This window comes from Sorex araneus, chromosome 2, assembly GCF_027595985.1.
Source record: "Sorex araneus isolate mSorAra2 chromosome 2, mSorAra2.pri, whole genome shotgun sequence".
NCBI classification, from domain to species: Eukaryota; Metazoa; Chordata; class Mammalia; order Eulipotyphla; family Soricidae; genus Sorex; species Sorex araneus.
The window spans coordinates 197,668,257-197,798,539 of NC_073303.1; the positions used below are offsets into that span (position 1 = coordinate 197,668,257).

A 130,283-nucleotide genomic window follows, 5' to 3' on the forward strand; every position below is an offset into this window, starting at 1 on the left:
TTCCTTGGGCACTAGGAATAGTATGTCATGGCTGGATTTCACTGTCATGTTAAAAAGTCAAGGTCACATGAGCTCAACTGGATCTGCCCAGCCTGTCATTCACTCCCGCAGTCCCCACCTAGCAGTGGTGCCTACACACTCTCGAGAGGTCACCCCAGCCCAGTTGCTCCTTATCTGGATAGTTACCCAGAGGTGGCAGGTCATGGTTTGGGTCCATCAGGCCATGCTCATAGACTGAGCTAATTGCACTGGAAGTTAATAGCCAACTGAAGACGTTCTTCTACTGGCTGCCAGGGCGTCTACCCAGAGACCTCCCCTGGGAGCATTCTCACGAGAGGCAGTGGTGAAAAAACCTTTAGCTGGCTGGTCAAGCTTCATGAAGGGCCAAAGGGCTGCCTGACAAGCGGGTTCCATTTCACGGATGCGTACACTCACCCACCTCTGAAAAATGCACCTCCAATGCTCTGTCTTCAGATCTTCTTCCCCTTCTCATTCTCATCTGATGGCACTGCCTCTGCTCTAGGGAGGAGTGGGAGCAACTAGAAAATGGAAGAGAACCACTTCATTCTCCCGGAAGGGACTGTCACACTGTCGCTGTCATCCCTTTGCTCAATTGATTTGCTCGAGCGGGCACCAGTAACATCTCCATTGTGAGACTTGTTACTGTGTTTGACATATCGAATATGTCATGGGGAGCTTGCCAGGCTCTGCCGTGTAGTCAGGATACTCACGGTAGCTTGCCAGGCTCTCTGAGAGGGGCGGAGGAATCGAACCCAGGTCTGCCGTGTGTAAGGCAAATGCCCTACCTGCTGTGCTATGAGCATTAATTCATTCTCACTTCCTTCCTGTTTCCAGGGCGGAGCTATCTGCTCTCTGCAGGCCAGTCCCTCACCTGGGACTGGGGGAACATATTCTTTTGCCACCAAAAATGCCATTTAAGAAAATTCTAGAACATCACCAAGGAGCCCTCATTCTTTCTTACCTGTTTCTTAATGTCCAAATGTCTCTCTTCTGTATCATTTTTTTGTTTGTTTTTGGGTCACACCTGGCGATGCACAGGGGGTACTCCTGGCTCATGCACTCAGGAATCACTCCTGGCGGTGCTCGGGGGACCATACAGGATGCTGGGAATCGAACCTGGGTTGGCTGCGTGCAAGGCAAACGCCCTACCCACTGTGCTATCGCTCCAGCCCCATTCTGTATCGTTCTTTCTACAAATATGCTCCAATCTCCTTCTGAAATCATAATACTGGGCCAGAGAGATAGCACAGAGGTTGAGGATCTTGCCTTGCGTGTAGCCAACCCTGATCAGATTCCCCAGCACGGTGTATGGTCTCCCAAGCACTTCCAGAAGTGAGCCCTGAGCACAGAGCCAGGAGTAAGCTCTGAGCACTGGTCATGACTCTCTCTCCCCTTCACCCCCCCCCCACACACAAGATTTCCCTAAAAACCACAACCTAACCCTTCCCAGAGTCGGAAGCCCTTCATCTCCCTTCTGTTTCCCGTTGCAGCCGGTTCCTGCTCTGTCCTCACCATTCCCACCTCCTCTTATGCATCTTGAGCTCCAGCTAAGCCTCTCCCCAAGCATTCCATGAAATGGCTCTCATCACCCGATAACTGCTGTGTTGCCAAGTACAAGAGTCAATTCTCAGTTTCCCCTATGCACTCTAACGGTTAGACATCTCACACAGATGATTGCTCCCCGCTCTGAAAAACTGTCCCCACTTGGTCTCCAGGTGGGAGATGGACAATAACAATGGCTTTTCTCATAGGATGTGAGCTTGGTTATAGCAAAGCCTTTACTTCATTAACGGTAAGTGAATCGGCTCACTTCCTATTTTTGTGAATAAAGTTTTATTGGCACACAGCCATACGTATTTATTTACAAGTTGTCTTAAACCACCTTCCCATCAGTGGCCTTGGTTAATGCAACAGAGACCATCTGGCTGAAAAAGCCAAAAGTATGTGCAATTTTTATTAGCAGTTTTTGGGCTTTATTAGAGAACTGAATCACTCTGTGCTGTGGGTGTAAGATTTTGATCATCACCAGCACCCAAAGAGAAAACTTCTATGGGCGGAGAGAACCCAGTGATCTCTTTCTTCCATGAGCGTTATTGGGGTTTGTAAGTATCCAGGGGCCAAGAAGAGCTCTTCATGGTGACTAATTAAGATATAGATAGAAGTTAAAGAATGAAAATGAAGACTGGCTATTAGAAAAACTATTCCCTGAGCAGTCATTTTTTAAAAAAAATCTACTTGACTTATTTGATTTTGCTTAATTCTCACAGAATCTGTTGACACAGAGGCTGCTGTGTCCATTTTACAGATGAGGAAACTGAGGCACACACAAAGTCCAAGTCTGACTGAAGGTCCCCTTGAGCTATGAGGCAAGTGTTGTACACTGGTACCTGCGCCTGAGAGAGACCCATGCCCAGGAAGCAGTTAGGACAGCTGCAAACTCCAGAAGACTTATGGAGATGAGCGTCCACTGTTCTCAATCTATCTCATAAATCCCAGGAAAGCACAGGACCCCTCCAACACACACACACACACACACACACACACACACACATACACACACACACACACAGATCCTGGCTAGGGCAGAGCCAGGTACTGACCTAAGTCTGTCTCCTGCCTCTTATTTTTTTTTTTTTTTAAGTTTTTTTTAATTTTTATTTTATTGAACCACCGTGAAAAAAGTTACAAAGCTTTCAGGTTTAAGTCTCAGTCATATAATGATCAAACCCCCATCCCTTCGCCAGTGCATATGTTCCACCACCAAGAACCCCAATATACGCCCCTCCCGCAACCCCCCCACCTGAGTGGCTAATGATCTTCACTTTACTCTCTCTATACTTTGAGTACATTCAATATTTTTTTTTTTAATTTATTTATTTTTAATTAGAGAATCACCGTGAGGGTACAGTTACAGATTTATACACTTTTGTGCTTATACTTCCCTCATACAAAGTTTGGAACCCATCCCTTCACCAGTGCCCATTCTCCACCACCCGTAGACCCAGTGTCCCTCCCACCCTCCCCAATCCCATCTCCCCCCCACCCCACCCTGCCACTGTGGCAAGGCATTCCCTTCTGTTTTCTCTCTCTAATTAGCTGTTGTGGTTTGCAATAAAGGTGTTGAGTGGCCGCTGTGCTCAGTCTCTAGCCCTCATTCAGCCCGCAACTCCCTTCCCCCACATGGCCTTCGACTACAATGTAGTTGGTGATCGCTTCTCTGAGTTGACCTTTCCCCGGAACGTGAGGCCAGCCTCGAAGCCATGGAGTCAACCTCCTGGTACTTATTTCTACAGTTCTTGGGTGTTAGTCTCCCACTCTGATATTCTATATACCATAGATGAGTGCAGTCTTTCTATGTCTGTCTCTCTCTTTCTGACTCATTTCACTCAGCATGAAACTTTTCATGCCCATCCACTTGACTACAAAATTCTTGACCTCCTTTTTTCTAACAGCTGCATAGTATTCCATTGTATAGATGTACCAAAGTTTCCTCAACCAGTCATCCGTTCTGGGGCATTCGGGTTTTTTCCAGATTCTGGCTATTGTAAACAGTGCTGCGATGAACATACATGTGCAGATGTTGTTTCGATTGTACTTTTTTGCCTCTCTGGGATATATTCCCAGCAGTGGTATTGCTGGGTCAAAAGGGAATTCAATATCTAATTTTTTGAGAGTCGTCCAAATTGTTTTCCAGAAGGGCTGAACCAGTCGGCATTCCCACCAGCAGTGAAGAAGGGTCCCTTTCTCCCCACATCCTCTCCAACAGCGGTTGCTTTTGTTCTTTTGGATGTGTGCTAGTCTCTGTGGTGTGAGGTGGTATCTCAAAGTTGTTTTGATCTGCATCTCTCTGATGATTAGTGATGCAGAGCACTTTTTCATGTGCCTTTTGGCCATTCGTATTTCTTCCTTGGTAAAGTTTCTGTTCATTTCTTCGCCCCATTTTTTGATGGGGTTGGATGTTTTCTTCTTGTAGAGTTCAACCAGTGCTTTATATACCATTGATATCAACCCCTTATCTGATGGGTATTGTGTAAATATCCTTTCCCATTCTGTGGATAGTCTTTGTATTCTGGTCACTGTATCTCTTGCGGTGCAGAAGCTTTTTAGTTTAATGTAGTCCCATTTGTTGATCTCTGTTTTTACTAGATTGCTTAGTTCCGTGTCACCTTTGAAGATACCTTTATCTTCAATATCGTGGAGGGTTTCGCCGACCTTGTCTTCAATGTACCTTATGGTTTGTGGTCTAATGTTGAGGTCTTTAATCCATTTTGATCTGACTTTTGTGCATGGTGTCAGGTCAAGGTCTACGCCCATTTTTTTGCATGTGGTTGTCCAGTTGTGCCAGCACCATTTGTTAAAGAGGCTTTCCTTGCTCCACTTCACATCTCTTGCTCCCTTATCAAAGATTAGATGGTCATACATTTGGGGTTGTGTGTAGGGATATTCCACCCTGTTCCATTGGTCTACGGCTCTGCCTTTGTTCCAGTACCATGCTGTTTTAATTGTTACTGCTTTGTAGTAAAGTTTGAGGTTGGGGATGGTGATGCCTCCCATCATCTTTTTCCCAAGAATTGTTTTAGCTATCCTTGGACGTTTGTTATTCCATATGAATTTTAGGATTGCTTGATCCATTTCTTTGAAGAATGTCATGGGTATACTTATAGGGATCGCATTGAATCTGTATAATGCTTTAGGGAGTATTGCCATTTTGACAACATTGATTCTCCCTATCCACGAGCAGGGTATATGTTTCCATTTCCTCATGTCCTCTTTGATTTCATGGAGTAGCGTTATGTAGTTTTCTTTGTAAAGGTCTTTTACTTCCTTGGTTAAGCTGATTCCGAGGTACCTGATTTTCTGGGGCACGATTGTGAATGGGATTGCTTTTTTCATGTCCCTTTCCTCTGCCTCATTGTTTGCATATATGAAGGCCATTCTCCTGCCTCTTATTAACCCCCTCCCCACACTATGCTGTAGGTTCTCATGAAAAGTTTTCTAACAAGTGGATTTAAATCTGAATCTTGGAAACTCCAGCCTCACACCTTCACCATTGTCCCTTGTTCAGCCTTCGAGGCTCTTGGAGCATTGTCTATTGAGTGCAGCTAGCACGGGGGAGGGGGGCATCTAAATGATATCTCCAGAAATTACAAGGTTTCTGGATTTCTGTATCTGTTGGCTACATTTTTATCATCCTTGGGACACAGTATACTCCCTGGGAACAACTAAAATCTCAATAGTTGATAACATGTTTCTTTAGACTCCTGAATTATTTTCAGAAATGAATGTCGGGAGAGATTAGACTTTTCATTTTAAGGCAGTTCCTCATAGAAGGAACTGAAGTAGTTTTCACTCTCAAACCCACCTGTAGGTTTGGATCAGGCAACAGAACATGTCTTCAACCAATTGCTCTGCAAGTGATGTCTCCTGAATGCCAGTGATTTCACCCTCCCTGCCCCGCCATGTAATAGTTGCTTATCCTACGACAGGGATACAGGGAAATTGATATGTTTTCCTTCTTGAACTAGGTACAACCACCTTGCATTGATGCACACTAGGCTAGGCTCTCCCTCCCCGTCTTCCATTCTGGTCATCATTTCTTTTGTGGTGCAAAAACTTCTTAGTTTGATGTAGGCCACTTGGGTATTTTTGTTTTCATTTGCAGCATTATTGACGATGCTGCTAGATTCAATATTGTAAAATGTTCTACCTATGTTTTCCTCAATATAACTTACGGATTTTAAGACTGATACCAAGGTATTGGATTCCATTTTTATTTGAATTTTGTGTATGGTATTAGGAAGGGGTCTGAGTTTATTTTTTTGCATGTGATCAATCAACAGCATTTGTTGAAAAGACTTTCCTTGTTCCACTTCATACTTTTTGCCCTTTTGTTAAATATTATCTACTCATCTACCTGAGAATATGTCTCTGAATTCCAAATTCTATTCCACTGGTCTGAGAGTCTGTCCTTAGTCCAGTACCATGCTATTTGGGAGGGGGGGATATTTGAGCAGGTTGAAGGCCACACTTGGTGATACTCGGGAATCATTACTGGATCTGTGATCATGAGTTGCCCTTGGAAGGGCTCAGGGGACCATATGAGGTGCTAGGGATTGAACTCGAGTCAACCACATGCAAGACAATTGTCCTGCTCTTTATGTTTTCTCTCCGTCTTCCAGTTTTATAGCATAATTTGAAATTGGGAAGGAGTCTCTTCTTTTCCCCCCAGGATCTCTTTGGCTATTCTGGGGGTTTTATTATTACATATAAAATTTAACAGCTTTTGATCTATGTCTTTAAGAAATGTCACTGGCATTTTTGTGGAGACTGCATTGAATCTGTATAGTGCTTCGGACAAGATTGTCATCTTGACAACATTAATCCTTCCAATCCATGCATAGGAGATTTGTTTCCATTTCCTTGCATCCTCTTATTTCTTTTAATACTGATTTATAGGGTTGTTCTTTTATTTTTTTGCATAAATCTTTCACCTCTTTTGTTAAGCTAATTCCTAGCTACTTGATTTTCTGGGGCACAACTGTGAATGCAGTTGTTTAAAAATTTCTCTCTCTATTTCATTATTTGCATGTTGGAAAGCCATGGATTTCTGCATGTTGATTTTTTAGCTTGCCACTTTACTGTGCAAGTCTATTCTATTATTTTAGGAGTTTTTTAAAAATAGACTATATAGGGTTTTCTAAGTATAGTGTCATATCATCTGCAAATAATAAGACTTTTACCTCCTTCAACCTGGATGCCGTCTTTTTTTTGGGTCTATTTTTTAAAAATTTAATTTAATTTTTTTTATTCTTTTATTGAATCACTATGTGGAAAGTTACAAAGCTTTCAGGTTTAAGTCTCAGTTATACGATGCTCAAACACCCATCCCTTTTTGGTCTATTTTTTATGAGCAGGATTTCCAGTATTCTATTGAATAGTAATAGTGAGAGTAAACAACCTTGCCTTATGCCTGATCTTAAGGGAAGACTTACAGTTTTTCACTATAAGTATAATGTTTGATGTGGGTTGTGGAAAAAACTTTATCTATGTTAAGGAAATTTTCTTCGTTCTCATTTTAAGGAAAAATTTTATCATGAATGGATGTTGAGTCTTGTCAAATGCTTTCTATGTTGTCTATTGATATGATAATGTGATTTTATTTTTCTTTGTATTTATATGGTGTAATATGTTAATTGATTTTGAGATTAAGGTGGTTACTTTTTAACAAGGGCTGAAAAGATTTGTTTTATTAACCACCTTACCTTTTCATCTGAAAGCCTGTGGCAGATGAGGCATTAATATTATTCCTATTTCTCATATTTGTATTCTACTACCCACTTATCATCTAAAGAATCTCTGGGGCCACATCTGGTGGTGCTCAAGGGCTAGTCCTGATTCTATGCTTAGGAGTGACCCCTAGCTGCACTCAGGGGACTACATGTAGTACTAAGAATTTGATACTTTGGTACAACCACATAGAAGGCAAGTGCCTTGCTTCCTGTTTCCCTTTTATAGCTGAGGAAACTCAGGTTGGAGAAGCAGACTTGGCATCAGAAGGCAACAGTGACTCCTCAGCCTTCTCCTTACTCTTTTGGGGTCTTCCAGTTGAGCAAAGTCCATACCTCTTTGAGCTTCAGTGGACAAAGGAGTAGGAATAGAGACTCAGCACAAGCCTTCAGATGAATCTATAGCAGTGCAGGCAGATAACAGATACATTTTGGTCTAGTTCTTGTTTTGACTCAGATCGATCATGTTCATTTGTCTCTGTCAGTTACCCTTCAGGCAAAGGGCTAGCTTTCCGAATTCATGACTTGACAATATTTTGCTTTCATGAGATGCTTAAAAAAATTCCTGGAAAAAGAACTTCTGAACCATAGTCAAAGATGAGAGTGGTGTCATGCCCCATCCTGTAATTTATTTGTATGATTATCTTCTCTCAACTGTGTTGGGTGCGTCCTCAGACACTGTTGGGTCTTTTTCAAATGAGACTTTCCCTCATTTTTCAGAAACCCAAAGGACAAACTTCCAGAAAATGTTTTTATTTTCTCTCAGTTCTGTGTTACTCATAATATGTTTTTGTTATCATTAAGGTCACTTTTTTTTACCCAAAGGGGTCCAGTTACCTGAATGATCTAAATTAGAAGAATAGAGGAACATGGAAAAATTGCTTCTTTCTTCTTGAAAACAAACAAGAGTTGAGTTTGGGCCACATGAACCTTCAAGAACAGAGGAATACATGATCCAGTTTGGTCATCCCTCAAGACTAGAGTCTAGGAGGTTTATAACATTTTCCCTGAAGTATTTGTTCTCACAGATAAATTTTCTGGGTATCTGAGAAAAAATAATTAAATTTCTAAGGAAGGTGTACTTTCTATTTAGCCTCAAAGAATTATGGCAAAAGGGTACTTTATCACAAACAGCTCATGCCAAAGAATCCAGGCTGACTTCTATTGTCTGCGGGTACAACAGCCTATGAATTGTTGATCTACTTAAGTCTTTTTCTGCGCCGCCCTTCCAGGAGAAGGAAGAATGGAAGGACCCCATCAAGATGAAACCAAGTGGTAGCTGTGACACTCAGAAGGCTTGCTCAGAAGTGTTCATGCAGAAACGTGAGAGAACAAGGAGGGGAGAGTATGTGAACTTCTAACCCTCCACCCCACATGCCATTAGGTTGGTGGGTGGCATGAGCAAGCCTTCAAGTTCCCCCAAGTGGGCGTTTTTTATGGGCCCGAGTGACAAAGAACCAAAGACTAAGAACTTTGAACTGCAAGTGGAAAACTACCAAAAACTACCAAAGCACTGTCCAGCCCTGCCGGTCTGAGCATCACGCCCTTGACTAGGGAGGGCTTAGACTCACTGCCCGGCTCTGATCCTTCAATGCTCGATGGTGCCAACAGCACCCCTTCTCGTGTGTACAGGGTGGCTTGTTAAGAAGTGCATAGGTTTTGTTTTTTGGGGTCACACCTGGAAATGCTCAGGGGTTACTCCTGGTTCTATGCTCAGAAATTACTCCTGACAGGCTCCGAGGACCATGTGAGACGGTGGGAGTGAAACCCAGGTCAGCAACATGCAAGGCAAATGCACAACCTGCTGTAATATCTCTCCAGCCCTAGCGTGAGTCTTAATTTTGTCCTTTTCATTGCCTTTTCCATTGCCTCATGTCTCGATTGAGTGATACTTCACCAATTGGTGGGCGAGAGTGGGTGGAGAGAGGAATTAGTTAGGACAAGTAATGCTCCTTGCTGCCTGGTTCTCCTTGCTGTGTTGGTGAACACAAAATGTGAAGCCAAGTGATCACATCGAAAATGCAACATCAGTTCAAACATGCCAAAGACAAGAGTACTTCAACTCCTTCCTGGTCTGGTGATATGAATGGATCTGTCCTACACAGAGAAAGACCACAACGCGTCTGAATAATGGTGTTAGAACACGGGCATAAGGAATTCCACAGGGTTTTCCTTGAGGGATTTACAGGTTGTCTTCTAGCATTTTGTAAAAGCCATCGATGAAGATGGGGACATAGGAATCTGGGGAGGAATAGGGATATTTTTCATGCTAATTTGGAACAGACATTGATTGAGGATGGCTAATGTGTTCAAGTTGACTTAATTTGGGTGGCTTGATTTTTCAGAACATGAGGTAGGAAGCAAGCGGGTTTTTTTTTTTTTTTTTTTTTTTATAGAAAACACAATGTGTCATGTATTGGAGACATGAGGTGTGGGAATGAGCTTGAGTTTCCTTTTTTATGATAGTCCAAGCAAGAAATTCAGCCTTTCTTAAGGTCTGCTAAAATGAACAATGAAAATAAAACAAAATATAATGGACAATGATACTTGCCTATTTCAAGCATGGCCTTGGGTGAGAAAGTACTTTGGAAAATATGGCACTATGTTATAAACACTATGTAAAATTTTTACATGACTTGTAAATAACATAGATTGTCAATTCATGTATTGATTCAACAAACACAAAGACTATCTCCAATGCTCTGGTGATATGAAATAAATGACTGCTCCCTAAACCCACAAGGCTTAGATTTGACATGAGAAAATGGTCCTGGAATGCAGAAAATACAATGTGGAAGCTCATAAATTTGCCAGTTAACCTGGATTTGAAGATTTCCAGAAGGCATCCAGGACAAAGCGATTTCCCAGCTGAGATTAAATGCGTGGTGAGGTTGCCACAGTCCACTTTATTTAAATGTTAACTTCTATCCTCTCCTACCTTGCTCACCTCCGCTTTATTTATTCTTACAGCAGTGATCACCATCTGATACCCCCTTCTCACTTACCTTTTTATGATATTTCTGTCTCCGGCAACCAAGATTAGTGACACAAATTTAACGCTTTCATCTCTTTTATTTCCTGTTGTATCCTCAGTATCTTGTGGTACAAAGTAGGCATTCATCTAATATCTGTGGGAATGAGTGAGTAGGGATATGTGTGATTTGGTCACCCAAGAAAGCAGGAAAGAATATTCCAAAGGTGAAATCAGCATAAGGAAAGACTAGGAGACCAAGGGGTGACTTCTTGGATTAATGTTTGTGTCTTCTTGGGATAGATGCCAAGATGGAATTTCTGGGTTATATAAAAGCTATATTCTTAAATTAAAAAAAAAGTTTCCTATGACTTTACCAAAGTCTGCAGCTTATACTTCAACAGAAAAGGGATACTTTAAATCATGTCACTGCAGACAAACTGAAACAATAATGGTTATAGAAATTTGGGTTTGGGATGTTTTGTTTTGTTTTTTTAGGGTGGACAATCTGTTAGGAAGAAACAAAATCCTACGTAAGCTTTTTTTTTTTTTGTAAAAAGTTCAATATTCTTTGTCCAGATTTTAGATTTTTCAGAATAAATGACTTTTCAGTACTAAAAAACTTGTCACTGTATCACTGTATCACTGTCATCCCGTTGCTCATCGATTTGCTCAAGCGGGCACCAGTAACATCTCCATGATGAGACTTGTTGTTACTGTTTTTGACATATCCAATACACCACGGGTAGCTTGCTGGGCTCTGCCGTGCAGGCGGGATACTCTCGGTAGCTTGCCTGGTAACTTGCTGGGCTCTCTGAGAGGGACAGAGGAAGAATCCAACCCAGGTCAGCCTCATGCAAGGCAAACACCCTACCCGCTGTGCTATTGCTCTAATTAGATCGATTAAAAAAATAAAACTTAAAAAGTTTTCATATTGTTTTCCACAGAAGCTGAGTCAAATAACATTCACACCAACAGTGAAATAAGGTTCTTTTTGAACCATACACCTGTCAACATTGCTGACAGTCTTTTAAATATATGCTATTCTCAGTGACATGAAATGATTTCTCATTGTCATTTTTATTTGCATTTCCCTGATAATAAATGACAATGAATACTTTTCAGATACCTATGGAATGACTCTGTATCTTCTTCATGGCAAGAGTCTGTTCTTTGGTCCCCTTTTGGGATAGGATTATTGGTTTTTATGTTGTTGAGTTTTGTGAGTGATATAGTTCCGTTTGTTATTTTAGGGTGTTTTTACCTTTTGCTAATGGGGTTGAATTTTCAAAGACACCTCTGATGTCTACATCCTTCATAGCTTTATTTTCCTCAAAGTATTTTACAGATTTGGTTTAATCTTTTTTTTTTTTTTTTTTGCTTTTTGGGTCACACCCGGCGATGCACAGGGGTTATTCCTGGCTCTGCACTCAGGAATTACTCCTGGCGTTGCTCAGGGGACCATATGGGATGCTGGGAATCGAACCCGGGTCGGCCTCGTGCAAGGCGAATGCCCTACCCGCTGTGCTATCGCTCCAGCCCCAGATTTGGTTTAATCTTAATTCAATTTGAATTAGTTTTGAAGGTATGGATTCAGTTTCCTTTTTTTTTTTTTTCAAATGTGACTGTGTAGTTTTCCTGACAACTCTTGTTTAAGAGGCTTTCCTTGTTCCACTTCCTTTACTCTGCTCCTTTGCCATAGACTAGCTATGCCTCAAGGTTTATCTCTGGCTTCTTTATTCTATTCCATTGGTTTGAGTGTCCATCTTTAGTCCAGTACCATACTGTTTTGCTTATGATAGCTTTATAGGATGATTAAAAATCAGGGAAAGCAATACCTCCCATCTTCTTTTATTCCAATATATCACTTTTTAAAAAAATCTTACTTTAATTTTTAATTAATATTTTATATATATATCACTCTAAAATCTTTAATTTTTAATTGAAACATTGTAGTTTACAATGCTATAATATCATAATGGTTTCTTGTGCAGATAACCCAAACACCATACCCATCAGCAGCGTACCCTCTCTCTCCAAAGATCCCAGTACCTCCCCTCCCACCTACTCCTACCTCAAGTGTGTGGATCAGTTCTCCCGTCATGCTGTCTTTGGATCTTTACTGCTATTTTTAAATATCTTTAAGTCCAGCATCTGAGAAATCTTTCTGTCTCTCTCATTTTGACTGACTTCACACAGCATGATATCCTCTAGTTCTATTCATGTTGCTTGCAAATTGCATGATTTTGTTCTATCTTAGCATTGCATAGTATTCCACTGTGCATACACACCATATCCCTTTAAAAATTTTTAATTTTTATTGAATCACCATGAAATAGAGCATTACAAAAATTTTCATGATTGCGTTTAAATCATACAATGTTCTAATACCCATCCCTCCACCAGTGTAACTTCCCAGCACTAGTGTCCCCAGTTTCCTTCCCACCCCTTCAAGCCATCTCCCAGCCCCAGCCTTGCTCTATGGCAGCATCTCTCTCTCTCTCTCCCTCTCTCTCTCTCTCTCTCTCTCTCTCTCTCTCTCTCATCTTAGGCATTATGGTTTGCAATACAGATGCTGAAAGGTTGTTATCTATATCCCTTCACCTGCTTTCAACACTCAGCTCTTGTCCAGAGTGATCATTGCCAACTAGCACAGTCATAATGGACCTCCTCTATCTTAAGTACTCTCCATCTCCCATACCATTGATCCACCATTGACCAGTTCTCCTGGACCATTTTCCCTGGTCTTGGATATTAGTTTTGTACTTTTTTTAAATATCTCACAAATGAATGCAGCCATTCTATATCTGTCCCTCTCCTTCTGACTTACGTCACTCAGCAGGATACCCTCCAAGTCTATCCTCTTATAGAAAAATTTCATGACCTCATTTTTCCTAACAGCTCTGTAGTATTATTCCATTGCACACCCAGATCTTCTTAATAGGATGAGCATTTTGATCATATTAATTCTTCCAGTCTATGAGGATGGAATAACTTTCCATTTCCTGAGTCCTTTTCTGCTTCTTTTATTTTTTATTTCATTTTATTTTATTTTTTGCTTTTTGGGTCACACCCGGCGATGCACAGGGGTTACTCCTGGCTCATGCACTCAGAAATAACTCCTGGCGGTGCTCGGGGGACCATATGGGATGCTGGGAATCAAACCCGGTTCGGCCGCGGGCAAGGCAAATGTCCTACCCACTGTGCTATCGCTCCAGCCCCTTCTGCTTCTTTTAAATGTGACTAATAGTTTTATATGTCTTTCACCTTTGTTAAATTGACTTCTAGGTACCTTTTGGTTTTGGACACAATTTTAGATAGAGTTGTCTCTTTTATTCTAGCTTTTTGTATATAGAAATGCAACAAATTTTTCTGATTTGTTTTTAGTTTGCTATTTGATGTATTGTTTATTTTTTTAAGTATTTTTTAGTGAAGCCTTCACTATATATGTCATTTGCAAATTTGAATGCCTTTGATTTCTTTTTCAGGCCTGAGTCCTTAAGGCAAGGATTTCTAAAACTGTATTGAATAAGACGAGATAGTAGACATCCTTGTTTTGTACCTGATCTCAGAGAAGACTGTTTTTTTCACCAGTGAGTATAATATTGGCTATGGATTTGTGGTACATGGATTTTACCTTATTGAGTGATTTTTTGTTTAGGAATTTTATTATGAATAGGTGTTAATCATATGAAGGCTCTTTATTTTCTGAATCTGCTGATATTATCATAGAATGTTAATCTTTCCTTTTGTTGGTATGATATATTATGGTGATTGATTTCTGAGTATTTAACCATTCTTGCATCTTTGAGATAAACCCCATTGATCATGGTTGATGATCATTCTTAGGCTTCTTAGGTTAAGTTGACAAAGATTTTGTTTAGCATCTTTGAGTCAATGTTCATCAAGAACATCAGCCTGAAAATTTCTTTTTTTAATGACTCTTATGGCTTTTGGTTGTAAACTAATGTTGGCTTCACAGAAGCTGTTGGGAAGGATTAAATTTCTTTGATATTTTGTAATATTTGTAATATTTTGATGAGTATAAGAAGTCTTTTTTGAAGTTCTGTTAGAACTCACTACCAAAGCCAGCTGGGCCTGGGCTTTTGTTCTTGGAAGACTTAAATTATTATTTCAATTTCCTTATCTATAATTTTCCTGCTAAGGTTTTCTACTTCCTCCTGATTCAAGTCTTGGGAGGTTATATGATTATAGAAATATACCCATTTTCTTCCAACTTGTTCAGCTTTTATTGCTGTGGGGGAGTCAAATCCCCATAACAATGCTCAGAGGTTACTCCTGGCTCTGCACTCAGGAATTACTCCTGGCAGTTGTTGGGAGACAATATGGGATGCTGGGGATTGAAATTGTCATCCACATGCAAGACAAGAGCCTTACCTGCTGTATTATCACTCTGGCCCCTGTTTATCCAACTTAGTAACATCAAGTTGTTCATAAAATTGTAATATAAAATTATAACTGACATAAAGTTGTAACTGATAAAGAGCTATAACTACTTATGATATTTTGTCTGATAATTTCTCCCCTTTCATCTCTGATTGTTTATTTGTCTCTATTTTCCTCATGTATCTAAGGGTTTGTAAACATTGTTAGTTCTTTAAGAACAAACAAAAAAACAAACTTCTGGTTTTCTCTACCCTTTGCATCATTTTCTTGATTTCTTATGTTCTTGGTTTCTGCTCTAATTTTTATTATTTTTTTCTTCTACTTTGAGTTCCGTTCATTGTTCTTTTTCTAGTTTCTCCAGCTACAAGGCTAAGTTAGCTATTTAAACCTTTTTCCACTTTTCTGATGTCAACCTGTATTGTTATGAACTTCCCCCTAACTACTGCATTTGCTGTGTCCCACAGGTTTTGTAAGTTTGTGTTTTCGTTCCTGTTCATTTCAGGGAAACTTTTTATTTCTACTTGGAAATTCTCTTTGACCCAATGCTTGTTTAAATATGTTGTTCAGTTTCCAAATAATAGATGTTTCCTGCTTTCCTTTTCATAGTTAATATCTACTTTCATGGCATTGTGGTTTGAAAAATAAATTGATGTGGTTTCTATTTTCATGATGTTATGGATATTTGAATTGTGCCCCGGTGTGTGCTCTATCCTGGAGAATGTTTCATGTGCACTGGAAAAGAATGTGTATACAGCTTATTGGGGATGGGGGTGTCCTGCATCTGGGGTCTTTATATTAGGATACGAAACCCATTAATGGGGACTCCAACCTTATGTCCTGATCACCTCCCTCAGCCCCACTTCTAAATACCACAACAGAGGAGATTAGGTGTAAACAATACGAACTTTGGGGATGCAAACTCACTCTTCAGCATTTGGTTTGGTAGGAAAATTCACATGAGGTAGAATACAGATGAATGAGACTAGTGGCCAAATCCATCAGCCAAATTAAAGTGTTTGAGTTTTATTCTAAAGGCAATGCAAGCAGTTGAGGTATTTAATGGAGAAGCCATGCTAAGATATCGTATTTAGAGATATTAGGGTTAATTTGGAACAGTGATCAGTGTCATCACGGATCTGGGGACAGGAAGACTAGGAGAAAGTTTCTTACAGTGACTTAGGAGGAAGATGGCGATGTCCTGAACTGGTACTACTGTGGCCTGGCGCAGAGGCATTTGGATGGTAGAATCGACAGACGTGGAGGGCTTGCTGGTGAAGGGGCATGAGGGAAGGGGAGGCTCTGGAGTGAGCAGCACTGAGACAGGTTTAAGAAATTTCGCACTTGCTGTGTTTCACTGAGAAGGAGAAGTCAGAGAGTGAAGTAGGCTCAGATGAGATGAGTTTGGGTATGGACCTTTCAACGGAACGTGTTCTAATTTTATAATTAAACATGTTATTAAATTTATAACACATTCTAGAAGGGACCATGAAAATAATAGATACCTCTTTCTATAAATATTTTTACAGACTTAGGGATCCAGTTACCACCTTGTGATACTGCCAACTCTAAGGATACTACTTGCTAATAGTTTAAGTATCTTCATGGCTATAATTCAAACTTCATAGCCATGCAGATTGACTCTACGTGATGCTTCATTCCCTCACTTTGAAGTATGTGAAGGACTTACTATGTATGATTGCTTCTAGCTTCACCTGCCAGATTGTTTACCACCCAAGAATCCACGAACGATGTCTGTTGCATTGATTTTATTCTTTTCGTAACCCTATCAAACAGGGCTTGACACATCGATGGCACACAAAGAGTTATTGCATAAAATGTAATCTGATTTTCCCCAGTAGGATTGTAAACATGTGTTCTTCAGCTTTAGAAGGCATTAGAATGAAATCTTGATTTTGAAGCTTTATTTGAGTGGCCTCGGAAAAGTTGCTTAATTCAGTCAAGCTCTGGATTTCTGTGTTTAGGAGTAAAGCTCCACAGAAGGGCATATGTAAAGTGTCTCAATTATTGCAGGACAGAAAGCAGGCACAATGTATGTAATTATTTCCTTCTTCTTACTCCTTCTTCCAGCACTTTATAGAGCAAACCATTCCCTAAATTGCCACTGATGAGTGTTCCAGAGAGTCAAGTTTTATGGTAAACATAATTAAGAAGGTTACTCTTCTCAGAAAATTATGTAAAATGCTTGTGAATAATTTGTGAATCATTTTTTATTTTGTATGATCCATGACAGGATTTCCTGGTATTTGTACAGAGTTGGAATCCCACAACCTTTCAGATACACCCCCACGGGGTAAAAGCATCTCTTGCACAAATGCAAAGAAAATCTCCTCTCCTTTTTTGCAGATAAAGCTGTGAGTTAAGGGATAGCTTAAATTCTTGTCTCCTGCTAACTGTAGGTTCTGACTGCTATCTTTAGTTTGAAAGACTTATCTTGCAATCAACCTGGAAGACCAATTTTTGATCAGGTTGGTGTTGGCTCTCAGGCAAAGCAGAGAATTGCTCTTATTTTATTTGCATTGACGTGTGGTATAGTTGGTCAGAAGCCCTTAGTCAAATAGCCCTTAGCTACTTATTTGCATTAGGACTTTGCACATGCTCTTTCAAACGTGTTCAGGCTTTGGTTTCCTTTTCTGCAAAATTAGATAGATAATTCTGTAGGTGCTCTGAGTTCTAAATTCCATGCACGGAGTTCTTTTACTGTTTCCTTCTCTTCGTCTTCATTTCTTATGCTAATCATTCCCTTCTTAAATAATTAAACAGCAGAACAAAATCATTTTTTTCCAGAGGAAAAACATGAAATAGCCCCCTAGGTTCTGTCAGCAGGAAAAGGCTAAGTGAATCAGGATAATTCGATCAACACGGTGAAGCGCTAGCTCTGATTAGATGGGCTGTTTATGACGTCTCTGTCACAGAGGAGAAAGGCTGTGTATGATGTTAAATTGAAAAAAGAACAGTAGAAAACAATCGCTCTGCCAGGATAACAGCCATAGATATCAAACCAAATCAAACAGAGAGCTGGAAAGAGAACACAGAGGGGAAAAGTTGCAGTTGGGTCCCACAGGACCCGAGCACCATCACCTTCCTGGGCTCTCACACGGAATCAGCAGGGAACATCCTTAGCAAAACAGCAGAAATATGCACACATTCTAGAAGGGACCATGAGAACAATGGATGGAGTTTTAAAAAGTAGAGATTGCTTCTTGTCAGCGGAGACAAGTGTTCCTATATATATATTTTTTAAACTTTTAAAAAAAAATTTTATTCTTGTATTGAATCACCATGTGGAAAGTTACAAAGCTTTCAGGTTTAAGTTTCAGTTATACAATGCTCAAACACCCATCCCTTCACCAGGGCACATTGTTCCTATATTTTTAGGCTTCTCTCATTGGGTACCGTGTAAGTTTATCTAAGGCAGGTTAATGATGTTAGGTGCTTTAAATGCTAGTAGGATCAGGGGATGTTTGACCTCTGACAGGTTAGATGTCTGACCTTTCCTTCTTTGTGTCCAGGCTCCTTCCATGCCAGGAAACCTGTCCTGGTGGCAAGGACAAAGTCAAATGTGTCCTCTAAATAGATTTCGCTTTGCTGTTTTAGTTTTTTACCCCTGCCCTCCTCATCCTCTTCACCTCCTCCTCCTACTTGCTCTCTTTCCCCGTTTCTTTTATTAAAGAACAGTATACATGAAAAAAAAGAGTGGGGAAAGAATAGTATACATGTAATTAAATGCCCAGGTCTGAAACATATAGTATCAGGAGTTTTGATACTACATGAAAGCAACTCTTCTTTAATGAAGATATAAGACATTTTCATCCTTAGAAAGTTTCCTGTGTCCCTGTCCAGTAGAGCCTTTTAACTCTAGGCACTCACCATTATCTTTTATTTTTAATTTTTAAAAAAATTTTATTGAATCGCTGTGAGATAGTTACAAGCTTTCATGTTTGGGTTACAATCTCACAATGATCAAACACCCATCCCTCCACCAGTGCACATTCCCCACCACCAATATCCCGGGTATACCCCCCATCCCACCCTCCCCCTGCCTCTATGTCAGATAATATTCCCCATATTTTCTCACTACTTTTGGGCATTTATGTCTTGGAACACAGACACTGAGAGGTCATCATGTTTGGTTCATTATCTACTTTTGGCATGCAGCTCCCATCCCAACTGGTTCCTCCAGCCATCATTTTCTCAGTGATCCCTTCTCTATTCCATTTGCCCTCTTCGCTCCGCTCATGAAGCAGGCTTCCAGGTATGGGGCAATCCCTCGGGCCCTTGTATCTACTGTCCTTGGGTGTCAGCCTCATGTGGGCAATCACTATTCTCAATGCCATTAACCTAGATTTAAAATTTTTTTTAATTTAAAAATTTTGTAATTATTTTATTTTTTTTATTAGTAATTCACCATGGGGTACAGTTACAGGCTTACAAACTTGCGTGCTTGCATTTCAATCATACAATGATCAAGCTCCCATCCCTCCACCAGTGCCCATTCTCCACCACCAATGGTCCCAGCATCCCTCCTACCACCCCCACCATCCCCTCCACCCCGCCCCACCTCTGTGTCGGGGCATTCCCTTTTGCTCCCTCTCTCCTTTTGGGTGTTGTGATAAACCTAGATTCTTTTACCAGTTATAGAACTTTATGTAAGTAGAGTTACACAAATGTCTTCTATCTTTTTGGACCGGCTTCTTCCACTCAACATACTGTTTTTGAGGTCATCCAGATGGTGTGCACCTTCTTGTTCCTGGGTAGAATACTCCCAGGATTAACAGAATAATAGCCTCAGTGATATCTAGCACTGATTTCTGCAAAGCCATGAATTTTATTTTATCATTTTTTTTTGAGGGGGGGGGTTGCAAAGGGAACTTTGTAGGTGTGCTTACGTGAAGGGTATTGAGACTGGAATAATGATCTCAGTGGGCCCGGAATGCCATCACAAGTAAGCAGGAGAGTCAATGACAAAAAAAAATCAGATAACAGGACAACAGAGGCAAAGAGGATGATGAGTACTTTAAGACAAAGCAGACAGGACGCTAGAAGCTTGAAAGCAGCAAAGCAGCAAACAGATCTCCCCTGCATCCCGAAGAAGCAATCAACCCCGCCACACCTGGACTTTAATCCAGGGAAACAGAGCTCAGGCTAGAAGAGAACAAATTGGTGTGATTTTTTTTTTTTTTTTTTTTTTTTTTTTTGCTTTTTGGGTCATACCCAGCAATGCACAGGGGTCACTCCTGGCTCATGCACTCAGGAATCACCCCTGGCGGTGCTCAGGGGACCCTATGGGATGCTGGGATTTGAACCCGGGTCCGCCGCATGCAAGGCAAACGCCCTACCCACTGTGCTATCACTCCAGCCCCAAATTGGTGTGATTTAAGCTATTAAGTGGGCAACAATATCAATCCTTTGTATGGACATATTGCAATTTGTTTTGACATTTATTTCCCATGCGCTTGGGTTGTTGACTGTGGATTATTCAGAGTAAATCTGCTAAGAGTATTCTTAGAAAAGTCCTCGTGTGGATATTAATTTTAAATTTTTGTTTGACTGTTATGCCTTGGACCGGGACACCTGGGGCCTAGAAGAGCATTTTGTAAGGAGCTTCCAGTTTTCCCAGGCGATGGCGCCGTGCCACTTTCACAGACAAAGTAGGGTCCCTGGTCCTGAAAACAACAAACAAGCAAGATGCCTGGAAGACTGGGGTCATTTCCAAAAGATGTTCTAGAAGGTTCCAGTGTGGCTTCACACCTGGATCCTAGTCTCTTATTTTCTTGTCTTGAAACAATAAAGGGTTCCCCTGATGTTGGCTCCATCCTCTTCCACTCCCCCCAGCCCTGTGCTCCCCACTGGCACACACTGTGCTTTCTCTGTGGGTGAGCGTCACACCCCCAGGGGGCAGGAGCCAGGGAGTCTAGACCTCAGGGCCTTGAAACAAGAATGCAGCGGGCTGCATGCCTTTCCCTCTGGGGCAGTCAACCATATTATTCTTCTGTTAATGGAATTTTTCTTACTCCTCTAAGTAGAAAAATACCAGTAGCTCAGAGACCGCCCACCACAATAGTTGATAAAAAAAAGTCTAAGAAAATGCACTGGGAAGGAAGGGGGGAGAGAATTGTTGTGGCTTTTCTTTTTTTTTTTTTGGGGGGGGGAGTTGTTTTGCTATTTTGGCTTTGTTTTTTCCACCCAGAGATATTTGCCCAGAAGCATTTCCAACCCCGGTCCCCCTAGGTTCCAAGAAGCCTTCTGAGGTTAAAACTTAGAACAAAGAGGAGATTGTTTTCCAGATGTGTTCTTGGTGGTTCAAGTTTTGGTACCTGAAGGAGGGTCTGGAATGAGGCGGGGAGGTGCGGTCAGCTTATACTTACTCATATTGAGGCAGGCAGGCAGGTAGGGAAGTTCCCTCCCCAGGCAATGACGGTAAATTTCCTGGGAAGTTATAGCTCTGAAGTTGCAAAGGCCAACCTTGCAGAAAATAGAAACTGAGGCCCGAGAAGACTCTCACCTGGCACCAGCACTGGACCCTGAGCAGATTGGACCCCTCATCATGAAGGAAATTCCTTGAATACCCTAACTTTAGTGATTCAGGCCAGAGACTTCAGAACATGCCAGACCAAGACATCCCGAGAAGATACTCCATAAAAACCACCTTGAACAAAGAAAGGGCGCGCATATGCTGCCCGAGCCCACGTGCTGCTTGCACCCATGTGGCTGAGCACACGTGGTGCCCGGGCACATGTGTTGCCCGCATCTCCCCTCTTGACTTGTGGACTTTCATGCTTTCCTGTCTAATGCTAGGATGTGTGTAGAGGCTCTCTCTGCCCTTGGAGAAGCCCGTGTTCTCTCTTGAGCACGTGACTCCCTCCCTCCCTCCCCCCCCTCTTTCTCTCTCTCTCTCTCACACACACACACACACACACACTCTCCCCCTCCACACCTTCAAAAACCCTCCAAATGAAATCTATTTACTCCACTGCTTGTATACCCCTGAAATTCTTTTCTGCGAGGCAAGATAAGAACCCAGTAACCCTGGGTCCCAGATGGCAGAGGCAGATGCGGAGAAAGTGACCGTCTTTCTCCTCCCCGCTTCACATGTCGCCCATGGGCCCCTCCCCCGCATCAATATCATGGATCCTTAAAAAATAGAATTCTCCAAACTGCTAAAACATATATTCCATGACCTTCCCTTCAGCGTCTGGGAAGCGTTACCTTGTTGAGTACCTAAACTGGAAACCCACCCCCTCCTTCTGAACCCATGTTCTACTCGGATAGACCTCAGGGAGTTATATCTCTTTGGTCCTCTGGCCATACTGAGACTACTGAACACTCAAGAGCCTGGCTGTCCATTTGCAGCCTCTAGGGAACAAGGAGAGTCTTGTCCACAATTTCAGCGGATCTGGACCCATTCAGTTGTTAGTGCTGGAGTTCAGGATGCTCTTGGCAGTGTCTGACTGGGCTTCCTGGCGAAACCTGGGATGCCTCCACATCTGGTGAGGAAAGTTCTCCCCCACTGGGCAGTGAGAGTAGCTCTGGAATGTGAACACAGCAGGTGGTGTGGGCATGAGCTGCTGGAGAGACGAGGCCCCCCGGGAGCCGGTGGCTTGCAGAGGAAGGTATTTGGACGTGCCTCTGGGCTTCACACAGAGTGAGAAGTAGAACTGCTTCATTAACTTGTCTTGATTTGGAAGCCGGATGCACCAGGGTTTAGGCGAGACTGCCTCCTTCTCCCCGAGAATTTTCTATCTCCTTTATTTGACCAGGCAAGGCTGTGCTTCTTGACCTACATCATCTCGAGAGCCTCTCGCCATGCCAAGAAGGGAGGGAGGGAAACAGCGGGACAGAGCCCCATCTCTTTCCCCAAAGGTCCCCCGCCTCCCCAAAGAACACACACCCCTATAATTCTATAATTCTACCTCGTGAGAGCAACGTGAGATCTGGGCACATGTCTGGACTCCTCAGGTGAAGCTGGTTAGTGCAGAAGCTGACCCCCCCCGGGGTGAGGTGTCGTGTGGCATTGTGGAAAGCACATGGGGCTTAGGTTCAGGAGAAGAGGACGCAAGTGGAGCCCCTGGCTTGCTGAGTTGCTGCGTTTTCTCTAAAAAGGGGGTCTACCTTTCTCACTCCCAGGGCAGAGCAGCGGGTCAGTGGAGACCTCGTGAATGATGGGCGTAGCCAGCCGTGAAGGGCTATTTCCGGGAGATTGTTCTCGGTCAGGAGGGAGCATGCTCAGGCAGCATGAGAGTAACTTATCTGTGTCAGAGAATGGCACCCAATGGCATCTCACGAGGAACTTGGCATCCAGAGGGCAGGAGGGCATCTAGGGAGGAGGTGAGTACTCGGGGAGGTGGTCATACCAGATCGGAAGGATGGTAGCCATGGAGAAGCTGGTTTCTTCGGGAGGCAAGCAATACGTAGGGGAGGTGGTTGGATCTGATGTAGGCAGGTAGTCAGGGACGGCCCTTTCCCAAGGCAATGGCAAAGCCAACCTTGCAGAAAAAAGGACAAATGGGAAAAAACAGGAACTAAGGCCTGATAAGACCCTCACCTGGCGCCAACAACAGACCCAGAGAAGCTCCTGCAGGAACAAAAGACCAGGAAAGGAATTTTGAAGAAGACCATCACCACTCCCAACCCCCCTGGTAACCTCCTTAGCAATGGACTTTGACCTAGGCAGAAGTGCCACGTGGGGGCAGGTTGGAGAAACCCTATAAAGGTCACCTTGAACGAAGGAAGGGCGCACGGATGCTGCCGGAGCCCATGTGCTGCTTGTGCCCACGTGGCCGAGCCCCATGTGGTGCCCGAGCACACGTGTCACCTGAACCTCCTCTCTGGAGATGTGGACTTTCATGCTTTCCTGTCTAATGCTGGGATGTGTGTAGGGTTCTCTCTGTCCTTGGAGAAGCCCGAGTTCCCTCTTGAGCACATTCCTCTCCGCTCTCTCCCATTTTCTCTCCCTCCTTCCCTTAAAAACCTCCCAATAAAACCTGTTTTGCTTCACTGTTTGTCTACTCCTGAAATTCATTTCTGCGAGGTGAGACAAGAACCTAGTAACCTCGGGTCCTGGGTGGCAGAGACAGATGGGGAGAAAGTGACCGTCTTTCTCCTCCCCACTTCACATGAGCCATCCGTGGGGTCTATCGGCATCAGATCCACTGGGATGTTAGAAGCAGTGGTGAGGTTGGTACCCAGCGTTTTCTCTAGTGGGGGATGTTGTTATCAATGGGAAATTTGGATCCAGTGGGAAGGGTGGCCCCGGGCTGTAGAGGGTAGCCGAGGCGGGGGGCGGAGAATGGACCTTGGGAAGCTTTATCAATGCATTTTGACTCATTCATTTTTATTATTGGCTCCTGAGTTACCACTTGCAACGAATATACCATCCTTGGGACGGAACCCCCAGCTCCTGAACACAAAGCTTACACTCCAGCCCCTTGAGCTATGTCTTTGAAGGGGCTTCCCGGCTAAGATTCAACAAGATAGGAACGAGCTGTTCACGTTTCAATGAAAAGCAGCCCGCAGTTAGATGTCTTGAAACATCCATTTTGTCCGCGATGGTTTTAGATTCCCACTCCAAGAACATGAGTTAAGATGAAAGTCAACATCCTCGTGATCAAACTGATCTCTTTCTCCTGCCCGCAAACACCTCTAATTCCTGAAAACAGTGTTTCCATGTACTGCAAGTCAGGTGGCATGGCAGAGTGTAATAAAAACCCACACTCCCTTTCCTGCCTCCCACTGTGGGTATTTGGCAGATGGCAGCACACACAGACTTCCCATCGAGGGGGAGACGGTCTGTTCTCTATTCACAGCCCCTCTCTCTGCGCTGGAGTGAAGGGCTGAGGCTGAGCTACAGACCCAGACTGCTTCACGGGAAGGAAGTGGGCGAGTCACAGCTGGGTGACTTGTCGCGGTGTGCTTTCATATCCACCTGATGCGGAGCATCCGTGAGAAGGATCCTGAGGCCAGTTTGGGTTTGGAGCCGTTCACTCACTGTGTAAGCGTCTTGGAGCTGCCCTCCTTCCAGTTTCCTGTATTGGTTTCTGCGGTCAAGGCACACGGTCCTTTGCGGTGTCTCAAAGTACTGAATGGAGGCAATTGTGTGGGAAAGGTTCAAATTGTACTTTCCAGAATCAACCCACTGTGAGTAAAGATGCTGATTTATAATTATGTACACCTGGGACGTACATACATTTGGAATGCCATTTTAAAATATTTTTTTCTATACAGAAGAAGAGAATAAGCATGATTGTGATGTCACACTGATAGGTGATCTCAAAAGCTTTATTGAAAATTAAAAAGAGAAACTCCAAGGAAAGGGGATTTCCTTTGTTTATTTTTCTTCGAGTCTTTTGACTTTTCAAGGGATGCATGGATTGCTTAAAAATAAATTCTAAAGTTCCAGGAAAGAAAATATTGTTTGGGCTGCTTGCCAAATGGTCATTGACTGGTCATGTCCCAACCTCCTCCCCAAGGACCCATGTCCAAGGTCAGAGGTCCATGCCTGTTATATTATACTATTGCCTGTAACTGCTAAGAATTGCATTCACAACTATTCAGACACTGCCACTGTCATCTCATTGCTTGTTGATTTGCTCGAGTGGGCATCAGTAACGTCTTTATTCCTCCCAGCCCTGAGATTTTAGCAGCCTCTCCTTACTCATCTTTCCCAATGAGTGGAGGCTCTTTCAGGGTCAGGAGAATGAGACCTATCGTTACTGTCTTTGGCATATCAAATACGACACAGTCTTGCTTGCCAGGCTCTGCCTATGTGGGTGGGATACTCTCAGTAGCTTGCCAGGCTCTCCGAGATGTATGTATGTACTTGTGTATATATATATATATATATATATATATATAGGCAATAATTAAGAAATAAATATTATTAAGAAGAAATAAAGTAGATATTATCCTAAAAATGAAAACCAGAGTTTTAGGAAAAATTTACTTGTTTAAAACCAACAATTTACTTGTTTAATTCAGACAATTAAAACAAATTTCTACCTACACAAGTGGTAGAGATGCTCTGTCTCTCCTTCCCTGGAAAAGTCTTCAAGGGTCTTTTGGGATCAAAGAAAGCCCTAAACACCATCTTTGCTTAGGTGAATGAGGAAACGGAGGTTGGAGAAGACTCTTGAGAGAGTGCAAGGGTCAGCTGTAACGCCTGGGCTGGAAAGATAGTCCAGCAATTTTGGCTCTTGCCTTGCACACAGCCAACCTGGATTTGACTCCCAGTGCTACACATAGCTCCCCGAGTACCACCAGGAGTGATTGCTGTAAACAGAACCAGGCGTAAGCCCGGAGCACCCCAGGTGTGGTCCCAAAACAAAATGATTTCCAGCTACTTTTTTAGGTTTGTTTTGCATTGCTTTGTTTTGGCTTTGAAGGCGGTTTCCCAAGCAGCACTCGGGAGGGTGAAGTTCACAGCTCCATTGGCAGAGAAGGGTCCTGATTTGGCAATAAGTTAACCAGAAAGTTTTCAAAGAAAATATGGGACATGTGGCATGCATAGGGGTTTTGGAAATCTTCATTATATTCCTGGAAATCTAGAAGGTTCTGCAAGAATAGGGCTGTGGACATGCCCAGGGCTGTGTGTGTGTGTGTGTGTGTGTGTGTGTGTGTGTGTGTATGTGTGTGTGTATGCTTGACAGGCTGTGAGCTCTTCTGACTGGCTAAACAGAATTGTACTGTGTTTGGCTGAATGCTGACTTGTATCAAAGCGCACACACGAGCACTTCTCCAGGTAGGCTTAAATACTTACTGGTTCCAGTGATCTCTCTGTTGAATCATTAACTGACCACAAAGTTAATCTATGAGAGACCTCGGTGACATAATACAACAAATATTATGCTGTTTATGGAATTAATAAAGCATAACAGGTAAACAAACATAGAACAACAATAGTAAATCTGGCCTCAGACTTGATGTCCAGAGTCGATACATTATTTTATTTTTTGGGGGGAACAACCTAAATGTTTAATGACAATGAATGGATAAATGTAAGATAACATTGGGTTTGTCCTTTCAGTCTTGCTGCAGGAACTTAGTTTACCTTAAAGCAATGTCCTTTCTGTATGGACACAGGAAGACAGTTAATATTATGCTTTGTAACTTCGAAGCTGATTGACTCCAATAATATTTACTCCTGGGTATCTGCTTTCTTGATTCAGTTGCCCTTAGTTCCTAGCACCCCAAAAGCAGGGTCCCAAAGAGGGACAGAATGGACCCAAGGCAAGATATGAGCTACCTTGGCATCGAAATGAGCCAGGCCAAAGCACCACAATACTCAACTATAAGTTGAGAGCATAGTCATAGACAAATGCTCCAAAAGTAACGAAAAGACTAGGACCCTGCTGGGGTTAGGAAGACTAACCTGGTCTGAGGTCTGTGGTCTGGAATTATTTAGTGAGATGTCCTCAGAAAGAACCAAATTTTAAGTTTGATATATCTCCTACTGTGCTCATACAGAATGACATTGCTAGAAATATTTGAAGTAAATTTACTATAACTATTTAAGTGGATTACTAGCTGAGGAAGGAAGAAAGCGACACACCCTTGTTTGGATCCCACCCTTGAGCGGATCTCCTAGGAATCTGGAGTAATCTCCTTAGATGAGATTTTGTTAATCTTCTGGAGGAGTGGTCTTACCCTTCTTTGTTGATTTGTTAATGTTCAACCCACCTTTGTGTCACCACCCTATATGATTGCTATATAAGACTGTAAGAGAAGTAGGGAGCAGAGGTAAGACAGAAGCAAGGAGAAGAGACAGAAGCAGAGAGAAGAAATGGAGGCAAGAGAGAAGACACAGAAGCAAGGAGAAGACACAGGAGCAAGAGAGAAGACACAGAAGCAGAGACAGAGAGAGGTCGAAAGAGACCAGAGGAGAGACTACAGAGACAGAGATGGAGATAGAGAGACAGGAGAGAGCACAGTGGCACACACAGAAGCAGAGCACAGGAGGAGCCATCCCTATCTGGTCCATACACAGTGGCTCTAGAGCACCGAACATGAGTGGGGAGAGAGAGAGAGAGAGAGAGAGAGAGAGAGAGAGAAAGAGAGAGAGAGAGAGAGAGAGAGAGAGAGAGCTGGCCCGAGAGAACACAAACAACACACAACATACATCACGTCTCCTCCTCCTGCGCACGTGCGCTCTTTTGTATTTTTTACAGATAAAGTTGTGTTATATACATAACAATGGAATACATCGACAAGAAAAGATGAAATCATGCAGTTTACTGCAACTTAGAAGGATCTGGAGGGTATCAACTTAAGTCAGAGAAGAACAAATTCCAGAATAATATCACTTATCTGTAGTATTCTGGGAAGCAAACAAGGAAACAATGGATTAGACCATTTTATTTTAATTTTTTTCAAATGGCAAGAATAAGTTTATTTTATTTTTTATATTTGTTTTATTAAAAAAAACACGATTTACAAAATTGTTCATTATGTAGCCATTTCAAGCATGCAGTGTGCCAACACCACCAGTCTGATCTTCCCTCCACCAATGTCCTCAGTTTTTCTTTCTCCAACCTGCCCCCTGAGGAACATAGCAAATTTACTTCATACTACTTGTTCCAACAGAACTTTAGGAAATGACAAATAGAACGGTCAGAAAATAAATCCGTAAGAGCCAATTTGTGATTACTATATGATTTTAGCCTATGTAAATCACTTGTATCACTTGTCTTCCCGTTGATCTTTGACTTGCTCGATCGGGCGCCAGTAATGTCTTCATTTGTCTCTGTCGTACTAGTGTAGGCCAATGATATCTGCTCACTCCAGGAACAGGAAGAGCCTCAAACCGTTCATTCAGGGTTTTAACGAAGAAGTCAGATCATCTCGTTGGTGGGCGGCCACGGATCTTTTGATGTCCTGTGGAATCCAGTCGGTAACAGCACTAATCCAGCGGTCGTCTCTGAATCTCATTACAATGTCCGGCCCATCTGATTTTTGATGTCTTGGCAAATGAGATAGCATCCCTGATTCTTGATCGTCGACGGAGGTCGGAGCTCTGGATTCCTTCTCTCACTTGAATGAGATGTGATAGCCTATGTAAATAAGGAAAAAAAAATCTTTAATACAATATAGTAAAATGCCTTGGCTCATTTATATAAATTTCAACCCTGGAATCTAAAGTATATTGCATTAAATTTTATTTTATATTTGGATCTCATTATGATAATAATTATGATGCCTTACTTGTCACTGATAAAACTTTTTGTTTTTCTTTTTGGGCCACACCTGGCGATGCACAAGGGTTACTCCTGGCTCTGCACTCAGGAATTACTCCTGGTGATGCTCTGGGGGCCTTATGGGATGCTGGAGATAGAACCCTGGTTGGTCTCGTGCAAGGCAAACGCCCTACCTGCTGTACTATAGCTCCAGCCCCATTAATAAAACTTTTAAAGATTCTGTGCTTATCTATTTTGAAGTTTACATGAACTACACAAGACCTATTTATGTAATTTTTCTCCCTACACTTTATATAAACACTGGTTTGCAAACTTGTTCATGATGATTTGTTACAGACATTCAATATTCCAACACCAAACCCACCACCATTAACACCTTCCCTCCACACTTGTCTACAATTTTCCCAACTGCCCCTCAAGTCTTCCCCCATAGCATGTCCACAATCATTTATTTTATATTGCTTGTTATCAATAAATTGCTAACAGTGATCAAAAGCTAATTTCCTTATAAGAAAAATTAGTGTGAAGTGTTGTATCTCACAATGGAGATACTAAGTCCTTGTATGAGATATCACTAAGATGTTGCTACAGGTTAAACCTTCTGTGTTACTGTTGAGTTAGTCAAGATTGGTTGACTTTTATGTTATATTCCACCCAATCCAGTGTGCTGCTATGGGTTGTCTGTGTTGTAGTGTTGTAGAGTTTGGAGACATCTCATGGCTGCAGAAGCGATCACACACTCTGGCAAGTCCAACAATTATAATGGGATGACATAGCTGAAGTTAAATTTTTAACTGGGTTGTGGATTTGGGGCATGAATGTGACTGCCAGGGCTTCTGGAAGTACAGGGAGATGGTGGGAGGTAGGTAGGTGACTGAGAAAGCCTGGAGATTCCAATCACAAAAACCCACATACCTAAATTTTCAGCAGGTTAATTTCTGGGTGAGGCCCGATTCCGAGACAAGGGAGTCTGGTCAGAGGTATGGCAGTAATTTTGCCATTATATTATTTTAAATTATCAATTTTCTTCTTCTTTTTTTAAATCAGGGAAAGAGGAAGCCTACACCCATTAGTGCTCAGGGGTTAGTTCTGGCTCTGTACTCAGGGGTTACTCCTGGCAGGCTCAGTGGACTAAATGAACTGTCAGGGATGCAACTGGCTCAGATGTGTATCAGTAAAATGCCCTGCACACTGTCCTATCTCTTTGGCCCCTTAAATGCTCCATTCTTAAAGAGATAACTTTGGGACATGCAAAGAAGAAAGTATGTCTCATAGGCAGTAAAAAAGGAAATCGATAGTCTGTCTCTGAGGATGCACAGACATTAGATTTATTATGCAAAGTAAATCATCTGCTTTAAACATGCTAAAAACTAAAGGAAATAATAGTTAAATAACTAGAAGGGAAAAGCTTTCTATAGAGAAAGTTCTAAGGAATCTACAAAAATTACAAATCAGTATTTATTCAAAAAATTACGGTATGTGCTAACTATAATCCAAAGCTGAACTTAAAAACTAATTCTACCTAACATAGAATACAGAAATGCTTTAAAATAATTTAACAAAAGAAGAGAAGGTGTATACACCGAGCATTACAGAGCATTGGTAAAATAAACTTAAGATGTTTAGATCGCCTATGTTCCTGGTTTGGAAGGTGGAAATTCTTTCCAAGCGGAGCCAGTCCCTCTCTCAAGACAAAGGCGTCATCTCACTCCTTTGCATGTGTTATTCAGTTTTCCAGTTCTACTTCTGAAGAGATTATCTATTTCCCATGTTGTACTTTAGACGCCCTTGATGAAGATTAGCTGATGTTTTCTCTATGGGCTTATTTCTGGACTCGATTCTGTAGCATTAATCTTTGTGGATTTTTACATGCCAACCAAAACTGTTTGATTACTGTGATTTTGAAATACAGTTTAAAACCAGAATGGGATGGCCCTTTTGTACCTTTTGTCATCAAGATTTTTTCATTTATTTGGTGTTTGGGCCATGCTGGCGGTGCTCAGGGTTTACTTCTGGCTCTACATGCAGGGACCACACCCGGAGGTGCTCAGAGGACAGTATGGGATGCTGGAATCAAATCCAGGTCACCCATGTGTAAGGCAAGAACCGGACCCACTCCATTATGTCTCCAGCACAAGTATTCTAGACTGTTTTGAAGTCTTTGTGGTTCTATGTGAACCTTAGGATTTTTTCCTGTGGAAAAGGTCATTGTAATTCTTTTTCTTTTCTTTTTTTTTTTTTTTTTGCTTTTTGGGTCACACCCGGCAATGCACAGGGGTTACTCCTGGCTCTGCACTGCTCGGGGGGCCATATGGGATGCTGGAATTGAACCTGGGTCGACCACGTATAAGGCAAACACCCTACCTGCTGTGCTATTGCTCCAGCCCCGGTCATTATAATTCTGATAGGGACGGAACTGAATTTGAGTTCAGTTTTGAATTGTATGGATATTTTAGTAACAATGTCTTCCCATCTATGGACATGATATATCTTTTCATTTATTTGTCTTTTTAATTTCCTTTATTGATGTCTTTGGTTTTAACTCCCTGGATAGTTATTTCCATGTATTCATTCTTTTTGTTTGTATAGTAAATCAGATTGTTTTCCTAATTTCTATTTTAAATGGTACATTGCTAGTGTAAATATAATGAAATGAAATCAATATCTCATAGAGATATTTTCATTCTCATGTTCGCTAGAGCATTATTCACAAAGGCCAAAGTAGGGGAACAACTAACATGTCAGTTGATGGACAAATGGGTAATAAATAGAATATTATTAAGCTCAAAAAAAGAGAAAATCTTACCACTTGCAAAAATATGGTGAACCTAGAAGGCATTGTACTAACTTTAAACAAACCAAACATACAAAAACAAATACGTATATCTTACATATATATGAAATCTAAATTATTTTCAGTTTATAGAAGCAGAGAGTTGATGATTGACAGGAACTGGGAGGTTAGGAAAATGGTTATATATTGGTCAATAGGTACAAAATTTAAGAACGTCTGGGACTGCAATGTACAGATTGGTGAATATGTACTCATTGCGATAATTAATGCAGCTAGTAATATTATACTATATATTTGAAATTTGTGAAGGAAATAGTTTTTAAATATTCTCATCAAAAACCAACCAAACAAGAAAAGGTAGCTGAGGTGTTGGATGTGTAAATTGGCTTTTTGTGATAGTTATTTCAAATAACATTATAAAATAAAATTATAAAATTATCACATATTGTTCCTTAAAATATTTATCCATGTTTCCTCAGTAAATCAAGGCTAGGAAAGAAATTTTACCAGGGTAGATGTGGTTTATAGTCTTCCTTAATATTTATGCCAGATTTTTCTCTGTCCACTTAATGTAACAATCCAAGTCTTTTCTTTAACATAGGAGAACTTTATAGTTAGATTATAGAAAACTTTATAATTAGATTATAGCATATCTTCTACATGAATATTTGCCTACTGGAATTTATTTAATTGGTTAATTCTTTCAATCTCTTTGAATTTCACCTTAGTCTTAAAATGTCCAATTTGGAGAAATTTCATTTTTGACAATTTTTTAAAAGTTATTTTCGGGGCTGGAGCGATAGCACAGCAGGTAGGGCATTTGCCTTGCACGAGGCCGACCCGGGTTCTAATCCCAGCATCCCATATGGTCCCCTGAGCACCGCCAGGAGTAATTCCTGAGTGAAGAGCCAGGAGTAACCCCTGTGCATCGCCAGGTGTGACCCAAAAACCAAAAAAAAAAAAAGTTATTTTCATGTTGAGTTCCAGAAGTGTTCTTTTGACTTTTGGAGATGGGGATGAAATTGTTTTTGATGTGCTTTTCTTTGTAACTTCCAGTATATCTTCTTGATTTCATAGTAGCTTGTTTAATAGATGTAATATCTTCACAAATGTCAATGACGATTGTCACGTTTATGGCTCATTGTCAATGGGATGGTGTTTGGAGGTGGGTTATTTAGGAGAAGATTAAGGTTAGAAAGGTAGAATGTTACAAAGTTGCAATTTTTGAGTAGTGCAACATCTGCTTCTCTTTGGGGGAAATTTTTGGCATACCACAAGGAAATTTCTGCAGACTCTAGGTTGAAAATAAAGTTAAGCAACCAACATTGATTAATTTCACAAATATCTGTGAAAAACACATACTTCCATATCCCATGTATGTGTGCATTTATATATTTACTTCCTTTTCACATTGTCCTTGTTTTCACGTCACTGTCATAGTCCCAGAGCTAAACTGATTCCTAGCACACAAGAGCCATTTAATAAAATGTGTTCAGTGGACACCAAACAGATATTTCTCTCTCTTTTTTTTTTTTTTTTTGCTTTTTGGGTCACACCCAGCGATGCTCAGGGGCCACTCCTGGCCTTGCACTCAGGAACCACTCCTGGCAGTGCTTGGGGGATCATATGGGATGCCGAGGATCGAACCCGGGTCGGCCGCGTGCAAGGCAAACACCCTACCCGCTGTGCTATCGCTCCAGCCCCCAGATATTTCTCTCTTAAACATCTTTAAGTGTTGCATCCAAGGTGACTGAAGCAGTTACTTGTATTTATACAGAATCATAAAAATTAGACTTGCTCTTCAAACCTCTCTCTTGCTTGTCTCCTAATTTATTTTTTTGCTTGCTTATTTCCACTCTAGAGAAGCCTGTGTTCTCTCATGAATGTTTTCTTTTCCCTCTCTCTCCTTTCACATCTTTCTAAATAAGTTTCAATAAAACTATCTTGCTTCACCAAAAAAATTAATACATTCGATTTAGCAACAAGAGTGATAAATATTCATGAAGTTTGTCAAATGCTGACGTTTCCCACACGTGTAGCTGAGCACTCGTGATAAAAATTATTCTTCAGGGGGGACCCAGAGACAATTGTGGAGGAAAGCAACACGGTGGAAGGTGTGGAGTTGAACACCTGTCATGAACGGGATTGTAAATCATGAGCCTCAAGAAACTAAAAAAAAAAAAAATTGTTCTTTTAAAACTTAAGTGACTAATTTTTAATTTCCGTTATTATCAAGACACTTGATTTACAAAGTTATTCGTAGTTGAGTTTTAGGCAAGGAGCATGTATTTGTGAGTGTGTGTGTGAGTGTGTGTGTGAGTATATGTGTGTGTGCGTGCGTGCGCGCGCACATGCACGCGCTCATGCGTGTCTGTGCACACAGGGGTTGGGAAAGAGAATACAGGCAAGTAAACAATGTCACCACACTGTAGTAATTACAGTTATGGAAGTAAACACAGGTGCATAGAGGTGGCATATAGGAAGGGCATTTAAATCTGAAGAGCGGTGGGGCAGGGTGTTAGGAAAAGCTTTCAAGAGCAACTGAGAACTCAGCAGAGTTCAGAACAAATAATTATCCAGAAAACTAGGAAACGTATACAAGGCTGGAAGCTGCTTGTCAAAGGCCAGGAAAGTAGGTGCTTTGGGGGATGTGGGAAGTTTGTATGTACATGGAGGGACACACTGAAATCAGTTATGTATGTATGTATGTATGTATGTGTGTATGTGTGTATGGAAATGTCATTCGCTTATGACCTTGCGTGTCATTGAGTCACCGTGTTTGCTCTGTTTTCCCAACATACAGCCACTGCAAGCACAGAGCCTGTCAGATGAAAAAGCCTGTGAGAGAGCAAGTGAATGGACCGTTGTGGACTGGCCCCCCGTGGCATTCCTGCTCTGAGAGCTAGTAGGGTGTTCGACAGGAAAGGGACCCAGTAACGCTGACCTTTGAAAGTGATGATCAACTGAGTGGGAGGGAAGGAATAGGATTAAGTCTATAAGGTTTGCAACTTTTGGCATAATATTTTGGCAACTTTTTTGTGGGGGGATGGGAGACACTTAGCAGTGCTCGGGGCTTATTCCTGGCTCTGTGCTCGGGTCACTCTTGGCGAGATTTGGGAAACCATATGGGGTGCAGGGATCAAAGCCAGGTCAGCCTGTGCAAGGCAAATGCCCTACCTACCTACAATTGCTCCAGCCCCAACTCTCTAGCAACATTTTAAGTGTTGGGTGACATCATTAAAAGGAAAAGGGCTCAAGGAGCTACTACTCAAAGAATAAACATTAGGTTGAACTGGGTTTCCGGTCCAAGAATACTTTGGAACACGTGTAGAAATATTAGAATAACCGTCTATATGTCTAATCATTAGCCAGAATATGACATACAGGGTCCTGACAGAGCCCTCCAGGGTGAGAACCTGGTGCATGTGAGAAGAACAGAGGAGAGCCGACCCAAAGCTGGCTCGAAGGGCTTGAAGGCACCAAAAAGGACCCCGACTTTGAGCATTACTGGAATCTGAAAGAAGATTTCCCAAAGGCTGGGAGTTGTGGATTGAGGAGGGAGAGATGGACGGGGCAGGCAGCCTTCGAAGGCAGGGGAGAGGGTGTCGAGACAATAGTGTGATAGCAGGGTGGCTGTGGGACGGGGTTGAGACCCAGGGGAAGGGGACAGTTCCTGCCTTTGAGTACTTTTCCAGGTACCTCCCTGAGGATTAGAGCCAGGTTCCTGGCTTTCACCTGTGGGTCCCTGGTAACTTTCCCCCCTGGCCGGTGCTGCACACCCCAAGCTATCAGCAATTCAGGATGGTGCAGCTGGAGGGAGGTTCAGTCACACCCTCCCCAGGAGGGCAACTGCAAGTCTAGACTCATTACTCATGCTCTTAAGACCGGCTTCTCGCATAAATGAGCTATTTTCATTCATCCCCACTTCCTCTGCTCCAGCAAGCCTTTGACCTCTTACCTGAATGCTGGGGAAGTCTTGCTGGAGCCTTGGTGCTGGATATCTGATGGGTCAAAGGAAACTCTGCCTCTCCCCTTTGACCTGGAATTTTATTTCATAACATCGTTCAGGTGCTTTCTGATTGACGTTCAAGTTTCACCTCTGGCCAATTTTAATTGGAGCCACTTCCAACAATTTATCGCCTGCTCGGAGTAGGCTTATCCTATAAATGTAAGCAGGCACACTAGAAAACACACACGCACATACATACATACATACACACACATCATATTTCAGTTGATATCTTTGCTGCACAAATGCGTGCTGGCTGCAGTGCTATTTTTATATTTCTGCCTATCTCATAGAACATCATTTTATAATTATTATAATGAAAAGGCAAAAATGTTTAATTTGAAATTAGGGCTTTACTGAAGATTGGAGAACATGTGTTGGAGACCCAGAAACAGACATCTAGAATGAGCTGTAATACTTCTTTTTTTTTTTTTAATTTTTTGGGTCACACCCAGCAATGCTCAGGGGGTTACTCCTGGCTCTGAACTCAGGAATTACTCCTGGCGGTGCTTGGGGGACCATTTAGGATGCCGAGGATCGAGCCCAGGTCAGTATCGTGCAAGGCAAACGCCCTACCTGCTGTGCTATCACTCCAGCCTCAAGCTGTGACATTTCGAGTGCCTCTGGGACTATGTGTCTGCCTCTGCTGGCCTCAGAGGTGTCTAAGGCCGCCTCTGTCTGTCCCATCCCAAGCCTGCAGCACCTCTTTCCTGGAGACTGCTGCTGCCTGCTGCTCCTTGACCCCATGGAAAGTCACCAACCTCTCTTCAGGTGTCAGAGTCCTGACTTCCAGTCACTACCAGTTGATCCCATCCTCACTTCCATCCTAGATGAAGACTCTCACGAGGGAATGTTCTTCCTAAATCTGAGAGCTGGGGTCATGAGGCACAGATACTCGGATCCCAGGGAAAATGGGTCATGGAATGCTATGGGCAGGGCGGATCTCAACCAATAGAGGACAGTGGAGTTTGGTGACTAAGGAGATGAAACCAAGGTCAGGTTCTTACTTGGTGACCTTGACTAAGTACCTGGGTCCTAGGGGCCTGGCTTTCCTCATCTGGAACATTGAGGGTAGGTGTTTTAGGTTGCACCAGTGTATTGTCCCTTTTCCCCCTCCCAGCAAAGCTGACAGTGCTCTTGTGAGCATCTCTAATCCCCTGAGTTTATCTTTAACCTTTCCTTTGTGTTTTGCACCTGATGGTCACAGTTCCTCAAGTCAGTCTTGGTTACTTATAAGCCAAAACTTTCAGGTAATTCTGGATTTTTGTATTTGTAGTGCATTACTTGCTTTTCTATTTTCCCTGCAGCCTTTTTATATTTTACTATAGAGCCATGTTCTTTGGTTAAACACAGAAAGACCTTAATGCTATGTTCCTAATATTTGGGAGTTGACTGACTTTGAAATATATCTACTCGGGGCTGGAGTGATAGTATAGCGGGTAGGGCGATTGCCTCGCACTGTGGTCCACCCGGGTTTGATTCCCAGCATCCCATATGGTCCCCTGAGCACAGCGAGGAGTAATTCATCAGTGGAAAGCAAGGAGCAGCCCCTGTGAATTGCCAGGTATGGCCCAAAAAGAAAATAAAAAGAAAAAACAAAGTACTGACAGTTTCCTTTCTTAAAAAAAAAAAAAAAAAGAAAGAAAGAAATATATTTACTCCTGGGCATTGGTCATAATTACTTCACTAAGGCTTCAGTTGCTATAGTTCCCAACACCCCAAAAGGGAGGTCCTGTCTTGGGACTGGGATGGACCTGAGGCGAGTGGTCAAGCTACCCCGGCATTGAAGTGGGACAGTCTAGAAAGCATAAATGCATGGTCTTGATACAAGCTGCTATGACTTAAGAGACAGGACCCACCTGGGGAAGGACAAATCGAACTGACCTGAGGACTTAGTCTGGAATTTATGGTAAAAGTCTCTCTTACTCTCAGAGCCCAGAGAACTAAGTTTTGGGATCTTTATCCTTTACTGTGTTTATCCAAATGACTGCAAGGATTGGTAAGAAGCAAAATTAATTGTTTGACTAACTGTTTGACTTAATTGTTTAATATATATATGACTAGAAGGAAAGAAAAAAGCAGTATAGATATCCCTGGGAGACAGAGCGTCTCCTTGAGATTATCTCCCCACTGAGAATTGCCTCTGCTAGAATGTTTGACCTCTGAAAATCACGCAGACATGCAGTTCTACACCTCTGACCCCTTCAGATGCTCTATAAGTATGCTAGCAGCTCTGCATGAAACAGGCCATTTTCACCATCAGGCTGTGGTCCCTGTCTCTCTGTCTCTCTGGGGGGGGGAGGGTGGTCTGGGGAGGATGGGAGGCGGCTCTTGGCCACCAACTGCACACATATCACAGCAGCACCTGCATGCTGCTTTGTGAACTCACAGGAGGGAAGGGTGTGAAAGCATGTGGGAAGCATGGGAATCCCACACATCACATGGGACGTGTTTAGGAAATGTCCACTGTCATAATCAGAACCGAAAGGGGAGACAGTGGAGGCCTGGGTGCTCAAAAAGAGTGCAGTTCAGATCAGCAGGGCCTGCCCAACTCCAGATTGCTCCGTTCCCTTTCCTCCCGCTGCTGGAGAAATAACTCTGGTTGCAGGTTCTGTGGCCCCCCCAGGATCCAGGAAGAAGGCAGTCTCCTTGTCCAAGGGATTGAGGAAGCTTATATAGTTGGACTTTCCTGGATTTGGAATCACCATCCTACTGCTGATCAGACCTCGACCTTGGGAGTCAGGTGGGATAAGACCCTTCCAACTTCATCCTGAGAGGATGAGCTGAGAGCCTCGTGTACCCAGGTGTGGACAGACTCTGACACCCGCCTCCCTCCCTCCACCAATCCTCACACACTCAAGGAAGTGGAAATTCTCACTATTCTTCCTACAAAAGAAAATAAGAACCACAACCAGTTTTTTTTGTTCTAAAGTCACACAGGGTTCCGTGATGAAAGAACTTCATACTGGCTCCAAGGTTGTGCTGGCTCCAAAATTGCCTGAACCCACACTCTACTGTACTTTGGCCCTCAGAATTTCATGTAATTGTTCCAGAAGCAGTGTAATTATTAGTAGAGCTCCCCATTGTGAGGGAATGAGGAAATAAAGATATATGTGTATGTATCTACATAGTCAGATGTTTATTTAAAATTTGCATCTTTGAGTTTCCTACCAACTCGGGGAATGAAATCTTCATAGCCTTCATAAGATTTACTCAGATGCTGCCTTTGTGGGAGACTTAGAAGCAGGTAAAGTTGCTATTGAGGTGCATGTGTAGCCTTTTTCTCTTCGCCGTTGTTGCTCTTGAAATGTGTACATGGGACTAGAAGCAGGAACAGCCATACTAGAACCCAAGATAAGGCACATGTGATAAATGTAGAGTGGCAAGTCGTAGGAACCTGTTTCTCCAGCCCTACGCATACTCAAACCTTTCCATGAGAGAGAAATAGATCGTCTCAATTAACTTTCACTAGGATGTTTGTTTTAGTGGCTGTCCAGTACTTCATTATAACCTCACCTTTGCATAGGAAAGCAAAAGCAAATAACTGTTTTTTTAAAAGTCACATTACAGGGACTGGAGCGATAGCACAGCGGGTAGGGCGTTTGCCTTGCACACGGCCGACCCGGGTTCGATCCCCGGCATCCCATATGGTCCCCCAAGCACTGCCAGGAGTAATTCCTGAGTGCAAAGCCAGGAGTAACCCCTGAGCATTGCTGGGTGTGACCCAAAAAGCAAAAAAAAAGTCACATTACAACTCAAAGGGAAAAAAATAAAAAAATCAATGTGATTCACTCATTTAATAATTATTCAGAGTCATTAATATCTGAATGTGGACAGTTGGATCTTCATTAAAAGTGTCCCTGGATTGCTAATGAGGTGAGGAGTGACCAAAGGAAGATGAGAGAGGAAAAGGACCGGGATAGGCCAGAGAGCTATCTTCAGAGACACAAAGAGCTCCTGAGGAAGAGGCAATAGGCTTATTCCTTGGTGGCTGAGCTGAGGACAACAGTTAATGTAGGAAACTGCAGGACTAAACCCAAACATCTCTATATTAGTCAGAGTTCTTGGCTCCAAGCAATTGGAACAGATTCATAGGTGTTATATTTAGGGTAATCATAGAGTTGGCCAGAAACCAGAGGATTGGCCAGAAATCAAGTACACTGATGGAGGGTCAGAGGGGCTGGTTACAGGAACCATAGCCAAGGGCATGGAGCAGGAAGGGCCTGGTTACTGTCATGATGGCCTCATGTTACTGGCCTTCTGATTATAAACTAATCTTGAGATCCCATGAAGACCCATAAGGACCAGTACAGACATAATGTGAAACACGGATAAGAACTGAATCTGTCATAACACAGTGGCTTATAGTCATTCAGTTATTTAAGAGCCATTTATTGAAAAGACTGTTTCTTCACTGGATTGCCTCGGCAGTTTTGTTGAGCATTGGTTGACCATCTGTGTGTGGGTTGCGTTATGGACTCTCTATTCTGTTCTAATGATTGTTGTGTCTATCTTTACACCGGCATACCACAGTATGATTTATATCCCTATACTGTTTTGGATAAAGCATATTCATCCACTGACAGAGTAATATTTGTGGTGTGAGCTTTGGAGTCCAATTGCTCACAGGCAAATTCTGGCTCCAACATTCATTCACTCTAACCCTTGGGGGAAAGATACTGTCTTCGTGCCTCCATTTATTCACTATAAAAGGTGGATGCTGACACCCCTAGAATTGCTATCAGCATCAAGTGTGCAGATTATTTTTAAAAAGCACAGAGACAATACTCAGTAAGTTTGCTTTTCTATGACTAGGGCACAAAGCCATTATAGGAATTACGTGCAAATGTCCCCTATCTCATTTTATGGATAAAGAATTTGGGACGCAAAGAGATTCGATAAGTTCACCAGTGTCACACAGCCAGAGACCATGCTTAGATCTTTGGAGTCTTCAGACTCCAAACCCAACTATCTTCACTTACTGAGAAGCGAAAGCCCCCTTCTGTTTATAATCTTAAAATTATGTCACTTCATCAAAAGGATGAGTTCTCAATTGGGTTTATAAGAAAGGAATCACATTAACTATCCATTCAGTATGGGGGACTGGAGGAGACCCTGGGAGAATCCATACCTGGCAGTGATGGGAGTACTGAGCAGCTGCCTGGTGCTAGGTGCAGATGTTTCTGAATTCTGGGATGAGGCACTCAGGAGGATTTTTTGTTCTTTTTGGATCACACTCTGGGATGCACAGGGGTTACTCCTGGCTCATGCACTCAGGAATTATTCCTGGCGGTGCTCAGGGGACCATATGGAATGCTGGGACTCGAACCCGGGTTGGCTGCATGCAAGGCAAATGCCCTACCCACTGTGCTATCACTCCAGCCCCCTCAGGAGGATAATTTGAAGCCAATGATCCAAGGGGGCAACTTTGCTTTTCTCTACGAAGAAAAGGTGACGTCTTGCCTCCTTTCTTCACCTTTGCACACTTGGCCACCCCTGGAAGAAGGAAAGTACATCCAGAGGTGAAGCCCATGGAAAGAACAGAGGCCCAGGACTGGGACACACCATCTTATCCTCTGCTTTGCAAAGGCCAGGAAAGGCCATGGTGTTTATTTCTCTCTTCACAGTTTCACCAACACTTACTCAGCGCCTCAGTGCTCCGATCCCTACGCTATGCCTGGGGACATAAGAATTTCTTTTCTCGCAATGTAGCCATGAACTGTGAAGGGCACAAAGTGAAAAGGGAAGTCACTTAGTGTCTGCGCAGTTTCTCTAAGGAGCAGAGAGTAGGAGAGGATTAGCTGTGGAAGAGATTTCTTGGAGGACATGCCGGTGAGGAAAACACGGAGGGAGGCAGAGAAGGTGTGAGAGGCTTTGAATGAACGGCCTTATGGTTCTGAAGGGGAAGAAAGGACTGGAGTGCAGACACACAATGCAGAGCGGTGCCAAAAAAGGTGTGGCCCAGAGTCCCATAGAACTGAGATGAGGGCTGGAGCAATAGTATAGCGGGGAGGGCGTTTGCCTTGCAGGCGGCCGACCCAGGTTCAATCCCCGGCATCCTATATAATCCCCTGAGCAGCTCCAGGAGTAATTCCTGAGTGCAGAGCCAAGAGTAACCCCTGAGCGTTGCTGAATGTGACCCCAAAAGCCAATGATTATAATAACAATATTTTTATTAAAATTTTAATAAAAAAAAAAGAACTGAGATGAGCCTGTGTTGGAGTGTAGCTCTAAATACTTTAGGATAACATTGATTATCCTTCCTCCCTTGCCACAGGGAGCTTAGGTTTAGACAATCCGAGACACTCCCATTCCTTTGTTTATCTGTAAACTCTTCTCTGCACCCTCCTTCCCAACAAGTTAATCACCTTTTCTCTAATCAGATTCTGTTATCTTGTAAGATCAGGTCCTTCTAAGGGCTCTGAACTTGTATTATAAGTTATGTCTTTTGCATAGTTTACCTTAAAGCAATATCCTTTCTGTATGGACACAGGAAGAGAGTTAATATTGTGCTTGTAAATTGGGAGTTGATTGACTCCAATAATATTTACTCCTGAGAATCTGCTTTCTTAACTCAGTTGCCCTCAGTTCCTAGCACCCCAAAAGCAGGATCCCGACAAGGGACAGGACGGATCCAGGGCAAGCGGTGAGTTATGTGCTACCCTGGCATCAAGATAGGCCAGGCCAAAGTGCCACAATACTCAACTATAAGTTGAGGGCATGATCATGGACAATGCTGTCATGATCCAAAAGTATCGACGAGATTAAGATCCTGCTGGGGTTGAGAAGGTTAACCTGGCCTGAGGACTGTGGTCTGGAGATGTCCTCAGGAAAAACCAAACTTTATATCTCTTACTGTGCTAATACAGAATAACATTGTTAGAAATATTAGAAGTAGATTTACTATAACTATTTAAGTAGATTACTAGCTCACACCCTGACACACCCTTGTTTGGAATCACACCCTTGAGTGGATCTCCTTAGATGAGATTTCCTTAGATGAGATTTTGTTAATCTCCTCAAGAAATGGTCTTACCCTTCTTTGTTGCTTTGTTGATGTTAAACCCATCTTTGTGCCACCGCCCTATGTAATTTGCTATATAAACTAAGACTGTGGGGCAGAGGGGGGGTCTCGGAAGAAGCAGAGAGAGAGAGAGAGACGGGAGTGTATAGAGAGGAGATTGGAATAAACTGCGATTGAGACCAACCAGCTTGCCTCCATTCCTTCCTTCGCCTGCCTCATCATCACCATCAACCTCCCCGGGGTGGGGAAGTGGTGCAAGACTACCGAACGCAGGCAGCGGGAGAGATAGAGCTCCGCTGGGCCCCCTTATCTCCTTTTGTGTTTTTACACAAGCCTGGATTTGGTTCCATCTCTGTGCTCAGCTTTGGCTGGGAGGAGCCCAAGGGCCGTGTGACCTCAGAAGTAATGGAGAGGTGGACTCCGAGGGGCTGCAGCTAGGGATCAGGGTGGCTAGTCCTTCACGGGCACATCCCCTTACATGGCCTGCAGCATGGCAGTTTAGAGTGAGGAGTGGGGGTACGCCCAGGTGTAAAGAAATACACCCTGTTAGGGTGAGAGTAAGCTTTCTGCAGTGTAGGGGCCGACCCAGATGGCTGAGCAAAGAAAAGGAAGGGGCTAATTCCCGGGCACTGAGGAGGGATGGGTACCCAGGCTGCTGTCACCGGTTTGACTTTTCTTTTTGAGTCACACCCAGCAATGTTCAGGGAATACTCCTGGCTCTGCACTCAGGAATCACTCCTGGCGGTGCCTGGGTGGATCATATGGGATGCTGAGGATCAAACTGGGGTCAGCCTCATGCAAGGCAAACACCCTCCCCTCTGTGCTATCACTCCAGCCCTGCTGTCACAGTTTTGGAAAAGACTCGCTCCAATGTAGTAAAGTGGAAGTTTCGTACTTCCCGGGAAGAAGCCCTTCACTGCTAGGTACAAGCCCCTTCGACATTTCGAGCTGCAGCCTTAACCTAGTATTCGGGTACAAGAGTAACAGTTGCTGGCTGTGTGGCTTGGAATCATCACGCCCAGGGAAATCATGCCTTTCCCTCAGCACTTGAATGAGCAGGGCTTGGGATCATTCCACAAGAAAGTGAACACACTACAGCTGCACCTGCCACTGACAGGAAGCTCCTAAACTGTGTGCTAAGGCGGAGTGACAGCAAGACACTCAGCCATGAGCCAGAGAGCCGGCAGGCGGCAGGGAGAGAGAGCGCTCCAAGGGCTGGAGTTCACACTTTGCTCACTGGAGTCCCAGGTTTGGTCCCCAGTACTAGGTTCTCGGGGTGCAAGGCCCGGAAGATAGAGCTGTTATTAGTCCCTGCACACCACTCGATGTAGCCCCTTAAACCAAGCCAAGTCAAGCCAAGACAAACCAAACCAGAATGATAGCAGGCAGATCTAAGCTCACGCACACACAGATGATAAGATGCTAAAGGAAGCCAGGAAAGAGGGAAGGGTGGGCTCTCTTAGCAGAGCTGCGTGCAGAGATGTTGGAAAACCAGTTATTTAAATTCTACCGTTGCTTCCTTGTGATCCCTCTCACCGTGAAAATCGGTGTAGGTGGGGAATGCGAGTTGGTATGGAAGGGAGGGGAGTGTGATGCAGGCAGAGGAGAGGGCAAAGGTTGCTGGGGCCATGCAGACATGAGGGAGGGGTGTGATGAGGAGGGGTGAAAGGCAGGAGGAAGGGCCTCCTTAAGCCCACGTAGGAGTCTGGACTTTACTCTGAGGGCATGAGGAGCCACTGATATATTGAAGAATATATAGGGAGAATAAACTCCTTTCTTCAGAGAGAACCTGTATAAACAGAAATATGAAGTATCTTAGAATACTTCATATTTATTCTAAGATACTTCATATTCTAAGGGGATGGGGGAGAGCAAGGGAGGAGGTTTTATTGGTTCTGAGGCAGAATTGGGCAGGGGACACTGAGTGGGGTGTGAGGTTTGAATCCAAACAGTCCTGGGCCCACACAGGCGTCAAGTTCAATGGTACAAGCATTCCTGCCCAAGGCTGGGCCCCCCACCAGTCAATCCACAGCCCGATCCATGGCTTTGCTAGAGACAGTCTCTATCTAGTCACTGACCATGATTATCAGGAGATTCTCCTCACTGGATGCTCTCTGATGTCAATCGGACAAATAATTGAGGAGCTTGTCATTCCTGGTCCCCAAGGCCATCTCATTTAGATTCTGTACACTTTGGAGCAGGGAGGGGGATGGAAAATAAAAGTTGGATTTATAAAGAATGGTAGAGACATACATACAATGGTAGAGTGACGCAGAGTCTCTTGCCCCCCATGCCTGGCTGTCTTCACCAGGGTCCCTCGGCGGGGACGGGTTGCCTTTCCCTCCCCGCCCCAAGCAGAGCCTTGATAGTTGAATACCTCCGGAACCCAGCTATATCCATGCTCAAGGCCACTCTCCACACGTTTGGACAAGCCTCACGCAGGAAGGGACCAGCAGAGAAACCCAGGTTTGCGGGATCCAGGGCTGAGATCTCCAAGCCTGCTTGGATTGGGATTGAGATTTCTCCACCCAGATCCCCCCATTTTCCAGTGTCTTGGCAGTCACACCCACAAACTTCCCCCGGCACCATGTAATCCCACCAACGGCCAATATCCGGAGACTATAAGACCAAGCTCCTGGAAGCGTGCGGCCACAAAGCAGCTGCATGACATCTAATAGCCTTGTTCTCCCTCTTGGGGAACCTGACAAGCTCCCAAGAGTCTATTGCCCACATGGGAGAGCCTTGAAAGCTCCCCATGACATATTCATATCCCAAATACAATAAAATATATATATATACCTCTCAGAGAGCCCGACAAGCAACTGAGAGTATCCTGCCCGCACGGCAGATCCTGGCAAGCTACCCATGGTGTATTCGATATGCCAAAAACAGTAATGATAGGTCTCATTCTCCTGACCCTGAAAGAGCCTCCAATCATTGGGAAAGACGAGTAAGGAGAGGCTGCTAAAATCTCAGGGCTGAGTGTAATAAGATGTTACTGATGCTCACTCAAGTAAATCGACAAACAACGGGATGACAGTGACAGTGACGGTAGAGACATAACCCTGTGTGGGCATCATTGATAAAAGTCCTGGGTGGAAGGTTCTTGATCACCTAAATGGACTGTTCTTTTTTCTGAAGAATAATAGAGGAAAGTTTGCTTAACACGGTGATTTACAGTTTCTTAGTATTTATGTATTTAATATTCGGGTCAGTTGTAGTGTCCCTCAAGCCGGGAGTTAAGTTCCCACGCTCTTGCCTGCAGAGGCTTCTAAGTCCCAGTGAACCTAGGCTGAAAGTTCAAGATGACTTACTGTGGGCATTACGGTATTACTTTGTAATTTTAATACCCTAACAATATATTTCTCAGAATATGTTCCTGCTGCCATTATTGCTATTATGTTTATTTATTTTAAACTATGGGAAATTGGGGGGAGAAGGGGAAAGATTCTCCTAGAGATGAGGTAAAATACTGTCTCCTGATTTGACATTTTGAGAGACAAAATCTTCCTAAGAGCTTCTGTCGTGGGGTTTGACTCCCTACCAGAACCTTCCTCGCTGCAAATGAACGTTTTTACTTCTTGATCACTTCTGCCCTTTGTGGGGATCCCCTTGGGTCCCCAACACTCCCACCTACCCATCATCTATGTTAGCACAAGGAAGAAGCAACTAAGTTCCGCTGAAGGGCGTCTTCTGTGCTGTAACGGCCAATACCCAGGGCTCACCTCGTCTCTCCTGGAGATGACTGTGTGTTGTTGGTGACTTTGTTCCTCCTAACACAAGGTGGACTGCGCCCCACAGTATGGTCACTGAGAGGATCCTGCTGGCTTGACCTTCTTCCCAGGAAGTGTTGGCTGGTGGGGCCCTGACACCCACCTTTCAACATTCCTTGTGTGGAAGATCCCATGTAGAACTAGAACCACTACCTTCCTTCCTTCTCTGGGGGACGGGGGTGGGGGAGAAATCCCTGAAGGAGTCGTTCTTTAGAGCACTAAAAAAGAATAATCATATTAGTGCTTTAGAAATACTAGAATCTTATGACGAAGATGGAAGAAGGTATGACAATGGGAGAGAGAGTACCAATACCCTGGCTTGGAGCCGTAAGTAATATGGATTATGGAATGAGGGAAGGGCATTGAGGGCCAGACACCAGAACCAAAGAAGGTGGTATAGAGTTTTCCTGAAAAAGAAACCCAGAGGGATGGGATGGATAGATAGTTTGGTGGGCAAGGCATGTGCCCAACCTCCTTCGATCCCTGGAAGGTGCCCTGAGCATCACCAGGAAAGATCTCTGAGTGCAGAATTAGATAAAACCTGGGCATCCCACCCATCAAACCTTCCCTCAAGTAAACATAGAAATCCAGAGTCAGTGTCGACACTTGCCTTATAGCTCAAACAGTCAATCAAGCCAGCAAATTCTACGGACTCTCTCTCCTGACACTTCTTCGATGCCCACTCTCTCCGAACCCTACTCAGTGTCCTCGGGGCTTCTCCCGTGGCATACCTGCCCCCTTGGCAGCCCTTCATTCCCTCCCACTGCTCTGTCCTCTCCTTTCCAGCCCTCAACCCTGCACTGTCGAACAGACCTGGTGTCACCTCTCATCACACTCCCAGCGCCCCTTCCATTCCGCATCACAGTCCAATGAATTTCTAATACCAAGTAAGAATGTGGAAGTCCTGCCTCAAATCCTTTTTTTAAAAAAAAATTTATTAGTAAATCACCGTGGGGTACAGTTACAAACTTACTTTCATGTTTGCATTTGGTTTACATCCCTCCACCAGTGCCCATTCTCCTCCACCAATGTTCCCAGTATCCCTCCCACCAACCCCCCAGACCCCACCACCCCACCCTGCTTCTGCTGTTGGATGTTGTGGTTGGATGTTGTTGGATGTTGTTCTCTCTCCTGTTGGATGTTGTGGTTTGCAATAGAGATATTGAGTGGCCATCATGTTCGGTCTATAGTCCACTTTTGGTACGCGACTTTCAACCCGAGTGGGTCCTCCCAACATTCTCTACTAGGTGTTCCCTTCTCTGCTGCCTTTTCCCCTAGCATGTGAGGCCAGTTTCCAAGCTGTGGACCAGACCTCCTGTGTAAAAAACTAAGGCTTGCCGAGGGGTGCGTGTACTCTCAGGCTCTCCAGGCAGCTCTGTCTCACCGCCCGCGTCTGGTGCTCCGGAACCACTGTGTGTGCTGTTGGTCGAGGGAAGGCGACGGAAGGAAGAAGGTCAAACTGGTTGCTCGATCAGTTTATTTTGTTCTCTCTGCTTCTCCTGAGTCTGGCCCCCCTTTGCCCCACAGTCTTAGTTTATATTGCAAATTACATAGGGCGGTGGCACAAAGGTGGGTTTAACATCAACAAATAAACAAAGAAGGCTAAGACCATTTCTTAACAAAATCTCATCTAAGGAAATCTCATCTAAGGAGATCCACTCAAGGGAGTGATTCCAAACAAGGGTGTGTCAGGGTGTGAGCTAGTAATCTGCTTAGTTACAGTAAATCTACTTCTAATATTTCTAGCAATGTCATTCTGTATGAGCACAGTAAGAGATATAAAGTTTGGTTCTTACTGAGGACATCTCACTATACAGTCCTCAGGCCAGATTAGTCTTCCTAACCCCAGCAGGGTCCTAGTATCGTCGTTACCTTTGGATCATGACAGCATGATCATGCCCCCTCAACTTATAATTGAGTATTGTGGCGCTTTGGCCTGGCCTATCTCAATGCCAGGGTAGCACATAACTCACCGCTTGCCCTGGATCCATCCTGTCCCTCGTCGGGATCCTGCATTTGGGGTGTTAGGAACTGAGGGCAACTGAGTTAAGAAAGCAGATGCTCAGGAGTAAATATTATTGGAGTCAATCAACTCCCAAGTTACAAGCACAATATTATCTTCTTGTGTCCATACAGAAAGGACATTGCTTTAAGGTAAACTATGCAAAAGGTACTAACTACAAGTTCAGGATCCTTAGAAGAATCTAATCTTACAGAATCTGGTTAGGAAAAGGTGATTAGCTGGTTGGGAAGGAGGATGCAGAGAAGAGTTTACAGATAAACAAAAGAATGGGAGTGTCTCCAGAGTACTTAAACCTAAACGCCTTGTGGCAAGGGAGGAGGGATAAACCAGCGTTATCCTACACTCCTGGTTCTTATCTCTACTACTCTTGGGTGTTAGTGTCTCATTCTTCTACTTTATATTCCACATATGAGTGCGATCTTTCTGTGTCTGTCTCTTTTTTTCTAACTCATTTCACTCAACATGACACTCTCCATGTTGATCCACTTATAGGCAAATTTCATGACTTCATCTTTTCTAACAGCTGCATAGTATTCCACTGTGTAGATATACCAAAGTTTCTTTACCAGTCATCTGTTTTTGGGCACTCTGTTTTTTTCCAGATTTTGGCTATTGTAAATAGTGCTGCAATGAACATAGAAATGCAGATGTCATTTCTACTATGTCTTTTTGCCTCTCCAGGATATATTCCCAGGAGTGGTATTGCTGGGTCAAATGGGAGCTCAATTTCTAATTTTTTGAGAATCGTCCATATTGTTTTCCAAAAGGGCTGAACCAGTCGGCATTCCCACCAGCAGTGAAGGAGAGTCCCTTTCTTCCCACATCCACGCCAACACTGGTTGCTTTTGTTTTTTGGGATGTGGGCCAGTCTCTGTGGTGTGAGATGTTATCTCACGGTTGTTTTGATCTGCATTTCCCTAATGATTAGTGATGTAGAGCATTTTCTCATGTGCCTTTCAGCCATTCGGATTTCTTCTTTGGGAAAGTTTCTATTCATTTCATCACCCCATCTTTTGATCATGTTGGCAGTTTTCTTCTTGTGGAGTTCAACCAGTGCCTTGTATATCCTTGATATCAACCCCTTATCGGATGGGTATTGGGTAAATATCCTTTCCCATTCTGTTGCCTCAAATCCTTGATGCTGAGAGGATTCTTTGCTTTGGAGAACCATCACATTCAGAAATGGGGGGAGAGGGGGTAGAGAAAGAGAGAGAGAGAGAGAGAGAGACAGACAGACAGACAGACAGACAGACAGATAGACAGAGTGAGACAGAGACAGAGACAGAGAGACAGAGAAGGGAGGGAGAGAGAGGCAGACAGAGAGAGAGAGAGAGAGAGAGAGAGAGAGAGAGAGAGAGAAAGAGAGAGAGAACCCAGAGCTATAAAGGGGGCTTCAGGAGAATCCCCGGAGTGCAGATGCCACAGAATAGTCCTTGAGCTTTGCAGGGGGGTCCCTGACAAAATGTCTGGGAAATAGTCGCTGGAGGGAGGAGGCAGGGGGTGGGAGACCAGGGGGAGACAAAGAGCCAGAAGGGTCTTGGAAAATGGAGAAAAGTGGTTGGCAGAAGAAAGAAGCGACAACCTTTGCCAAGACAACAGGGCTCAGCTAAGACCTAAGACACCTCCGGATGCCCAAAAGCAGAAGCCGAGACTCTTCGCCTCTCTTTTTTCTTCTAATTTTATGATTTCAGTTCTATTTAAAACTGTTTTACGTTTTAATTTGTTTTGACTTGATTTTTGTCTGGGGACTAATTGGATGTCTAGTTTTCCAAACACCATTTATTATAGGGATGGGCTTTTCCCGGTCTTGGCTCTTTGGCAGTGCTCAGGGCTTCCTCCCATCTCTGCATTCAGGAATCACTCCTAGTGGTGCTTGGAGGACCATATAGGACACTTGGTCAGCGGTGTGCAAGGCAAGCACCCTACCTGCTGGGCTGTCTCTCTGGTCCCACTCTTACTTCTGAAGGTGAGAAATTCCGTGCTTCCTCTGACAATAAATCCCTCATTTTTATCTATCCACAGCACTCTTTTAACTATGGGGAAATTAGTCTACACAAATGGATAATTTGTATTTGAACCAGTGTCACTGCTCCTTGGAAGAGGATCGACTGTCAAGTTCAAGACCAGACAGTATTAAAACCCAGATATTACAAAAATATTTTATTATCTTTTTATTTGCTGGGGGGCGGGTGGTTAGCAGTCAAGAAACAGAAAAGACTTTTTTGGAGGGGCTACCTTGACGTTCTCAGGACTTTCTCCTGGTTCTGTTTTCAGAGATCACCTTTGGTGGGCTTGGGGGACCACCTGGGGGTACTGGAGATGGAACCCAGGCCAGCTGCAAGAACGCCAAAAGACTTACTGCATTATGTCTCTGGCCCCAATAAAAGGGACTGTATTGGGGGTTTATTTGGCAAAGCCATGTACTATAGAGAATCCAGGGTTGAATTAAGAATTAGGAGGTTGAATTAAGAGTATGGACTCAGGTTTTGCTGTAGCCTGGGTCCAAATTTATGTTTTACTTGGTACAGTTATAGACCCTTTGCTGATTAAGTTTGGGCACCCCAAAATGAGGTTAATAATTATTAGAACCAGTATCATTGTTCCTAGGAAGAGGATGGAATGTGAAATTCAAAACTAGAACATGTTCAAGGCCAGATATCACAGAAAAGTTATGTTCATAGCATCCTTATCCTTATCTTTGTGGGGGTTGGGAGGAGAGTAGCAATTAAGAAATAACTGCACTGTGGTAAGGAGAGAGAGAGAGAGAGAGAGAGAGAGAGAGAGAGAGAGAGAGAGAGAGAGAGAGAGAGAGAGAGAGAGAGAGAGAGAGAGTGTGTGTGTGTGTGTATACGCGCCACACTTGGCGGTGCTCAGGGCTGAGAGACCATATGAGATGCAGGGAATCAAACCCAAGTCCACGACCTGCAAAGGAAATACCTTCCCAGCTGCACGATTTCTCCAGCCCCTGTGGTAAACCTTTGACACACACAGCAAAGGTCTGTTCAGTGTCTGATATGTAGTAAATGCCCATTAAATTTTAACTGTTATGCTTTAAGCTCTCCAAAACTAAGGAACATTTCCCACACAGACCCTTTCGCCAGGATAAGCTGAGTAGGGTCACGGTGGCAGGGATCTCTTCCTCTAATCTCAAGGAATAAAAAGATGCATTTAGTACCGCTCCTGTATTTAGTACAACAGACTCTAAACCTGGGGCAGGGGTTCGGGGTGGCTGTGCAGAGTGACGGTACAGTGGATAAGGCCCTTGCCTTGCACACTGCTGGCCGGGGTTGGATCCCTAGCACCCCTTCTGTCCCGGGTCCCTGAGAGCAGAGCCAGATGTAAGCCCTGAGCACTTTCTGGTGTGGCCCCAAACCAGACCAACGAGGCCAGAGTGCATATTTGGTGTCTGCGTGCGTGCATGTGTGCTCGCATGTGTGTGCGCGCGTGTGCGTGTGTGAGCGTGTGTAGCATGAGCCTCTGGCCCAGCTCAGTAAACCAGGCTGTCTCACGATGGCTTTTCAAGTATCCTTGAGCTGGCCCTCCAACAGAATGGCCAGAAAACATGGACAGAACATGATTAGTTCGAACCAAAAGTATTGGCCTGTCCTTGGAAGCAACACGTGTGTCCAGGCCCGGGTCTCGCCTCGCTGGGCCTGTGCCAGGCTGAGCGAGCAGCCTGGTTGCATTAACTCATTCCCAGGCACCGCAGCCCCGGGAAGCAGGTGTCCTTCACGGCCCCTTTCCGCAGAGGCAGCGGGCCCAAGGTCAAGCAGCCGGCGGGGGCGGGCCGCATCCGAACCCTGGGGCAGGGGCCCCGGGGTGGCGCACTTGAGGCCGGGAAGCCGGCCAGAGGGGACCGGGGGTAGGGGATGGGGGGCGGCCGCTAGGGAGGGGTCCCCCGCTGCCCTTGCACATCCAGCGCGGGGAAGGAGGAGCATAGTCGTAGGGGAGGGTGCAGGAAGGTTCGAGAACAGCTCCGAGCGCCGGAAGGCAGCGGCGGTGGGCTGGGGGTGGGGGGTGCCCGCAAGCTTCCCTGCTGCAGCGGCCGCAGCCCCGCTGGGCAACACCAGCGTGGCCACCGCGCTGGGTCCCCAGAGCTCCGGGGGCGGGTGCGGGGGGAGGAACCGCGGGCGAGGGGCGCGCGCACCCACAAGCCCGCACCGTGGCGCAGGCGCACACGGGGGCGCAGGCTCGCCCGCCGCCCAGGACGAGACGGAAGGCATGGAAAGTTCCAGCTGGTTCGAGAACCCTAGGTAGCCGGGGGGTCGGCGGGGAGGCGTGGCGGGCGCGCCCGCGGCACTGCCCACTGCCCAGCTCGGTGCTGCCCGGGGTGTCGGGAACGCGGGCGCCCCAGGAAGGGAGCTGCGGGGCGCCGAGCGAAACCGCCTGTCGAGGGGGGCGCGGCGCGGCCGCCTTAAGGAGGGGGCGTGGCGAGGCGCGCGCGGGCGTGGCCGCGCCCGGGCGGGGGCGTGGCCGTGCCCGGGCGGGGGGCGTGGCCGGCGCTCTGCGCAGCTGCCGGCGTCTTTAAGCCCGGGCTCCCGCGGCCGGAGCGTGCTTTCGGCGTCCGGAGCCTTCCGGCTTGCCCCGCGCTCATCCGCCGCCCCGCGCACAGCCCCGCCGGCTCTCCCGGGAGCCGCGCGCGCCTACCCGGTCGGGCATGCCCCGCTACGAGCTGGCTTTGATCCTGAAAGCCATGCAGCGGGTGAGTGACCTTCCCGTTCCCCCTCGTCCCGGGCGAGAGCGCCCCGGGCGCGTCGCCGGCGCGGGTGTCCCCCCCCTCCCCAACACCCGATCCCCCGTGGGCCGCTAGGCTGCCGTCCCCCTCCGGCCGCGCGGCGGAGGGGAGGCCTGGGTGGGTGGGAAGCCGGGGCTGGGGGTCGCGCGCGCGCGGGGGGCTCTCCCGCAATCCCTCACCGCCCCCCCCCCCACCTCCCAGGCTGGCGCGGCGAGGCCGCGTGCGCGCGGGCGCGGGGGTGTGTGCCGGGAGGGTGTGACTCGCGCGCCGGCCTGCGGGGCGGGGTGGTGCGGGTGGTGGTGGTCCGGGTGGCCGGGGGAGCGGGCAGAGGACCCCCGGCGCCGCCCGCAGCGTGCCCGCCTCCGCCGGGACCGTCCGCGCGCGCCCCCCCCGCACCCTCCCTCCTCTCCTCCCTCCCCCCCACCTCCTCCCGTAGGAGCGCTTTGGCCGGGCCGCGTGCTGGACCGCGCTCTCGGGTGGGGGGATTCGGTGGTGGTTCTTTTGTTTTCAACCCATCTCGGACTTATCTTTTTTTGACTTCAGCGGGTAAAAAAAAAAAAAAAAGCCCGCTTGCGGGCGAGGTGGGCTGGGGGTCTGTGTGCTGGGGGTGGGGATGCCCTTAGCCCCTGCGTGGGAGGGGGGGGATGCATGCCCTTAGCCCGGTTTCATTCATCAGATCTGTAGCTTTTCTTGGCGCCTTCCAGAGAAACTTTTCTCCTGTCCTCCCCTGCTGCTTGGGAGGCCCCCCTGGAGGCAGTGGCGGGAGGAGGGGGGTGGGAAATTCCAGGTTTGGGGACGGTTGGGGACGCCCACCCGCAGCGCGTCCACTGGGGGGTGGGGGTGGTGCTCCTGTGTTCTGGGCCAGGTCCGCTACTAGCCTGAATTCATTCGTCAGGAGAGCCCCTCGCGTGCCCTCCCCCTCCCCCCTTTTATTTTCCTCTTCTCCCAGGTATAATAAAAATAAAAACGGAAGCGAATTTCTGAACTTTGGAAGCCTCTTGTACCACGCACAGCTCTGAGAGGCCCTGGGAGCACGTGGTGGGGGATCGGACTTGGGGGTCGCGCCATCGGACTGGGGTGGGGGATGGGGGGCGATTTGGCCGAGTAGTGGTTAGGAAGTTTGGTGAATTTCAGCCCGGGGTCTGGCGCTATTGGAGATAACAAAACGGTTCAGGGGGCGGGTGCGGGGGGGTGGAGGGAATCATTGCCTACTATCTAGTCGGGACCTGGGGGGTTCTGTCTAGAGAGTGGCCTCAGCCCTGCCAATGCGCCCCCCCAGGTTCCATCTTCCTGCATTTGGCAGAAAGATCGCGGTGGTTACCCCCAGAGAACGAGCCCTCTGCCCTCCGTGATAAGATTTTTAAAACGATCAAAAACACTTAAAATAAAAATAACGCATTATTAAAATGAACAGACAATTATGTGCAAAAATGGTAAGCCTACTTCTAGCTCTTTAGGAGATACTTGGGCATGCTATTTATTCTACAGAAATGTGTTACCTGTTTGGGGGGAAGCAGGTCAGTTTATAGAGGTACTATTTTGTCCAGTCCAGAGGCGTTTGGAATGAAAAATCCAGAATGCCTTTTTTGCTTTCAGCACGGCTGCCAAGTGCATTGGTTATCTGGCTGCATGTGTATATTCATGATCTGTATTTCCTTTAACATGTTACTCGTAATTTTTTTTGTGTGGTCAGCATACGTTTCAGGCTAGTTCAGTTAGACCATGAATTGGAGTTCTGCCAGAGGGACTGTATTCAGTGCTTGCCTTAATCTGGGCAAGGGGTGGGGGATGGGGAACCCTAGCAAGATACTGTAGGTAAACTCCCTTTTGAGGACCCCCCCCCCAAAAAAAAAACAAAACTGCAGCGAGGACATTGTAACAATAGTAAAACTGCTTCAGAGATCCTTGGCCTAAATGAAGTCACTGACTTGGGTAGTTTGTAAGTGTGTAACAAAAGACTTAAGGGTTCCAACAATCTTTACTTGCTTCCAGCTTACAAAAACTCACCTTCAGTTTGCAAAAGTTGATTTCTAAAATTTGAGGGCTGGGAATAAAATGAACATATTTGCACAATGCAAGAATGCTGTGGTGAGCTGGTGCGTCTTCCCCAGGTCCTGGGAAGCCGGAATCTGAACCCCTGGCGGTTTGGGATTCTTCTGGGAGCGGAAAGTCTCCGGTACCTCGGTTCCATCTTGTATATATTAGTTTTCCATGCTGCAGGGTGGAACTGTTACAGTGTTGCTGCAGGGTAGAACTGTTACAGTGTGTCCCTGTACTTTGATGACTGCTCCCTGCCAGTCAATTTTTTGGGGGAAATCTGCTTAGGTCCCCAGGTCCCGGCAGGTATGGCGCCGAGGTGCCTGTTCCCAGCCCACTCTGCATAAACATCTAAAGTCTTTCTGACTTAAGATGTATATCTTAATCTGTATATCTGACCCTCCTTCTCTGAAACTGAGCACACCAGAGTTTTAGAGATTTAAATGCAGGTGCTAGGGGAAGATTTCAACATCTGCTAGAGAACAGGTGACACCTGTGTCCTTATGCCCCAGAGACTCTGGCTGAAGGGTCCAGGGTGCCCGGCCATTACGTCAGTCACACTCGCTACCATTCCCCCTCACCCCCCACCCCCGGTCTGGAATTGGGAGCAGATGAATCTCTGTTTTTGTGGTTACCTCCACAGTTGGGCATATACTGTTATTTCTAAATACAGTTCTCCCAGGAAGAAATCGATGGGCAAGTGCCATGTAACTTGAACTTGATTTTACTATGTGGATATTTAAAACAAGTTCTTCTTCTTTTTTAATTCCTCCTCCTGCCCCCCATTTGATTGTTGTGAAGAATAGGTGGAGGGGTGCAACTGGACTCAGTGATGGGTGTGGAGAGACCAGGTCTTTTAACAGGCGAAGACCAAAGCCACTTGGAAAAGTGCCGGTTTAGACCCGACAGGGTCAGTCCTAGATCGTCTAGCTAAGAGTCTTCAGAAACGCTTTTCAGAGCCTCCCGTAGACCCGTGAGCACGGGCCCAGCTGTGATCACTGTGGAAGCGGCCTTCCAGGTAACTGTGGAAGAACCTAGCTCCAGAGGTGAGACCAGAGGCTGCGGGTGGCTGGATTGTTCTTTTTCTTTTTTTCTTTTCAGAAAAGAAAGGCCAGCTGTGAGAGGGTGAATTCACCCCCACCCCTCCCTATCCTCCTGGCTAGGTTGTTCCAGTGTCCGGAGGAGGGAGACAGGTGCTTTGGGCCAGACTGGGCCGAAGCCTATGCTTGAGGCAGTCGCAGAAGAGGGTGCCTTTGGTCTCACTGAGAACATTCAGTCAGTGCAGACTGACTTGCAGTGATGAAGGTAGAGAAGCCCAGGGGAACCTGTGGAAACTTACTTTGGGGATGGGTTCAGGAAGACGAGGTTTTAGGTAAAAAACAACAACTATGTAGAACATTTCTATTTGGTGACTTGGGGACACGGCCATTAGTGAGCATGGCTTAGTTCATTTTCCCAAAGGATAAGCATGGTTGGCATATACTAGAGTTGTGAAAACTTTGTTTAAAAAAAATTCTTCCCCCTAAAATCTCATTTTGGCTTAGGAATTTTTACGTGAATGAAATAACGGTCAGTGGTTTAAAGAATAGCTCACTGAATTGCTAAGTGAATGCCTCTGTGTACAAAAAGAGTACCATTAGTAAATACTCACTTGTATATGCTTTTCTAGTAGGAAAAAGAGCAGATTGCGTCTTTAGAAATCTTAAGTCTTCTTAATACTGATTTCACAAGTTATTCCATATTCAGGACCCCACATTTATTTTTAATTACATGAGAAGATTATATTCTAAATTTTAGAATAACTCCTTGAAATAGTTTTTCATAGCTAGAGTTTTTTTGTTTTTTTTTTTTCAATGCAGTCTGAATTGAATTTGCAATCTGGTTTTGGAAACAATTGTGGTGAGATTTCAGTTCCCAACTTGTGTATTTACTGATCGTGAGCAGAACAGTCTCTCGTTTCTCTTTACTCCAAAGCCTTTTTGATGAAGAGAAGTAATAGTGCATTTGTTCTAAGGTTGTATCCAGACTTCTTTGATCTTCAGCAAGTTTACACCTGCAGACTGTTTGCATTTTAGTTGACTTTTGGTGGAGTCGTAGGAGGCTACTGAGTTCAGGTATGGGGCTGACCGACCCCGGGGCCTTGTACCTCGTCTTGGTGACGTTTGAAAACCAGGGAAAAGCGACATGTCTGCTCTCAGGTGGCCGCCAGTCCCTGTTCAAGTGGATGTGTCTCCGTTGCCGCTTGCTAGCCAGCTAAATTCCCTTTTATCTCTTCTTCTCTCTCGCAGGCCCTCTCTAAACAGCTTGGAGCTTTCATAATTGCCCCGTGTGTCTCTGCTTGAAAGCAGACCTTTGCAATTCAGTTCCCAGTGGTGAGAGCCGCGTCTCGTCTCGCAGGCCATGTCATACTCTGATTTGGTTTTAAAGTATTCTTGGGTGACAGCCTTTTGCCACAGCGAGTGATGGGAGGAGGAGTCCTGGTTCTGCCCCCTAGCTCCAGCCAAGCTGCCCGGAGTGGCTGGTGGGGGTCGGCCCGGACCCTCTTCCCGCTGGCCACAGTGCTTTGTATGTATGACTCCTCTCAGGCTGACGGGCAGTGGAGTTTTTCGTTGTCCCGAGTAACTTACGTCACCCAGTCCTGCCGCTCACTGCTTGTGAAACCTAGGTTCTCACAGGGAGACTGCGATCGAGTCATCTCACTTTCAGTGTTTAGAATTACCTTAAAAAACGGAAGAGTTTGGAAGTGGCGAAGAACGAAATTGCCAGTGTTTCCTCGTCGTGGCTTTCCTGGGGTGTCTCTGTTGCATTTGTGGGGTGGCACAGCCTGCCGGGTGGAGAGAAGGAGTCTCTCCTCCTGCAGAAGGTCGTACTCTTAACCCGAAGGAGCTCTGCGCATGCCCACCGTCCTCTCTAGGGGAACCCATGTAAAGTATTAGTCAAAGGTCAGAAAACTCTCAAATCTCTGAATGTCCGGTAAGTTACCGCTTCACCTAAAGGAACATCTCAAAACTTTGGAAAAGGTGCGTAACTTAGGGCGGGAGTTGTAAAGTCTGTTTTACAGACCCAGTGTTTCCTGCCGTCTCTATTCCCGTGGCCTGCAAGAAAGGATTTTACTTGGGGGTGTTGGGGAGGGGGAGGCCCACGCCCAGCGGTGCTCAGGGAACCAGAAGGGGTGCTTGCTAGGGATCAAACCCAGGTCAGGTGCTTGTAAGGCACACACACTACCCACTGCATACTCTGTCCCGCCCGGGATTTTACATGTTTTTAAAAAATAATACTAAAAAATTCAAAATCTAGAACACTTTTCCTTTCTTAAAAAAAAAGATATGAAAATTGCATGAAATTTCAGATTTCAGAGATCATAAGGGAATCTATAAAAATAGAGCCCTGTTACAAAATACAAAATAACCCCGTTTCCCCTCTGGCCCTTGCAGACCCTTGCCAGTGCCTAACTCCACACCTGATACGGATGCCGTGTTTCCTGGACTCAGCAGTTCTCTGCATTTATAGTATAGTATTCCTTTCCGGCAGTTGTGCTCTGATTCGTCCCTTCTTTCTCTACAATGCCTCTGACCTTTTTATTGTTTTATTGACTTTGATCTGATTTGCCTTTTTTCTTCTCCCACTGGCATTTCCTAATAAGCTCTGGCATTTCTTATTCCTTTTGGTGCCGATTATTGCCTTTTAGTTGTGTGTGGGCCGAACGTAACGAATCACCTCATTCAAGACTTTCCTACCTTTTTTTTTTTTTGTGGCCGTCTTCTCTTGCCTTCCGTACCCGGGGTTGGCCAGATTCAGTTCTATTCTTGGCTCCCTCCGGCCCCTCCCCCGCCCTGGGTGAGCCACTCATCTTTCTCGTCTGGATTCTTCGAGTTTCCTCGGACAGTCGGTTCCTAGAAACAGGCCTCACAGTGCAGGGAAGTGAGCCTTCGCGAACTATTCAGACTCCAGATGCGTTTTTAACGAGGAAACAAAAGACAAAGCCCTGTGCAGTAATGCTTCCGGGTGGCCTGCTTGCTTTCCAATGGTTGTGTCAAATCCTGATACCCCTCTCTGTTCCAGAGACATTGAGAGTGGACGTGATGCCCGAGATGGCCTGTGACGGGACACATTCTTTCCTAAGCCTCGCCAGTCCACTCTTGCCCATTCTGCATTTGGTGCACGGAGCAAACAGACGCTGCAGACTGCTGCAGACGGGTTCCTTTTCGTTTCCTTTGGCATTCCATGGCATCCCCTCCCTCTCTGCCTGACCTCCTCTCTGACAATCGACAGGGCTTCATTTGAGCTCATTTGGCACATCCTGGACCCTGGGGGAGCCTCACTGGTAGGCCAGGAGAGATGCTGCCCTCTTTCTCGGATGGTATTCTTCTGTCTTCTCCGAGTCCCTTCCCACTCAGCATTCCCTGAATTGGTGAGTGTTTCTTCTCTCCCTGGCCAGGTCACAGACTCTCCTAGAGTCAGGTGTGTGCAGACTGTTCTCAGTGTGTGTGGCGGGGAGGCTGCTCACGTATGTGCCCCCTTGTTGCCTGGCAAGCGGTTCGTTTGCCAGAGGAGGTTTTCAAGACTTTGATGGCAGGTAATCTTGTTTTCAGAATCATAATATAAATATCATGTGAAGTGATTTGGTGATTGCAAATTCAGTTTCCCCTCTCTGAAAACCAAATTGGAAAGAAGGAAGGTGAGTCCCTCAAGCAGCGGGTATAGAGTGAGATACGTTTGGAGGAGTCGCGCGGGTTCCAGGAGGACTTGCATTGATCTGCCACGTCAGTGAAACTGAAAGTAGAGATCAGAGGCAACTCCTTTATAGATGTGGTGCACAAGATAAGTGGTTTCCAACTGTCTCGTGTCCGGCTGGGTTTCCTGCTGGGCCTCAGAAATGTTTGTGCTGCTTAATACATGGTCCACTTGGATTAAAAAAGAAAAAATCATTTTATATCATGTCTTAAAGTGAAGATGCAAAATGTGATTATAAGTAGTGATTTTTCTTTCTGCCATAGTGGTCCATGGGATCCCTTTATTATTAAATATCCCCGGGTTTGCAGGAGTGCAAGGTTAAAAACCCCTGGTTTAGACCAAGCAGGAGGAACTTGAGTCAGCAGCTGACTTCACATCAGGTGCTCTGAGGCTCATTAAGATTGGCAAGTGAATATGTCTACATATTAAACTTAAATGTTTCAGGTACGTATGTATGGTCTTCAGGATTTTTCTATTTTTACCGTTAGTTTTAACTTACTTTGGGGCATGAAAGCTGCTGCTTCTGTTGGCTGGTGCTCTGATTTTTCATTTCCTGAGTGAACCCAAGCCCCCTGGTGAAGTTGTCTCATGTCAGCATCCACGAAGAACTGGCGAGGGGAGACTAGAAAGACATTTGTGGGCAGATTCCTGGCTCCCGTCTCCCAGAGCTCCGCCCTGCTCAGACTCCCGCTTCCCCACCTGGAAGACGGGAGTCTTTGCAGATGACGTGGTAGTGTGGCCTTGAAGGTGGCCGTGTCTGGCGTGGCATTGTGATCTCAGGCAAATGGCCCCCAGTCTTGGATTTCTTCTTCTGTGCTCTCCCGTTACGGAAGAGCCTCGCAAGGCCAGTTGCGTGGTATGTCAGTCCTTCCATCAGAAGGAGTCAGTCCTGCCTGGTCTGGCGTCCTTGCATATGTTCACACGTGTCAGAGCCTGCGTGTTAAAGAAGCCGGGGCAAACTTCTGCCTCTGAGGTGGAGCGTACGTTGGAGAGCTCCCGGAGACTGTCCCTCGAACGACCCTTGTCAGACATGGGCATGTGTGTCTTCATCCAGGAGCTGTTGGCCCCTTGCCTGGCGGTGTTCTGAAGCGTGAGAACTGAACTCCTTGCTTCTGGGCAGCGTGTGGTGTCCGAGTCTCCCAGCCGACCCTCTCTAAAAGCCGCAGGCCAGTAGTTCTCAGGGATCAGGCGACTCCTTGCCCGGCTTTTCCAAGGCGACAGGTGTGCACAATCTGAAGAGAAGGAGCTAGGGCCCAGGTTTAGAAAATGCTTTCCTTCCAGTCAGGAGAAGGAACCCAAGTGCAGAGGTGACGCAGTCCCCTTGCTGTGGTTGTCGCCCTGTCTGAGAAGCCGACGTGGTGGCCACCAGATCTCAGTCGGGCTGGCCTGCAGGTGCGGGAAGTGTGCCTGGGCCCTTGGCGTCTGTGAGGGGTGGGAGACCCTGGATACTCCCCGACGTCTGCCCTGCTTCCAGTGTGCGTTCTGGTGTTGCATGTGCCTGTGGGGGATAGGAGATCTCCTTTTGCTGCGGATGTGGGGCGCAGGGAAAGGCGCAGGCTGGGGGCAGGCTCTTGACCGGGCGTGTGTTACAGGAAGGGGTACTTGAGGGTCCTCTCTCACCATCACTTGAACCTGTTAAGTCAACACACGGTCTAGTAGTAGCTTGTCGCCCCTTTGCTGGGGGCTACTTGCTACTTCGTTGGCAGTTCCCCAGAGGGCCGTAGTGTGAAGTGCACTATTTTTAAACCCCGAGTTAGATACCCGGCTTCCGTCAGGGAGGCCCTGGCTGTCCCGGGCCAGCGTCCTTGCCCCCAGGAACGCCGTCTTGTGTGGGGGCTGAGGGCCAGGGCTTTGTGTTCGCTTAGTCTTAGAAGAGTAAAGCGAAGAAAACCCCTTTCAGTATAATTTCCCAAAAATGAAGCATTCTATCTGATTAGGAGAAAGTCATCAGAAGCTGCTTGTAATTTCAGGACCTGGCGGTCCAGATCCAGGTTCTCTGGCTCTTTTGCACCAGTTTACTTGTCTGAAATGCAGAAGAAAAAGCCAGCGGCATGCATGCTCTCTCGTACCAGGTTTCCGTTCGTTTCTTAGGTTCAGTTCAGGACATCAGTTCTGTTGGTCCTTCCAGTTGTTAAGTTTCCCTGTTTGTGGGCCCATGTTGTATTATTGAGAATGTTTCAGTCTCCAAAAATGGAACGATCTCTAAATTTCCCAACCGAAACATCTGAGCAACTGTCTCCGTTTCGGGCCTCTTGTATTAATGATGTGACTTCCTGGGAGAATCAGTATCTGCTCTACCAGGAAGACTTTTTGTTTACGTTGCCTGGCCTCAGCCACATGGAGAGGAGAAACGTCTGGTGTAAGAAACTTGGTGGCCCCTGTTCTTCGAGGAATGATTTTTCTAGGAATGGAAAGTTGGAAGCAAGTAGAATGAGGATAGAAATCATGAAGGTGAACCCCATCCGTGCTGAAGGCGGTCAAGGTTTAAAATAACCAAACTGACTGGCTTGCGCACGCGCTCTCTCTCTTACATACACACACTCTCTCCTCTCTCACACACACATATTCTCTCTCTCTCTCTCTCTCTCTCTCTCTCTCTCTCTCTCTCTCTCTCACACACACACACACACACACACACACACACACACACATACACGTTTGATGTAGAATCCCCCTTGGATGCTCGGGCATCTTAGGGTTAAAGTGTGCAGAAAGGTTCTCCAGTCATAGAGGTCAAGGGTAGCTGAACTGGGGAGCCAGATTTTCAGGTTCAGGAGTTACCAGTTCCTCTGGGTCAAACTGTGTGCTTGTGTGCTGTGGTGAGAGCCCAGGCCTAGTCTCAGCCGGAACCCTGTGTCAGAGCTCTCTGGAGTGCCCGCCGTGCCCTGCACGGTGCTGGGGGATCCGGTACCAACCCGAAGGTAAAGTGCAGCATTTGTGCAGGCCACCTTCTCGTATTGCTGGCAGGTTCTGTGAGAAGAGGAAAGAGGTGGGATTATCAGCGTGCTGGGGCAAGGCAGAGACCTCAACTTCTGACGAAGGAGGAGGAGCAAGCTACGGCCATTAGCTGGGGACAGAATAGCAGGAACAAGTGGTAATAAATTAGGTCTTAGAAGAGGGCTGTTCACAGTTCAGCTTGTGTTGGCTTTGTGCCACGGCCGCACCTTTCTTAAGGGAACTGACCATGGTGTGTGACCGTAGTTGCTCAATGCCCGTCACCTGGCCCACTTCCAGGCTTCTCGAAATTGGGTCTATTCTCTCGCTGTTGCCCTGAGGTGCGTATTTTTCCCATCTTAAAGAAGCAGGAACTAAGACCCACTCCTATAAGCGGGAAAAGAAGCACAGTTCAGTTAGTGCCCATCCGGCGTCCTTTGAGAGTTGCAGGTATCACTCAGGAATAGGGTCTGCTTAGCCACAGCGTGCCGTGCGCACTCAGACTTGACATTGATGCTCCTAGTAAGTGTCCAGTTCTTGTTGAGCTTGAGCTCTTGCCTCAGCAATCCCTGTTTGTCCTCAGATCCAGTATTTAGTCGAGGATCTTGCATAGTGTGGAGTCACTCTGCTCTCGAAGAGTTCTTTAAACTCTGCCGTTAACAACAACAGGTCTCGGGAGCGTGTCAGCCCGCCAGCTCGCAGGCACCTCCGGCTGCACATGCCTGGTTGCTGTCTCCTGATAAGAGACAGACTCCGTGCCGTTGGCTGGAATGCTAACATAGGATGTTGCTCTCCTATTGGGAGGCCTGTCGCTCTGTCCCACTGTTGCTTTGGGTGAAATCCACCAAATTGTTCTTTCTGTGAGTTCTGAGTCAGTTGTTGCTGGTGCACTTGAAGATCAGGTAGAGGAGATAACAAAATTTCACCTGTGACAGTTTTGGCTTCTGAGAGATGCAGGTTTCAAGCAACCTCGGTGCCTTTGAGACACCCTAACTGTAATTCCTAAATACCCATTATGGGTCGTGGCGCTCCTGTGTTTCTCTACAGGGAGTTTGCCCGAATCTCTGCGAATCCAAACAGTCCACAGTTCCTTTTACTCGATGACCTCCCAACTTCTTTACTATTAGTACTTTCCACATTCTTCCCTTTCTGAATTTGGACCATGACTTCCTGGAGAGGGAGGGAGGGAGAGAGAGAGAGAGAGAGAGAAAGTGTTGTCAAGTGTTGAGAGAGAGAGAGAGAGAGAGAGAGAGAGAGAGAGAGAGAGTTTTTATTGAATGAGGCTTCGTACTCTGTGGGCTGGGGTGGGTGGAGGAAGAAGGAAAGGAACATGTGTTCAAGAGAACTTGAGCTCGAGAGAGCGAGGCAGTGACCAGCAAGGAGAGCCGCGTTCGACGGAGAATGCGGGTTTGAAGGAACAGGCCTGTGTCATCTTTGGTTTCAGGTATTTTTTGTGAACTGGGGTGTAGAAATTTGACTTGAGTCAGGTTGTGTTTGTCACATGCCATGAGGAGGCGTGTGTCTGCATGTTAGTGATTAGATTCATTCTCACTGGGTGCAGCTCCCGGCGGCCTTCCCAAAGCCCCTCGGCCCCAGCGCGTGTCTGCCTGTCTGCCTGTCGTCGTTCCCTGGGTCCGTTGCCGCGGGCGAGTCTCTCCATGGCGTTGTCCTTCTGTCTCCACGAGTTAGAGGTGTCTCCTGGAGAGTGTTGTCAAGTGTTGTGAGAAGGACCCTGGCGCCTGCACAGAGCGTGTTCCGGCCTCGCCCTGGTTCCCCTCTGGAGTCCTCACTTGCCTCCCCTGTCTTCTGGGGCGAGGGTTCACCCGTGTCTAAGGTCTCTGCGAGTACTAGCTGGTCTGGCCGTTGGGACCCAGCAGGCAGCAGGCTTGGGTTTGCGGAGTGGGCTGGAGGGAGCCCGCCCCCACCTGGCCCTGTCCTTTGGGTTGCCGGGACGGTCTCCACGGCACACAGAGCACTGGCCAGAGGCAGGTCTGTACATGCCCCGGAGGTCAGGAGGTCAAGTCGAAGCCTGCCGGGAGGGGAGGTAGCCCGCGCTGCCGGCGGGTGGGGAGGAAGAAGGGGGCTCCGGGTCGGGAGGTGTAAAGTCACGACGCATGGGGATGGTCCTGCCTTGTCCTGCTGGCCTTGGCATTTGGTCCCTCCGCCCTCTGTTAGCCGTCCCAGACTGCGGAGCACTTGCTGGTGGTGGAGGAAGTGCCCTCCTCCTGTCGGCCCTCCAGTGCCATCGCCTCCTGAGCACTCCGCAGCAGCCGCTTGGCTCTTAGTGTTCACTTCACCCGCTTAACCCAGGCTTCAGCCGCCGCTGTGCGGGACAGGGTGTAGATGCACAGCAGAGTGCGGAGCCAGGTAAGATCCGCCGTCCTCACGCTGCGTTCTGGTAGGAGGGAGGCTCCAAACGTAGGTAAGTTCTGTGGCACGTTGGAAGGGGACAGGTGTGAAGGAAAAACAGGGTAAGGGGTGGTGGAGGCGGTTAGGCGGTCAGGGAGGTTCCTTCTGAGCCTCAGCGAGAGAAGAGTGAATCTCGGGAGAATCTGGGGGGGGGGCAGAGTCGAGTGGACCCTATCGATGGGACAGTCCGTGTTGAGGTCAGAGGGATGTCGAGTGCGTTGTGCCTTGTAAGCAAAGGGTGACTGCTTGGCGCTGTCCATGCCCTGACGTGGGTCCAGAAGCCCCAGTGATGAGGGAGGGCAGTTTCTGGGTGATGTGGGATGGTGACCGGGTGCTACGGATGGCATCAGTGCGCTGCAAGGATCTCTTTAAGGGGTGGAGCCCGGGGACCTTTGCTGATGGGTTGATTTTGGCATGGGCTGTGAGTGGGGGCAGAGGAGACAGATCATTCTGACCCGAGCAATAGTGAGATAGGAGTCACTGATTTCTGCGATGAGGAAGAAAGAGGAGGAATCTCAAACCTTTAAGGGGGACAAACCACGCCATTCATCCCCCCAAACACTTCTTCATGATACCAGGCTTCCTCTGTGAGATCCTAATCTTTGCCTCTGTCAGCGCCTAGAGCTGATGCTTCTGACGGGTTAAAGAGGTGGGCATTGGCTGGGGCAGGCAGTGGGCCCAGAGTCCTACGCTCTGGTACCACGCAGGTGGGGCGTAGCCTGAGGACCTGGGTGGAAGGGCTGATGAGCATGGGGAAGGGTCCCGGCGAGAGCCGTGGTCTGAGATGCACGAGAGAACCTTGGAGCTGGTCTGTCCAGAGGCTTTTGCTGTGCCTGTGGCTGGCTCCTGTCTCTCGTTTTCTCCCCCTCTGTGTCCTGTTCATGTCTGTCTTGTCCTGTGTGCCGGCTGCCGCCTCCTTTGTTAGCTTCCTCAGAGCTCCATCTCAGACGTCCTCCCTGCAGGCAGAACCTCCTTAAGCACGGCGGGGTCTTCCCGATGCTCGACCTGTCGATCGTGTTCACATTCCTGTCAGTCAAGAAGCCGTCCAGGTGTCTGTTCTTGGTCTCTAGTAGGAGAATCTGTCAGCCGATGCCTCTGTTGGACCTGTCGCAGTGTCTCTCCTGAGGGTCGTGTGGTCACTAAGCTGGCGAGTGTCAGTGCTGGTGAGAACACTTGGCCGCTCCTGGCCAGCTGGGCTGGACAGTTCAGTGCGAGGGCCTGAGGTTGCAGGGTCCTGCGGTGCTCAGGGGACCACAGTAGGGCCCCCCGGGGGGTAGACGTGGGAGCCCTGAGGTTCAGGGCTTGAACTGTGGTCCCAGCTCATGCAAAGCCGGTGGCCCTGAGTGCTGAGCTTGCTCTTTGGCCCACCCCCACTCCCGTGTCTTATTTCCCACCTGCGTGACTTGACGCTCCTGTCACGGGGCTTTCCCATAGAGCAGCTCCCCCTCACTGGGTGCAGCGAACTACGCGGTGGAATTCTTCCCCCACAGAGACCCTGAGCATTTGGTCTTTGGGTTTATACGACATGGTTAACATGGCTGCCGCTCCCGTTATTCCATCTTTGCGCTTTATCCCCAAAGAAGGAACTTCCTGATTTGAGTTCGCTTTACATGGCACCCATCAGAGAGTTGGAACCAGCGATGGGTGCAAGGCCTCCCCCACCCGGGAGTGGGTCTTGGTTCTCTGAGACTTAAGAAGGGAAAAACCACCCGTTGGAGCAAGCTGGACTCCTCTGCTGATAGAATCCAGTGAAACGAGAGTAACTTGGGGGAGAGTGCGTATGTGGATAAGGTGATAAAGTTGGTGGTTTGCCTGCTTTCCTAGCCGAGTAAGATTTTACTGGAAAGAGATGTCTTATTTACTCCAGTCTTGACTCCTCTTGCCCATCTGCTGCTGGCACGCGGAGACCAGAAAGCCTGTAGAGTTGGCCCGGAGGCCACCGGGGTCCAGTCATTACACTTCTCAGGGACTTTCACAAATGGGCAGGGCCATGATTGTGGGAACGGAAAGGTTCTGTCCGACGGAAAGGCAGGCGCCTTGTTTCAGGGGCTTCTGTGATAACATGTAATGTCTTAGGTTCTCGCTGCAGGTTAGATGGAAATGCCCCCGGGGGTAGTTGGAGCACATGCTTTTTAAAGGCCACTGGACCGAGGTCCTCTCCGCTGTACCCTTTCAGTCCTTGGCAGGGGATGAGGATGGTCCTGCAGGCACACGTGTGTGCGTGTGCTGTCAAACCCGGTCGTCAGTCTCACTCCTGGAACTGGCCTTCCTGGGTCTTGAATCGCAAAGTGGAAACCTGTGTGAAAGGTCTCCGCGTAGAGCTGTCTTACCCGAAGCGCTGTGGTCGGCAGCCTGCCGCTCGCGAGAGCATTGCGTGCTCGCCACATCGGTTCATCTTGATCCTTTATCTGTAAATAACTTCTGCGAGGACCCTCGGAGGCCTGGCATTTGGTAGGCAGTTTCTCCTGGGAGGAACTGCAGTCACCCTTGCTTGCTGCCCGTCAGGTTGTTTGGCCTTCCCGGCATGCCTGCCTGTCGGCGGGGGAGGGTACGTGCTTGAAGGGGACCCCTTTTGGCACCTTTGCGGGTCCCAGTGGCAGTTTGATTTTAGAAACGAGACTGTTTCTAGCGGAGACTGTTCCTTGACCGAGATCCGTCCGCGCTGTGTGCGGGGAGCCCAGGCCTGTGCTTCCTGCCCGTGGCCCCGACAGATCAGCTCTCAGAAGGGCCTGGGGTCCTGCAGCCTGTCCAGGTGGTCGCGCCCGGGGACTGTCAGGCATTGGATGAGGAGCCCAGCCTTGGCGACCTGGACAGCGACTCCAGAGCCAAAGAGCACGATGTTGGTGCATGTGAGGACAGGGTTCCCCCCAGTCATGGCAGAGCCCCCTTGGGATGGGCAAGGGCATGGGCTGGGGTGACCCTGGGGCAGTGGTACCTCTGGGCAGCTGTGGTGCTTTCTGTCTGTGCCCTCCAGAAAGGTCCAGCAGATGCCCAGTGACTGCTGAGGGGGGCCCGTGGTCACCTCTGCCTCTGCTTCAACCTTTGCCAGCCAGCAGCCTTGTTGGATTCAGTGGGACTTGGTGCCCTGATAGCTTGAGGGATTTTTTTTTTTTTTAAGTAAAACATTTTATTTGGAGGCTTTGAGGGAGGGGAAGGAGGGAGAGAAAGTGAGAGAGAATCACACCCTCTAGAGAACGAGGGCTTCCCCAAGGGCTGATAGCGCCCCTGCACACACCCTGGCATTAGATGTGGAAGCATGAAAGGACACATCTCAGGAGGGGAGATGTGGGCGACAGGTGCTCGGCCACGTGGGCACAAGCAGCACGTGGGCTCAGGCAGCATGGATGCGCTGCTTTAGGGATTTTTAAAAGTTTGTTCCCCAGTGTTCATGATGGGTCCCTGTGTTTTTGGGGCGGGGGTGTGCAGGAAGTATAAAGAGACTTAACTTCTGAATTTTATAGATTGTCCTAGAATAATGTACTAGTTTGGAAGTAAACTACCTGGTCAACTTAGTTAATAGGAGATGTTTGATTTGGCCATTGTGACTAATTATATTTCCCCATTATAGTACCTGAAGGAATTTAATGGCTGATTAAAATTTAGTCTGATCCATTTTCCTGTTTCAGTTGCAAGTTTCCTTCTCTCTTTGGGACAGTGGTTCGGTTGTAATTCTTCTGAGGACATGACACAGCATCCGAGTTGTGTTCTAATTTTATACAAAGCCATCAGAGAAATGCCACTTTCTAAGAAGGAAGGTCCCGTCTTTGGGGGTGTGGGGGCGTCAGTGGTAGAGGAGCTTCTGTGTGAAGCACACTTGACCCCCCAGAATCACCAATTACAACCCAGAGACCCGGAGCCCAGCCCTGTGCCCGTCTGCTCCCGCTGGTCCCCCTGGGGGGCATTTCTTTGCAGGCCGCCCGGCCGTTGGTCTCTGCAGGGCGGGAGAGAATCGTCTCCTTCAAAATGCCTCGCCGAGGAGCTGGCCCACTTCCTTGCCACTTCCATGCCAGCTTTATTACTTGTCCTCTTATTGCTCATCTTTCAAAGAGAAAAATGGATTTGTCAAGCCCACAGCTTTGTTGGCCTATGAAAACAGAAAATGTGTCATTTCAGCCAAAGGGGGGAAAAATGAAGAGGCCCGTGGTGGTGCCCCTGGTGCTATCCCCATCCTTGAAAGAGAAGGAGCCCTGGGAGGTACCGTTACTGGGTTTCTGCGCGGAAGTGTTTTCTCCATTTAAAAGCGGGGCCTGATCTGTGAAACTTCCTTTCCCCTTTCCTGCCGGCTTTTATCTTTTATCTTTCCGGGCCTGGTGCCTTAACCCCTCCAGGCTCAGGCCACCCACTGTATTCCTAGGGGTGTCGAGGCTCTGAGGCTCACGAGTGGGGGTGTCTGTCACAGCTCGGGTGCCCTGGTCTCTCTGCGAACGAAGGGGCCTTGGGTTTGCTTTTATTTCGCTTCCCCTTTCCCAGCCCTCACTGCATGCTGGCTGCTGGGTTTTCGGGGCGAGTTTGGAAAACCTGCAGGACTTCTCCCAGGCTCGGGAGGGGGTGACTGGGCCGGGGGTGGTGGCTTCTGTAGGCTCTGGGGAGCCCAAGGGCCCCTCGTCCGCAGTGATCGAGGAAGGAAAGGCTGGTTTTGGTGCTGGCCATTGGGGTCTCCCCGCTGAGACCCAGCTGCGGAGGCCGCTCCAGTACCAGCCGTGCAGACTCCTGCGCCCCATAAACCCTCCACCCTGCACCCCGCAAACTACCGCACCCCGCAAACTCCTGCACCCTGCACCCCACAAACTCCCTTCACCCTGTACCTCACAAACTACTTCCTGTACCCCACAAACTCCTTTACCCTCTACCCCACAGACACTCCATCCTGCACCCTGCAAACCCCCCTCCCCGCCGACTCTCTTTCCCCCTCCAAAAGCACAGCCCCCAGCACTGGGTGTGTGTCCCTTCCCGGGTGTGTGTCCCTTCCTGGGTGCGTGTCCCTTCCTGCTGTATGTCCCTTCCCAGGTGCGTGCCCTTGACTCACCCCTGCCATTGACAAGAGCCCCCCTGATCCCCGACCTTGGCTGGGGAGGGCTTGCACCCCGGGGGTGCTGCCCATGACAAAGGCCAGCACAGCCGCCCTTGGGATGGGGGCCTGACTCCTCCGTCCACTCAGACCTGCAGGTACTCTCTGAGCTAGTCGCGTGTTACCCGCAGGGGGTGTGGGGGGGTGGGTGTTGGTGACTCTTCCCCTGGAACATCTGTCCAGGGACCCTTCACAGATGGGAGCATTTTCGGGGGTGGGAAGGTGCACACAGGACCTGGGTGGGCTCCTAAGGGGGTGGGTGTCAGGGCTCCCTTGGGGTGTGTTTCATTCTCTCGTCGGGGCGTTCTTCTTTATGCCACTATGTTAGGAGACCGTTTTCTTGGTAGCCTACAGAGCATACAGCGCTTTATTGCATCCGTAGGCAATAAAGGTGAGAGGAAACCACTTCTGTGTATGCGGCTTGATGAAGTAAACCTAATAACCCGGGCCGGCCGTGCTTGAAGCTTCTGCTGCAGGTCCTGTCCTCGGGTATACTCAGTTCTTAGTACTTTGGTCTGATGTGAACAGCTCTGAAAAGAGGCTTTAGTCTCATAGAACAGGACTCAAGTTTGATGCTTATTCTTCAAGGAAAATGCCTAGATTCCGTCCAATGCATCTCCTTTGTTGAGCATCAAAATCCACTTCTCCCTGAGGTGTAGGAAGAACCTTGCTCAAATTTAATGGGTAGAAAGCGTTTGGTTGACAACAGTGTTTTCCCCGTTAATGTGTCAGCGGTGATTATAATTAACCTGGAGTTTTAGAATTTGCCTTTTGCAGGATAAAAGCCATCAAATCTCCAAACTTGATTTTGGGTAAATTTAAATGTCTGTTTCGCAGTGATTTTCTTAATCCAGGACTGCAAACTCAATGATTGACTCATTGAAGATGATCCACTATCTAATGGTTGACAAGTGTCTGTCATGCTGAGGTTTGGAAGGTGCAATAATAATCAAATTGTTTTCCAGTCTTTCAGAAAACATTTCTGCTTTCCTGCCTCTCTTGCTTTCTGTACTCATCAGTGAGAAAGCAGTGAAAGGAAAAGTATTTGAAAAAATATCATTTATTATTATTTTTTTTAAAAAAAATTAAACTTGTAGTTCAGTATCTTTCTTAGAGATTTGCTTGGAAATGATTCCTAATGAACAGAAGTGAAAGGAACTTCTTACAACTTTATTTTAAAAATCAAAGACATGAAACAACCTTCCAGTTTCTTGGCAGCAGAAAGGAAATTTTAGGGTTTAATCTAACTTGTATGTCCCTAGTCTTTTGGGAGGTGGGGGCAGGGGATGGGGGGCTAGCAAATGTTCCAGTGCCCCTTTAGGACAGGGCTTCGTGGTTCCTGGGTTACTATCTGATGGCATAGAAAGACATTCGGTAGTTGGAATTTGGGGACATTTTCGAACTGTATATTTGCACGGATTAAGCGGTAACCTGGCTTTTGGGTTGTGTGTGGGTGGATGGGGGGGGTGTTCATGATAGCACCTGGCAGAAGCCCCCGCCTCTGCCTGTCTCCTGGGTGGGGGAGGGAGGGAGGGTTCCAGCAATTGGCAGTTGAAGAGGCTCTCCTCACTCATCTGTCACCAGCGTTCCCCCTCCCGGAAGTGCTTGCAGATGGCCCCGTCTGTGCTGAGGTGAGCCCGGTGGCCGGCATGCCACGGGCTTTAGTTTTCAGAGCGAGGCCTCTTCGGTGAGACGTGGACGTGTTTTCCTTTCTCGCCAAACGGTAAATGTTCTCACTGACTTTGTTTCAGCTCTGATGGTATGGTTCTTGTCCTGTGGAACTGAAGCATGTTTTCAACAGTCCCTGCACCCTCCCCACCCCCCACCCTCTTAAGAAAAAAAAGAAAAGAAAGAAAGAAAGAAAAAAATTTGTCTTGTTGCGCCGATTTGCTAGGCTGAAAGTGTCCTAAGCGCGTGGTGAGCCCCTCCTCTAATTCAATCTTTGTCTTTTGTCTTTGCTGCCTTGCAGGGTTGGTACAGTAGGCTTCACTAGACTTAGCTGCAACTCAGAATTTCTCCTCCAGCACCTGAGTAAATGCTGATGGTCTTGTGGAGAGTGGAGTAAGAGCACGAGCTAAGTTCTCGAGCCCCATTAAGAAGCGGAGGAAAATTTAAACCTGAACTCCTTCAGAGTTTATCACAGCCACCGCCATCAAGACAGCAAACCAAAGGACAAAGACTTTGACCTGCTGTGTTGGCTCTGTGTAGCTCAGTCCCCTACCGCGTCCCAGCCCGGGCTGGGGTGACGAATGAGTAACTAAAGTCGGACTCTTCTGTCACTGGACGCTCGTTTGCAGAGTCACCAAACATGAGGGCTGTCCTGGAGACAGCAGACATTGCCATAGTGGCCCTGTACTTCATCCTGGTGATGGGCATTGGTTTCTTTGCCATGTGGAAGTCTAATAGGAGCACCGTGAGCGGCTACTTCCTGGCGGGGCGCTCGATGACCTGGGTGGCGATCGGTGCCTCTCTGTTTGTGAGCAATATTGGGAGCGAGCACTTCATTGGGCTGGCCGGATCTGGAGCGGCCAGTGGATTCGCGGTGGGCGCCTGGGAGTTCAATGCCTTGCTGCTCTTGCAACTTCTGGGCTGGGTCTTCATTCCCATTTACATCCGGTCGGGGGTCTACACCATGCCCGAATACTTGTCCAAGCGATTCGGTGGCCATAGAATTCAGGTCTATTTCGCGGCCTTGTCCCTGATTCTCTATATCTTCACCAAGCTCTCCGTGGACCTGTACTCGGGGGCCCTCTTTATCCAGGAGTCCCTGGGTTGGAACCTGTACGTGTCCGTCATCCTGCTCATTGGCATGACCGCCCTGCTGACGGTCACCGGCGGCCTGGTGGCCGTCATCTACACGGACACGCTGCAGGCCTTGCTCATGATCATCGGGGCGCTCACGCTGATGGTCATCAGCATGATGGAGGTCGGCGGGTTCGAGGAAGTGAAGCGGCGGTACATGCTGGCCTCGCCCAACGTCACGCGCATCCTGCTGGCGTACAACCTCTCCAACACCAACTCCTGCAACGTGGACCCCAAGAAGGACGCGCTGAAGATGCTGCGGGACCCCACCGACGAGGACGTGCCCTGGCCCGGCTTCGTGCTCGGCCAGACCCCGGCGTCCGTGTGGTACTGGTGCGCTGACCAGGTCATCGTGCAGCGGGTGCTGGCGGCCAAGAACATTGCCCACGCCAAGGGCTCCACGCTCATGGCCGGCTTCCTGAAGCTGCTGCCCATGTTCATCATCGTCGTCCCGGGCATGATCTCCAGGATCCTGTTCACGGACGACCTGGCGTGCATCAACCCCGAGCACTGCGTGCAGGTGTGCGGCAGCCGTGCCGGCTGCTCCAACATCGCCTACCCACGCCTGGTGATGAAGCTGGTGCCCGTGGGCCTGCGGGGGCTGATGATGGCCGTGATGATCGCCGCCCTGATGAGCGACCTGGACTCCATCTTCAACAGCGCCAGCACCATCTTCACCCTCGACGTGTACAAGCTGGTGCGCAAGAGCGCCAGCTCCCGCGAGCTCATGATCGTGGGCCGCATCTTCGTGGCCTTCATGGTGGTCATCAGCATCGCCTGGGTGCCCATCATCGTGGAGATGCAGGGCGGCCAGATGTACCTGTACATCCAGGAGGTGGCCGACTACCTGACACCGCCGGTGGCCGCCCTCTTCCTGCTGGCCATCTTCTGGAAGCGCTGCAACGAGCAGGGGGCCTTCTACGGGGGCATGGCGGGCTTCGTCCTCGGGGCCGTCCGCCTCACGCTGGCGTTTATCTACCGGGCCCCCGAGTGCGACCAGCCCGACGACCGGCCCGCCTTCATCAAGGACGTCCACTACATGTACGTGGCCACGGCCCTCTTCTGGGTCACGGGCCTCATCACGGTGATCGTCAGCCTGCTCACGCCGCCCCCCACCAAGGAGCAGACGCGCACCACCACCTTCTGGTCCCGGAGGGGCGCGGCGGCCGCCAAGGAGAGCCGCGCCACCCAGGACGAGCCCTACAAGATGCAGGAGAAGCGCATCCTCCGGGGCGGCGAGGCAGGCGGCGAGGCAGGCAGCCCCACCCTGCCCAACGGCAAGTCGGAGGAGAGCCTCAAGGGCCTGCAGCCCGAGGACGTGAACCTGCTGGTGGCCTGCCGGGAGGAGGGGAACCCCGCGGCTGCCGCGGCCGCGTCCGCCGGCCACTCGGAGGCCGAGACGCCCGTGGATGCCTACTCCAACGGGCAGGCGGCACTCATGGGGGAGAAGGAGAGGAAGAAGGAGCCCGAGGAGGGCGGGCGCTACTGGAAGTTCATAGATTGGTTCTGTGGCTTTAAGAGCAAGAGCGTGAGCAAGAGGAGCCTGCGGGACCTGATGGACGAGGAGGCGGCCTGTTTACAGATGCTAGAGGAGCCCCCGACCGTGAGACTGGTCCTGAACGGGGGGCTCTTCGCCGTGTGCTCCCTGGGCATCTTCATGTTCGTGTATTTCTCCCTCTGAGCTCTGGACAGCCGAGGGGCCCTAACTTAAGATGGACTGGTCTTTGGAACACAGCGACAACAAACTTCTATGACTGTTGCATCTCTCAGGCATTGTTTACGCTGTAGGTATTAGCCAGGTTTTCCTTAGGAAAAAATTAAAAAAAAAAAAAAAAGAAAAGAAAAAATCATCTATTTGCAAGACTTGATTTTCCCAGAGATGAGTGAAAGTCACTTTTCCACTGAAATGAAGCGAGACTTGTTGTTTCACGGACTGAGTTGTGCAAATGTGGTTTTTCAAAAAATTTTTTTCCATACCAAAGTAAGGTGCGATCAGAGATGGTCGGGGAACGCTGACAGCAGAGCGTGTGCAGAGATGCCCTGGGTCAGGGGTCAGGTGTCCTGGCTGCACTGCCAAACCTTGGGAGCCTTTTTTTTTTTTTTTCTATCCAGAGGTAGAGCACTCGCTCCCTTCTGAGTCCTTCCTGTTTCTGTAATGTCTACCACGATTTTTACAAAAGGACTTAGTAGACATTCAATTTTGTACTGAAAAATCTCATGTGCTTGAGGGATCCTAGTTTCAGGACACGTTAGTTTGCCAGGTCCGTCTGGTTAGCCTGAGCCTGTGGATTCTGGTTGCCAAACGAAGGAAGATGAGTGTTCTCCCGTAGCTAACTCTGGTACGAGCAGTATAAGGGATGCTGGGGAAGGTCTGTTCTCTTCCGTGTTCTTCCTACCCCCGCCACACACACTTTTTTGTCCCCCCCTCCCACCTTTTTGAAGTTTTAAGTGAACCATACGGGACCAACCGCCAGATCTGATGTCATATATATGTTTGTCGTGATTGTGTTGTTGGCAGCTGATGGGGGAGGAAAATGAACATTGCCGGTGATCTGTAGATCTGGGGACCAAATTTAAGGATATTGCTGTAGTGGGGGGAAACAGCCCCTGAAGGGCATTAGTGCCGAGCAGGCAGTCCCACACATTCCACTAACTCTCTGGCTTTATGTTGGTCACTCCCTGACACCTCTAGAAGCCAGATGCCTTCCTCAGTGGGTCTTAACTTCTGCGATGGGTCCAGATAGTTGAGGGGGGGAAAATAAGTACCGGCTTTTATGTTGGCTTATCTTTCTTGGTGAGCTAATGATAAAGCTGAGATTGTTTTCAGAGGGAACGTTTCCGTCTTGAGATTCCAGACTTGTCATTTATACATGGCCTCTATAGATTCCTGCTTACAGTGCCCCAGAGAGCATGAGGACATTTGAGTGACCACTGGCCATTGGTACCAGGACTCAGAGTGCGTACTTTGCCATCGGGGGATGTTGGAGCATTGCCGTGGAAGGGATAGCCTAAGAGCTGCCAGGAACAAGCCCTTCTGGGTTCAGTAGCGTGTCTCCTGGGGGCGGCTACAGGTTTGTGTATCGCCCTCTCAGGATGGGGGACCCAGATGCAGCTTTTGTGGATGGGAGTCTGTTTTCTGTAAGCTGATTTTCCTCCTTTGTCCAGCAGAGGACAAAAGATATTTGAGAAAAAACCTTGACAGATTGACTTGTTCTGTGTCTGTGAGCACCTAGCACTGTCCTTTTAGCCTCGGGACAGGTCGAAGGGACCTAATTGTGTATCTACTTTCTTTGGCCTTTGTTTCCTGTGGTCTCTGATACTTTTGTAATTGCATGGTTTTATTATGCTGGTATTCTTTAGAGAAAGTTGTTACTTTCAAAAGATACTTTTGTAGCTTTTCATTCAAAACTCAAAACTCCGTCCTAATGACTTTAATCCCCCCCTCTCCCCGCTCCTCCCCCCATTCCCTAAACCAGTTTCCTGTGGATGGGCTTGAGAATCCACAGTTGACTGCAGAAACCAGGTAGCATCATGTCTCTGCATCTCCAGGCGGGTCCTCCATGGGCTGGGTCTGTAGAGAAAAAAGCAGTTTATGTATGACTCGCATGACCTCTGAGAGCTTTAGAGTGCCTGGTAGAATTATTTTTTTTTTCCTCTTAATTTCCCTCTTACCCTGGGGGCCAAATAAGGGATTGTCCCTAGGGCGGCTGCCATGCTGAAGGGTACATGGTTACAAAGACAGGAACAGAAAACTCAGTGTCCACATCTGGGATGGTCTTATTTCTCAAGAGGAAACTTTGAGATCCTTACCTTTGGGGATTAGGATCTTGAATTTTCCAAATTGGCAAGGACTCTCCTCTCCCTTCCCCTCCCCTCCTCTTTCCTCCCCTCCCCTCCCCTCTCCTCTCCCTCCTTTTCTTTCCCTTCCCTCCTTCCCTCCCATAGAATTTTGATTGAATCACTGTGAGATAGACCCTTACAAGGCTGTTTATGATTAAGTTTCAGTCATACAGTGTTCCAACACCCATCCCTCTGCCTCTTTTTTCTTTTCCAATTTCTTTATTCTGAAGATGTTGCTTACATAACTCAGCAATGCAGTCGGTGTTGTTCGGACGGCCTTCTTACCTCTCCTGTTCAGGGCAGAAGCAGACTTAAGTGGTGTTCTGAGGCCGCATACTGCCCCCTACTCCCCCAAATGTTGAGTCCTGGTAGTTTGGAATTTTTCGAGCCCGCCCCGTTGTTGACCTAGTAGAATCCATAAGGTGAATCATTTTGTGTCTGTCTGTCTGTCTGTGTGTAGCTTAGGTCAGGCGAAGAGAGCCCTTGTCTGTGAATAGGGAATGGCTTCTGCTAGGGTTGGCGGTCTTGGTTTAGACTGCAGTCCCCAAAGTTTGTCATCCTGCTTAATGCTTCCCAGCCCGAGAGAAAGTGCTGGAAGAAGGGTGCACATGGCTGGAGTGAGTTCATTTCCGGGGACTCCTCTGTCGGCCCCGCGAGAGGGAGTGCTGTGCAATGGAGCCTGGTCTGTCTTGAGCCTCTTAGGCCTTTAGACGAGGTGGGTCCCAGGAACTTGCTCGCTAGACAGGAGCCTCTGCGTCCTGCACCCTTCTCTTGGCCCGCAGCAGGACCGGAGCCCTGAGCGTCATTAGCTGAAGTGACCAAGTCGAGGTGATGGGAGGAGGTTGGTCCTCAGCAGTGCAGGGAACTCTTCTTGCCTCTTGGGCGTGTGGTACCCAGGCCCAGCTCTTTGTTCCTCGGATCTGCCTCAGTCTCAGGGTTTGCCGAGAGGAGCTTTCTCGGCAGGACGGGCTGTTGGCTTCTGGCGGGACCCCACTTTCCCTGCCCATGGAAGAGTATCCCGAGGTACAAAAGCTGTTGCAGCTTTTGAAACAGCTGAGCCTCCCCCCCCCCCCCAGGCCCTGTCATGGTCACTCTGTCCTGGCCAGGGACTCCCTCTTCATCTCCTCCTTAGGGGACCACCAGGCAGTCGCCTCCGATCCAGCACCTCTGGTCTCTGGGGGCCCCCCCGCCCCCGCCCCCTGGGCTTGGTGTGCGGGCTGCTTTGTCTCTTGGCGCGGGAAAGGCAGGCCTGGGTCACGGCCCCGCCTCGGGGACTGACACCCATGTGACGAGAGGGCCCCCTTCAGTCCTGGAAGCTGTGTGTGGAGAGCTGGTTCTGGGGCTGGAGGCCGAGGAGACCGTGGCCTGGTGAGCCTCTTAGGGTCTGTCTACACCGCCTGCCTCCCGATGCTGCTGCTCTAACCCACTCTCCGCTGAGACTCTAGTTGCGCAGCCAGCGGTGGTTCTCTGCTGATCCTCTCCACGGCTGCCAAGAGCTGAGACCCTGTCAGGGCCCCTGCGTGGTGGCGTCTGCCCGTTTGCTTCCTTACCCGCTTCGGCCCTTTGTCTTCCTGTCCAGACGTGACACCTTGGCGTTCCTGGGTCTGGGTTCGAGACGTATAGAGACCCCTTCTGGTCTATTCGGCGATCAGAGGTTTGCCAGCACAAGCCTCCCTAAGGAGTTGGGGAAACGGGTGCACGAGCTGCCGAGAGTCCCCGGCGATCCAAGCTTCTTGTGTTGGTGGGGGGACGCGCGTGAGTCCACCCCGGCGGCAGCCGTGGGAGCAGAGCCACAGAACTTTCTAGAATTTGACTCATCTTGGCTGCCGGCTGGGAGGAGGCCCCTCCCTAGAGAGACGCGAGTGTCGCCGGCGAGTGAGTCCACCCGGGAAGCCGCGGCCCGTGAAGCTCCTGAGTGTGTCCGTGTGTGTGAGAGGAAAGTGGTTGCCAGGGCGTAGGGATGTGGCCGCGGGGAGATGCCTCCAGGTGTCCGCGCTGGGGGGGGGGGGTGCCCGAGAGCTAGAGGGTCAGTGGCTTCTGTCCCTGCAGAGTGGCCCGTGACCTGAGCAGACTTGGTCAGGGAGACAGATTCCTGCTGTGAGTTCCCCTCGCCACCACCAGGGGCGACACTTTCTCCTTGTCCTCCTCCTTGGTCCGCGGAGAGTCGCTCACTTCCGTTCCTCTGTCCTCAGCACTTCTCAAAACCCCCTTCTGACCCCAGTCACCTTCAGCCTTCCTGCCACTTGGGCACAAAAGGTGCTACTTTGCCCCAGTTTGGAACACTTGAGTCCACAGAAGGGAGCCTTAGGCTTGTGTGTCAGTCCGCCATGTTTGTATTCCAGCAAGAAGGGCTCGGTGTCCACTAACATTCCTCAGTATTTTATTTTATTTTATTATTTTTTTTTGCTTTTTGGGTCACACCCAGCGATGCTCAGGGGTTACTCCTGGCTTTGCACTCAGGAATTACTCCTGGCGGTGCTTGGGGACCATATGGGATGCCGGGGATCGAACCCGGGTCGTCCGCGTGCAAGGCAAACGCCCTACCCGCTGTGCTATCGCTCTGGCCCCATCCTCAGTATTTTAATCATTTGATTCTCAAAAAAAAAATTTTTTTTTGTTTGTTTTATAAACTGAGTGGCCCGTAAGACTTCCAATTCCTACATGGCCCTGTGAAATGGTGTCACTGCAGTGCCAGTGTCGGAGTCAGAGGTGAGAAGTTAGCGTGTAGAGGAACACGTGGGTCTGGGTGGGCCTGATGTAGAATCTCTCGCTGGGCCCCCTCACACCCGCAGATGCTCCTCTGGGAAGTTCACAGCTCTCCCTGCTGAGGTCCACCCTCCTCAGACTCCCCCTCTGCTCAAGGCAGATGCTCCGCTCCTTTCATCCCTGGCGAGGATTCCTCAGACTCAGAGTAACCTTTGAGTAGGTTCTGCCAGCCCAGTGCCTACCATGACTCTCCATCAGAAAGGGTCTTCATCTAAACCTCCAGCCCCGGTGCTGGGAGTGTGGCCTGAAACTGCTGATTCCCTCTGAAGTTGTATTGTGAGTATTGGCCATAATGTTTGTTTTCATCTCCAACCCTTTGGTGAAATAGGGGAGTTAGGATGTTCTTGGGGGCCAAGGGTCCCATTTATCTGGTAACGCCCAGCCTTAGCTAACCACTGGCATAGACTTCTACTCGGAAATCAAACAAACAAACAGAAAGAGGTTTGCTGCACCTGTACGGTCACTCATTTCATGCACTTTACTTGTTAGGGGAAGTCCATGCTCTGCCCTGAGATCTTTTGACTTAAACCAGTATCGTAGCTTTGAAGTAACGGCATGTCCGTTGCTTTGGTTACTTAGGTTCATGGTATGTCTTTAAGAGAAGGATGCTCAAAGAAATAAGCACAGTGGCCCCAGATCAACCTTAGTGTGGGGCCAGTGGTGGCCTTCCCCTCAGAAAAGCACTGCCTGGTTCCTGTCAGTGAGGAGGGGGCCTTCCTCCCCTCCACTCCAGACCGTGTACAACCCATGAGCTCCTCCACGAAGGGTCATGTGTGGGACAGCGCCCGCTGACGGTACGTAGGCCACAACCACGCCGGACACTCAAGTTTTGTTCTCTTATGATGAATTTGCCCCGCGCCCTGTTGCTGCTGGATCAAGGGTGTTGGCTTCTTTCATCTCGGGACAAACCCGTCCCAAGTTTGGGGACCACCTCTCAGTGCGTCAGCCTCACTGTGTTTGAGAAGTGGAGTGGAATCTTCCCGAATGCCATTTTCCTTTCGTTGTTGCTCTGTCCACGGAAGTGGAAAGTAAGCTCATTGCCATTGCTCATGTTGGCACCGGCCAATCTGTGGGATATTCCATGATGCCCTTTTCTGAAATACTCTTGTTTGTATTAGTGCCTTCAAGTTGCCATATTGACCCTGCTAGTTTACAGTCTTCCCTTCCTTGATAGAGAATTCTTATTTGTTACAGTGTCTCTGTTTAGAAGTGTGTTATAACTAGTATAGGAAACACACACAAAGTACATTTATATTTACATACTTTATATGTAGCCTTTATTTAGGTTCTGGGGGAACTGAGTAATTGTTGCAACTCAAGTGTTATTTATTCATCTATTTTTGTTTCTTTTGTGTCCTATGGTTGCTTAGATGCCTTGAGTGTGTGGTGTGGGTTTGGTCGCTGTATGTATACCCAGGAATGTGATAGCATAATGTCATTTCCCGGGAGACGGGAGGAAAAGGTGGGAAAAGCACAGTCAAGCACACGTCAGAAGCACAGGGCTCATTGGACCACCAGCTGTTTTTGTCTGGGGTGGTGGGTGAGGACCCAGGACTGAAGGCCCTGGACAGAGGGTCCATGTGGTCATCTGACCCAGCCAGTGTTACTCTGATGGCAGATAGGTTGCAAAGGTCAATGCTACCATTTTATTTTGGGGTCTCTAGCGGAAAACGGGGATTCTGGGCTCTTGGCTAGAGTCTGGAATGAAAAATTGGTGAAAGACAGGTCTTTAGTGGAAGGAGTGGTTTCACAAACCTCTGTTTTAACCCGTAGAGCCCTTAGAGTTACTTTTTAAAAAAGAATTTAAAAAATTATTTTATTTTTATGAAGTTGTTCATAAAAATTGATTACATTTAATATTCGAACACCAATCCCACCACCATCACATACCTTCCCCCCCACCATATTCTGAACGTTAAAGAATTTTAATATTAAAATCTTTAGGTAAATTTTGCTTCCCATCAAATAGGACTTGATAAACTTGGAGAATTTTCACATTTTTAACCAGAAGACGCTACTTGCCTTATGATCTTTGTGAAGATTCATGTGTAAGAGGCAAAATTACCTTCCTTTTTTCATGTACTTGGTAGCACTTTCCAATAGAGAATTTGAAATAGAGTAGAGACTAGAGACTAGGGCTGGGGAGAGGGGAAAGTCACCTGTCCCATTTAGAAGGAACTTGTGGAATGCATGTGCGGAAGAAGAACTAGACTTTTTTTTTTTTTTCCTTCTATGTGTCATTGTGGCATCTTTGTTCACCGGACTTGTTCCTTTACCAGTTGTCTTGGATCTTGCCCCTACGTGAAAAGGATGGGGGTGAAGTGACTACCTTTGCTCCCGCTCTGCCTTGCCGGAAAGACTTGGTCCACCCAATTGATAGTGAAATGAGGGTTCCAGCAAGTGTGGTTGCATGTGACATGTTTGAGAAGAGTTGATGTGAACTCCCGGAGGGAAAGCTGCTCCCTTCCTCTCTTCAGCCAAGAAAAGGAAAAAAGGCTCCGCCATCCCTGCAGCCTAGTTGGACACCCGCAGGTGTTGCGGGCGAGGGGCGAAACACCTTGGTTATAACACTATGATAACGCAAAACCAGTTACAACTCGCTCAGCCTATACAGGAGGTATTTTGTACCCTTCAAGTGTTGTTTTAAAGTTTAGAAAATAGTTTGTAAGAAGACTGCTTCGGACTCGGGTCTAGGGGAAAGTAGTCCTAGCCGTGTAAATATGTACAATTAGAATCTTCTAATTTTCACTGTGAGAACTCCTGACTTTCGAGTGGCAAACAGACCAGCAAGTCTCTCGCTCACGGGCCTCTCTGTGGGGTTGTTGCAACGCAGAAGCTTTATTTTCTGTCCTTTTTTCCAGTAATGGCATACACATTCGTGTGACGTGATGGTATGGAGTCCCTGCCCCCGCTTCCCCACCCTGCCGCCAGCTCGGCTTTGGTTTGTTGATTGCCAACAGACTTGGGAGCTAGAGCGGCCACTTGCCCTTCCTTCCTGCTTGGACACTCCGTTTTCCGCTGGCCAGACCCGCGTGGGCGACCCCCTAGGAGCTGTGCCATGCTTCCCAAGTGCTTCCACCCCTCTCCCCTCTCTGTTCTTTTCTTGATAAGATGGATATCAAAAATAGTTGCTGTGCAAAAGTTAGTAGTCTTCTTCAAGAAGAAAACCATTCCTTTTCTAATATCCTGTGAAATTGCTTCATTCATTTTATTTTTAAGCCAAATGTCAGCAGAGTACTGCTGCTTTTATCTAGCAGTTTTGATATGTAAGTATTAATGCATTTTTAAAAGATGTCTACATGGAAAAAAAAAACACAAATGTTTCCCACTGTCTTGCCTCTTAATGCTTTGTTCAGATTTTCTGTAAGAGACCAGTCCTGTGCGCTGGGGTTGTGTAGGATGTACACGTGTTATTTTGTCAGTTACTGCATTGTAGAACCAAATGTGATTCTAAATGAAAATTGTCCAGTTCTTAGTGAGGTTTATTTGAATTGTGAATTGATTCCCAATGTACCTTAATTGTCTAGAATTTTTAAAACACTTTTTTTAAAAAAAAAGGTTTGACTAATTGGGTCCATCTCATTGTACAATGTTTAGTTGCAAGCAGAAAATAGAATTTGCTATAAATCCGGTTATTTCCAGGTGGAGAGAAATACAGCTTCAGCGGTAGCTTTAGAATTGTTAACTATCCCTGGCAATTCTAACTTGACTATTCTAACCTACTATGTACAATCTTGATTTTTAAAATTGTAGACACGGATGATCTTGGTTTAATGTTTTAAAAAGTGTTACTTTGTTTTTTTAAAAAGGAAGAGAGCAGATATTCTTCAGAGCTCTCCGTTTCCACTCTTGACTGTAAAATACACTGTTCCTTGTGTACTGTGTGTTCCTTTGCCAGCTGCTGCATCAGCCTTCAAAAGTATTTGGAAATTTAAGATGAATTACACTTCTTGCCGAGTATATTCTTTTCTGTGGTATTTCGTCCTGTAACTGAAGTACGGTAATTATTTTATGGAAATGTTAGCACTTCTGTACCAACTTTGAATAAAATGAAAAATTTACAGTGCGTGGCTGCATATGTTCAGCACCAAGGTCCTTCCTGACACGCCCCGGGTCTGGGAGGCCACCCTGCCCCCCTCAGTCCCGCCTCCCCTCCCCCCCTGCTCAGGAACTAGCTGCCCCCTTCAGGACCTGATATTTATTTATCTTTGCCCAGTAACCATAACTCTCAGAAATGGCCTGGGAATCTGACATGACCTAAGAATTTAAGACACCGAGGAGCACTGAGTAAGTAAAAACACCTTGTTGTGATTTTGAAGTAACTGCAGGCAAGTGGGGAGAGTCGTGTGCAAAGTGTCTGGGGAATCATCTTCCTCCAGATGGACCCTTACTTAGCATCAGGCCCCATTTGCTGGGTCACTCTGGCAAGCCCTACTCCCAGCCCCTCCCCCGCCCCGCCCTTCTGAGCAGCAGGGCACTGGTGTCCCCTCTGCTCCCTAACGCTCTGTAATGATGATGTGTATCAAAGCATAGTGTCGTTCCCAAAATTTGGAAGGTAATAGTGGGATGCTGTCTGTACCGAAGTCTCCACTCATCAGTCATGGTCTAATACTGCCCTGCCATATGCCAGCTCTTTTTTTACATGGACCAGGTACCAGCTCTTTTACCATGGACCAGCTCTTTTACCAGATACCACACACCAGCTCTTTTTACCAGATACCATGTACTAGTTCTTTTACCATATACCAGCTGTTTTACCCTGTACTCGTTCTTTTACCATAAATCAATTTTTACCAGATACCATATACCAGCTCTTTTACCAGATACCAGATGCCAGCTTTTACCAGATACCAGATACCAGCTCTTACCAAATACCATGTGCTAGCCCTTTTACCAGGTACCAGACACCAGTTCTTTTACCAGCTCGTACCAGTCATGGACTGGTCTCGAATCGCAGCTCCCCAGCTTCTCTCTCTCATGCTATTTCTTTGGGATTTTGAGCCGGTTCGGTGAGGGTCTCCTTCCCTCGGGATCAGGCTGATAGCTGTGCATAGTGGGCAGGAAGCCAGCACTGAGCACTGTGGCCTCAGCCAAGGGTTTGCACAGGAGGTTATAGCACCCCCCTCTTCCCGCCGACGTTGCCCTTCGTGCTCGGGGTAAGGGGGCTGCTCTGTTGCCCCCCACCATGTTGCCTCTGGTGAGACCCCTCCCCACCACAAAGTTGAAGGGTAAGCCACGACTCTGCTGGGGCAAACAGTGATTTGCCTGCGTGTGTGTGTGTGTGTGTGTGTGTGTGTGTGTGTGTGTGTGTGTGTGTGTGTGTGTGTGTGTGTGTGTGTGTGTGTGTGTGTGTGTGCCTTCTCAGGCCTCGTGATTACTGGTGCCTCAAGTAATGTTGTCGTTGGGGGATGCTGATGGCTCGGGCCACAGCAAGATGGGGCTCGGGGACCCTTGGGGGGTGCTTTGGATGCCTGTGTGCTGTGCTGTGTGTGTTGTTGTGGGGTTGGGCACACCGAGGGGGAGGGGGCCATAAGCACTTCCTCCCCTGCCCGTGCAGCCTCACTCCCCTGTGACTGTAGCCCACGCCGGCCCTGGCGGCTGGGGCGCTCACCCGCCATCCGGAGAGCTGGCGCCCGAGTCCTCTGCAGGAACCCCGTTCTGTCTAGCGCTTGGTTCCCCCAGCACTCTTCCAGTGGGGCCCACACAGTTGCTCTTATTTTGCTTTCCTTCCTCTCCTCCATTGCTCTGCCCATCCTGGAAACTGCTCCTCACCCTCGCCCCGGGGGCTCCTTTCCGCTGCACAACCTCCCGCAGCCTCGCGTCCATTGTCTCCCGCGGGCCGCAGCTGCCCCGGGCATGGGCTGAGCCCCCTTCGTGTCCGCCAGCTCTCTTCTCCTTTTTCATCCCTTCCTGCCAGTCACCTCTCTCAGGTTCCCAAAAGTGCGGGCCCTCGGCTGTGTGTGGCTCAGTGAGAGCCCCTTCCTCGAGAGGCTCTGGGCTCAGTGCCCGCACTAGCCCGCGTCCCCAAGGTCCCTGGCACTCCACCCGAGCGTGTGACGTTCCAGCACAGGGACTGACCCGGGCCTCACGGTGCCCTGGACCCTCCACAGCACAGGGAACCAGGGGATCAAAGTAGTGATCGGTTGGGGGATGGTCCAATGCGTCACTGGGGCCTTCAGTGCGCTGAGTAGGTGGGTGAGAGTGGTTGGGCCCTCCAGAGCAGGCTGGTCCCCGAAAGGTGGACCCGTGTTTTGGGGTTGGTTTGCCTTGATTCCCCAGGAGATACACAGTTACAAAGTTGTTCGGTCACACAATGTCCCAGCACCTGTCCCTCTACTACTGTCCATTTCCCACCCCCAGGGGTCCCCAGTTTCGAGACGAGGCCTCTAGGCAGACACTTTCGTTCAGCCCCCTCTTCCTCTCTCCTTCTAGGCCTGTGGTCCAGTACCGAAAGGTTACCTGTGCATCCCTCTCCCTCCTCCCTGCATCAGTTCTTGCCCAGAGTGATCATTTCCCACTCACGGTCATGGTGAACCTTGCTCTTCCCCACTACCCCCTCCAGCTCAAGGCAGTCTTCCTGCCTGCCCTCGTTCCTACTGTCTGTGGGTATTATTCTCAGACTGCCTTTTAAAAATTTTTTTGTAATTCTGCAAATGAGTGTGATCATTCTGTATGTGTCCCCCTCCCTCTGACTCATTTCACTCAGCATGACACTCCATGGCCATCCACGTATAAGGCTAAGTAATGACATCATTTTATTTTTTTAATTTTTTTTTGCTTTTTGGGGTCACACCTGGCGATGCACAGGGGTTACTCCAGGCTCATGCACTCAGGAATTACTCCTGGCGGTGCTCAGGGGACCCTGTGGGATGCTGGGAATCGAACCCGGGTTGGCTGCATGCAAGGCAGACACTCTGCTTGCTGTACTATCACTCCAGCCCTTCATTCTGTTTCTGTTTGTTGGTCTGACTGAAGGATACACACCCCAGACCTTGGCAGTTCAATGGGCTCAGAGCAGAGGACTCTGGGACTGCAGAGAGCTCAGAGTGTGCTGGAGCCCAGCCCCCAGGCCCAGGAGCACCGGCGCTTCTGAACGTTAAGATTTAACCATCTGGTCTGGTGCTTTCGTAACCCTGGCTGTGGCCTCCGGGGGCCCCCTGGCTATTGGTTTGGAAGCGCCTGCCTTGCCCTCTGTGGGGTACTGGCGTTCAGTACACACCGTCCATCCTCCCCGGTTACTCTGGTCACTTCCGGGCCAGCTGTTCAGAGACCCACATGTCACAGGGCACCCCTCCCCCCGAAACCATCTAAGGATCCACTTACGCCTTGAGCTTGTTCCCCACTTGTAGTTTTGCCACTCCTGTCCACTTGGAAAGGGACCCGGCCTGGCCAGTGCCCTGATGTTTTAAGGAATTCCACAGTGTATTGCAGGATGGATCAGGGCGGGAGCCATAGCATAGCGGGGAGGGCGTCTGCCTTGCATGTGGGTGACCCAGGTTCGATCCTGGGCATCCCATAGGATCCCCTGAACACCTCTAGGAGTAATTCCTAAATGCAGAGCCAGGAGCATCGTTGGGTGTGGCCCAAAAAAGCTAAAGAAAACCCCACAAAAACAAACAAAAAACCAGAATGGATCTTCTTCCCACTTTTTTCTACTTGCTTCCCTTTTTCCCTTCCAAAATTATATTACTGTTATTTCCCCTTCTTTGAAAAATCCCTTTGAAATCCTTCTCATAAGCTGTAGTTGTTGTTTTGGGGTCACACCTCCCTCTGTGCTTAGGGCTCACTCCTGGTGGGCTCAGGGGACCCTGTGGGGTGCCAGGGATTGAACCCGGGTCCGCTGTGTGCCAGGCAAGCACCCTCCCTGCGCTGTCCTATCGCTCTGGCCCCTCTGGTAGGTTTTCAGCGGGGAGCATTGTTAAGACGCGGGCTGAGAATTCTCCCAGTTGCTGGGGAAACCTGGTGTCTGGCCGTCAAGTGCAGGTTGACATGGCAGAGCTTTCTTGCCTCGCTGGAGTTTTCAGTCTGCCTCCTCTTTACCCACAAAACTCCCACTTGCGCCCACCCGGAAGGGGCCGTGGGTTCTTCTGTACAGCGCACAAATCCCTCCTTTCGGAACACTCAGAACTCTTGAAATTCAGCTTTCGACAATGGTCCACACAGTGGCCGCCACACGTGGGCTAATGACTGTGGCTTGTTGGTTTTTGTTTTATTTTGTTTTGTTTTTTGGGTCACACCCAGCAATGGTCTGGGGGGTTACTCCTGGCTCTGCACTCAGGAATCACTCTTGCTAACGCTTATGGAGAGACCTTACTATATATGTCAGGGAACCCAGGCTAGCCACGAGCATGAGCCAAACGCCCTTCCCGCTTTCCTATCCCTCAGGCCCCAGTGGCTTAATTGTTTTTGTTTGTAATAGTTACACTGTATCAAGTTGCCACCTACACTAACCTGGTGAATTCCGAGAGTCCTCACCCCTTGGGGAAACCATGGCTGTGTTCCTTCAAGCCTCAGGCTAGTTACTGCCTTTTATTTTTTTGTCAGCTGATCGATACATCACCTTGTTTTATGTTTCTGTTGCGAGACATGCTCGTTAATATGTATTGCTGCTCCATAAACTGCAGCGATGGAGGCCGCCAGCGCCCTGCCTCATGCCTCAGTGAAGCTTATCTAATCAAGTATTTTATCAGGCAGGCACATCCCCGGCTCCAGCTCAGGAATGCCGACCGCCACTTCAGCACGCTGGGGCCCTCTCAGGGCTCCAGAACCTCCGAGGAAAAGCGCCCGCGCACGTCTAGCCTTGCAGGACTCAGTTTCACGCTCCTGCTTCCCAGCCGAATTCAGGGTGGGTTGCACCTTGCATCTGTCCCTTTAAACGCTTCCACTCACATGCGCGAGTCCCAGAACAGACCCCACGCGCCAGGGCCTGGGGCCCACCAGCCTTGCATCTGAGGCGCCTGAATTAAGGGAGGGGGCTACAGGAGAGGGTCTGCAGCGCCTTGGTGGGCCACGCTCCCTGTCATTCCTCAATGCTCTCAGACCCTTGCTCCCGCCCTGCTCTCCAGAGCCGCGCAGTCCCTCAAACGCCCTCTCCCCCTCTCGAAGGAAGGCGTGCTGGAGTGACCGAGCTGGCGCACATACTTGTCCTGCCGTTCCACACATCAGCAGATCCAACTCTTTCCCAAGCCCCGAGATCCCACCCAGGCATATCTATTTATTTTTTTTTAAATACTGGCCCTTCACCCCAGTCCACCATTCCTTTGGCTAAATCTGTCTCCCGGATTTAGAAGATTCGTGACATCTAAAATAGCCTCTGTCTAACCCCCGGCTTCCCCAGCTCTCTGCCTGACGTCCACTCCCTGCCCCTGTCCCCGCCGCACCTCCCCCCTTCCCCGCCCCTGTCATTCCGGGGCCGCCCCACTTCTGCGGGCTGAAGGGATTGAAATATGAGGCCACGGCGGGGAGCTGAATTGTGCATGAAGGGGAGCAGTCAGCAGGACAGGTGGGGCGCGGCGATGTCTACCTGATTCTCGCGCTCCCGATCAGTTGCACGAGCCCTGGCATTCATTTCCTCGCTGCCATAGTAACCAGGACTCCTGCCAGTCTCCCGGTTTCCCATCTTCTCTCCTGCTTCCGTGAGTGTCTCTGGAAGGGGGATGGGGCGAGGGCAGAGATGGGGACTCTCCCAGTGCAAGGGCGGGGGGCGGGCTGCGGGGGCTGGTTCAGGACAGCGAGCCCCCCGGGCTGCCTCATTTGGGACTTGCCTCGTCTCCAGTCACCTGTGGGAGGGACACTCTTCTCAAGCTGAGGAGAGCAGAGCCTTCCTACCGCTTGAATCAGAGTCGGAGGGGAAGTTAATAACGGAGTCGCCTTTGCCCACTGCTCTGAGGCCGGTCATCTCTTAGGAGGGCCGAGAAGCCAGCCAGCATCCTCGTCGGTGGTGGCCCTCACCCTTGTTCACCAAAGCCCGAGAGACCTTTAGGAAATTGGTAGTGCCCGTTCAGAACCTTAGAACGCCTGGGCCAGCCGAGTCCTCAGCAGGTGGGAGGGAAACATCATCATGCGCGTTCTTCGGGGGTCCCAGAGAAACCCACAGTGCTCAGGGGGATTGCCGTGTGGCGTACAGCCACTTCCCCTCCCCGTGACGCACCCAGGTCCTGAGACAAGGGGGCGACCATGTACTGACGAGCCTCCGATTGGTTTCCCAGTGACTTCTTTTTTATTTATTTTTTCTTTTTGGGTGACCCCCCCCCCCCCCCCAGCAATGCACAGGGGTTACTCCTGACTCTGCACTCAGGAATTGCTCCTGGCGGCACTCGATGGGACCCTATGTGATGCTGGGGATCGAACCCGGGTTGGCCCGCTCTCCTGTCGTTCCAGCCGTCCTCAGTGGCTTCTGATCGTAGCCTGATCGAGCCCTCAGAAACTCGGAACAGACACACATGCGTTGTGTTTGGGCCGCTCAGCCCGGCCCTGGGCCGCAGCACACCTTCAGGGCTGGCTGTGCCGGGAAAGCCCGGCTCCCCGCGTGCGAGGTGGGTTAGTTATTCAGAATTTTCTTTGGTTGTAAACTGTGTATCCTCATGCTGGCTGGGGCCCCACAGGGGCCTGCCACAGCCCCCCCCCCCCCCCCAATGCTGACGGCATGTAAGTCCAGTTTCTGACTTTTCGAAGCGGCATCCTGCTTACTGGCAACTCAAGTGACCCTCCCCGTGGCCTGTCCCTCTGCAGGTGGAGCGGTGCTGTCAGCTGCCGGTCACGGACGCTCGCTCCTGGCGTGGCTCTCCCTACTCCTTCCTGGTTTTTAAAAAATAATTAAATATTGCTGCACCCCGCCCCACCCCAAGGATTCATCTTCGTGTCAGATTCCTGGTAAGCCCAACTCTGGCCACGTGGCCCTGGTCTGGTCCTCTCAGCCCTCCTAGCCCCTTGCTCGAGCTGAGCAGCGTCACGGGCCACCTGTGGCCTTCAGTTTCCTTTGCGCCTCCTGCGTTCCTGGCCCCGAGAGTCCAGCTCCTGATGCTGTCAGAGCAGAGCTTGGGGTAACCCTGGAAATGGTCCTTTTCTCCTTTCTGGTTATTATTAAAAACCTGTGTGGAGAGTTGGCGACATAACTCAAAGGTTGGAGGCCTGTTGGGCCTTTTTTTTTTAATGAAGCATTTTTATTTATTTATTTACATATTTTATTTTTGGGTCACAACTGGTGATGCTCAGGGGTTACTCCTGGCTCTGCACTCAGGAATTACTCCTGGCAGTGCTCAGGGACCATGTGGGATGCTGGGAATCGAGCCCAGGTCGGCTACATGCAAGGCAAATGCCCTACCCGCTGTGCTATGGCTCCAGTCCCTCTGTAGGGCTCTTTCCCTGCTACCAGGTCCTCTGAGCACTGCCCGGTGTGACCCCAAGTCCACCCCCCCCAAAAAAAAACGCTTTGTGGATGGGGGCCAGTCAGCGACTACCTTCCAAAATTGTCTATGTGTTGAGACACGGACGTGGGACTTGAACACAAACTTCTCCATGTTGGCATCTAAACTACGTAAGGAAGCACTTGGAATAGGCCGGACTTAGGGAAAGCAAGTCCTAAAACGAAATTTCCCCCCAATAAATGTTTTTCTAGAATACACTTTATTATTGCTAATTATTAGGTAAATCAGATACAGTGTTAAAATAAGAAAATACTGCTCTCACCGTACAACTAGGGAAAATGAGTGACATTTTTCTGTATATTTATCTAGACATTTTTCTTACTATATAAAAATGCTTGTTTTCTTTAGGAAAAAGAAGAGTCGGCTGCTCCTAACTACTGATTTCTATTTTTCGTAATTAGAATATTTTTGTGTTGGGGCCGGAGCGATAGTACAGTGGGGAGGGTGTTTGCCTTGCATGTGGCTGACCCAGGTTTGATCTCCAGCATCCCATATGGTACCACCAGGAGTAATTCCTGAGTGCAGAGCCAGGAGTAATCCCTGAGCATCACCGGGTGTGACCCAAAAAGCTAAAAATTATATATATATATAATATATAATATATTATATATATGTGTGTGTGTGTATATATATATTTTATATGAGGATCAACATCCTACTTTCTCTTTTTGCTTTGTTTGGGGGCTACCCTTGGTGGTGCTCAGGATTTATTCCTGCCGCCCTGCTCAGGGCTCACTTCTGGGAGATGCTCAGGATAGGCAGTGCTGGGACTGACCTGGGGTCGGCCTCGTGCAGAGCGTGCACCGCACCTCCCTCTGGCATTTCTCTGGTCCCTCTTTTCATTGTTTTTTATTTTTAAGTTTTGTAATTTGGTGGGGTGGGGGGGAATCCCAGCATGCTCAGGGCTTACTATTGCCTCTTACTACTGCCCTCAGGGATCACTTTTGGAGCTACTCGGGAGCTTACCAAGAATTGAACCAGGGTCTTCCGTATGTCAGGCAGGCTCCATACCCACTGCACCATCTCTCCGGCCCTAGGAATTACTCCTGCTTGGGGGACCATATGGGATGCTGAGAATTGAACCCCGGTTGGCCGCGTGCAAGACACTCTGCCCGCTGTGCTATTGCCCTAGCCCCAGCATCCTCGTTTTTCAATGTTCCTGTTCAGTTGGTGAGGACAGTGTATTGGCTCGGCCCCCTGCTAGATTTCCGTTTGTTTGCTGTCCTGCTAACTTGGTGCGGTCTCCACAGCCAGGTCCTTGCGGAAGGGCATGGCAGGTCCTTACGTTCCTCAGAGGGCGTGTGAGGTGGGAAACCATTCATAGCACCGTGGCAGCCGGACTATTCATTGGCAAGGTTTCCCGCGCACAACCTCCCAACCCCACACCCTCCACCAGAGCGTCTGACAGCCTCCGGCTCCCCCTCCCGGATCCCCGTCTGCCCACCATGATAAGCCCAATTGAGGCATACAAGTTTTTTTTCTTTTCTTCTAATTTTTATTTTTATTGAATCGCCGTGAGGTAGAGCATTACAAAGCTGTTCCTGATTGGGTTTCAGTCATACAGTGTAGCAATACCTATCCCTCCATCCCTGTAATTTCCCAGCACCAGTGTCTCCTGTTATCCTTCCCCCCTCCCCCCACACTTCTGCAAAACTACACTCCAGCCTGTCTCTATGGCAGGCACCTCTTTTCTCTCTCCTTTTGGTCATTATGGTTTGCAACACAGATGCTGGAAGGTTATTATGTATATCCCTGTAAAAAACTAAGGCTCGCCAAGGGGCATGAGCACTCGCGGCCTCTCCAGGCGGCTCTGTCTCACCACCCGCGTTCGGTGCTCCAGAACCGCTGTGTATGGGCTGGATCGGGACGGCCGGTGGTCAAGGACAGGCGAAGGAAGAACGAGGACCAAGCTGGTTGCTGATTAGTTACGATTTATTCAACCTTCCATCTTTCCCCTCTACCGCACTCCTAGCTCCGCCCTCTCTCTGGATCTACTCCAGCCTCTCTCCTTCTCTAGTCTCTCCTCCTACTTGTCTCTCCCACTTTGCCCTCTAGGCTACACCCAGCCAGGTAGCAAAATCAACATAAGAAAGCCCTTCCTGAGGGCAGGGCATTCCAAAGCCCTTCCTGACTCTTTAAGGTGTTTTTCTCTTTTCCTTAGTCCAAACGCTCATTAACATCTTGATACTAGTTATTTTTGTATGGACATAACAAAAGATACATTGAGGCTTGCGAGGCAGCTCTCCTGGCAACATCTTGCCACAGACTCAGACTACAGCACTCAGGCCAGATTAATCACTCCTAACCCTAGCAGGGTTATCACCTAGCTAGTTATCACTGTTTGGATCATGACAACATTTGTCCATGATCAAGCTCTTAATTTATAGTTAAGCATTAGGCACTTTGGCCAGGCCCATCTCGATGCCAGGATAGCACACAACTCACCGCTTGCCCTGGGTCCGTCTCGTCCCTCTTCGGGACCCTGCTTTTGGGGGGTGCTAGGAAGTAAGGGCAGCTGAGGCTTAGGTCGAGAGGACAGATGCCCAGGAGGAAATTATCATAGAGAGTCAAATGACTCCCAGGTTACAAAAGCATAGCATTTGCTAAGTCTTCCTGTGCCCATACAAAAAGGACATGGCTCTGAATAAACTATGCAAAGGACTCAAGGAGAAGAGAAAAACAATATTTACAAGTCAACAGAACACTAAGAAAGAAGCTACAAATAAACACAGAGGAATGGGAGCACTGTAACGGGAGTAACCCAATAAACCTAAACTACCTGAGGCAATGTAATCCTACATATCCCTTTACCTACTTTCACCACTCAGTTCTTGTCCAGAGTGATCATTCCCAACTAATGTTGTCATAAAAGACCCTCCTCTATCTTAACTACCCTTCATCTCCCACACCCTTATGGTAGTTGCCAACCATTGACCAGACTCGCGGCCCCATTTTCCCTGGCCATGGAAGTTAGTTTCATACTATTATATATATATCCCAGAAATGAGTGCAGTCATTCTATATCTGTCCCTCTCCCTCTGACTCATTTCACTCAGTATGACACTCTCCAAGTCCATCCATTTATAGGCAGATTTCATGACCTCATTTTCCCGAGCAGCTGGCCACACACATTCTTAAGCTGATGTCTGCCGCTCAGTTGCCCCCCGGGAAAGTGGACAGGTCTCCAGCAGCCCGGCCGTGCACGAGGGTCTTTGAAGACAAGGAAACCTGCACTGTAGCACTGTCATCCTTGTTCATCGATTTGCTCAAGCGGGCACCAGTAGTGATGTAGGCAGGTAGATAGGGAAAGGCCCTTGGCAATGAAACAGATTAACAAAGTCTCCAGGAAGGAGAATCCTGAGACTGACCCACCCTGTGGATACAGAAAACAGACCTGATAAGACCTTCAGCAGACCCTGAGAAGGTTGGACCCCTCCCCATGAAGTTCCTCCATTCCCTCGACCTCTCCCTTAACCTGATTAACTTCAGTGACCCAGCTCCAAGGAGACTCCAGAACATCCCGGATCGAGACAGCTGCAAAGAACCTATAAAAGACAGCCCAATAGTCCATTCAAAGCTCTCTCCATCTTCGGAGGAGCCCGCGTTCTTTCTTGAGCGCGTTACTCCTACTGGTTTTTCTTTTCCACTTATCCCTTCCTCCTTCCCTAAGACCCTCTAAAATAAAATCTGCTACTTCACTGCTTGTCTACTCCTGAAATTCTTTTCCGTGAGTGAGACAAGAACCCAGTAACCCTGGGTCCCGGGTGTTAGAGGCGGTTGGGGAGAAAGTGACCGTCTTTCTCCTCCCCGTTTCACTTAAGTCACCCGTGGGGCCCACCGACATCAGTAGCATCTTCATTGTGAGATTTGTTACTGTTTTTGGCATATTGAATACACCACCGGGATCTTGCCAGGCTCTGCCGTGCAGGCGAGATACTCTCAGTAGCTTGCCGGGCTCTTCGAGAGGGGCAGAGGAATCGAACCCCAGTAGGCCACATGCAAGGCAGACGCCCTCCCCGCTGTGCTATTGTTCCAGCCCACAAGGAAACCTAGAAGGGGAAAGTTGCCTTCAGTCTCTGTGTGTGTGGGGGGGAGGGAGCTTGGCTTATTCCACGTATGTCCTCCGCCCCCCTAGGGGGTGCTCCCCGTCTGGCAGGAGGCCTCGGCTCTGTCTGGCCTGCTGGCTCTGTGGAGCATCTAGGCCACGTGACCGGCCCTCCACTGCCCCCCCAATACCGTCCAGAGCCCAGCCGTGCCCTTGGATTCCCCGGGGAGCAGCTGGAAACTACTTGTCTGGGAGGAGACAGCTGCAGAGGAATGTTTCTAGATAAGCCGCCTCACGTGCTGGGGGAAAGGCAGCTGGGAGGGAGAAGGGACCACCAAGTACAGGATGCTTGGGGGGCTTGCTCGGGATGGGAGACGCGTGCTGAAAGTAGACTATGGACCGAACACGATGGCCACCTAGTACCTGTATTGCAAACCATAACACCCAAAAGCAGAGAGAGAATAAGAGGGAATGTGCCTGCCACAGAGGCAGGGGGGATGGAGAGGGGCGGGAGGGATGCTGGGAACATTGGTAGTAGAGAACGGGCACAGGTGGAGGGATGGGTACGCGATCATTGTATGACTGAAACGTCGTAATCATCAGAGTTTGTAAGTCGGTAACTGTACCTCACGGTGAGTCATTACAAATAAAAATAAAGGAATGTTTCCAGATAAATACTCGGCCCAGCCGTAAGAAATGACCCCGGGTGACTGTTCTGGAACCTTCTGGGCAGCAGTGAGCCCAAGGGCCTGCCTGTGTTTGAGTTCCCTCTGACTGTCTCGGGTACATTATAATGTATGTAACGTGTGAAACTAGTGGCGGTTATCATGTTTATAATCAGTGTTACATTGGTGGCCTTCCTCCTCTTCCCCACTTATATATAACGGGGAGGCTTCCCTAGTGGTGCTCGGAGCCCTCGGGAACAAATCCTGGGGACCAATACTCAGCCTGCTGGTTTGGTATCCATCAGTGCTCCGGTGGCTGCTCCAGGCCGGGGATCGAACTCGGGGCTCCACACAGGCAAGGCATGACCTCCGCCACTTGGACTACCTACCGGACCCCTCCCCTACTAAAAGCTTAGACTTGTCAACGGTTACTGTTTGGTTTTTTGGGTTTTGGGTCTGGGGCCACACCCGACAGTGCTCAGGGCTTACTCCTGCCTCTGCAGTCAGGAATTTCCCCTGCGGGGCCTGGGGGACCATGTGGGGTGCCGGGGATTGAACCAGGGTTGACCTTGTGTGAGATAAGCACCTAGACCCACTGTACTACCTCTCCATCCTTGTCACAAATAATCTGTTAAATGTTTCCTAGGTAAATGCACAGAGCAGTTATGTATCCCAAAGTGTTTCTTTCCTTTGACTTCAAAAGCCTTCAGAACTGGGCCTGAGTGGTAGTGCAGCGGGTAGGATGCCGTGAGCCCACCAGAAGTGACCTCTGAGCACAGAGCTAGGAGTAATCGCTGAGCACTTCCAGGTGTGGCCCAAAAGTAAAACAAAACAAAACAAAACAACCCAAAGCCTTCAAAAGTTAACATGCCACAAGTTCCTTAGTGCATAGGCCAGAGTCTAATAGGTGAGTAATCCCATTCAAAAAAATATTTGTAGCTTTACTTTTTTCTTTTTTTTACTTTTTTTATTTTTCCAAGACAGTCCAGACATGTTTTGAATGGTATCCTAATTTTTTAAATAGCTTCTGGGTTTTATCATTTTCCAGCCCTTCGTTGCTTGGAAGATTGTAACTCTTAATTCCTATGAATTGTGGGCCAAAGGGCTTTTTGATTTTGAGTCGTGAAAACTGCAGTGAGTCATTTCCCACTGAATGGTTTTTCTTAGTGGAGTCTGAAAGCCAGCCCAGGTGTGGCCGGGCGCACAGGCCTCCGGCGCTGCAGACGGAGGTTACCGGTGACTGCCTCCACGGTCTGCCTGGCAGCGCCCTCAGGAGTCCTGTGGGAAGGGGACACACACAGTGTCTACACCAAACACCTGCAGACTCCCATTTCTTGTGTAGGGGGCCCACACCCGCAGGGGGACCAGAGGGGGTACTGGGGATTGAACCCAGTTCCGCCCTGTGCAAAGGCAGGCGCCCTATCCACTGGACTATCGCTCCAGGCACGGGAACTTTCAAGGCAGAATTTCCAGGGACACTCTGGAATGTTCCTGGAAATTTGCTTATTTATTTTGCCTTTTGGGTCACACACCCAGCAATGCCCAGGTTGTGAAGTCCTGGCTCTGCACTCAGGAATTACTCCTGGCGGTGCTCGGAGGACCCTATGGGACGCTGGGAATCGAACCCAGATCAGCCAGTGTGCAAGGAAAACATTGTACCCGCTGTGCTATGGCTCCGGCCCTGTTCCTGGAAATTTCAAGAGCCTAATTTTCTTTTTTTTCTTTTCGGTTTTTGGACCACACCCAGGGTACTGCGGGGCTGCTCCCCGTTCTCTGGCTTAGGGTTCAATCCTAGTGGTGCTCAGGGGTCAGACCCGGGTCTCCTGCTTGCGTTTCAAAACCCGCGCTGAGCCTTTGAGCCATCTTTCCAGCCCGAAGGATCCAGAAAGGAGATGATACCTTGCGGTTAAGGTGCAGCCAAGATTTTTTTTTTTTCCCCTAGAGAACCTAATTTTATTTTATTTATTTTTTTAATAATTTATTTATTTTTAATTAGAGAATCACCGTGAGGGTACAGTTTTATACACTTTTGTGCTTATACATCCCTCATACAAAGTTCGGGAACCCATCCCTTCACCAGTGCCCATTCTCCACCACCCGTAAACCCAGCATCCCTCCCACCCTCCCCAATCCCATCTCCCCCCCAACCCACCCTGCCACTGTGGCAGGGCATTCCCTTCTGTTCTCTCTCTCTAATTGGCTGTTGTGGTTTGCAATAAAGGTGTTGAGTGGCCGCTGTGCTCAGTCTCTAGCCCTCATTCAGCCCGCAACTCCCTTCCCCCACATGGCCTTCAACTACAATGTAGTTGGTGATCGCTTCTCTGAGTTGCCCTTTTCCCGGAACGTGAGGCCAGCCTCGAAGCCATGGGGTCAACCTCCTGGTACTTATTTCTACAGTTCTTGGGTATTAGTCTCCCACTCTGATATTCTATATACCATAGATGAGTGCAGTCTTTCTATGTCTGTCTCTCTCTTTCTGACTCATTTCACTCAGCATGAAACTTTTCATGCCCATCCACTTAACTACAAAATTCTTGACTTCCTTTTTTCTAACAGCTGCATAGTATTCCATTGTATAGATGTACCAAAGTTTCCTCAACCAGTCATCCGTTTTGGGGCATTCGGGTTTTTTCCAGATTCTGGCTATTGTAAACAGTGCTGCAATGAACATACATGTGCAGATGTTGTTTCGATTGTACTTTTTTGCCTCTCTGGGATATATTCCCAGCAGTGGTATTGCTGGGTCAAATGCAGCCAAGATTTTTTAAAAGATGTGGGCTTCCCCCCCCCCCCCCCAAGAAGTCTCCTTCCATTTTCTCAGGTTTGGACCTTTTTTGGTTTGGCGGCAGCTTAAAGGCTGGGAAGGGCCCCATGTGGCGGACGCTCCGTCTCGTGATTCGCTCATGCGGGGTGGCTCCTGCTTCCAGCCAAACTGCGGGCTCGCCTCTGGGGGTGCAGGACAGCTTTGTTGACAAGACCCTCTGTGGGATGAAGCTGCCAGTAGTTAGATCGGACCTGGATCAGTGACCCTGGATTCTTAGTCTCGGTACCTGAATGAGAAGGCAGGGTGACAGGGAATTCGGGAGCGGAAGTTAACCGCGGGCCCAGGACGCGGCGTTTCGAGCAGAGGTGTGCTCCCTTGACCTGTCCCGCCTCTTCGCCCTGGCCTGGAAACTTGGCCCTTCAGCATCTCCACCTCATCAGTTTTCAGAATGGGCCCAGACAGGGGCCGGGGCCATAGCACAGCGGGGAGGACGTTGGCCTTGCACGCGGCTGACCCGGGTTCGATCCCTGGCACCCCATAGGGCCCCTGAGCACTGCCAGGAGTGATTCCTGAGCACAGAGCCCAGGAATAAGCGCTGAGCTTCGCCGGGTGTGACCCCAAAATGGAAAGAAGGAAAGCAGGGGGAGGGGGCCGTGACAGATGTGAGCGTCGCAGGGACCCTCCCCGGGGCTCTGGGTGCAGCCGGCAGCTGCAGGCTCGCCCTCGTGCCCTTGGCTTCCAAAGTCAGAGCGGGTTTCCCGCCGAGGCGCGAGCTGCAGGAACGGCTGGCTCTGGAGGTGAGTGCGAGAGCCACTTTTCCTGAGAATCCTGTGAAAGATGCCCAGGAAGCGCAGGAGGGTAAGACGGTAGAGGCGCGAGGGACACGCCACTGTTTAAGGAGGTGGGGGGGCGGGGCAGGTCCCTCCCCAGCACACAGACCCCTCCTTTCCCGAGAAAGAGAGAGAGAGAGAGAGAGAGAGAGAGAGAGAGAGAGTGAGTGTGTGTGTCTGTGTAGGAGTCACTGATATGCGGTGAAGAATTGAGCTCACCCTGCAGTCTCGCTTGCTGGGTTCCCACTCATCCCTGGGTGCCTTCAGTTCCTTTTTTTTTTTTAACCTCCCCCCATACGTGAACCTTCCCAGCCCCCACCTCTCCTCTCGGTCACCCCTCCCCCCCAGTCTGCGCCTTGCCAGCCAGAACAGTGTCACCCACACATGGCGGGCAGGGGGGAGGCGGGGAGGGGGGCGCTGCTCTCTGAGGGTGCGCACACCCCCGCGCAGATTAGCTGGGGCGAGGGACACGCCATCCCGCCCTGCCCCGCGCGGACCATATGTCTTTACAACTCTCGTAGCCGAGGGAGCGAGAAGAGCTTCCCCGGCCCCGCCCGCCCCGCGGCGCACATGCTGGTGCCGGGGACTTTGTATTGCGGGTTTTCGCGCAGGAGGCTGAGGCGGAGGTTGGCAGCCCGCGTCATGGGTGGGACCCGGACCCGGTGGACGGAGGGAGGGGGACTTGCCTCGGATGCCGGTGGGGTTGGAGCAGCGGGCATTGTGCCAAAGTGCCATAGGTCTTTTTTCTTTTTTTTTTTTTCTTTTTGGGTCACACCCGGCGATGCTCAGGGGTCACTCCTGGCTCTGCATTCAGGAATTACTCCTGGCAGTGCTCAGGGGACCCTATGGGATGCTGGGACTCGAATCCAGGTCGGCAGTGTGCTGGGCAAATGCCCTCCCCGCTGTGCTGTCGCTCCAGTCTTTGTCCCTGTGGGCCTGCCTGCATGGTGACCCAGCTCCGGCTGGGTGGCGGGCGAGGGTGACCCACTGCCTGGAACCCGGGGGCCTCCGACGGATCGTCTCCCTCGAGCTGGCTGTAGGGAACGTGGATGGAGGCCTTGCCAGCCCACCCCGCCGGTTACTGTGTGGAGCAGAGAGCGCGCCAGAGAGTAAATAGTTTAGGCTGTTTGGGCCAGACCGTCCCTGCCCTCATCCCAGATGCACCGTGAGCACGGGGGCAGCCTCCGTGCCATGTCTGTGCACGGGCTGGCGGTGTGCCGGTCAGACTCGCTGCGTGACAGACCTTGAGCTAGACGGAGCCTCTGGGAGGTCCTGGGTTGAGGGGGATGGAGTAAGGTCTCTGGGACAAGCTGTGTTCCCCTGATAAACAGGACAGAGTCTGTCCCCCTCTGCCTCTGCTTGTTAAGTCGCCGGCTCATCTGAAATTATGGTGAAATAAATAAGGCCCTTGAAGCCGTCTGCAGTTTGACCCTGACGTACCGAAGTTAAACAAAATGTGCTTTGATAATTCCCGAAGTTACATTCTTGCTAGGTAGCTTTCCCCTTTTTTGGATAGAAGAAAACCTTTTATTTCACAAGGCCCTCCGTTCAGAAGAGGGAGCTGTGTGTTCCAGACCATAAACACTCGACTTGGAATTTAAACAAGACAAAGAGGTATTGAGAGATAGTCCTTTTTTATCTGGCAAAAAAAAAAAAAACACACACAACAAAACAAAACAGATTAAAATTTATGACCTGAGTAGATAACCAGGAGACTGCAAACAGGGCCCATTCTTTACTTGCACAAACTGTTCGTCTACCGTATCATGAGTGAATTGCTGCAGCTTCGGGTTAAGAAAGGACCGTCTTGGGGAAATGAAATATTACTCTGCTGTTAGCAAGGAGGGCTCTGTAGAAATGTGGAAATGACTGAATGGTGGGGACGTGGCAGAAGCTGACTCCAGGTTGATGGAGATCTAGACAAATCAGCCAGGGCTCGATTATCTTTTTACTGAATTGGGGTGAAAGGAAGGAGTTTCTGTGTAATTTTAAGGTCGGTTAAATATATAAACCATTTCCAGTAAGAAGTTTTTAAAATCCCCAGTGGGCTACAGTATGAAATGAAAAATAATAAACATTTTTCTTTCTTTTGGGGGGGCCGTGGGTTGGGCCTCACCTGACAGTGCTCAGGGCTTATTCCCGGCTCTGTGTTCAGGGATCCCTCCTGGATGAGCTGGGGATACCGGGGATCGAACCCGGGTCGGTCACGTGCAAGGCAAACACCCTGCCCGCTATAATGTTGCCAAACATTGGAATTTGTCAGCCTTCCTGACTGCAGTGTCTTCCGACCGTCCCTCGGTGCTGAGGGGAGACTGGCAGGCAGAGGAGGCTGGAGGACGCTCTGTCCCTGCTGCCGGAGTTGGGGATGGCGGCTCCGGGCTGGCCGCAGGGCTCACCCCTGAGCCACAGCATCCACAGACGCCGCCCCTTCGTCCCTGCCACACCCCACTCCTGAGGCCTGTGTCTGGGGTGGGTTTCCCTTCCGACCCTTGAGCTCTCTGCCGTCCTTCTAGCCCATCCGACCACACTTTTTAATTTTTTTTTTTTGTAATGTCACCATGAAATTACAGAGTGATGACTCACGGTTAGGTGTCAGGCATATACTGTCCCGACACGGCGCCCTCCCCCCATTTGCCTCCCACCCACCAGTCTGCCTCCATGAGAGACACTTTCTTTTTTCCTTAATAAGGTTTCGTGCTGGAGTGATAGCACAGTGGGCAGGGCACTTGCCTAGCATGTGGCTGACCCCGCTTCAGTCCCCGGCACCCTGAATGTTCCCGTGAGCCCAGCGGGAGTGATCCCTCCGCCCAGAGCCAGGAGTAAGCCCTGAGTGTTGCCGGGTAGGGCTCCAACCACCCCCACCCTCCAGATGAAAAGTTTTGCACTGTGGTTTACGGTACCGTTGCTGAGGGGTTTCATGCATCACACATTACCACGTTCCAGCACCACCTTCTCCTCCTGGTTGAATCCTCCCTCCACCATAGAAGTCGCCCTCCCCTCCCCGCTCCTGTTCCCTGTCCCCCACCCCCACCTAGCCCTATTCTCCAGCCCCCTCAAGTGGCATGTATCTTACTGAATACCGGTTCTCATGTTCCTTGTTTCCATTGTCTTTGGGCATTTATTATTCCACCATTACATTTCTTTACGAACTCGAGCAGTAACACAGCAGGTAGGGCTTTTGTCTTGCATGTGACCAACCGGGTTCGATTCCTCCATCCCTCTCGGACAGCCTGGCAAGCTACCTAGAGTATCTCGCCCTCATGGCAGAGCCTGGCAAGCTACCCGTGGTGTATTCGATATGCCAAAAACAGTAACAAGTCTCACCATGGAGATGTTACTGGTGCCTGCTCGAGCAGATCAATCAACAATGGGGTGACAGTGCTACATTTCTTTATATCTTGCATATGAGAGAGATTATTCTGTTTTGGTCTCTTTCCCTCTGGCCAACTTTCATTCAGCACGATCGCAGCAAATCTCATGACTCTATCCTTTCTCAAGGCCGAGTAATATTCCATGGTATGCCTATGCCAGTTTCTTTATCTAGCACCGACGCTTGGACACTTGGGTTGCTTTCAGCCTTTGGCTCTTGTGCATGGTGCTGTAGGGAACGTGGTCGTGCAGATGGCTTGTCTCCATTTTAATTTTTGAGCCCTTCCACCCCCATGTCACTCCTTCCCTGACCTTCTCTGCCAATGGAGCTGTTAGGATCGGGACGCGATCATCGGGAAGTGATCTGTTTGGGTTTTGTTGATCCTAACGTGGTCTCTCTCTCTCTCTCTCTCTCTCTCTCTCTCTCTTTCTCTCTCTCCCCCCCCCTCTCTCTCTTCCTCTCCTCTCCCTCTCCAATCTCTCCTTCTCCTCTCTCCCTCTGCTGTCTCTCCCTCTCCTCTCTCTCACTCTTTCCCTTTCCTCTCTCTCTTTCCTCTCTCTCTCTCCTATCTCTCCCTCCCTCTCCTCTCACTCTTTCCCTTTCCTCTCTCTCCTCTCTCTCTCCTATCTCTCTCTCCCTCCCCTCTCTCCCTCTGCTCTCTCTCTCTACCTCTCCTTTCTCTCACTCTTTCCCTTTCCTCTCTCTCTCCCTCTCTCTCTCTCGTTCATGAAAACGGACCACGGAAACCAGCCGGAGACGGCCGCGGCCCTGAAGCGCACGCTGGAAGCCCTGCTGGACCGGGGGGCCGTCGTGCGGGCCCTGGAGAACCTGGGCGAGCGCGCCCTCCCCTACAAGATGCGTGCTCACAGCCAGCGCCACAGCCGGGGAGGGTAAGTGGCTTGGTCACCCCCCTCGTGAGAAAGGCCCTTTTCTTTTTTTTAATTATTGAATCACCGTGAGATAGTTACAAGCTTTCATGTTTGAGTTTCAGTCATACAATGATCGAACACCCATCCCTGCACCAGTGCACATTCCCCACCACCAACGTCCCCAGCATACTCCCCCTGCCCATCTCAGACCTCCCCCTGCCTCCATGGCAGACACTTTCCCCCGTACTCAGCACAGATACTGAGAGGCCATCACGTTTGGTCCTTTATCTACTCTCAGCACACATCTCCCATCCCGAGCAATCCCTCCAACCATCATTGCCTTAGTGACCCCGTCTCTATCCCAGCTGCCTTCTCCCCCAACTCATGAGGCAGGCTGCCAACTATGGGGCAATATTCCTGGCCCTTGTGTCTACTGTCCTTGGGTGTCAGTCTCATGTTATATTTTATATCCAACAAATGAGTGCCGTCCTTCTGTGTCTGTCCCTCTCTCTGTGATTCTGATTCACTTAGCATGACACTCTCCATGACCACTTCTAAGCAAAAAGAAAGACCCTTTTCGCCCGGCCCTGTGAAGGCCCCGCCTGCCCTTGACAGTGACCGTCATTGCCAGCCCGATGCTGGATGTGCCTGGTGGGACCCAGAACCGACCGTGAGCTGGCCCGGCCCGTGCAGCCGCCATCCCAGGGTGCAGATGGCAGGCGGGCAGGCAGGCGGGGAGCGCCGGGCCCCTGAGCTGCCGGAGTGTGGGCCACTTTGCTCTGGTCCCGGGTCATGTCCTGTCTTCGTGAGGGACATGCGGGCCTCTTCCTCGCTCGGCCCTGGGGAGTAGCAGTTTCCCACCTCAGGCAGAGTGGACGGACAGCCAGAGCCTGAGGGGCCTCACTGAGGGAAAGGCCTCCCTGTTCCACTGAACCTATTTCGTTTCAGTGAAATTTTTTTTTGGGGGGGGGCGGTCACACCCGGTGATGCTCAGGGGTTCCTCCTGGCAGTGCTTGGGGGACCATATGGATGCTGGGGATTGAACCTGGGTCAGTCACGCGCAAGGCAAACCCCTCCCTGCTGTACTGTCACTCCGGCCCCCCATGATTTCGTTTCGGTTTGTAATTCGCTTCCCCGCCCCACCCCACCCTAATCGTACGCGGCCACTTTCTCGTATGGCCACCAAGGGTTTGACCGGGTAGCAGCACCGCGCCTTCTAGAAATTCTGGGGAGGCCGGTTAGTTGGTGCGTTCCAAGCTTCTGCCCTCCCAAACGGCGCCTCTGTCGGACCCGGGTTTTGGGCTGGAAGGAAGAACCTTCTCATGTCGCTGTGTCTCCAGGGAGCAGGCGGTCGGGACTGAGACCACGGGAAGCTGGTGTCAGCCTGGTGCGGAAGGCGCCGGGGTCTCAGGTGCCGCTCCCCACTGTGCCCGCCCCCCGCCCCCCTAGGCCCCCCATCCTTTCTCCGCTCTGACTGCAGCGCCTTGGACGCTGGTCTCAGGACGTGGCTCTGCACCCAGCCCCTGCCCGTTACAGGCCCAGGAGGACCCTGAGACTGAGAGGACTCTGCACGCAGGGCAGGCGTCCAGCTGCGGCGGGGGGCTCTGCACGGGGAGGGCGGGTGGGCGCGCTGCAGCTGGGCTCTGTGGACGGGCGCCTGTGACTCACGGCTGGTGCTGAGATGAGCTTCGGCTCTGGCCTGAGCAGAGTCACACTGCACACCTTGGTTAGAGGATGTGTGTGCATGTGTGTGTGCGTGCACACATGTGTGTGTATGCATGTGTGTATACGCGAGCGAGTAGTGTGTGCATGCTGTGTGGGGGGAGTCCTTGGCCTTCGAGGCCCACCGTGCGTATTCAGTCCTTTGATCGCTCCCCTGGTTGCTTGCCAGTAACCCCTGAAGAGCGTGTGGGAGGCGTTGCTAGGCAACGTGGGAGGCCTCTCGGCTGGCCGTGTTTGGGGGAGGGGGGCTGGAGGTCACCAGGCAGTCTCTGAGCCTTACCCACACGGCGGCTGGGGGGAAGGCGAGGAGGACTCTGAGTCACGGGTTTGTTGTGTTTCCAGGGATCATGCACATCCAGGCTGGGCAGTGCTGGCCGGGCCCCCGGCAGCCCCTTCCCCAGGTGCGGGATTTGGCTTTGCCCCAGGCCGGTGTGACCAGCCTCATGTCTGGTCTCTGGGCTGCCCCGTCCAGCCAGGTGGTGCTGATGTCCTGGGGTGGGCAGGTGGTGCCAGCCCCTGGCCCTGAGCTGCCACGACAGCCCCCGCCCCAGCTTCCAGGGCCTGCCAGGGCGCGTGTCGCTGTCCCATCACTCCTCCTAACGTCGGGCTCGTGGTTGTGGCTCTTCTCCCCCCGGGCTTCCCCGAAAGGGAGAGGAGCAGTGTCCCCGGGAGTGTTGCGTGGACCTGTTAGGCGGAGACACACACGGGGGCTCCAGTGTCCAGGAGCCAGGGAATTCGGACTTCAAGCTCATGTTTTGTATTTGTTTTTTTCCTGGGTTTTTTGGTTTATTTTGTTCTGTTTGGGGCCACACCTGGCGTGCTCGGGGCTGACTCCGGGCTTTACACTCAAGGATCATTCCTGGGGGGGCTCTGGGGACACTGTGGGTGGTGGAGATTGAACCCGGATCCACAGCATGCATAGGCAAACGCTCTGACCACTGTCCCATCCCCCCCAACCCCCTAGCTGCTTTAAGCTTATTTTTCTGTGATAAATTTATGTTCTTCCCCAAGGGTGATCATTGAATCACTAGTCATATGGATATGCTTCACCTGGAAGTAGAGTGTGTGTGTGTGTGTGTGTGTGTGTGTGTGCGCGCGCGCACGCTGTGAGAAGTCTTACATCATCTCATCCCTTCTAGAGACGTCTAATGCACATTAGCCGATAAACGGGCGAGACGCCTTTCAGCGACGACGCATCTTCCGTTACCAGTTTCATTGACCGCACCACACCTCCTTCTGTTCCGATTGCCCTCCCTCCCCGGCCGTCTTCACGGAGCCTCCGCTCTGTGCCCTGTGGCAGTGGGGCTGGGCGGGTTCCCCCCACGGCAGTGAGGGCTGGTGGTCTGCGCAGTGGAGGCGGAGGGCAGACGAAGTTTCCTCGGCTCCCGCCCGGCCCCCCAGTCACTCACCCCACAGGGGTTTGTACCAGGCGTCTGGCTGGTTTGGTGAAGGGGTGAGAGACGCGCAGTCAGCGTCTTCTGTGGCCTGAGTGCTCGGCCCTGGGTGTGTTCGCACCCCGGGAGTGATGAAGAAGGGACAGGGGATTTGCACCTTGTCCGGTGTGGCATTTCAGATGTTTGCGGCGCTGTTTGAGCAGACCTAGATTTAGGCTGTGACATGCATTTGTGGTTTTGGAGAGGCACCGGTTTGGGGGTGAGGGGTGCAAGAGCCCCCACTTTTAAGAACTTTTATTAGCATATATATATGTTTTAATATTTATTTATACACCGTGGTTTACCGAGTTGTTCATAGTCAGTTGCTTTGGGCGTTGGCTGTTCCGGCAGCAATCCCCCCACTTGAGGGGCCTTCCCTCCAGCCTGGTCCCCATTTTCCCAGCCACACCCCCAAAACTTGCCCCCTTAGCAGGCACCAGCAGTGATTTGTTCCATGCATGGCTTGTGACAGCCGAATGGCTAAAGGATGTCAAAGATGCTTCAGGAGGGGCTGGAGCGATAGCACAGCCGGTAGGGCGTTTGCCTTGCACGCGGCCGACCCGGGTTCGAGCCCCAGCATCCCATATGGTGCCCCAAGCACCGCCAGGAGTAATTCCTGAGTGCAGAGCCAGGAATGACCCCTGAGCATTGCCGGGTGTGACACCCAGAGAACAACAACAAAAAGCTTCAGTATAAGAATTGTATCCCACCGGGGCTGCTAACTCCAAGGGCATACTAAGCTGTTTGTTTCGAGTTGGGCCTTCCTCCTCCTCCTCCTCCTCCTCCTCCTCCTGCTGCTGCTGCTGCTGCTGCTGCTGCTGTTGGTTGCGTGTACATGGCTTCTGTGCTGTTCCCTCCATGCCAGCTGGAGGGTCACCGGGGAAGGGGTCTCTGGTGTGTGTTCCCGTCGAATGCGGCCTCAGCGTGGAGGAATTGGGAGGTGTCCGAGTCAGAGGTCAGAGACTGGGGGATCTGTAGAACCGGGATGAGTCGACACTGGGGGAGGCTGGGGGAGGTGGGCGTGGCCGCCGGGGATTCCAGAAGCACAGAGGGCTGGGGGCTCTGCCTGTTCCCGCTCCGAGAAGACCCCAGAGTTCTCAGCCCAGCCTCAGAGGGCCTGGAGCATCTGCAGTTTGGCGTCTCTGCAGATTCCTCTAGAGGCCGGGCTGTCGGTGTGGCGGGGGGTGGGGGGGTGGGGGGGGTGATAGCTCGTGAAGGAGCCGGGGCATCCCGGGAATCTGTATTGTGTGTGTGTGTGTGTGTGTGTGTGTGTGTGTGTGTGTGTGTGTGTGTGGTTTTTGCACTTGACAGAAGAAGAAAAGGGTGATGTCCTGCAGGGTGGTGCCCAGGGGCCACTCCTGGCTCAGAACTCAAGAGACCATGCGGTACTGGCAACGCGACCCGAGCCTCTCGCCAGACTCCAGCCCACAGTGCTCTCTCCCGCCCTCAGGAGGGTGCTTGCGACTGTGAGGTTCCCCGGTCTCCAGGATTTGACTATGTGGGGCACAAGGGGGCGTGTGCAGGGCCCAGCCTGCAGGTCACCTGCCCAGACTGGACTGGACCCGCCTCCCTGCTGCAATCACTTCCGGGTGCCGGGGTGTCTGCTTTTGCCCTGCTGCTCACGAGCCCGGGTACGCCCAGAGAAAGGTGAGGGCAGAAAGTGTCCCAGCGTCTTGAAGGGGTCACTGGTGTGCATCCGTGTATCAGATGTGTGCCCTCTGCACCACATGTGGTCGTTATATGCCCAGCTCAGTAACTTGGCCAATTGCTACTTCTCTCTCTCTCTCTCTCTCTCTCTCTCTCTCTCTCTCTCTCTCTCTCTCCAGAAACTTGTGAATCTGTGAGCTCACTTGTCCCACGAGGATCCCTGAGGATCCCGGAGTGATGCACAGAAGCCGGGCGGGCCACTTCTCCGCAGCTGGGCGGCGTTTCAAAGTGTTACTACGAAAGGGGCTGGAGCCATTTTACCGTGGGCAGGGCGCCTGCCTTGCACGAGGCTCAGCTAGTTTGCTACCCTGCACTCCAGATGGCCCCCTGAGCCCCCTAGGAGTGAGACCTGAGCACAGAGCCAGGAGTTAGCCCTAAACACAGAGCCAGGAGTGACTCCTGAGCACAGAGCCAGGAGTCAGCCCTGAGCACAGAGCCAGGAGTAATCCCTGAGCACGAGCCAGGTATGGCCCCAAACCCAAACCAAAAAAGTGTTCCAAGAGCTGTCTGCAGTGTATTCCACCCAGCCTCCCCGTGGAGCTTGGGGTGGGGTGGGTGAGGGTCACTCTATCAGGACGGGGCTGTGCCTGCTCCCTGCCAGCTGTCCCTTGGGCGGTGTGAATTTAGAGGCCCCCGAGACTCTTCTTCCTCGATTCTGGCTCCGAGCTGGGCAGCCTTGGAAGAGCCCCGCCGCCGGGGCCCCATCTCATCCGTTCTGTGGGTGAGGCCGTGAGGGCGGGGGTTCAGGAAGGCCCATGGGGAGAGAGGTGACAGTGCCCGCCCTCTGGGTCCCACATCAGCCGCTGTCTCCTGGCTGCCCTCCCAGATTGCATGCCTCTTCCCCCAGGAGGTACTGGCTTTCCGGGGCAGCCGTGGGACAGTTGGAAGGCCACGCAGCCCGTGCTCCAGGACCGGGCGCCCGTGTGTGTGTGTGTGTGTGTGTGTGTGTGTGTGTGTGTGTGTGCGCGCGCGCGCGCGCCTGTGCCCTGTGCCAGGAGCCCCTGATGGGGTTGGAAGGTTGAGCCAGGATGCCCCTCTGCACCGCTAGACAGCAGGTGGGGGTCGGCGCTTTGCGTGGCTCCTCTCAGTGGCTCCGTCTCGGGGCTGGCGCGGACCCCCGCCCCGTAGGCCCACGTGCGCGATGCCCTTCTGTTTACGGGGAAGCGGGATGATAAAAATAACTGGCTCGGGCTGAATCAGTGGAATTTTACTGACTCGCTTCCCTGCTTGTCACTCGGCGGGGCTGGCGCTGGCCCTGGTGCTCTCAGGGGGACGAGGCTCCCCCCTCCTCGCTGGCTTCTCCGTCTGAGCCCCCGCCAGCCCTCATCCCCTCCCCCCTCTGGGCACCGGCACCCCAGGATGTGCGCGGAGGGAGTCAGAGAGTGGCCCCGAGAGCAGGTAGACAAAGGGACGGGGCTGTCGGCTCCGTCCAGCAAGTCCTCTCTCTCCTCTCCGGGGGCCGAATCTCTCCCACCTTTCCAGGGGTGCCCACGACGCGGCTGCCCCTCCCCATCTGCCTCCCCGCCCCCTCCCACCCTGAGCCCCGAGCTGGAAAATTCCACTTGTCTGCCAGGGGGGAAGGGAGGCTGGGAGGGAGTGTGTGACACAAAGAGCCTAACCCAGCCTCCGGCAGGGCTCGCAGGGGGAGGTGGGGGCGGGAGGGGGGGCGGGGGGCGGCGGCTGAGCCCGGAGCCCAGCTCAGCCCTTCCCACGCTCGCCAGGCCAGGCCACCACGTGGGGGACAGTCCCGGAGCGGAGGGCTGAGAGCCTGGCCACAGGGGCCCCGGGCACTGTGGGGGCACGGTCTCTTCTGGGGCGGCACCTTGGGGGGGCCTGGCCTGGGGGGGGGGCCTGCACTCTGGTGCTGCCACGGGACTCGAGCCCAGAGCAGGAGGCCCTGGGGAACCCGGGGCTGCCAGGGGAAGGCGCCTCAGGGCTCGGACCTTCGCTGGGACGGCCTGCCCTGACCAGGGCCCGCAGGAGAGTGGGTGCTGCCCTGGGGGACGGAGAGAAGCGTGGCCTTCCAGCTGCTGACTGCTGCCCACAGACCCGCTGGCGCCGTGGACACTCCCTACACACGTGCGTGTGTGCGTGCACGCACACCCCCCCCCACACACACACCTTTTGGGGGGTCACACTTTTGGCTCAGCCTTCAGGTGACCCTCTGGCCCCCTGATGTCCCTCCCCTGGGCAGATTGTTCCCTGAAGCCGTGGACACTCCCCCTACACACACACACACACACACACACACACACACACACCCTTTGGGGGGTCACACTTGTGGCTCAGCCTTCAGGTGACCCTCTGGCCCCCTAATGTCCCTCTCCTGGGCAGACTGTTCCCTGAAGCTGTGGACACTCCCCCCCCCCCCACACACACACACCCTTTGGGGGGGGTCACACTTGTGGCTCAGCCTTCAGGTGACCCTCTGGCCCCCTGATGTCCCTCCCCTGGGCAGACTGTTCCCCGAAGCTGGGATCCACCCAGCGAGCCTCTCGGAGGGTGACGCTTTGCTGCCCTGAGATGCCACGGGGCTCTGAAGCCCTACCCCCCTCCCACCTGAGCCCCCGGGTGCCGCGTGGCCAGGCTCTGAGCAGGTCCAGCGCTCCCCGCCCCGGCCCCCCATGGGTCAGAGCCCCCCACCCACCCATTGCAGTTGTGGCGGTGTCTCCCTGACGTGGCCTCGTGGGAAGTGGGGAAAAGTGGCTTCTTGGAGAACATTTCTCCCCCCCGGGGACCTGCTTTCGTCACCGTCACCACCGCCTTTCTGGACTGTCCTGCTGGAGTCTGCCCCGGTCCATTCCTTTCCGCACCCAAGGGGGCAGGGCCGTAGAGGGAGCCCCTGTCCCACCTGCCCGGGAGGGGAGGACACCTCAGCAAGCAGAAGTAGCTGCGGGGGTGGTGTCTGTTCGCTCAAAGAAGGTAGATTAGGGGTCGGATGAGGGGGGGGGGGCTCATGTTGTCTTTGAAATGGGGCTGTCAGGCCTAATGATTGGGGAGGGGTCTCTGCTCTGGAGCCCCGGGGCCTTTGTCCTCCCTCTGGCGAAGGAGATCAGCCCACTTGCAGCCTGCGGAGTGGGGCAGGCTGCGGCCAGTCCCGGACACCATCGAGTGCATGTCGGGGGGCATCGAGCAGTCGGGCGGGACCCCCACAGCAGAGGGCGAGGCACGTCTGCTCTCTACTCGGTTGGGAAGCATCTGTCTCATCCTAAGGGCACCTGTGGACGGGACAGCCGTACACATGTATGTGTGTGTGTGTGTGTGTGTGCATGCGTGTGTGTGCATGTGCCTGTGCATGTGTGTTTGTGTGTATGTGTGCGTGTGTGCACGTGTGTATGTGTGTGTGTGTGTGTGTATGCTGTATGCATGTGCAGCTGCAGTGAATAACGTTGCTTTGTAAAGTTTTGGTAAATGGAGTCACGGGAAGGGCCCGAGGGGCATCTTGTGGCTGAGGACAGGCCTTGGTTGTGTGAAGGCCTGGGCGGGCTCCTCAGCACCACAAAATAAGGAACAGAAAAAACTGCCCCCAGCCAGGACCGGGGATGAACTTTGGTCCAGTGGCCTCAGCTTCGTGTCACTCATGTTCCTGGGTCCTAGAAGCGGAGGTTCCTTCCGGAGAGCTCCCTGCGGGGCGCGTACGGGGGTTCTGTGCATGCCCACCTTCATTTCTGGGACCCCGAGTTCCTGCTGGCCCGGCAGCCCTTGGGCCTGGCCCCTCTCTGGCCACTGTTCCAGAAGGCCAGGATTGAGCGTATCCCTTTGGGGGCTTTCGTGTGTTCTCAGCCATATTCCTCTCATTCGGGGGCTCTCCCTGCCTCAGGGATCCCTCCTGGCGGGGCTCGTGGGGACCACACGGGATGCCGGCCATCAAACTGGGGTAGGCCACGCGCAAGGCAGACACGGCCACTGGAGTGTCTGTTGGCCTGAACTGGCCAGTTTCCACGTCCTGGGTCTGCCGGGGAGCGGGGAGGGGAGCCCGAGAGGGCCGTGGAGACCACCAGGGCCAGCACAGGGGGGAGGCGCCAGGACAAAGAGAAGCCGTGGCACGTGGCGCCCCCACCGGCCTGCCCGGCACCGCCCCGCCCCCAGCCCAGGGCCAGCGCTGGCCCAGACGCAGATGGACCCGTGCCCACGGTGACAGTCACTTGGTGCTTATCACCCTCTGGTCATCTGTGCCCCGGGGCTCATGTGAGCCGAGGTTGCCACCACCCCCACGTTCCTCGGGTCCCTGGAAATTTCCACAAGGTGCCCGAGGCTGTCCACAGCCAGGGGGCTGGGCGAAAGGCTGAAGCCGTCCCAGCAGATGCAGGACGAGCTCTGCGCACAGTGCTCCATCCCCGGCACCCATCTGGCCCAGGCCCCCAGGATCCCTGACCCTGCAGGTCTCTCTGTTCTCTCTCCTCCCCCTGAGTCCCAGGCACACGGCACCTGCAAAGGACAGACGGGGCGCCCAGGGCCCGAGAGGTGGTCCCAGGCGTCGTCCCAGGGGTTTCCCATGCATCGTGCTATACCCCCGTGTGTTCCCTACGTGTCATCCTGTGCATCTCTTCCCCTATCTACACCCGCATCCATCCCCCATCCATCCCCGTCTTCTCACACAGCCCCCGTGTGTCCCTTTCCTCAGTGACACCTGCCCTGCCCCTCCCCCCCCGGCTGTGGAGAACAGCAGGAGCACTGCCCCGTGGAGAGCTCCCCGACGCTCCCTAAACGTGTCCCAGGCATCTGGCCTCTGGTCCTGTCCCCTGCCTCCTGCACGCCACCGGGCTCGCAGGCCTTGCTGGACGGTTGAGGACATGGGTCTCCACCCGCATGCCAGAGGCTCCCCCAGACACTACCACGAGTCATCCCTGAGCACAGAGCCAGGAGTAACCTCTAAGCACCACCAGGTGTGACCCCCAAATGTGGGAGACGTTGCGAGGCTTAGTTGGGGGCAGCTAGCAGTGAGGATTGAGCCCCCAAGACTTGACCCCAACGGGACGAGTGGTAGCCCCGGAAGCTCCCGTTTTGGCTTTCCGGTGACGGTCCCTCTCCACCGTCAGTGTGAGCTCAGTAAAACAGTGTAGGGGACCCCAGCCAAAAGGAATTAATTATCATCCTTTTTTACCTTGTTCTTTTTTTTTTTTTCTTTTTGGGTCACACCTGGCGATGCTCAGGGGTTACTCCTGGCTCTGCACTCAGGAATTACTCCTGGCGGTGCTCAGGGGACCATATGGGATGCTGGGAATCGAACTCGGGTTGACCGCTTGCAAGGCAAATGCCCTACCCGCTGTGCTATCGCTCCAGCCCCCTTGTTCTTATTTTGTACTGGAGTGATAGCACAGCGGGTAGGGCGTTTGCCTAGCACGTGGCTGACCCGGGTTCAATTCCTCCGTCCTTCTCAGAGAGCCTGGCAAGCTACGGAGAGTATCCTGCCCGCACGGCAGAGCCTGGCAAGCTACCTGTGGCGTATTCAATGCCAAAAACAGTAACAAGTCTCACAGTGGAGACGTTACTGGTGCCCACTTGAGCAAATTGATGAACAACTGGACGACAGAGCTACAGTGCGTTCTGGAAGCCCCCGTAAGGTGTCTTGTTTCTTGCCCCTTTGAGCATATAAGGCTGACCCGCCTTGCAGTAATGAGCCGTCACTCCCGAAGTGCATGTCTCTCTCAAGCCTCCGAGTACCCCGCTCTCTCTAAAGGGCACAACGGAGTGGGCAGAGCTGCCATGGCCTCGCGGTCAGCCCGGTGACTCCTACCTGTTGAGAGAAACACCAAAAAGCCAAAAAAATGTTTTTAAAAAGAGGAAGACTTGGACCAGGCCCGAGGAAGAGGCGGCAGGGGCTGCCTGTGGGGTCAGAGGTCAGCATGGTGGAAGGAGGCAGGTGGAGGGCGTACCCCGCCATCCCGGGTGGTCTGGCAGGAGGTCGGGATGCATACTTGCGTGGAAGAGGAGGTGGCTGGATGGGGAGGCAGATCCCCGGGCTGTGTGTCGCGTGGCGTGTTCCTGCCCAGACCAGCGGGCATTAGGGTTTATGATACTTTTGTGTCATTTTAACATCAGTCTTACGGGGGCGCTATTGAGGCACATATTTAAAGTGTGCGATTTAATAAAGATCCACGTATGTACTGCACATCGAATCACCATAGACAAGCGAGGGAACAATTTGGTTAACCCACAAGTTTCCTTCTGCCTGTGACTTTTTTTTCCATCCAGTTGACCTCAGGCCACTGCAGATTCTTTTTCTTGAGTCCTAGAATCCTTGGTTAGATTGACTCTGACAGGATCTACTCTTTCTTTCCAGTCTTTTCAAAAGTTTCTCCTATTTATTTCCGGCTTTATTATCACTATTGTAGCTCGTAATGCGGTTGGTTACGCGTTAGTTAATGCTTATGGTTTTGATGTAGTTCCTGCATCTTACCACCACCAAAGGGCCTAAGACCCTTTGTCGTCGCCACCCCCCGCCCCCCGCCCCATGTCCTTATGTTACTTCTAGCTCCGCCTCCTCCTCCCCACCAGCCTCCCCCCACCCCACCCCCCTGCCCCCCCCCCGCCCCCTCTCTGTCCTCTGCTGGTTGACCTCGCTTCTGGCACTCAAGGCCAAGGGTTTGTCATTGTTCAGTCTTGGAACTCTTTCTATGGGCTGTCCCTCTTGTTCCTTTGGCCCCATGTACTTCTCAGACGCGTCTCCTGTAGAAAGAGTTGCACTCAGGCGCTGCACCTCTCGTTCAGAGAACGACACTGTTCCGTGGATATACCTGTGAGCTTAACACGCTGGTGGGTCTCCCGTGGTGGCGCTTGTGTGGTGGTCACGGTTGAAGCAGCCGTGAGCTTTCAGGTGCAGGAAGTCGTGGGGACTCAACGCTTGAATTTTTCTGTAGAAACACTTAGGAGTGGAACGACTCGATCATAGCGGCAGGGGACTTTCTAAGAAGATGCCAACATCTCCCAAGGGCTGTGCTGGCCCACCTTGCCCCCTGGGCAGTGCACGAGATGCCAGTTCCTGCTCGTTCTTCCCAGCACCGGTCCGTCTGGTGACTGTTTTTTTGCCCACTCCTCTGGCCCTGCCTCTCTCTACTTCTCATTTGCATTTCTCTAATCTCCCCGTGATACTGAGCATCTTTTTCATGTGCCGCTTTGCCACTGTATTATCTTTTCATCAAAAGCTTGTTCAAATCTCATGCCTAGTTATTGTGTTTCTAAAATTAAATTTTGAGAGTTTTTTTTTTTTATATCATGGATACAAGTCCTTTGGCAGAGATGTGATTTGCAAATTCTTTGTCTGTGGCAAGTCTTTTATTATTTGTGTGTGTGGTGCTGGGGATGGAACCCACAGACTTCATTGGGGATGGGCAAGTGCTCTGCCCCCGAGCGATCTTAGTCCTCTCTTCTTACCATTTTATCCTTTCAAAGAGCGATATTTAATTTTGATCATTAATTCTGATAACACAGTAGGTAGGGCATTTGCCTTGCACATGGCCGACCTGGGCTCGATTCCTCCACCCCTCTTGGAGAGCCCGGCAAGCTACTGAGAGTATCCTGCCTGCACGGCAGAGCCTGGCAAGTTCCCTGTGGTGTATTCAACATGGCAGAAACAGTAACAACAAGTCTCACAATGGAGATGTTACTGGTGCCCACTCGAGCAAATTGATGAACAATGGGACGACAGTGCTACAGTGCTAATTCTGTTAAGTTTATAGATTTTGCCACGGAGATGGTGTCAGGGAATCTTCCTTAAATCAAGGTCCAGGATTTCACTTGTGTTTGCTTCTAGTTTTATAACTTTAACATAAAGATCCATGTTCCATATGAGTTAGTTTTTGTGTTTCATATATGAATCAAACAAGTTTTTGCATATGTATATCACTTTGTTCCAGCAGCATATATTAAAGACTGCCCTTTCTCCACTGAATTTTTTTTGTACTTTCATCAAAAACCAGCAGCATGGAGTTCCTCACTCTGTATCCGATTCTGTTCATGTTTGTGTGTCTTTCTTTGACCACCATACCATGCCAGTTGCCCATAACTTCAGCTTAATTATATTTTGCCATAGCTTCATAGTAAATCCTGAAATCTTAATCTCTTTAATCTTTAATTTCCCGACTTTTTTTTTTTTTTAAATCAGTGTTGGCCATACTAGGTCCTTTGATTTGCTGTTTGAACTTGAGAATCAGTTGTCAGTTTCAAGTAGGTCTTCTAGGATTTTCAGTGAGATAGTTTTGAATCTATGTATCCATATGAGAATTGACATTTAAGCAAATTGGCTCTTTTGTATCCATGAACATGGTCTGTCTCCAGTTATGCAAGCCTTCTGTTTCCTGGCACAGGGCGTTGTTCTTAGTATAGATCTTATGTACCTTTTGCCAGATTTGCTTGTTTAGCAGTATGTAATTTTAGGGTCAGATTATCTGTTGCTAGTATATGAAATATAGTTGATTTTTGTTTCTTGCAACTTTGCTGAACACACTAAAAAAATTGTCTTTTGATTTTTTTTAAAAATATACACACAAAAGTATCACCTACAAATGCAGATTTATGCTATTTTATGGTGCATTTGTATGCCTTTTACTTCTCTTTTTCTTTAGTGCTCTGGTGAGAATCTCCAAATAAATGTAGATCAGCAACAGCGAGAGAGACCCTGTTAATTCTCCTTCCATAGGGAGAAGCATTCAGACATATCACTTGGTATAATGTTCATTGTAGGTTTTCTGATGTGACCCCTAGAAGGTTGAAATGGGTTCTTTTAATCCATCTCTGCTGGGGGAATTTTATCTGGATTAGAGGGATATTTTCTTTCTTGCGTTCGATAAGTTACATAAGTTTTTATTTTTTTCCGTTTGTTGGTATGATGACTTACGTTCTTGATTTTGAAATGCTAAGCTAGTCTTGCATTTGTGGGATTAATCCTACTTGATCTTGATGCTTCCTTGTCATATTTGATACTAGCCAATTTGTTAAAGTCTCGTGTAGAAACTTTTTCATTTATGTTCATGAAAAGATTGCTCATTTTTGTTTTTGTTTGTTTCTTTTTTGTGTACTCTCTGGTCTTAGGATCAGGGTAGTGCCTGCAAGAACAGGCTTAGAGGGTCTTTCCTAGATTCTGGACCCTTGTGTCAGAAGTGGGATTTCTGTCTTCAGTACTGGGTGGTGTTTCGTCAGTTCCACCATTTGGGCCTGTGGATTTCTTCCTTGAGAAGGTTTTTCACGGCAGCTTAAATTTATTTAAACAAGAAAGGGCTAGTCAAGTCATCCATTTCTCAGACCTTACTCAGGAGACCCCAGCAGCGGTGGGGGCTGGGGTCGGGGTCAGGATGGTCCCATTCACTCCCGGGCAGCGGGGCCTGGGAGAGTGCCGAGCTCTGAGTTCCCTGTGGGGCTGGGACCCCTCGGGCCACCCCAGCTGTGCTCAGGGGCTTCAGGCCCTCGGAGGTGCTTGGCGGTTCCTGTAGTGACCAGGGCCTCGGACTCAGCCCAGTAGCATCTCTGGCTCCTGAGTGAGTTTCAAGTGTTGGCGTTTTTCGGCTGTTCCCCTCCCCTCCCCGCTTCCTCTCCTCCTCTTCCCCTCTCTTCCCATTTATTCTGCTCTTCTTTTTTATTCTAGTTTCCTAGAATGGAAGCGCAGACTGTTTGCTCAGATGGTTGATTTCGAGACCTTACAAGGTGTGGAAATAAGTTTCTGCTGAGTTTTATTTTGTTCTGTTTTGTTTTGTGTTTTTTTGGGCCACACCCAGTGATGCTCAGGGGTTTCCTCCTGGCTCTGCACTCAGGAACTACTCCTGGTGGTGGTCAGGGGACCCTGTGGGGTGCCAGGGATCGAACCCGAGTCAGCCGTGTGCAAGGCAGATGCCCTCCTTGCTGTACAGTATATTGCCCCGCCCCCTGGGTATTGTTTAGTGGCATCCTCCAATTTTTGTTACATTTTTCAGTTCATTCAAAGTTCTTCATAATTTCCATTTTGACTCTTTCTTTGACCCATATCTTATTTATACTTATGTATTATTTTCAAGTATTTGGAGATTTTCCAACAGTTTTTTTTCCCCTAGTACTCGAATCCCTTTAGATTTATGTCTTTGTTTATTTTTATTTATTTCTTTGTGTTGGGGCCACACCCAGCAGTGCTCAGGGCTTCTTACTCCTGGTACTGTTTCTGGCAGGCTGGGGCACCGGATGGGGTGCTGGCACTCGAACCCAGGTCTGCCGTGTATCCGGGGAGGGGTGCCGTCTCCCTGCCATCCTTTAGATATCTTGAGACTCATTCTGTGCCCTCGAGTAGGGGGGCCTTAGTCTGTGTTCCTCATGCCCTGCGAGCAGCCATGCTCTGGGGTAGGGTGTCTCTGGAGGCCAGACCCAGGTGGTGGCGTTAGCGGCCCCGTCTCCTTGCAGAGATGCCCATCATTGACTCTTGGGAAGGGTGTTTCCACCTTGCACCCCAAGACCGCCGAGTGACTCCCACCTGGTTTTCACACCCCGAGTGCTGACCTGGTGATCTGGCGCAGACACACCCAGGGCCGTGGCGTCTTCTTGGTGACCCCCCCAGCACGGTGTCATTCCCTTCGGAGTCTCCGCTTCGCCCTCACCAGCAGTCACTCGAGCTCCCGCCGCTCCTGTCCTTGTCCTGTTCCTGGGGTTCACTTGAGCGACTCCCCACCCCCGCCAGGCTTGGCTAAGGGTAAATGGCTGTTCAGAAAGTTTGCGTAACAGTTTTGAGGCTCTTTGTATGAAGTTGCACAACACGCTAGCCTTTTAGTTTTTGTTTGTTTTTTTTTACCCCCCCCCCCCCGCCCCCAACTTCCTTTCGTGGCTGAGTTTCCAGTCCGGCTTTCCCTCCGCTCCATGAGAATCCCGCCATTCATGCTGTCGCCGCTGCCATCAATCATTTGCCGCAGCTCTGCTGTGCCTCCGTGTTGGCGTGCCGGGGGAGCACGCACCCCTCCTTCCAAGGCAGTTGGATGCCAGTGGCGAGAGTCAGGCAGTGGACAGGTCCACACGGCGCCCGTGGACGGGGCCGGCAAGTTGGGGGTGGTTGCTCTGGAGCGGGTGGGAGGAGTCCTGGAGGGGATAAAGCTTCGGAGAAGGCGCCACTGGGGTAGAGTGGGTGTTGGCAGGAGGGTCCCCTCCACGCTGCGACGGACATCCACGGAGGCTGCACCCTGGGCTCGGAGGGAGGTGGATGTGGGGCCCCCCCTGGTCCTTGGGCCTGCAGGTGGTAGGCGGGCGAGTCGGGGGCCTCGAGAGATGCCCATCTCTGCTGCCTCAGAGGCAGAGAACACGTCCTCACAGCCAGGTTCCCGTGGGGGTCTGTGTCCCTGGTCAGCTGTGTCTGACTGCAGGGTCCTCTCAGCCGTCCTGGGTCCTGTTCTCCTCCCCTAATCCCCTCCCCTCCTCTCCTCTCCTCTCCTCTCCTCCCCTCCCCTGTTCTCCCCTCCCCTCCCCTCCTTTTTGGGTCACACCTGGCGATGCTCAGGGGTTACTCCTGGCTCTGCACTCAGGAATTACCCCTGGTGGTGCTCAGGGGACCATATGGGATGCTGGGAATTGAACCCGGGTCGGCCACGTGCAAAGCAAATGCCCTTCCCCACCGTGCTATCACTCCAGCCTGACATGGGCCCCTTTTCATGCCCTTCCTTTTGTGCAGAGTGGGGGCCTGGGAACCCTGCTCAGGGACAGGAAGTCACTTGTGGAAAACAGAGCAGGCCACTGGCTGATGGCCTTCTAGATGTTTCCACGCAAGAAATCCACAGCCCGGTTGGAAAGTTCAGCCTTGGGGGGACAGCAGGTGTAGCTCCTGGTCCCACTCGCCAGGGCTCATTGCTGTAGGAAATGTCACATCGCAGTGTGTGTGTGTGTGTGTGTGTGTGTGTGTGTGTGTGTGTGTGTGTGTGTATGTGTGTGACATTTTGCTGACTGCAGAGTTTCTCCAGTGTGTCATGGGCAGGAGAGGTTGGCATCCCCTCGGTTGTGCGTGCGTGCGTGCGTGCGTGTGCGTGCGTGTGTGTGTGTGTGTGTGTGTGTCCCGTTTTGCTGACTGCAGAGTTTCTCCAGTGTGTCACGGGCAGGAGAGGTTGGCACCCCCTCGCCACTGCTGGCCCGGCAGGTGTGTGGCACTGTCCTCCAGGGAGGGGCGCCGTGAGGACCCGGACCCGGAAGAGTGGCGTGGCTGCAGGGCCCGCCGTCGGCACTGACCCCTTTCCCTGTACTTGCAGGTATTTCTTGGTGGACTTCCACGCGCCAACCACCATGGTTGAAAGCATCATGGAGCACTTGTCTCGCGACATCGACGTGATCAGACCCAGCATCGTGAAGCACCCTCTGACCCAGGAAGTGAGGGAGTGTGCGGGGATCGTCCCCGTCCCGCTGGAGGAGAAGCTGTATTTTATGAAGAAGAAGAAGAAGTAAAGGAAATTCCCCAGCTCGTAGCCCTGCATGTTGTTGTCTCGCTTTCGAGCATCCTGGATTAATCATTGATGAGCCTGACCTTTCCCTGAGAGTGTCTTACAGGTGGCGTTTGAGTTGTCAGAGGTATTTTTAGTGCTCAGTCCCCGTCCCCCTCCCCCACCCGCCCCCTCGGCTAGGGAGCCACTTGCTTAGGACAACGCTTTGCGATCCATGGCACCAGGGCCTCCTCCTTGGTGTCATTTCATTAGCGTCAGCTCCTTGCCGGTGAGGGTTTGGGGCCCGACAGCAACGCTCGAACACCATGTGGGAGAGCAAACCGTGTGAGAGCTGCCTCGGTTGGCAGAGCTATTCAGACCATCCCACCGTGAAAAAAAATAACAATTTTAAGACCACTGTGTTAAGCGAGAAATAACATGATGAGGGGAATAAATACGACTCTAAAAGCTTGAGCTCGTTTCTTCGTTTATCGCCTGCTGTGGCACCTGGGGGCCGCTGCTGGTCTCCGAGCGTCAGAGGTGGGCGGGAGGGTTAGCTGGTGACCCACGCGGCGGCGGGGAGGGAGGGACCGGGGAGCGGCTGTCCTTGACTGCTGGGCCCCTCCACAGAATCAGCGTCATTTTCTTTCATCTCGCTGTTTCGTGTGGGCGCTGCTCTTGGTGCAGTGACGTGTGTGCTCCGTGATTGTCCCTTGCTCCCTCCCATTGAGTTCTGCCCCCCTCCCTCTCCCCCAGCCCGAGCTGGCTCCTTGCTTTTGATTAAGTAGCAGCCAGGTCCGTGACCTCCAACAAACAGGCTGAGCTCCGAACTTAGAGACATCTCGTCACCGCCAGCCCCACCCCTAAACCTTCCTGCCTGTTTTTTTTTTTCTTGTATTCATAGATTTATTTGTTTTTTAAAAAACAGGCCCAGGACATAAAAAAGACAAGTTCTGTTTTGAGGGTGTTCTGTTCTGGCAGGGGAGAGAGTCAGGGTTTGGGTTGTTGTTAAATTTTTTGACACTAAGCGCCAACTAGTCGTGGCTTGTAATGGATGTAATTAGAGTTGCCATATTTAGCACATGTGGGAATGCTGGTACCCCGCAACATTTGACTGTCAGGTAAACAGCAAATCATTTTGTTCACACAAGTGGGCTCCATATTTTGCGTGGAACTTACCGAGAGGAAAAAAGTAAAATACTACCTTGTTTGTCTGAAGTTCACAATTAGCTGGGGGATCCTGGATTTTATGTGGTAGATTTGATATCGATGGACCCCACGGGGGACTTGTGTGAAGCAGAGAGGAGATAGACAGTCACTTTCTCCCCGTCCGCCTCTGCCATCCGGGACCCAGGGTTACTGGGTTCTTGTCTCACCTTGCAGGAAGGATTTTTAGGAGTAGACAAGCAGTGAAGTAAATAGATATTTATTTGGAGAGAGAGGGGAGAGAGAGACAGAGACAAAGAGGAGAGAGAGAGCCAGAGAGAGGGGGGGGGAGAGAGAGAGGAGAGAGAGAGAGAGAGAGAGAGAGAGAGAGAGAGAGAGAGAGAGAATGAACATGGGCTTCTCCAAGGGCAGAGAGAGCCCTACACACATCCCAGCATTAGACACGAAAGCATGAAAGTCCATATCTCCAGAGGGGAGATGCGGGTGACACGTGCTCAGGCGACACGTGTGCTCGGCCACATGGATGGAGGCAGCACACGGGCTCGGGTAGCATATGTGTGCCCTTCCTTGGTTCGAGGTGATCTTTATAGGGTTTCTCCAACCTGCCCTCACGTGGGGCTTCTATCTAGGTCAAAGTCGGTTGCTAAGGAGGTTACGAGGGGCGTTGAGTGGTGAAGGTCTATGAAATTCCTTTCCTGGCCTTTCATTTGTGCAGGAGTTTCTCTGGGTCTGTTGCTGGCGCCAGGTGAGGGTCTTATCAGGTTTTAGTTCCTATTTTTTCCTGTTTTCCCCATTTTCTGCAAGGTTGGCTTTTGCCATTGCCTTGGGAGGGGCCGTCCCTATCCTGCCTACCTCAGACTCACGTCAGGGAATACATTTTTAAAAAAAATTAGGGGCCCCTTCTGTGCTGGGGAACCACTGTCTGTGCTGAGGGGTACTGAGGGGCCTCTGGCCTGCAGAGCACGTGCCCCCGCCTCTGAGCCATCCCCCCGCCCCCGTCAGGCATGGAGACCATCGAGCCAAGGATGTAGGGGTCTGTTCAGCGCAGCAGAATGTTCAAGATTGCGAGAGAAATCCTGGCTTTCGATGACCCCCACGGGTGGTGATGGAGGGAGGGTCGAAGAACCTGGAGGCCTCTCGAGGAGAGTGACTGACTGAGGGGCCAGCAAGCTCTCGGGGGGCTGCAAGTGCCTCCCTGGCCGGCTCTCGAGCTGCTGTGCTGTGAGCTGGACCCGTGTCCTGTCCCCGCCCGGCTGCCCCTCGAAGGCGTGGCATCTGCGCCTCTCGCCCAGGAAGGAAGCGTGGCCTGGGAGGAGGCGGCTCTCCTCAGACTGCTCCCGGCAGCGGGGAAGCCCCCCGGGCTTCTTGGCTTCCCTCAGCACTCCGGGGACAAACCTCACTGCTTCCATTCAGGGATGCTCCGTGACCTGACAGAACTCACAGCTTGAACTCAGGGACATGTCCGTGGCCTGGGGAACCTCTGGCATACGGGGTCCCCTCAGCTGAGAGCAGGCAGGGGCCCGGAGGTGGGTTTCTCCCTCCTCTTTCCTCCTCCTGAGGCCGTGGGGCGGGGCGGGGGGGAGCAGAGGGGATAGGGACAGTGCTCCTGAGCCAAGCGCCGGGCTTCTAACGCGCTCCTTTTTTAAAAAAAAAAAAAATTTATTTTAATGAATCACCGTGAGATAACAACTACAGACTTACAGACTTTCATGATTGCGCTTCAGTCAAACAATGACCGAGTGTCCATCTCTCCACCAGCGCCCATTCTCCACTGCCAGTGATCCCAGTGTCCCTCCCGCCACCCCCACCCCATCCCAACCCCTGCCTCTGTGGCAGACACATTCCCTCTTACTCTCTCTCTCTCCTTTTGGGTGTTGTGGTTCGCAATACAGGTACAAGGCAGCCATCATGTTTGGTCCACAGTCTGCTTTCAGCACGCGTCTCCCATCCCGCACGAGCCCTCCAAGCATCATTTACTTAGTGGTCCTTTCTCTGTCCCAGCTGCCTTCTTTCCAAGCCATGACAACTCGCTCTTCATTGCCTGTTGCTGCCGTCGCTGCTCCTCAGAGGCCTCCCCGCCCCTGCCAGGGTCTCCTCCCGGATCCTGTGAGAAAGGCGAGGAAAAGTCCCCTTTAAAGAGCAGCAGGTTCACTCAGTCATTCAGACTCAAAGAGAAAAGAAAGTCCAGACGACCTTGGAAAAAGTCCACTTCCTGTCTCGAGGTGTTTCCGGAAGGCCTGTGTGGGGTCAGATGCCTTTTGAGTCCCCATGTACCACAGGGCTCCTGCTCATCCTCCTTGACCCTTCATGATCACATCTGGAATCTTCCCGGTGGGGGGCCTGAGGCCAGATGCTATTTCCCCCAGGCCCGGCCAGACTCATGTCCTGGGTCAAATATTACCACTCGGGTCTTTGCCTTTGTCTTTCAGCTCCAAGTGTAGCCACATTTTTTTTTTTCTCTTGCGGGTGTGTTTTTTTTTTAATTGAGGTATCCCGACTTACAATTCTGTGAATGACAGTTCCATGCAGACGTTGTTCCTGCACCGGGACCTCCCCGCCCCCGGTGTGCCTGCGCCCCTTCACCACCAACCCAGGGGCCCCCTTTCCCCTCGGTTCTGTGGACCGGCTCTCCGGTTCTGCTGCCTTTGCCGGTGAGACCATCCCGTGTGAGTTCTCTCTCGGCACGGAGCCCGCCGGCGAGTTGCACGACCTCATCTCGGTGAGCTGCCCAGGATTCTGCTGTGCGCATTCAATGCACCTTGATGCATTCATCTGCTGCGGGGTCTTGGGGTGGTTCTCCCACATCCTGGCGATGGTGCTAAGAACTGCGGTGAACATAGGGGACCCTGCGCCCTGTGTTTGAATGCGTGGCTTTCTGTTCGAGGAGTAGATGCCAAGAAGCAAAATCCCTGGATTGTCTGGGACTTCTATTTTTTTTTTTTTAATGCATCACCGTGAGATACAGTTACAGACTTACACACTTCCGTGATTACCTTTCAGTCCTACAATGTTCCAGTACCCATCCCTCCAGCAGTGCCCATTCCCCACCACCAATGTTCCCAGTATCCCTCCCCCACCCCCACCCCATCCCCCTCCTGCCTCTGTGGCAGGCACAATCCCTTTTACTCTCTCTCCTTTTGGGTGTTGTGGTTTGCAATACAGGTACTAAGTGGCCATCACGTTCGGTCCATAGTCTCCTTTCAGCACGCATCTCCCATCCCGAGCGAGCCCTCCAAGCCTCGTTCACTTAGTGCTCCCTTCTCCCTCCCAGTTGCCTCTCCCCCAGCATGTGAGGCCGGCTTCCAAGCCGTGAGGAATCCTCCTGGCCCTTATCCCTCCTGCCCTTGGGTGTCAGTCTCCCCTTCTGTTACTTTATGTTCCGCAGATGAGTGCCGTCCTTCCATGTCTGTGGAACTTCTATTCTTGCTTTCTCAAGAGGCCTCCATGCTGCTTTCCAGAGAGGTTTGAAGCAAACAGCAACACCCCAGCACCGCACGGCTCCTTTCTCGCTACATCTGCTGTGGGCACCCTCTGGTTCTGCACTTCCTGGACCCCAGGAGGATGATGATGGACACCACTGGGCAGCTCATGTTGAGAAGCCCGAGAGTTGAGGAGGAGGCCGGCGGAGCAGGCCAGCTTGCAGCAGAGACTCCAGGATGAAGCCTCCGACCCCTTAGGGCTGCTGACTCTGGGCCCGCAGCCCTGAGCTGGACATGACAGGGAAGACAGAGTGGGACCCATGGTGGATGCAGAGCTCTGGGGGAGAAACTTGGGGCAGGAAGTCAACGGAATCTTTGGGGTCGCAGGCATCTTTGGGGTGAGGGTCTCCGGGGGGAGCATTTGTTCTGGAGCCCCGTCCCCTCCTTTGGATCCTTCATGAAAGGGTTTGGTCCTTGGTCTATCCTGGAGTCTTCACCTTTGACTCTGGAATGCGGCTTCCAGAAGGACTTTATGGTCTTCACGGAAGATGCGGCCCCAGGGGGGGTGGGAACTCAAAGGGGACTTGTGGATCTGCGCAGAGTGTGTGTGTGTGTGTGCGCGCATGTGTTGTGCGTGCACAAGGGGGCTGCTTTATGAAGTGAGTTACAGTCCCTGGAAGCTTTGGTGAGGGTCAGATTTGGAGTCCACAAAGTCTCCTGACTTGGCATATCAAGGAAGGACCCCTGGGCCCCAGACAACCTTTCAGCTTGGAGTTGGGCGACCACATCGATGAAGATTCCATGCTTGGGTCAGGGGCAGGGGTGTCGAGAGGGAGCTTCACTCCCGGCTTTCCGTTCAATCTAGAGGAGTCAGGTATCCACTGGATGCGAGGGCTCAACACAGTCCACCCCCAAGACTCTTCCAGCGAGAGCTCCGGATGGACTTTCTCCTCTCGCCCTCTGACGATTCCACAAGGCAGTTATGATAACCCGTTTCACCGGGAGGCGCTGAGGCCCAGAGAACAGAACTCCATGGCATCCGAGGAAGGGTGGAGATTGCTGATTTCAAAGTTTACAGTCCAATGGGGCTACTCCCTGCGGCCGAGCCCCCAGTTTTCAAATCTCTGGTTGTCTCACTGAAGGCGGAAGTCACATGTGATTTGGCAACAGGAAAAGATCCCTGAACATGCAGCCCCCAGAAATTAATTCAAAATCGGAAAGAATCTCTCTCATGAACGTGCCACAATGCTGAGGTGTTGCTGGTGGTGCTCACCCAGGTTGCATTTCCAGGGGGTGAGTGGAAGAAGTGCCAGCATCGCTGGTTCTAGGCATCCGGCATCCTGGATTCTTCCTACCAGCCCCAGCAGCAAGACCCCATGGTCATTGCCAAGGAGGGAACCTAGGCCTGGCTTTCCTTGGGAGTTATTGATTGATCAATTGATTTTTAATGGGATCATTACTGTTACTGTATAACTCACGATACCGTGAGTTATACAGTAACAAAGTTGTTCATGATCGAGTCTGAGTCATAAGATGTTCCAACACCTGTCCCTTCACCATTATACATTTCCCACCACCAGTGTTCCCAGTTTCCCTCCTGCTCGTCTCTCCTGCCCCACCCCTGCAGCTGCCTCTATGGCAGACACACACACACACACACACACACACACACTCACACCCCTTCTCTCATTTTCCTTTTAGGCACTGTGGTCTGCAGTACTGCTACTGAAAGGGTATAATGCATATCACTTTACCTCCTTTCAGCACTCAGTTTTTGTTCAACGTGATTGTCTCCAACTATCATTGTCCTAGTGGTCCCTTCTCTGTCCTCACCACCTTGCCCTTCCCCGTTTGGTGGCATGCTTTTTACCGTGGACCAGCCCCACTGGCTCTCATTTCTGTAGTCACTGGGTATTAGTCTCAGACCATGTTATTTTAAAATATCTCCGTGGGAGTTTATATGTGATTTATTTTTTCTTTTTGGGTCACACCCAGCGATGCACAGGAGTAAGTCCTGGCTCTGCATTCAGGAATTACCCCCTGGCAGTGCTCAGGGGACCATATAGGATGCAGGGAATCGAACCCGGGCCGGCCATGTGCAAGGCAAATGCCCTCCCCGCTGTGCTATTGCTATTGCTCCAGCCCCTCCTTGGGAGTTTATCAAGGGAAGAATCGAGAACACGAGGCCCTTGACTTTCCCTGGAAGCCTCTTCTCATCCTCCTCCTTACTTCCCCACCCAGCTCGGCCCCTCCCTCTGTGTCTGTGGCAGACACGAAGGCCAGAGGGCAGTGAGGGGAGGTGGAAACACTCAACTTTGGACACAGCCCATGTGATCAAGACTCAGACCCCAAGTGTCACGGAAACTGGGAGAACATCGGTCCTTGGAATGGGAGAAGGGCGGGGCAGATGTGTCATGGGTATGGCCTGTGTTTGTGGAGCCCCTAGGAGCGGGGCAGGGATGGTGTGGAAGAATGTGGGGTGTCAGTATGTTGGGGATGTGGGGGTGAGGTTCAGGCCATCTGCTGAAGAGGTCTGGCTGCTCGGGAGTCCCCACGCAGAGGGGGAGGGAGGACCATTTTGGGGAGTTTGCTGCCTTTCTGCCAAGGTGCCCCCACCCTGCCCCGTGTCATGTGGCCTCTGTGGTCCTGTGGAAGATATGGTACCAGTACCAGTTCACCCCGGAGGCCCAGGAGAGAGAGAGAGAGAGAGAGAGAGAGAGAGAGAGAGAGAAGAGAGAGAGAGAGAGAGAGAGAGAGAGAGAGAGAGTATGTGTGTGTGTGTGTGTGTGTGTGTGTGTGTGTGTATGTGTACAGCAGATGAGACATTGCCTTGCATGTGACCCGCCTGGTTTGATTGATTGATTGATTGATTGATTGAATCACCGTGTCAATAGTCACGAACTTTCACAATTGAGTTTCAGTCATACAATGATCAAAAACCCATTCCTCCACCATTTTCCACAACCACGTCCCCGGTATCCATCCCGCCACCCTCACCCCACCCCACCCCCCTGCCTCTATGGTAGGCACTTTCCTTCTTTCTCTCTACTTTGGGCATGATGGTTTGCAATACAGATACTTCGAGACCATCATGCTTGGTCCTTTGTCTACTTTCATCACACACCTGCCATCCCAAGCAACCTCTCCAACTGTCACTGGCTTAGCGACCCCTTCTCCATTCCAGCTGCCTTCTCCCCCAGCTCATGAGGCAGGCTTCCAAACTGTGGAGCGATCCTCCCGGCCCTTGTCTCTAGGCCCACCCCTGTTTGGTCCCCAGCACCGCATCATGGCCCCCCGGCACGGCCAGGGATGGTCCCTGAGTACACAAAGCCAGGAGTAAACCCTGAGCACCAACACATGTGGCCTCAAAACAAAAAGCCAGTGTGCCAGAGGCACACAGTACTGGGCAGTGGTGCTCGCTGCACAGGGACAGCATTGGACGAAGAAAGCTCGGATTCTCTCGTGGTCAGCACCCACAGATAACCCAGAAGCCTCCTGGCCCTCTACCCTGTCTCTGTCCCGGGGAGCAGGCAGGAATGGTGTGGAAGGTGAGACGTTAGCAGCGCAGTTGGGGACACTTTCTATCACTTGAAAAGCATAGCAGTGGGGGTGGGAGTGATAGTAGTGGGGAAAGTGCTCGCGTTGCACACAGCTGACCTGATTCGATCCCCGCACCCCATTGGTCCCCTGAGCAGTGCCAGGAGTAATCCCTGAGCTCAGAGTCAGTAGTAAACCCTGAGCACCAAAAGGTGTGGCCCTCAAAAGAAAAAACGGACAGAAAAGAAAAGCATAGCAGAGGATGACACCGAGGACGTGCACTCAGAGACCTCTTCCAGGGTCCTGCAGGGCACACAGCCTCACCCGGTCTGGGTCTTGGGTATGAGCTTCCAGTGAGCTCAGGCCTCAGTGTCTCCAAAAGGAAGACATGGCCAGTGAATCCGCGGGTCTTGGAGAGACCTTTCAAGTCTTGGAGATCGAGACCAAGTTCTACCATCTGGTTTGGTAGTTGGCAGAGTAGAGGAAGGAAGGATTCCAAGGCTTTCTCTGAGCCCTAATCTTGGCACCTTTCTTTCCTCGTGATAAGGTATGTATGAGGGAGTGTGTGTGCATGTGTGCGTTAATGTGCACGCATATGTGTGCACATGTTCGTGCGTGCATGTGTGTGTGTGTGTGTGTGTGCGCGCGCGTGTGTGTGTGTGTGTGTGTGTGTGTGAGCATACAGCTGTGGTTAATAACGTTGCTTTGTAGAGTTTTGGTAAGTGGAGTCACGGGAAGGGCCTGAGGGGCAACTTAGTGGTTGAGGACTGGCCTTGGTTGTGTGAAGCCCTGGCTTGGATCCCCAGCACCACAAGAAAGGAAGGAAGGGAGGGAGGGAGGCAGGGAGGAAGGAAAGAAGGAAGGAAGATAGGAAGGAAGGAAGGAAGGAAGGAAGGAAGGAAGGAAGGAAGGAAGGAAGGAAGGAAGGAAGGAAGGAAGGAAGGAAGGAAGGGAGGGAGGGAGGGAGGGAGGAAGGGAGGGAGAAGGGAAGGAGGAAAGGAGGGAGGGGAGAGAGAGAGGGAAGGAGGGCGGGTGGGTCACCAGATGCTCATTTTCTTCGGTCCCAGAAGCGGAGGTGCCTTCCGGAGAGCTCCCTGCCAGGGTGTGTGTCCCAAGGGCCCCCGAGGCAGGCCCGTCTC

The 130,283-nt window shown here is 49.9% G+C and overlaps 2 protein-coding genes across 4 annotated transcripts; both read left to right on the forward strand.

The window, feature by feature from the left end:
• The first annotated feature begins 53,022 nt into the window (after positions 1 to 53,022).
• On the forward strand, positions 53,023 to 121,495 carry MRPS6 (mitochondrial ribosomal protein S6). The gene is made up of 3 exons (XM_055124994.1): positions 53,023 to 53,217; positions 103,691 to 103,830; positions 120,854 to 121,495. Exons 1-3 carry the CDS (start codon positions 53,173 to 53,175, stop codon positions 121,044 to 121,046), a joined length of 378 nt encoding a protein of 125 aa, XP_054980969.1. The 5' UTR covers positions 53,023 to 53,172; the 3' UTR covers positions 121,047 to 121,495.
• SLC5A3 (solute carrier family 5 member 3) lies at positions 53,080 to 83,903 on the forward strand. 3 transcript variants are annotated; one of them, XR_008628431.1, is made up of 3 exons: positions 53,080 to 53,217; positions 72,402 to 75,018; positions 82,120 to 83,903. XR_008628431.1 is itself a non-coding variant. In XM_055124992.1 (2 exons), exon 2 carries the CDS (start codon positions 72,741 to 72,743, stop codon positions 74,913 to 74,915), a length of 2,175 nt encoding a protein of 724 aa, XP_054980967.1. In that variant the 5' UTR covers positions 53,080 to 53,217; positions 72,402 to 72,740; the 3' UTR covers positions 74,916 to 83,903. The 3 variants fall into 3 exon arrangements, 2 of the variants coding, with proteins under 2 accessions (XP_054980967.1, XP_054980968.1); XM_055124992.1 differs by having other exon boundaries at positions 72,402 to 83,903; XM_055124993.1 differs by lacking the exon at positions 53,080 to 53,217 and adding an exon at positions 59,298 to 59,698 and having other exon boundaries at positions 72,402 to 83,903.
• Positions 121,496 to 130,283: the final 8,788 nt, after the last annotated feature.

Bases quoted from the DNA above. Each gene is read 5' to 3' on its own strand.
- MRPS6 (XM_055124994.1), top strand. From the start codon at position 53,173: ATGCCCCGCTACGAGCTGGCTTTGATCCTGAAAGCCATGCAGCGG. The intron at 53,218-103,690 runs GTGAGTGACCTT...CACGGAAACCAG, and splicing joins TCCTGAAAGCCATGCAGCGG to CCGGAGACGGCCGCGGCCCT. The intron at 103,831-120,853 runs GTAAGTGGCTTG...CTGTACTTGCAG, and splicing joins CAGCGCCACAGCCGGGGAGG to GTATTTCTTGGTGGACTTCC.
- SLC5A3 (XM_055124992.1), top strand. From the start codon at position 72,741: ATGAGGGCTGTCCTGGAGACAGCAGACATTGCCATAGTGGCCCTGTAC.